Source organism: Convolutriloba macropyga, chromosome 5, assembly GCF_964194025.1.
Source record: "Convolutriloba macropyga chromosome 5, txConMacr16.3, whole genome shotgun sequence".
Taxonomy (NCBI): Eukaryota; Metazoa; Xenacoelomorpha; order Acoela; family Convolutidae; genus Convolutriloba; species Convolutriloba macropyga.
Window position 1 is genome coordinate 9,192,907 of NC_134472.1, and position 125,773 is coordinate 9,318,679.

The following is a 125,773-nucleotide window of genomic DNA, read 5'->3' on the forward strand; positions in this document are numbered from 1 at the left end:
GAGGAGCTCGAATAATCTAATTTCATTTGGCGTTGTTTAATGAGGCACTTCAGCTAGTGACGTTGTGAAATTTTCGTTTTACCCGTGCCTCGTTCAGATGACATGCTCAAGACTGCCGGCTTGGGGTACCTCCACTGCGTCCCGACTGCCTGAACAGAAAGTCCTCCGCAAACAAACAATTTGTAATTAACATGTCATAGAGATTGCAACGGGCTGGATATAGACTTATTATCATGACGAACGTACTGAAAGTTAGAAGCTTTGTCCCCCCGGACGGGACTGTTAGAAATTGACCCCCCCAACACCCCCCCCCGCGACATCCGTCCCCCCTCTGTTCACCCCGCCGCCCGTCGCTGCTGCTCTGCATCGTGCTGTGCATGCTGTATGGGCACCGCGCAGCCATTCAAGCATGATCTGAGCTCTCTGAGTCAAGTTTTGTAGATAATTCGTTAGATTGATAACTTTTTGCAATCTTTAGAGCATTTAACCTGTTGGGTGAAAAAGATGGGAATAGAGTTAAAGTGAATGAGTGGGCATTAGTTTTTCATACTCCATTTGTAAAGTAGAAGCTCCCCATATATAGTTTATAGGGTGTCTTCTGGGTTTTAGTGGGTCAATTTTCGGTCTGCAGATGACCCCCCCAACCTCCTGAAAATATGCCTGAAATTAGGAAAACAACTTAGGAAAAAGGAAAAATTAATGACTTTGGTTGCAGGGATTAGTTCCTCATACTCCATTTGTAATGTGGAAGCTCCCCATATATAGTTTATAGGGTGTCTTCTGGGTTTTAGTTTGTCATATTTTGGTCTGCAGATGACACCCCAACCTCCTGAAAATATGCCTGAAATTAGGAAAACAACTTAGGAAAAAGGAAAAATTAATGACTTTGGTTGCAGGGATTAGCTCCTCATACTCCATTTGTAATGTGGAAGCTCCCCATATATAGTTTATAGGGTGTCTTCAGGGTTATAGTGGGTCAAAGTTCGGCCTGCAGATGACCCCCCCCCCAACCGCCTGAGAATATGCCTGAAAATAGGAAACAGCTCGGGAAAAAGTAAAAATTGATGTTTTAGTTGCGGGGAATGGTTCCCTGAACTCCATTTGTAATGGAGAAACTGCCCATATATAGTTTCTACCGGGTATTCTGCGATTCAGAGTGTTTACTTTTTGTACTCTGCAAATGTCTCACAAAGAGTTTGAAAAATAATAACGAACCTTTTCAGTTTCAAAATGAGCAAAGCCTTTGCTATTGGTATTATTGGAGATTCACATCTCATGAGAATGGTGGAGTTTATGAATCCAGATTTCAATGTATATGGCCGAGGTGGTGAAATGGCTCTAAACTGGACACAGTATCAAAAAGCAATGAGTGATAACGATTTTGTTGTGATATTTTTGGGCGGCAATGACATTACTGGTCGCCTCAGTGAGCCAGCTCCTTCCTCCCTAAAAGGGCTCTGCAACAACATGAGAGAAATGGATGTTTTTTGCAAAGCAAACGGTACGACTCTCATCAGTTGTGATATTGTGCCGCGGATGGCTAATATGATGGGCACAGATCACGCGAACCATCGACTCATTCGACGATTCGAGTCAAGACATATTGTTTTGGATGGGTTTCCTTTCAAAAACGGCGACGATGGAGTTCACCTTACTGAAGAATTGTATGAGCAACTTGCGACTGTTTTTCAGGAGAAAATAATTGCTAAATGCTCTTTCTTGTTTGAAAAGCTATGAGTGTTTATATTTGATTGTTTGATTGTTGTCCTTTGTTTCATTGATAAAAAGTTGACTCCTTCATAATTTTTCAAATAGCGCAATAATTAGAGTAGAAAAAACTAAGTACTACTGGTTTGTGATTGGTCTAGATGTTAACCTAATATAGACAGTCCAAGTTTATTAAATTTTTCTGAGATAAAAATTTGGCGAAGTTGTGATATGTGGTTGCTGCTTCTTAGGATAGTAACAGAGTGCAAGTGTGTCTTAATGATAGAACGGAAGCCACAGTGTTACTGTAGATGCCTTTCTCTTTTCTGCCTTGTGAAAAAAGCCGAACAACCGATGTGTGGTTGTTTAAGGAAAAGCAGCCGAAGTGTGGCTGTTAGGACTGAACCAGCCGAAGTGTGGCTGTTTAAGTAAAAAGCAGCCGATGTGTGGCTGCTAGTAAAAAAGCCGATGTGTGGCTGCTAGGTTTTGTACTATAGAACAACCGATGTGTTGTTGTTTTAAGGAAAACCAGCCGAAGTGTGGCTCCTAAAAGTTTATTTATTTGAGAAAATTGGTAGGTTTTTTTTATTGGTAAGAGTTGTAAGTGTCAGCAGCCGATGTGTGGCTGCTGGTATTGTAGGAAGAAAACAGCCGATGTGTGGCTGTTTGTAGAAGAAGCCGATGTGGCTGTTATGAGTTGTTGCTCACTTTGGAAAACTTTTCAGCCGAAGTGTGGCTGTTTGATTTACATAGAACAACCGATGTGTGGTTGTTTTAAGGAAAATCAGCCGAAGTGTGGCTGTTATGACTGAGCCAGCCGAGGTGTGGCTGCTTAAGTAAAAGCAGCCGATGTGTGGCTGCTAGTTTTTGTAGTATAGAACAACCGATGTGTTGTTGTTTTAAGGAAAACCAGGCGAAGTGTGGCTCCTAAAAGTTTATTTGTTTGAGAAAATTGATAGATTTTTTTTTACTGGTAAGATTTGTAACTGCCAGCAGCCGATGTGTGGCTGCTGGTAGTGGAGGAAGAAAAGAGCCGATGTGTGGCTGCTTGTAGAAAAAGCCGATGTGGCTGTTATGTGTTGTGGCTCACTTTGGAAAACTTTTCAGCCGAAGTGTGGCTGTTTGATATGTATAGAACAACCGATGTGTGGTTCTTTTAAGGAAAAGCAGCCGAAGTGTGGCTACTTTGAAGGAACCAGGCGAGGTGTAGCTGCTTCAGTAAAAAGCAGCCGATGTGTGGCTGCTAGTTTTGTAGTATAGAACAACCGATGTGTTGTTGTTTTAAGGAAAACCAGCCGAAATTTGGCTCCTGAAAGATTATTTGTTTGAGAAAATTAATCGATTTTTTAACTGATAAGATTAGAAAGTGCCAGCAGCCAATTTTGTAAAAATTTTGTTCACCTTTTCGTTTTTTATTATTTTTTCTTAGAGACTCCTTTTCGAAATTTATGCCGCCTCAATTTTTCGTCTTTAGAACAAAACATGTCCCCTCCTTCAGCAGAGCGCTTTTCGAACAACCTTATTGTAAATGGGCCGCGCTCTACCAAAGGAAGCATGCCGGTAAAAGGACCTCTCTATGATACCGCTGCTGACATCAAGAGAGCCCAAAGTCTGCGATGGGTGTTCTACAAGAAGTACGATCCTAACCCTTTTGTCCTGGCATTTAATGATTCAATCTGGCCAATAAACATTTCTCTAGCAGACAAGCTTTCAGTGGCAAAGAAACGCAAACTGAACTTCAAAACCACCATTAGCGGAAAATTTCGAGCTTCTTTTGTCAAAATTGTGCCAGCAGATGAACTTGATAAGGTGACCATGGGAATAACTCTGAAGATCGCTAATGCTGATAAAAGTATGTCAGACATCAGTTCCATTGGGTTAGTAAGTGTTTCGAAAACTTATATTATTAAGATTGCACTAATCTTTTCCTTAAGATATAATATTACCAATCTGCTCCAATTTATGAAGATTTACTTGCTTTAACTTCTATCTAGTTTCGCCAGATAACTGTAGTGTTTCAAACTGGCTTGTGCATAGTGGTCATTCAACGTTCTTAATTTTATAGTGAAACGAGCTTCGCAAGCGTTGAAAAAGAGGGTAATCTGGATGCACAGAAATCGGCTTCCTTGGTTGGGTGAGTTTCGTTGCAAAAATTTTGAATGTTTTTCCCTGTCGCTTGGTTAGTGCCTAAAATCGAAATCTAGTTTGTGCTCAGATTGGAAAAAAATGCTGATTTTAAAACTAGTTGGAAGGTTTTGCCGAGTTCAATTTTTCTTATAAGACTTAATATGCTGTTAATGTTAAGGAACGACGAGAATGAGAAACCACAGAAGCAGAGAAGTGCCAAAAAGCGACCGAATATTGCGAACCATAGTGGTGTTAAGAAAAAAATTTATTTTCCCGATGATCTTGCTCCAGTTGACAAGGACTACGAAAGTCCTCACGTTGACCTATCACAAACAACTTGTTCAACACCAAGTAACACGATAACAACTTCCTTAAAGGACGGTTCGAATTATACGATGAATGATGTCCTGTATTTTGTCAATAGTAAGTTGAACGAAGTCATGAACGCACAGGAGATGCATATGAGAAAAGTTGCGAAGGAAAATTCAGTTTTCAGAAAAAGGCTGATAGAGGTGTTGGGCAATGGTGAAAAGCTTGAAAGTATTAATAAAATCAGGAAGTCCATCAAAGCTCTCCGAGTTGAACATGAGCCTCCTATGTTTCACGGCAAAGACCTCATGAGCATCAAGCCCAACGATGATGGGCCATCAGTTTTCGGTAGAATGCTGGCTCCCCATGTTTTGGCGAGGAACAGGAGTGCATATTGATAAAAAAGCGCATGGGCTGCAATGTTGATCGAAAAAACTGTCGCGTGGCATGTGACGAGAAACTTGAAGAGATATTCCAGACTTGTGTTGCTAGAAATTACTCTAATGACGTCGATGAGGCCGTTAGTCGCGCTATTGCGGGCGCAAATCAATACGGTGTTGATATGAAAGCGAAGTTTAATTTGTGATGCGACATGATTAAACGCAATTCTTTTGTGTGAGTTTTGTTTTTATCGCAAAAATTATCATGGTTGCTTGTGATGCTTATTTATAGTCCGCTACTAATATTGCAATAATGAGTGCTTAAATTGTTGTATGCTTCTTCCGCATTAACATAGATCTTCCATTTACGCTTGCTAAAAACGCTATGCCAAAAGTGTTCTTGTTCTTTAATTTTTCATCTACGTTCCTACCGGAAAATTGATAGCAAAGTTTACGTTTACTTTCTGAAAATTTGTTTGCTAAGCCAAATATTCATATTGTTATGATAAAGAATTCATATTGATTCTTTGTTTTTTTGTCAAATAAACTCTCCGTCAGGTTCTTGGAATTTCAACAGAATGTTGATGGTTTTGATTTGAGCTGTTATATGTGATTTTCTTTGTTTTTCAAATAGAGAATGTTTTTCTAGGTTCCTACCGCAAAATTGATAGCAAAGTTTACGTTTATTTTCTGCAAAAGTTGTTTCCTAAGCAATGTAATCCTATTGTATTGATAATGAATGCATATTAAGTCTGTGTTTTTCTTGTCAAGTATACTCTCCGTCAAGTTCTTGTGATTTCAACAGAATGTTGGTGGTTTTGATTTGAGCTGTCATATGTGATTTTCATTGTTTTTCAAGTAGAAAATGTGCGATCAAGACTCGAACTCATCTTCTGACGAGGAATGGCCTCCGAAAACAAAAAAACGTGTTAAAAGTACTGTTACTTGGGCATCCGATAGTGAGTCAAACACAGAAACAGAAGTTGACCCGGAAACCAGTGATGAAGATTTGGGAGATGATACTACTGTGATGCCAGAAAATATATCCTTAACCGAAGTGACGTCAGAGAAAGTTGTCCCAGCTGACACATTCAATGTTTTCAAGAACAAATTAACCCAAATGGTGGCGGAACATAAATCTTGTCTTAGGAGAATGAGAGAACAAGAACGAGCTGACAACGAGGAGTTTTTGCGCTAGCAATGTATCAGCAGACAAGCGAGCTTCCTTCTGCGGACAACACAAGTAATTATCCCCCTGTCATGCACGATGGCATAAACCTTATGCAGATTCCAGCTGGTGCAAGCGCAGCTAAGTTTGGTCGACACCTTTGCTGTGCGATGTCCGGTAAGAACGAAGATTTTCAGTTGCAATCATTATTCATTGGGGCGCAAAGGCAACGAAAAGACATTCGGACACAAGTTCCAGAGGGTGAAAGAGCAAAATTCGAGTTAGTTGTACATCGAAAGTATCCTAAGTTCCCAGAGACGGCTTACAAAGATGCTAGGCGGGCCGCCAACCAAATGGGACTCGATTTCAAGCTGCGATATAATAAAAACAACCCAAATGTTGATTGATCTAGAATGAAAATTTTGCAGTAGCTAACGGTTTCCGAGAGGTTTAAATGTTGTGATAGCTATTTGATTTTGTAATCTGTTTCAAAAGTGAGAGCTCTTAAGTTTTGAAATTTAAGTTTGCACTCGATTTTGTTTTCAGATTTTCAACTACGCCTGTGAACTCTTGAGTTTTATGCATTAAAAAAATGAGAATGTCACAAAGTTGTTCCTAGCCATCAATCTTTTTCTCAGCAGGTTATACTTTTCAAACAACTTGTCAGATTTAAAAATCAGATTTGCGAATCCTATCATTAGGTTTTTTTTCAGTTTGTTAGTTTTTTTTAGTTTGATTTCGTCAGCTAATGGTTTTTGGTCTCACATTTTGCTTCTTTTCAGTTTTTTAGAAATGTTGAAATGCTTATGTCTTGCTCAAGCTGATGCACACGTGACCAATGATTTAATATCAATGCAAGGCGTCCAAGTTGAGCCATTAGTAGAAATGCTTTCGTCCGACGACTATCAGAGAAAACTGGCGAGAGACACTGTCCTTAAAAGTTTTGACAGTCTTTTGCGTCAATCGTATTCTGATGCTCGTGCTAACAGTTTTGAAATCAAACTGGACGCTTTTGATGGTTATGGTTTGTATTACGCTGGGGAGAACGTAATTTTACCAAAAAACTCCCATCCGGTTAAAGTGTTGCCGTCTATTGTGGGCTACATCGAGAAAATTCCCGATGATACTTTATCCAGCTTCAAAGAGATATCAATTTTCAAAAAAACTGATTCATGTTCATTTGATCGTGTAATGTTGGGTGCAACTCGGTTCGCTAATCATTGTTGTCGCCCAAACTGTCGCTATCTTTTAAGGAATTTGAATTCGCGCCGCTGCATTCAGCTCGAAGTTTTGAAACCCATCAACAAAAAGGACGAAATCACGGTTTTTTATGGTGACAATTTTTTTGGCAAGGGCAACCAAGACTGTCTCTGCGGGAATGTTGATTTGCATGAGCAAAAGGCCACCCCGTTTCAGAGCGTCTCCATCTCACGTCAAAGGCTTGTACTGCGGCCTGTGTTTATTCGGCCTCGACGTACTGCGTACCAAGCGGAGGAAGACGTCTCCACGGTCCAAATTCGAGATGAGGCGCTTTCTTTCTAGTAGCTCTTCAGACATTAGCTCAGATGAAACATTGTGCACATCCGAAACTACAAGTTCACAGGATAACTTCGAGGTATCAATCGGAAACGCTGTTTCATCTCCTAATCGTGACGCTTACTCTAATTTGGCCGCTCTCTCTGTAAGCACGATTGAGGAAAACGCAAATGAATCGTCGTCCGCGGACGACTGCGATTTTAGGGTTGAGCAAAGCTGCAGTTTTACAAATCGAAAATTTATACTCTGCGTTAACGAAATAATTGCTCGACACGGTACCTCAGATGCTCAAGTGAAAGACTGAAATTAATGCAAACTGCGTTTCCTGAGGGAAAGTTGCCTGGGTTTAAATCATCGAGGAAGCAAAAATCAGAACATGTGAACTCAGCTCTTATGAACATCAATGTTTGCGGAGATGGCGAGTGCTCTACACTTGACTTCATCGCTGATCTTCTCTGTGTGATCGAAACCAACATTAAAGCAATTTTTGAATACTGAACAACTCGTGATCCTACGAAAGATATTGCCATGCCGCCTACTTTTGGGACAAACAATATTATAACGATATCTCTAGCTATGAATTCCGATGGCGTAAGGATCGTCAATTCAAAAAAGCGGTCACTCTGGCCACTTTGGTTCAGTGTGCTGAATCTCCCTCCAATTTTGCGATGTAAATTCGTTAACATTGTGTTGGCTAAATTGTGGTTTGGTCGCGGCAAACCTGACTGGAATATGTTTTTGACCAGATAAGAGAAGCTATTGACACAACACCAACACTCTTGTTCAACGATACTGTTTGGACGGTCAGATATGAGATAAAATTGCTGATTGCTAACTTGCCTGCAAAAGCTGCGATTCTGAATATGCAGCAATTTAATGCATATTTTGGTTGCACTCTTTGTCTTATCGAATGCCAGCCAATTGGCGAAGGAAGCCGAGGTCTTTTTTACCCAAACCAGCGTCATCAGATGCGATCTAAAGAAAATCAAGACAAGTATTTACGCCTGTTACAACGTGAAGGGTTATCTTCTTTCCGAGGAATTAAGGGACCGTCTGCACTGTCCCAATTAATTGACAACTTGCCCTTGTTGGCGCCAGTTGATTATATGCATCAAGTCCTGCTAGGAGTTACAAGATCTCTTCTTACTGTTGTTCGGGATAAAACAAGAAAATCAAACCTTGAAAATATTAAAAAAGCTGTTGATGTAATTCAATTAACGAATGATTTTAAGCGATTGCTGCGAAGTATTGACGAGCTAGAGTACTTCAAAGCAAATGAATTGAAACTTTGGCTACTCTATATTGCACCTGTAGTTAGTATTGAAAGATAATATTTGCAATAATCTTTATGACAGGTTTCATCTCTTTAGTTATGCTACTCATTTGCTGCTATTCTCTAGCATTAACAGAAGCTTAGCCGACAACTTAATCAAAGGGTTTCTTTTTCTCACTGCCGAGGCTTATACAGATAAAGTTTTCTCTGCCAACATACATTCCTTAAATCATCTTGCGTGGCAAGTTGGATGCTATGGTCCTTTGTGGTGTACATCCGCAATTATGTTTCAGTCAGCAAATTATCACTTGAGATGTAAATTCACCGGAACCGTTAATCACCTAAAGCTGCTAGCTGAAAGATATGTAAGGAACAAAGCATTAAATCGTGAAACCCCCTGTTATGATCAGCTCCACGACTTGTGCTTCTCTTTCCGCAATCAGAAAACTTTCAAACGGCAACATTTAGCCGCACACGAAGCACCAAATGACTTGCGCTTTCCTAATGCGCGATTCTACACAAACCTTAAGTTGGAAAATTTTGTTCTTGATTCTGAGTTTCACAGTTCTGCAAAAAACTCCTATGTATCTTTTGTCTCTGGTGTTGATAAACGCGTGGGTAAAGTTCGTGTTTTTTTCGATCACAATATGCAAGAACTAGCGTCTATTCTGGTCTTCGATGTAGTATCTGAAATTCGACCGATTGAGTCCAGCTCTGAAGTATGCAGTTATTATCAGGTCAAAAAATCTTCAACTATTTTGACTATGAGCCAGCAATCAATTTCTCAGAAACTACTTTTAATAAATTTGAGTCCCAAGCTATTTTTTGTGCCGCTGGTTAACGTTTTCGAGCACGACTAGTTGAAATTTGAGAAAGCGCATTTTGAGTTCTTTTTGAGTTTATTTTATTTATACTCCAGTTTTGTTTAATAGCTGTTCCGTGATTAAGTTTATGTTTGTAATTGGATTGTTTGAAACTTAATTTTTAATTGATGGTTGACAAAAATTATAGTTGACAAATTTTCATGTTCAGTCAATATCTATTACTATTAAAACCGTTGGCCCTGAGGTAAATAGAAATCATTTGAGGGAAATCTGACTACTTTTTTCTAATTTAAAGTTTTGTACATTCAGTTCGTTACGTTAGAAAAAGTTAAGACATGTTTCTGATTTTGTAATAGTCCGATATATTGCTCTTATTCCTTAAATTCTGTTTTCGAGTTCTCAGTTCTTACGATGACAGCTAAAGTATGATGTTATCTTCGCTAGACTCAAGAGGACCTGAAGATTTATTTTATTTCGAAATATTTTGATCACCTAATTCGATTGGTAAAAATTTTACATGTGAAGTTAACATGGCGGCTCTTGATCGTTTCAAACTGTTTCAGAAATTGTTGCTCTAATTGTCGTATATTATTCAAATTGTGTTTGAAATGTCTTCAAGCAATACTTATTGCCCCTTCTATTTGGAGGAAATGGAAGAAAACTGTATTCTGCATGAAGCGGGTTCGATTGTGCAGGCTGCTTGTCCTGGTTGCATCAGAACTTGGCTAATTAATTACTACAAAAAGTTTCTCAGCAACGCGCCAAGCTGTCCCATATGTCGACAAGAAGTAACTGTTGTCTACCAAAAGCCCTCTTTCGTGTTGTGTGAAAAATGTTTGGAGCTCGAGTCTAAATTTTTTGTTAATTTGAATACTTTGACGTGTTATAATTGTGAAAAACGTGAGAATTGAGTTCCGACACAAAGCAATTCACGCAATGAAAAACAATGAACTGAGTTTTTGTTTTATTAATTTGGTTGTCAATAATCCGATCTATGTGATGAAACTTACGATTATAAATTTACGATTAATGGTTTATTACTTCGTTTGCAATTTTGTCAAATGTTTACCAATTTTTCTTTCGTATTTTAAGAGTTTTATGTGAACCTCTGGGTCAGGGAGTTATCAACCTTTGCTTACAATTTTCATAGTGTCTCCTATCCATATGGTTTCTATAACACTGAAAGGCTTTGCTTTGGGTTCTTCAATGTTTCTCAAAATTCTTATCGGAATTCTAAAATATGATTTGGCCTCTGGGTCAGGAGTTTATCAATAATTTGCATGCTTTCTTCATAGCATCTCCTATCTACGAAGCTTTCAAACACCAAAAAGTTCTGCCTTGAGTTGCATACTTCAAAAAGTAAATGAGAAAAGTGCACTCCAGAAATGCAATGTTGATGTTCTTATGTTGATATTCTTATCAGTTCTCTACTATTGAGTCCAATCGGGTCAAAGTGATATCAGAAGCGTTCCCTAGGTATAGTATGGCTATGATACGAAGAAATATACCAATGGTTATATATAACTTGTGATATATATATCAAGTTTTGAAATTTCGTCTAATGTTTCTCAAAATTCGAATCGCATTTCAATAATATGATGTGACCTACTGGTTAAGGGAGTTGATCAATGATTTTTATGCTGAGTACGTAGTATCTCCTATCCATAAGGTTCCCGAAACACCAACAAGTTTTGCCTTGAGATAATGATTTCAAAAAGTGGAAAATGAGAAATGTGCAGTTCAGAAGCGTAAAATTTTAATCTGTTTTTATATAAATGTTCTTATCATTTCTCTACTATTGAGTCTGATTCGAGAAAAGTGATGACACAGATGTACCCTAGGCTAAATTTGACTGTGATGTAAAGAAAATTACCAATAGTGATATATAACGTCAAGTTTTGCGATTTCGTCGAATGTTTCTCAAAAAGTACTCTTATGTAAAAACACTCTTATGTCTAATGTAAAAACACTCTTATGTCTTTAATACTAAGTCTAGACTGCTCAAAAAGATATAACACGCGTGCGTTAGGCTATCGTTGGTCATTGTTTGAGAATTTTTTCCAGAAGTGATATATAACATCAAGTTTTGCAAATTCGTCAAATGTTTCTCAAAAAGTAAATCGTATTTGAAAAATGTATTTGAACCTAATGGGTCAAGGAGTTTTTCAATGTTACCCATTTTATTTTGGAAGCGCCTTCTATCGATTAGGAGGGTAAAACAACCCGAACATTTTATATTGAGTGGATGCTTAAAAAATTGTTGATTAAAAGAGGTGTATGTCGGAAACGCAGATTTTTCTATCGTTTTTTTTTGTAAAAATTCGTCTCATTTCTTTAATACTCAGTCTAGGCTGCTCAAATTGATATAACAAGCGTACGTTAGGCTAACGTTGGCCATGAATCAAGCAAATTTTCCATAAAGGATATACAACGTCAAGTTTTGCGATTTCGTCAAACGTTTCTCAAAAAGTCAATCGTATTTAAAAAATATAATAGGACCTAATGGGTCAAGGAGTTGTTCAATGTTACCCATACTGTTCTGGTAGTGCTTTCTATCCATAAGGATAGCAAAACTTCTCGAGAATTTTCAATTGAGTTGATGCTTGAAAAAATGTTACATAAAACAGGTGTAGGTCGGAAACGCTAATTTTTCTATCCTTTTTTACGTAAAAATTCTTCTCATTTCTTTAATACTCAGTCTAGGCTGCTCAAATTGATATAACAAGCGTACGTTAGGCTAACGTTGGCCATGAATCAAGCGAATTTTCCATAAGGGATATACAACGTCAAGTTTTGCGATTTCGTCAAATGTTTCTCAAAAAGTCAATCGTATTTAAAAATGTAATAAGACCTAATGGGTCAAGGAGTTGTTCAATGTTACCCATACTGTTCTGGTAGTGCTTTCTATCCATAAGGATGGCAAAACTTCTCGAGAATTTTCAATTCAGTTGATGCTTGAAAAAATGTTACATAAAACAGGTGTAGGTCGGAAACGCTAATTTTTCTATCGTTTTTTATGTAAAAATTCTTCTCATTTCTTTAATACTCAGTCTAGGCTGCTCAAATTGATATAACAAGCGTACGTTGGGCTAGCGTTGGCCATGAATAAAGCAAATTTTCCATAAGGGATATACAACGTCAAGTTTTGCGATTTCGTCAAATGTTTCTCAAAAAGTCAATCGTATTTAAAAAACATAATACGACCTAATGGGTCAAGGAGTTGTTCAATGTTACCCATACTGTTCTGGTAGCGCTTTCTATCCATAAGGATGGCAAAACTTCTCGAGAATTTTCAATTGAGTTGATGGTTGAAAAAATGTTACCTAAAACAGGTGTAGGTCGGAAACGCTAATTTTTCTATCGTTTTTTATGTAAAAATTCGTCTCATTTCTTTACTACTTAGTCTAAGCTGCTCAAAGTAATATAACAAGCTTGTGTTAGGCTATTGTTTGCCATGAATCAAGAAAATTTTCCAGATGTGGTGTATAACATCAAGTTCTGCGATTTCGTCAAATGTTTCTCAAAAAGTCAATCGTATTTAAAAATATATAAGGACCTAATGGGTCAAGGAGCGGTTCAATGTTACCCATACTGTTCTGGTAGTGCCTTGTATCCATAAGGATGGTAAAACAACCCGGGAATTTTCAATTGAGTTGATGCTTGGAAAAATGTTAAACAAAATAGGTGTAGGTCGGAAACGCGAACTTTTTGATAGTTTTTCATTTAAAAATTACTCTCATTTCTTTAATACTAAGTCTAGACTGCTCAAAGTTGTTAAACAAGCGTTTGTTAGGCTGACGTTTGCCATGAATCAATTAAATTTTCCATAAGTGGTATATAACTTCGAGTTTTGCGATTTCGTCCAATGTTTCTCAAAAAGTCGATCGTATTTAAAAAATGCAATAGGACCTAATGGGTCAAGGAGTTGTTCAATGTTACCCATACTGTTCTGGTAGTGCCTTGTATCCATAAGGATGGTAAAACAACCCGGGAATTTTCAATTGAGTTGATGCTTGGAAAAATGTTAAACAAAATAGGTGTAGGTCGGAAACGCGAACTTTTTGATAGTTTTTCATTTAAAAACTACTCTCATTTCTTTAATACTAAGTCTAGACTGCTCAAAGTTGTTAAACAAGCGTTTTTCACGCTGAAGTTTGCCATGAATCAATTAAATTTTCCATAAGTTGTATATAACTTCGAGTTTTGCGATTTCGTCCAATGTTTCTCAAAAAGTCAATGGTATTTAAAAAATGTAATAGGACCTATTGGATCATGGAGTTGTTCAATGTTAGCCATACTTTTTTGGTTGTGCCTCCTATCCATTAGGATGGTACAATAACCCGAGAATTGTCATTTGAGTCGATATTTTAAAAGTTGTTACATAAAACAGATGTATGTCAGAAACGCGAATTTTTTGATAGTTTCTCATTTAAAAATTACTCTCATTTCTTTATTACTAAGTCTAGACTGCTCAAAGTTGTTAAACAAGCGTTTCTTAGGCTGACGTTTGCCATGAATCATTTAAATTTTCCATAAGTTGTATATAACTTCGAGTTTTGCGATTTCGTCCAATGTTTCTCAAAAAGTCAATCGTATTTAAAAAATGTAATAAGACCTTCTGGGTCAACTAGTTGTTCAATGTTTCCCATACTGTTTTGGCAGTGCCTTCTATCCATAAAGATTGTAAGGCACCAGGTTTTTTTTGGTTTGGCGTCTTGGTTTAACTTTTGGGGGGTAAAGTGTTTTTTTTTAAAAAAAGTCGATTTTTTGTTAAATGTCCATCCCTTTGTGCCCTTACAGGCACCTTCTCGCATGTGCTGTATTTTAATTGTGCGTAGTTTCTTTCTTCTATGATGTGCTATAATGTTCCTGGCTTATCCGGGATTTTAGATTTTAGCTATATATCGGAAAAAAGAGCCTCCATTTTTGCTTATTCTGCAAGATAAACAGTCAAAACTGTTTTCCCTTGTAGTTTAAGAAGCTCATGAGGACTCACGAAAAAACCAAAACTCTTTAAATGCCTCATTTCTGTTGTTATGAAGAAGTAGTAACCATAGAACTTCCATATTATGTAGAAGTTGTAGTCATAAAACTTCCATTTATGGAGTAGTTGTAGTCATAGAACTTCCATTTATGAAAAAGTCTTAGTCATAAAACTTTCATTTATGACGAAGTAGTAGTCCTACCAATTTCTTACGACTTTTTGAATGTATGAAGTCGATGCTCCATAATATGAAAGTTCTATGACAAAAAATTTTTGTCAACCCGGGTGAACTTTTGATTTTGATCAAGTAATTAGATTTAATTAATTTTGGTCAAAGCTTTTATTCGTCAAAGGGAAACCTCTAGTGGTATTCATATCTCTTTTCGTTTAGTTTCAAAGATCAAAACATAGCCACTTTTGACCTTCCTGCTCAATGATTGAGTTGAAAATGTAATTTTCTGTCCAAATTCTGTAGTACTTGTACTCTTTCATTGCGTGACTATAAAAAACTTTCTTTTTATTAAGGTGCTCGTGAGGAAACATTAAAAATTAGTTCCTGTAGATCAAAATCATCGTTGCTTCGCCAAATTTTTCATTTCACACGGAAACACTTATTCCCTTACGATTGATAAGCAGGTATAAGTGGTCCAGACTATTATTACCCTGCCACCAACATCATTTCCTCTATAATACCATAAAGAAGTGGCTACCCGGGTTGGAGTCCCAATGAATCCTATCGATGGATCATAGAAATTTCATAAAAAAGTCCACCGATGGGCCATCGATAGTTCATTACCACTTTTTCCCTGACCACAGAAAATCTATCGATGGGAAAGCTCTGATTTTCACTGGGTCATAGAAAATCCATCGATGTGATTTCACTGGGTCATAGAAAATCCATCGATGTGATTTCACTGGGTCATAGAAAATCCATCGATGTGATTTCACTGGGTCATAGAAAATCCATCGATGTGATTTCACTGGGTCATAGAAAATCCATCGATGTGATTTCACTGGGTCATAGAAAATCCATCGATGTGATTTCACTGGGTCATAGAAAATCCATCGATGTGATTTCACTGGGTCATAGAAAATCCATCGATGTGATTTCACTGGGTCATAGAAAATCCATCGATGTGATTTCACTGGGTCATAGAAAACCCATCGATGTGATTTCACTGGGTCATAGAAAATCCATCGATGTGATTTCACTGGGTCATAGAAAATCCATCGATGTGATTTCACTGGGTCATAGAAAATCCATCGATGTGATTTCACTGGGTCATAGAAAATCCATCGATGTGATTTCACTGGGTCAAAGAAAATCCATCGATGTGATTTCACTGGGTCATAGAAAATCCATCGATGTGATTTCACTGGGTCATAGAAAATCCATCGATGTGATTTCACTGGGTCATAGAAAATCCATCGATGTGACTTCACTGGGTCATAGAAAATCCATCGATGTGATTTCACTGGGTCATAGAAAATCCATCGATGTGATTTCACTGGGTCATAGAAAATCCATCGATGTGATTTCATTGGGTCATAGAAAATCCATCGATGTGATTTCACTGGGTCATAGAAAATCCATCGATGTGATTTCACTGGGTCATAGAAAATCCATCGATGTGATTTCACTGGGTCACAGAAAATCCATCGATGTGATTTCACTGGGTCATAGAAAATCCATCGATGTGATTTCACTGGGTCATAGAAAATCCATCGATGTGATTTCACTGGGTCATAGAAAATCCATCGATGTGATTTCACTGGGTCATAGAAAATCCATCGATGTGATTTCACTGGGTCATAGAAAATCCATCGATTTTATTTCACTGGGCCATAGAAAATCCATCGATGTGATTTCACTGGGTCATAGAAAATCCGTCGATGTGATTTCACTGGGTCATAGAAAATCCATCGATGTGATTTCACTGGGTCATAGAAAATCCATCGATGTGATTTCACTGGTTCATAGAAAATCCATCGATGTGATTTCACTGGGTCATAGAAAATCCATCGATGTGATTTCACTGGGTCATAGAAAATCCATCGATGGGATTTCACTGGGTCATAGAAAATCCATCTACAATAGGTCCGAAAGACGTCAAAATTGGTCGGAAAAACGTCAAAAACAGTTTCGAAAAACGTCGAAAAATCTGAAACAGTGATTCTTTATAAACATGCAAAAAAATTGAACATATATGGGTTCGTTATAATTCAGGCCCAGCCCCCCCCCCATTGCTGCGGCAAACACAGTTGTTGTCTCCCGACATTAAATTTAAGTTCATATAGGCAACGTCAAATTTGGTTCGATTTCTGAGGAACTGTTTCCGTCGGGGGAGAAGGGAGGGTTGCTTTTCGTCGGGATGGTAGGGGGGTGGGGGGTGGGTGTTGTGCATTGTGCATTCTCCTGCGCTTTGCAGATCGTCCTTTCCACTATCTATTTAGGGACACGTTCCAATAAAAACATGCTACACCTTTCTTTTAATTCATGTTCAAGTGGCATGCACGAATTTGTTTGAGAAATTCGAAATGTTCATTCAAAATAATATCTGCTTTTATTATCATGAAATTGCTATGTTTCACCGATGGATTTAAACTTCCCATCAAATCTTTATGATCCATCGATGAGATTCAGTGGGAGCCTAACCCGGGTAACATTTAAGGTTGGATTTGAGGGATATTACGAAAAAATTACGCAAAAAATAAGATGCCCTTTTCAAATATCTCAATAGCCCAGTATTATTGTAAGTCCTAATAAAATTAAAAAATAAAAAATTAGCAGAATAAATGATGTCGCAATAGAAATGGTATTATTATTTCAGACCACAACAATTACGTAACATTTTACATTGCCGAGGATAAGAGTTAAGAAAGGGGTACTAAAAAAATTCAAAAGGACCAAGAAAAGTGGTTTTGAAGACCTGAATTCTGGATATCAGAGAACTAAAATAGAACCATATTTAAGTAAACATCGAAACATCCGAATGAAGCAGATTAGGAATCAGATTGGGAAACAGATTAGGAAATTGGTGAGCACGTGGCAGTTAAATGCTTCGGGCATAATCATCGAAACCCTCTTTCAAATGGCTACAAAAATATGAAAAAAACTTCAACATAAGCTTACATTGACGTCAGCCCTATGGAATCTAGAACTTTCTTGTTTGCTCTCATGAGATATCTTATCGGAGCGTTTTTCTGTAACGTATGAGTAGTTCGTGAAGTAAATCATTTCCTACTTAATTTTAATCACATCGCAAAATTTCGCATTATTGTTCTTCAGCTCCTAAAGACAACATCGCATATTTTCGAGTAGTTTCCGCTAAAAAAATAGCCAAGCTTATATTGATATTAAACAAATTTGAATAAAATAATTGCTTTGTAATAATCTAATGAAAAAACTAAACAGCGATTTTCCTTTTAGGAAACCTCGACCTCTTTCATTTCTCAGCTCGACTCAGATCATAAAAATTAAATATATGAAAAGTATTTCCCAACAAAAAAAAGAGTTTTCAAATTTTGTCGCTTTTAAGTAGGGCAATTAAAAGTTCATTCTAATTGTTGCCTTAATTTACTTTTTTTCCCTTTTAATTCCATTTTCTTCTCTCTCGTCGCCAAATTTGTTCATCTCTTGGTTGCGGTCTTATAAACAATTCAAAAGAAAATTATTTTTTAAAAATTTGCTGCATTAATGTTGTACCATTATAATTCTCACTCGAATCTTTGGTCAACATTTTCAGATAGAAAGCTTCCTTTGGCCTATTTTTTTTTCATTTTCTTGCAAATCTCAAGGTTTTAAAATTAAATTTTTGTTCTCAGTTCTTATTTTCAAATTCAAACTTTGTTGGCATTTGTTTCCTTTAAAAGCCGAGAATACGGAATGGCTCATAGGAAGTAAGTAATAACTGAGCGGACAGAAGCCGCTTGAAACTGATTCCGCGACTGTCGAATCCTCGTCATAAGAGTCTTGTTATAAGTAGTCAAGCCTGCTCCCATTCATCTTTACTAAAAGCAACTTAAAACAACGTGAATAGAGTTTCGGAGGTCCTCAGGATTCAACTTATTAAAACTTTTCAAGCTCTCAAATTCTGCTTTGGATGTTGTGTTGGGACGCATGGAATACACAAGTTTTTGGAGGCCGAGGCAATGAAGTAACTAGGGGTAAAACACTTAAGTCGGGATCGTCAATAGAACTCAAATGAACAACTAGGCTGGATACTTTCTCCACTAGTCACAAAAGATACTGGCGGGAACTTCTGGATTTTGGACTGAGTGCCGGAGTAATGGCAATGCCGTATGTCCGCCAGCCCCACTATTTTTGTAATATAGTTTTGCTTACGTGAATTGTTAGCTCTCGAGATAGGACTGTGTACCTCTGAACAAGATTACGGGGTCAGTGTCAAAAACTCGACAATATGTGTTCGATTTTGTCACGTATTTTTACGACCCATGCAGATTACAGTTGCAAGCGTGCGTGGAAACTAGCCACACTAGGCTAGTTTAGTTCAAAATTGCTTCCAAATTGCCACTTTCCTTCGTAAACAGTATCTACTTTCTGAAATTAAAGAAAACATAATTTGCGATTAATATCAGAGATGTATCTCTCCATACTGTAAATGGCTCAAGAAGACAGTAAACAGTTTTGCAAGAAAAATTATATCTTTAAATTTGGTCTCAAGTCATAACTAATAAAATTTGGACTAAAAAGTTTAAGACTAACAAGGCGGCTCGGTAATGTGCGATGGCACATAAGGTTCCGACCCCGCCCATCCACAATTTTGGCATAATTGTCTACCAAAAGAGGAACAGATAGAAAAACACAAAAATTATTTTTTTGGGAATCCAAAAAACTCAAAAAAGCACAAGTATTTTTCCAAAAAAAATTGTGTATGAACGATAAGATAGCCTCCAAAGCAAATAACTCGGAGGAGCAAAAATTGATGCAATTGATTGCTGTGATATGCCAATATTAAGAAAGCGAGTCAAGTTGAACAGCAAAATCAAACAACAACAACAACAAACATTGATTACATCAAAAAATTTATGTCCGTTTTGAAAAAAAGAAATTTAATAACAAAGTTAACATACCGTCAGATAAAGCTAAAACTAAACAAAATAACTTATAAATCACCAGAAAATATATGGGACCAGTCCTTAAAAAGTTTTGGTAACAATTAGACAAAAAAGAACAAAAACAAAAAAGCTAAAAAATTCGCTTTTTTTAAACGATTAAATCCAAATTAATAAAAACATTAGAACCAAAAAAAATATCCCAAAGGTTTACGATTACCAATTCTTCTATAGAAGGGCATTAGGAACTGTCCTTATTCCTTTTTTTCAGCGGCTAAAAAGAACAACAACAAACAAAAATTCAATTAAAACTTAACAGAAAACGCTGTCCAAACCGTCAAGCCATATTTTGGCCCTCAAAAAATTTTCGATTGCGCCTTCTTCAAACAGCGACAATGTAGTATATGGCAATTCATTAGTAAGACCAGGTAACAAGTTGACAAAAAAGCGAAACGTAAAAGTATGTAAAAGTTTTGATTATCTTTTTGAAGCAAAATTACATCCAAAGTCATGAAAGACCTTGATTACAAAAAGAACTCTTTAGACAGGGTCACTTATTCATCCAGAGGAAGCCATGAGACCTGCAAATATCCAGATTTTTTCTTGCGTGTACAAAAACAACGTCAAGTATGACAAAAACCAAATTAATTTACTTTTTTTGTGAAAAATCGGTGTCGAAGCCAGTAAGGTCATAACGAATACAAAAAAAAATATATTTTGGGGCATCAAACCCCTTTGACACCTTCCCTTGTCAACCATAATGTTGTATTTGACCTGTATTTAACTAACAAGATCAGGTAACAAAAAGAAATTTAAAAAGAACAAAATTGCGAAGTTAAAAAGTTTTTTTTTAGTTTTGTTAAACAATTTTTTTCAAAGTCATGGAAGCGATCAGCTACGTACTAAAATCAGAAGATCTGCTCATTAATTTGTCCATGAAAAACCGATGAAACCTATCCATACACAGAAAATTTCATTCGACCCAAACGACAAAGTAAAAATGACAGTTAAAGACAAAATTTCAATTAATTTCTTCAAGAAAGAGGTGTCGGTGCTGTCAAAACGGTAATCTATGTTGTTCAAGATTTTAATAAGTGCAATTATCTTTTATTTTGAACGCTTATAATGTGATATGAGAACTGTCAATAATGTGATAAGGTGACAAAACTAGAAAACGTGAAAAACTGGCAAATATCTCAAAACAAAAAAACTGAAATCTAGTAGTATCAAAGCCAGAAAAGAATAACTTCAGGCTTAGAACCACAACCGAGATTAAACTTCAAATCAGTAGAACGAAGAAGTATTCTTTCTTTGCTGACACTCAGCTAGAAGTTGAACAAATTAAGAAAAAAAGGAAAAGTTAATTAAGCCATTATTTATTTGAAAATCAATTATTTTTAAAGGTCGAATTGACCATAAACTTTCAAGTAAAAAATTAAATGCATTGGCTTGCAGCTCTTTAGAAAGCCAAATAGACCTACCACTCCTGCGCTTTGATTTGATATGTTCTGTTCCTTTTTATTTAGAAAAACGTCTTTTTTTTTAAAAAAAAAGACCGACTGATTGCAATCTGACTTCTCTTTGGATTGTAACATTCCAAGATTGGCCCAAAACCAGCCCTGCTAATGCTTGTTTTCCGTTAGGAACAATTGATTTTTCGAATTTTGTAGATATAGATAATTTGTTCATTGAAAACTCAAAAATAAATTATGCATTTCTGAAAACCAACGAGTAAAGTTAGCAAAAGACGACAAAGTCCGTCTTAATTACAGAGCCCCCTCAACGGACGCCGAAGTAGGAATTGCCACCCTTCTGAGTCTACAAAGGTTGTATGAGTATTGTTTGGGGCTGTAATGCAGGCAAATTTAATCAAAGTGGACTAAAGTAGCTTATTTCGTGCCGTTTTTGATGAAAAAGGCTGAATTTTGTAATATTTATCCAGAATTTTTTTCCAAAAAATTAAATCAAAGCAATCAACAATGCTTGTTTGTCTTTAAAAATATAGTCAACGACACTATTCTCAAAAATTTTATTAAATTTTAGCAAAATTGACGAAAATTTAGGCGAAAATTCCGGAAAAAGTGAATAAAAACAACGTGAATTCACTCTACTTTTCTCATAAGTTTAAACCTCGATAACTCCCTGTAGAAAACGAAAATTTAAAAAGTCTTTTTAATTCCATATTCTACGCTGGACGAGCTTTCTAATGATACCAGTCTCAACTCTCTACGATGAATATATCGATCGGCGAATATTCACGGAACAAAAAAAACCCATTTGAGTATATAGTTCCTCCCCCCTCAAGAGGGTCGGAACAATTACATGCTCAAAACGTTTTCATTTTCACAAAACGCAGACTTAATTGAAATTGACTTTTTCGGATATAGCTACGTAATGATATGAAGTTATATCAGATACAAATGTTCACTTAATAAACAGATAATCGATCTTAGTGAAAAAAAAAAACCGTTCGTCCCCCAACCGAATTTTTTCCTTTCGTCCCCCATCTTAGTGGGTGCATATTATTTGCACCCCCAGATGCACGTGTCACGTTTTTGCTTATGATTTACTATGTAATGACACGTTCTCTGTTACTGGGGGATGAATAACGTAGTGGCAGGGTGGGGTGGGGGGGGGGGGGGGGGGGCACCACAAACGGAAAAGATCAAAAAAAATTATCCAAAAAATGTCTTTTGTCGTTTGATTTGTATCAGACGGTAATCATGAGAGCATAAAAATTTTACGGCTTCTATGACACTAATATTGCCCAGTTGTGACAGGAAGTTCAAAGTTATTAGCCATGGTAGCTTATAGTAGTCATGTTACATATAAACATCATAACCTAATATAAACATCACTCCCTTTAACCTTAGATATACCATAATAAACGGCTGAACTTTCGTGAGGGGAAATGGGAGTTATAATGGGAAACGCACAAAAATTTTCACCATTGAGACATCTGGACTAAGTTTTCTCTCCGAAATTCTCAATAATTCAGTATTATTATGATTCCACATACAATTTAGGAATGAAAAACTCCACACAAAAATTTTGCAGAAAAAAAGGAAGCCGCAATATAAATAGCGGTGATCATTTCAGACGAAAACAATTACCTTTCGCACCAACTCCATTTCGAATTTAATGAAATATAACTAATCGGTTTGGCATCTATAAAAATTCAGTGAAACAACTTTCAAATAAACATTAAATAGTATATTACCGCAATTTTGCGGCCTTTTTTTACATGTATCGGCGCAAAATATTTCCTGTAACTTTGCAATTGGTTCACAGAATACATCAATATTAGTTGGGTGCTATGAATTTATTTATTCCAGGAACATGGCTGGTTCTGTTTATATGGAACTGTCAATCTCTCTACGCCCAAATGAAAGATTTGGACGCGAGACAGCGACTGCTGCCTCCCGCGATAGAGGATCCTCTGCAGCTGAAGTTTGGCTTGACGGTTAAAAAAATGGGATCCATTTCGCATTCCGAGAGCACAATTACTTTCGACGCAGTAGAACATGTAAGTTAATAAAGAGATATTTATGTTTTTGAAGATCAAAAACGAAGTATATAATCAGAAGTATATAATCAATTTTAATTGTTCACAACACGGCAGTTTAGATGCTTACAGAATTCCCTCAGAAAAAACTCTGATAAATCTTGCCAAGATATGCAAAATGACCACCATGATTTTGTAAAAAGATTGGGGCGGCTTGGTAAAATATTTTTGAAGGACATTTTCATGATAAATCTTGGCATCTATTATTATTATCATTGTTTTCTAAACAAACCTAATTTGTTGAAAAACATGTGATGAACTTGTAAAATTGTACAACTTTGACGTTTTCATATTAAAAACCTTCATAAGATCTTGCCAAGATATTTTGAATTTCCTCTCACTAGACTGCAAATTATTTTTAAATCACGGAAATATAAACATAATATTCAAGAAAGAAAAATTTCAAGTGTTCAAGTGGGTTTTTTTAAAGGGTTCTACTAACTAATAAAAAAAAATAAAGAGAAAAATTTTTTTGTTACATTCTTAACTATCTGTCGGTCATTTCAAATTTTAGAAAGATTGCTTATTTCTCAATTTTTTTGGAAAATATGGTAAATTTGTAAGAATTCACAAGTTGGAGGCTGAACTTGTAACTTGAAAGCTTAACTTGTACGAATGCAAGGCTTTGACAGTCGGATGGTTCAGTTGAAAATTTCGTGCAAAGGTGTTCTGGTCGAGCGTTGCTCAAAATGATTTTTTTAACCAGAGCACGGTCTTTATGTTACGCCAAATAAAGACAAGGAAACGTACCGTGCCTGGAGAAATAGTTTTACAAAAAAAGTTAAATTGAAAATCAAAGTTCTTTATGGCGTTTTTTATTTCTCTAGCTGAGACAACTGCATTCACTGCTTCACACCAAGATCACATAGGCTTATAGTATAAAATTAAAGAAAAGTTCTTAATCTTAAGTTTGAGTTTCATTGTATTTCACCTTTTTAGCAGTTGCCTATTTTTACATTTTATTATTTCATGTTTTTTCATGCAATCAGCAGCTTTCATCAACAATTGTGCTTACTCAGCTGCTGGATTTCTGTTGCATTTTAAAATACTATAATACTTTTTTCAATTGAAAGGCAGAAAGCCTTTCAGAAGGCTCTGTCTGAAATTGTCTTGACATATTAACGCTTTGAAGTTGATGGTTTATTGCAATTTCATTTTAAAGTTTCTTCTGCTATTTGAAATTATACAGTTAAATGATAATGTAATTGGAGGCCGGATTTTTAACAAACTCAAAGTCTTAAGTCAATCGGTTGATTGGTAAGAATTTGTTTAACTATAGCTTGATATTTTACTTAAATGAACTGAAGTGCTCATAATCTGAAGCATATTTTTTCAATAATTAACCCCAAACAAGATAACTAGTTGATAGATAAGTTCTTACATTAGACTTTAACCATTCATCTTACAAGGCTCTTAAAAGTTACAATGTCATTTAACAAGGCGTTTACAAGAATTCTTTCATCTCTCGAATTCCTTTCTTCGTAGGAATTGGCAAGTTTCTGGTCGAAACTGATAAGGCATTGAAAATTTGCACAGATAAACAATATGCTGTTACTGTAAGAAAAATAGCGATAAAAAATTGCAAGATTTTAAATTGCACATATTCTGTGTATCAACAAAAGGTCAAAAATTTTTAACCCTTCCTTTTTCTCATTTTTAATTTTTTTTTGCATTTTCAAATGTTTTTGACTTCTTGATAATTGAATTTGAAACCCAACCTCAGCAAGTAGAATTTGTAGCCGAAAACAGATAGTTGAGTAAATTTATCAATCAGCAGACAATTTTTCTAGTACTTAATAGCTTCCAATACCTAATCCAAATCAAGTCCTAAAATCTATCAGGCAGTGTCAATCTCTTACGCCATTGTCTTGTCACAATAATTTTTGCCTTCAATTAGTTCTTAGGACCAGAAGTTTACATACCTTAATATTTTCAAGTTAAAACTCATTTTCTTCTGCAGTTTGATTGATTCAAACTAAATTTTTTTGTCAACAAGTTACAAACTAGTTGTCTTAATTTAAACTCAACTTATTAACATAGTTTTGAGATCTACATAGTTTTGAGAACTATTTGACTAGCTCAGCTGTTTTCTGCAGACGCCTACTTTTCCGTGTCTTACGTTCATTTGATCTCTCCTTTTCCGCTAGAAAAGAAAGAAAAAATATCCGAAAATATACAAGCTATTTACAAACTCTCTTTTGCTATTATTTCAATCTCGGGATTTTTTTATGAGTAGCTGATAAAACTGATAAGATTTTCTACAGAATTATTAACAAGAACTCACCAAATGACACATGAACTGCAGAACTTAATTTTCTTCATTTTCTTACTGCTTGCAACTCTGCCCAAAATTCTATTCCAATCACTGTCTATTCTCTGATGTGATGGACTTGCAATTCTTAACAAGATTTTTTACACATCATTCAGTTTTTCTTATGACCCTAGTTCAGAAGACCTAACAAAAACTGCGTAAGAAACTGTCGAGTTTGTTCGGTATGTTCGGCTTCAAACGTTGGAAATTGTCGGTATGTTTAGTCTGGGACGTAAGAAAGCTTCGGCATGTTTGGTTTCTTATATTTGGTATGTTCAGTTTTTTGCAATTTTTGAATTCTTTTGTATTGTAGTCAAATTTTATAATAGCTTTTTAATCGCAGCAGTTTGAAACGTACCTCTTAGAATCAAAATCTTTGCAAAAAAAGCAAACTGATTGAATTTTTTCCGTAGCTAAAAGATAAAACAAAGTGAACAAAAATGAAAATTTCTGTTAGTTTTCCAAGTTACGAAGATCTGGCTCGACGATGATTGATGGGATTCTGTTTATTTAATTGCATTCACTGAGTTTTAATTAGCGTGAGAAATCAAATACATAAGCAATTTTCTCAGGGTTTTTCGTGTTTCTAAATCAATTAGAACTACAATTTCTTACGTTTGAAACCAAACGAACATACCGAATCAAAGAAACGGAACATGCCCAATATTTTTTACGTTTCAAGACTGACAATATTGACCTTTCAGAAGAAATAAAAGTAAGGCTTTTTGTCGTTGTTCTCTTACAAAACCCCAACCATAGCAACCTTTTTCTCACTTTTAAAAAGACAACTTCTGGACCAGTGAAGTGAAATTTGAAGCTTACTCTTTCCTTGAATAGAAGTCAAGATTGTGTGGTGAGATTCAACAGCTAAATGGCATCCAAGAATTGTCCAACTACTCTTTTTTTGGAGTCTTAGATATGATCTCCTGTAGCGTTTGTGCTGTGGTGATTTCTACTTACGTGGAATCCTTTCACAAGATTTTTTCAGAACCAATGATACAGCGATGAGTTTGATCAAATAAACATATGGTCATAATAACAAATTTAGTGTTTTTCATTTTTTTACTAAATGGTCCAAATTACTTTCTTGGTGTCTAAATTACAAAATTTTAATTTAAAAAACTATATAGATACCAAAAAAATATAATCAATTTTTCCTCTAGTCTATCTTTTATCCTTGTAAAGTTTTCATTGAACTATATTCCTGACTAGCAACTTTACCTTTTTGCTCTGTTGTCTTCCCTGCAAACACACACAGACAAACAAGCTCGGTTTGTTCACCAGGTATTATTTTTAAGCTTAGCGAATGTGAATTAAGCTTTTCACGCGACTGAACGAACCCGGACGTGAGTCTCAGAGCGTTTCAGCGCTGAACCAGCACATTTCAAGACGAAAAATTTAATTCAGGGCTGAAAACTGCGTCTTCAGACTACTTCCATTTTCTTTTTGTGCTGCTGTTTTTCTTCATTGGGATTATATTGAAGACATAGATTTTGCCCAGGCTAAGTCTATCCTCTATAGTCTGACTCTTACACCAAAATTGAGTCTGAGTAGATTAATGCAATACTTTAGTACCTTATACTAGAAATTACCATAGTAGTACACACTTTTTTGTTAATTAAGCTAATTTTCAGGCAATTAACACAAAGCTCATTTAGTTTAGTGTTACAACTTGCTACGAAAATAAATGTTACAAATATAAACACGCGGAGGTTTGAATCGTATATAAAGCAAGCATTGTTCGCGGGAGTTAAGCTGAACATACTTTTCCTCATGCAGTAAATTTTACGCAAAAAATAAGACTAGCCAGTGTACACTGGGACAGGAACAGAGTACTAGCCATGCAGAAAAACAGAATATCTGTAGACTGATGCAGCGCTAATTTGATCTGCCACTAACCTCCAGGATTTCATAAAATGTTAAAACGAAGACAAATCATTTTTAAGTGTTTTTGAATATAACATTTTTTGTAGTCTATCCTCTATTATGTTTCAGTGTACCTTTTAAACTTAAATTCTTCTTCACCAATCAAAAACCTTCAAATTAAAATATATATGTCAAAATGCTTTTTCAGATCATTTTTTGGTTTAAAATCTTCTTTAGGCCGAACCTCTGAACTGCCCTTTCACTCTTTAGAATCAGTCAAAAAATTTTATCACTTACGTGGCCCTGAAGCAACACTACCATATTTTTTAACAGTAATGGTTAAATTTGATAACGTTGCACTCTTGCTTTATCTCAATATTTTTGAAAATTGTCACAAAATCTATTGCCGGAAGTCATGATCTCAATTTAAGTTGAGACATATAGCTCGCAATGAGTTTCTATCTTTCAGAATTTCCAAAAAATTACCAAAATGACTTGAAATTAGACATAGAATTCCGGGGCAATATTGTCAATGACAATGCCCATTTTATTTTTGCCCATTTTAATTTGGTCATTCAAAAACGTATTTTCTCGTATTTTGGCGTTTATTGAGCGTCAATTGAACAAAATCCACCGTTACCTGTTGCTAATTGATTCATGAGTTGGTTCTGTGTTCATATATAATGACGTTAGCGTGCAATCGCATACCGCTTTACACATAACTTTCAAAAGAAAAACTGGCATGTTGTCTAGACCAAAATAGTTGCTTAACTTGTACAACTTTGCAAACTGAAAAGGCAAAATGGTTCTTTGTTTGGCAATCTATTTCTTTGCTGTCTATAAAAGTTTTCTAACCATTTTCTCGGCCTTGAGTTTCGGCGCTTTGATTTCAGCAATTAGCTAAATAATTTCATTGGATAATTTTTATCCTATAATTCTAACAAAAAAGTCATTTCATAAAGCTTATTTCCTTATCATCCAGGTTCCTATGTTCAACAGCGGAAAATCTGAATATACTACACGACTAGTGAATATCTGCTTTTCGGTACGCTCTGTTCAAGGTTGGGTTGTAATTCATTCATACAGGAACTTGGGTCCAAAAATGTCCAATATAGCCAAATTCCAATTTTTGCTGTTTTTTTTTCAGGCAAAGTGGACAGACAAGCGATTATCTGATTTCTTTTCTCCGGGAGACCCAGACTCCTATTACTCATATGTTGTCGGCCCCGAAATTCTTAGCGATATTTGGACACCATCGATCCAATACGAGACCATCATCTCCAATCAATTTACACTGGATGGCGGTGAGGTGTCTGTAGAGTTGCCGAAAGGCCAGATCGAATACCGGAGATCTGGAACTTTCACTTTTTCCTGTAAAATCGACCTCCATTACTTCCCATTTGACGAGCACACATGTGAGGTGAGTGTTGACAATATCCAATATTAAGAGGTCCCAAGACCAACTGAAACCGATTCTGATAAGACTCAAGTGCGCTCATTTTTTTGCGCTTGGAGTGTGCTCGACTCTACCTCTGATCAGGGTGTAGAGCACAAGAGCTGTTGCGAGATTTTCATCAAATTTGGACCAATTTTATGTGAAAATATTGCCAAAATTTGAAAAATTGAACTTTTTCTTTATGTCCTTTTTGCAAGAGCTTTAGCAAAGCGGCTAACCGCGGACAGATTTGCATGAAAGCGCCCATAACAGCAATATTAGAATGGATCTCTTGGTTTTGATCAAGTCCAACAAGTCTCTGACCAAATCGGGTTTGTACTGTTGGAATGTTGTATCTTAACAGCACTTAATAAAACAATAGGCCAATTTTTTAACTGAAAAATTTTCTTTTTGCTCTGATCAGTCCCACTTGAGTGCTCACAGAGGTCTCTAACTAGACTATACTGCGCTCCAAAAAGTCTGTGATCAGACTCAATTGCGCTCAAATGCGCTTCTGATCGACCTCAAGTCCATTTTTGAAGTCGGAAGTCCATATATGAGAGCAGAATGACAGATTCTGATCAGAAGTGATTTCGATCTAGAGCGATAGCTTGGGGAAGGCTTCAAAAATCAATTTCTTGCCTCGATTTGAAAAATAACAAGCTGGATTGAAAATGGTTTTTTTAACCGGGTTCGAGGAATTTTGGTCAATTTTTGGTCAATTTTAACAGTGTTCGCGCTTCTTTAGAACTCCTAGAGCATTCTGCTTAGAAAACTTAAATTTACTTAACTTGCACCATTGTTGCAATATCGGAGACCTGAATTTGGCAAAACATTTGTAACCGCTCCTTACTCAAACTGTCCTGTTTTTCAACAATTTTTGTTTTTGCTATCTCAATTCCGTTAAAAGCTTAAAGAAAAATTGGAATGGTAATTGCTTGGGGAAAAGTATAGGCGAAATATTTACCTCTAATTAAAAAGTTTAATTTTTAAGACCAACATTTGCATACGAATAATGCTCTCAAACACGACACTTTTCTGTTATTCCAGTAAGCAGCTACACTATTTGCATATATAAAAGTTCTTTATAGCCTTAAAGGTCTCAGTAATAATCGTCATACCTTTGTATATGGTTGTTGCCTAGATAAACTGAAGTTATCTAGGTATTCAAATCAATATTAAGTTTCTATTTGATGTTCAATTGAATTGGACTGTCACAATATGGCTCGTGCTGTTCGCTCAGTTTAATTGATAAAAGATCAAATTCTTTTCAAAAAAAAATGCTTTCAATTCACTTCTTTTCTCGCATCTGTTTTTAACGGAATACTTTCCAATTTTTGCAGAAAAAAGAACAACAGAATATGGAAAGTAATTGGGGGGATAAAACTGTTTTCTGCGTAGGCAATACGACCAAGCTATAGATCTCAGAATCAGGATTAAATTTCTCCCAATTCAAATGCTCATAGTTAAATATCCGCTAAAGATTTTCCGTTATGGCATAAGTTAACTAAGCGTTTCGCCAAATATCCCGCATTCTTGACGGTTAAACAGAATATTAAGTTAACACTGTTTGAAATCAGGAAAATCCTAACAACAAGATCGGGCATGAGCTCAATTGTTCAATGATGTTAGCAATAATCGCTCGACCACATTCCTTTAAATAGCCACCAAGGAATATTCGGATCTATTCTGTTTCGGCCTCCCCCAGTGTTTTTTATGACCCCCAGTTACAAATTACATGTTGTTATATAGCACGTTGTTATGTAAGAAAATAGCAAGTGCGTCTGAGGGTGATAAAAGATTTATGCTCTCTATGCTGTTGGTTTGGGGTGACAAAACAGAATAGATCCAAATATTCATTAGTTATTGCCACTGTTCAGAAGAAAAATACAAATTTTATAATGGGATAAATTGTAATTTCTTTTGTTCAAAATATCCTTATTTTTGGGTCACATTTTACTTTAATTGTATCGAAAAAAAATACTTATCTTCACGGGGCAACGGCGTAAGAAAACGTAACAATTTTTTTCTGAATACCAGGTTTTCCATTACAGGGTAGAGGTTCTTTTCATGACCACCAATTTTCGTTCTTATGTATTGATCTAGTCAAAAATACAGACTGAGATCCGAACAAGAAAGCGGCATCAAAACCTGACAAAGAAACTCTGAAACATTGATACGCTGATGTACTGAATTGTATAGTCTCTAAATACGCATATGAACAAACAATGTAACACAAACCCGGGATAACTCTTCTTTGAAACTACAAAAAGACCATTAATGGTTCTTTAGAATCATACAACCGGCCAGAATTGGCTCTTTCTAAGAAAAGCTGGAAAGTGTTGTCTGTAATTACTATGATTTCTAAGACCAGTAAATGATCTCATTAAAACATTCCATAGAAGACTGATAGAAAACACTGGGAGGCGAATTGAAGCCGTTGATTTTTTAATGATCAGAAATATGGTAACCAAGAAGCGTTTTGGGTGAAATTGAAATTAATTTCCCATTTGATGCTCAATTGAAGACAATTCTGAAAAAAAATGAGTGCTGCTTTTGGCTCAGTTTAATTGAAACGAATTAAAATTCTTTCAAAGAAGCGACAATGTTTTCAACTCACTGTTTTGTTGCATTGGTGGTTACCGTATCAAATTTCGACTATATGAAGAAAAACCTACGATTTCTGAGGAAAAGAAATTTGGGGACAGAATTTTTTCCTGCTTTAGCTCTGCGACTGAGCCATAGTTCTATTAAAAAAGATACAGTTACTCCCAGTTGAATTGCTGTAGTTAAATTTTCAATTATGAAACTCCAGTATGACAAGAAACAGCTGATCAAAATTTATGCATTCTTGACGCTGAAACTACATTGACACAGTTTAAAACCCGGAAAAAACATAAAACATGATATGATATAAGTTCATTCAGTCAACGATGGGTGCGTAAAGGGAACTCCTGGAACATCTTCGGTTTGCAAAAAGCGAACGAAATAAAATCAGCTGAATATTTTTTGTTTCTTACCATGAGTGCCTGAAAGAATTCTTTTAATATCCATTAAAAAATATAATAGTTTTTGTTTTTGTTGAGAAGAAAAGAAAAAATTTTGTTTAATTTAGTTTTTGGCTTGATTTGATACGCAAAGTAAATTATAAATGTTTTAATGAATTGTTGATAATTTTTTGGTACCAAAAATCCTTAAATTTGGTCATATTCTTCTTTACTTTTTACGAAAAAATAACATATCTTCACAGGAAACAACGTACATTTTACGCAAAAAAATTGATCATGAATACGCGGCGTGTTATTACACGGTAGACGTTCTTATTCATGACCACGAAGTTCGCTCCTGTTTTTTTTATCTAGTCGGAAACATATACTAAGATCTGACCAAAAAATCAGCCTAGAAGTCTAAACATCAACAGTGAGGAACACTCTGAAGAGTTGATATGATGAGTTGTTTCGTCTAGAATTCTGCACGTGAACAAACGTTGGTATTTTTTCCGTTCGCTCGCACCCAGCTTGGTGGGTGCAAATTATTTGCGCCCCCAAACGCTCGTGTCATTTTTTAAGTAATAACATCCTCTGTAATCTTACCTGCTCTGTAACTGGGATTGCATGACACACTGGGGTGGGGGCACAAACTTAAAGTTTTTAAACGCTTTAATACAATCCCATGATGAATTTTCGTTAAAACATTGAAAAAACCATAAATGCTTCTTGGGAACCATACGCAAGAGAATATATTTCTCCATCCAATAAGGGCTAAAAATTAATGTCTGCTCTTGCTACTTCTAATACCTATAAATACTCTTATGTAAGGTGTCAATGATACCACAAAAGGTGGATAGAAAGCACTTGAAGGCAAATTTGAACCACTAATTTAATTCGTCTAATGGTCGGACGTATAAAAAGCAAGAACCTTTGATGGTGAGAATAATAGCGATGAAAAATCGTATATTGTCTTACCTAGGGCTTGCAAAACAAATTATGGTTTTATTTATGGCAACCCAGATCACAGAAAATATAAGGTAGTATTAATATTTGAAAACATTTTTTTAATCGTTTTGAACGATCTTCTCCCGTCTAGATTCTTTTACTTAAGATGCGTGGCACAATTAATCGACAGAACATTTTGAGCAATCAGGAATGAGGAAATATACACCATATAATAACGAGCTAATTTAGAAACTGTTCCCAGCACAATCAACACCTTCAGGCAATGGGAAGTGCTACTCCGAGCAAAAAGCGATTAACTTTGTAAACAAAAACTCATAAATCCAACAGAAATAATCAAACACAATTTATTATATCTCAAGCTGCGCTTAACCGGAAAGTTGAAAACATAAACAAGTTCCACAGTTATAACAAAACTACAAATTACAAACTTTTGGTACGCCATCTCCAGAAGGTAAAACTTTGTGTCATGGTTACTTTTGAGAAAAAAAATGGATAATTGTAAATTTCTCTCGATGTGGCAGTTTTTGTTCAACTATCACTTTATCTGGCCCCAAAACGTTGCTTGAGCATCAATTTCGCGCTGGAAATGTGGACAAATTTTCATTGTTTTCAGATCTTCTATGCGCAACTAATGTGCACCGCCAATGATTTTAATAAATTCCAGGTTGAATGTCTTGAAGACCAAGCAAGCCATTGGGCCTCAACTTATTTTTTCAAGCTAAGAAATGTAGTGATTATATGTTTTTAGGTCTTGAATGTGAGCATAGAAGCGTATGATCATGGATGTGGTTAGTAGAGCACCAAAATTGTGATGAATTTCTAGGCGAATTTTTTTGTGTTTAATCTGGACTATAAATAAGGGAATTTAAAAAGCTAAGTCACTTATAAAATTAAATGTACAAACGTTTTCGATATATCTAGCATCATGGGGTAAATTGCAACTTAAAATTATTGTAATCACATTTAAAATGATCAAGTTTAAATAATAAACAAATAAGAAGTTCTCAGAATATTGCTTTCAATTTCCTATTCAAGATCGTAGAATTTAGATTTTCGAAGTTCTGAGCAATTTTCCACCGTTTTGGTAACGTATTGGAACATTTCAATTTTTTGATTTAATAAAATGTAACTTTCGATTTGAGCAAAATGACAATATGTTATTGTCAACTCCTGGCTGCGGTACTCATCGAGCGTGTTCAGCAATGGCTTACTTTGTACTATATGAAACGCCTCGAGAGTCAAAGGTTTTTGTGGGGCTTTGCACTGATCTTTTATACGTCAATCAAACGCGCGTGATGTGCCATGACACTCGCTTTCATGCTGACCTACCGTTGAGTCCTTTTTTGAAGCTCTGTCATACGCGTGGTTATATGTCTGTACGTTTTCCCGATATAAGTGTAATTGCATCCTCTACATGTTATTTCGTATACCACGTGTAATTTTATTTTCTGGTCAAAACTAGACATTAATGATGACAAACAGGTTTTTAGTTTCCGTGTTGTCTAGACCACTGTAAGATGCGTTATAATTTGCAGCTTTTCCTTAGTTCTAATGCGTAATTGGCCTCTATAAGAGGTTCTCGGAATATTTTTTATCAGTAGAAACAAAAGTTTCTGAGTTTTTTTCTAATTTCTTTCTAATTTTCTATTCAAGACCGTTGAATTTGGGTTTTTGAAGTTCTTAGTGACTTTCTACAGTTTCGGTAACGTTTTGGAACATTTCAATGTTTTGGTTCGCTAAAATGTAATTTTTGAATTGAGCAACATGACCACTGTAAACTCAATATGTCTGGTGAGAATATCTCTTCTCTTATTCTTTTTCATACCAATAGGGTTAAACAAACTAGTCATCTTTATGGTTTCTTGAAAAATTTATGGTAGTCTTCCCGCTTTTTGTTTTCATTTTTCTGTGCCATGGGATTGAGATAAATACTATCCAAAAGTACTATTGATAAAATAACCTGAGAGAGAAAGAAGGTTTGTTGGATTTCTCACACTCAATTCTTTCATTGCAGTAGATTTCTGGGGCTCAAATCTAAGCGATTTTACTCTCATTCCGTCTGTAACCTTTTCGTCAGATTGGGATAATTTTAAAAAAGTGCCTGGGATGAAAATTCTTGTTGGTCATACATCATGTATGGTTCCATATGAGACATACGTTCCGTAGTATAGTATAATCTTGCGATAATTAGCAAGAATCGTATATCAGTTTTTGATGGTTAGTTACAACTATTTTTGATCTCAGTATGTTTGATAACAATCCATTAAACCATATATTGACTAGTCCTGTTACCGAATTTTTCTATGGAATTTAAAATCAATTTTTGGATGTTTTTTCAGTTGAGATACCTTTTGAGATCCTTATAACCGCAACTGAGTATCCAGTTAGCTCTTTATTGCAGATCAAAGTCTATGTGCAATCGCTTGATGTCGACAATTGGGGACTTTTGGCAGATAAGACCCTCTTTTTTGGAATGGAACCAAATCAACAAACGGCTGACTTCAACTTCTCGAACTTCAACTTCACTACAGATTACGAGGTCATGATGGATGGTAATGAAATGACAACAATTTTGTCTGAGCACAAATTGCAATTCCACATGCAGAGGAAATATGTTGGAACACTGGTGGTTGTGATTCTGCCCGATGTCACGCTGACAGTCCTTAGGTATGATCTAAATATTACTCCGAAAACTTTCAGAGAAACGAATACAGTAATAATGATCATTACAACACGGTTGTTATCAGAACCGTCATTTTGTGAACGTAAGAGTAATTCGTTGTTGTTTTTTTTTCACACAAAAGAGAGTGTTATTGTTGTTTATTAACAAAAGTGAGATTTGGTACCGCTATCATTGAACGCAAGAGAGCTTCGGTATATTTGCTTTTAACTCAAAAGTGATTCAGAAGCTTTTTCAATTTGCACAGGCAACATTCTGATTTTTAAAGATAAAATAGCTGAAATTGTTTGAAATTGAACTATCGAAAAACTTTTTGAGATAACTGTAATTTGTTCTCTGTTGTTTTTGTACCCTCTCTTTTCCTTTCGAGCTACGGAATGGCAGTGGTGGAGTTTTAAAAAGACATATCACTGATAGGAAAGAACATAAAAATTATGTTTAGCATTCTCGATGACGTTAATTGTTGTTATTTAGTTGACTTAAAACTTGAAAATTTGTTTGTCCATTTTAGCAAAAAATGCATATCCGTTTTCATCAATTTGGAAAATTTCGTGGAAAACCATAGGAGAGACACAACTAAAATCTTATTTCAAATGCCGAAACCAAATAATGGCTCTTTCTTTTGTCCTCCGCGTAGATTAACATTTTTTTTTACATTTTTTTCTTAGCTCTGTAATTAACATGTATAAACGAAGGACAATTGTCGTTATGTTGCGGTTCAATTGTATGAAGGCGTCATTATGTTTGATTTCCAGAAAACCACAGTATCTTTGCAGACAACCGGTTCGTTTGGTTTCAAACCACGGGAAATCATTAGAAAACTTCTTTGTACCTAATTTTGCAGGCCCATATCATGACTCAGTAGATGTGATTTAGTGAACTGAATCCCCACCAGTGTTGAACAATTCTACTTTTGTTTTAAGTATTAAAAAGTTCAATCAATTTATAAATTTTTACAAAAAAAATTCTACGAAAATGAATTAATTTGGAACTCCTCTGAATAGAACGCTGTCAAAGCATTCAACTGAATTTCAAAACAGTCAATTTGTTCGCAACAGCCTAATCAGAGATCCTGCCGGTTTAGATAGTCTGGTCAGAAATCAATTAAGACAAATTGTTTTGATTATCAGATTTAGTCCATTCTGTCATTCGCGAACCGGGGAAGATGGAAGTAACAGTGCGCAATAGTGATATTGCCAAATTTGGTAGTCGGGAAGAACGAAAAACAAAATTAACTGAATATATTAACCGTCGAGGACCCCGCACGCACGAGAAGACAACTGAGGCTAAGATACTTAGCCACATCAAAGAGTGCACACGCATACAAAAAGGAGACCGAAAAATGAAGCATCGCAAACGAGAAACTGGTGGCGGCGTCTCATCAAACAAATCAAACATTGCTCGCGCAATGCGAGTACGTATGCCTAAAATACCGGAAAATTTTGCTCCCCAAGTATTACCCGAAATTCCAGAGGCTGCTCCCGAACATCAAATTATAACTGGAGAAGTATTAATTGTACCCCCTCCTACAAATAATCAACCAGAAGTACTCTTGTCATCTCCATCGGCTCCAGCAACAACATTACCACATATACTGACAAGAGCAACAAAACGGACTAGAAAAATTCCTAAATATTATGGATACGATAAAGAAGACTCGTCTGGTGAATCCACTAATTCGTGTCCCCCGAACTTTGCTCCACCTCTCAGGAAACGACGCGTAGGAGATATTGAATCGATACAACCTTCGGTTGTACAAACAATTGTTGCTACAGCTACGCGGGTTGAACCTATAGCAAACGATTTTCCCTCGCCTATCATAGACAGGTATCACCAACAGACCCCCGTATACGACCAGCAGATCACAGTACATCAAATGAGCTCATCATTGATGAAGAAGACATGTGAAAACTCTGAATAACTAAAACTTGATACATTATTATTTATGACTAGCTATGATAACCAGTAAATATAACGTTGATACTATTTAACCGGTGAATAAGTATTAATATTATTCATATTGTTATTCAAATTTTGTTTTACGCAATTTTAATTTTCATTGAAGTGGGAGAAATGTCATACATCATAAATTAATTCAGTGCAGTAAATTTATTATACGATGTACTTAATTTATTTTAGTGTACTTATTCCTGAAGGGCATGTGTACAAGTCAATGTTATTTCACATGCTAGTCTGTTGTTCCCATCTCCCATAGCGGGAAATTATTGTTCACGTTTGTTATGACTTCTGTAATACCAGTTGCCTTAATTCTCATTCTCTTAGTTTTGCACTTCGCGTACAGTTGCTCAATTTAACTTATTCTTCATTAACTGTCTTTACTAATCAAGTAAAGTAGACGAATAATCACTAAACGATTCGCTAAGCGGATTCATTTAGAAATTGTGTAAAGCGCACTCGCCGCGCAAGTAGGACATAAACATAAACGCAACTCGCAACTCAAGATCAAGTACGCAATATCATTTGCGTACGACATGGCGCAGCCAGCAACCCAGAAGCGGACCCCACTTGGCATTGAGCCATTTTGGGATAAACCTAGTGCAGACCCTCCGCTGAAATGGGAAAAGTGGCAGATGCAGGCCAAGTTAGCTCTTCTTGCGAAGGAAAATATTACACTAGACAATTTATTGGAACCAAAACCCAAAAAAGTGCAACTACCACTTGAACCGATCTATGAGGATACGATAACAGGATCATCGGCACAGTCGGAGAGGGAAAGATTGGCGAGGAACGCTCAATCAAAAATGAACTGGGAAAGTCGGTGTCAGAGACAACTGGAGATAGGAATAATGTGTGGAGATAAACCATGGGCACAGGCCGATCGAAAGACTGTGTCAATGCTATTTCTCAGTTTGGGCACCGAAGGACGTCGAATTGTTTGTAGCCAAAACCCACACCTCAAGACGGACAGTCTAACAACAGCAGAACTTTGGACAATCATGGAAGCAGCTTTTATTCGTCAGCGCAATATCAAATTTGATAGGTACGTACTTCTCACCACAAAACAGACAAGAGGAGAGTCTATCGAACATTTCTTTGGAAAATTGAAAGAACTTTCTGAGAATTGTGAGCTCGGGAGCCAAGAAGATACTCTTATCAAAGACTTATTTATTGCAAATATGTTAGATCCGGAAATTCAACGGGAATTGTTGCGAGAAACTCTAGAACCAGCTCAAGCATTACGTTTGGCCATAAATATGAAATCAGACTACGATAGCTCAGATGACAATATGGTCGCCAGCATCGCAAGTAACGCAAAACAGTTTGAACCAAAGAAGACCATCTTACAAATTGGTAATACCCACGTTGGAATTCTCATTGATTCAGGCAGTGTATGCAGTATTTTACCCAAGTTTCTTGCTTCGGAGATTGTGGAAAATTCTCCTCTTGCTCGTTGGCTGATGATAGCGCCTCCCCAGAAACTCAAAACATTTTCAAACGAACCCATAAACGTGACGGGTATGATACAGGCACCAATTGCGAGCAATGGATGGCGACTTGAAGAAGCTGAATTTGTGGTAGTCCATGACGGGCTAAAACATCTAGTCGGTAGAGATCTATTTGACGCTCTCAGAATATCAGTAACTCAAATCCCAAAAGATGAAGGTAGTATGGTCAACACTATCACATCTCAATGTCCATTTAAAACACGTAATGCAAAACAATTTCCTCAACTTATTACACGTATTGTTCGTTCAAAAATACACATTGTTAAATCTAAATTCCATCGAAATTTTCAGCCAAAACACCAAAAGGGTAGAAGAGTACCCATTAATTTACAAGAACGAGTAAATAATGAAATTAAAAAACTTCTTGAAGAAGGACATATAGAAAAATTGAATAACTGTTCTGATCAATACTTTATTTCACCTATTGTAATCACAGTTAAACGAGATCAAACCATAAAATTAGCATTAGATTCTAAACCTCTTAATAAAGCAATACATAAGAACAAATATCAGATGCCAAATATTGAAACACTTATGGATTCCATATCACAAATAATAACAAACTACAATACAGAACCAGCGGAAAAAATTTATTTCTCTACTATAGATCTTAAATATGCATACAGCCAACTAAACCTACACCCTGAAACTGCTAAACACTGTAATTTTAATATTGTAAGTGGTGACATGACAGGCACAAATCGATTCAAAACGGGATTTTACGGTCTTACAGACATGCCTGCCGAGTTTCAGAAGGCAATGGATTACACTTTGATTGGCCTTAAAAATACATTTTGTTTCCTAGACGACGTCTTAATTGTAAGTAAAGGTTCTGAAGATGATCACTTCCAACTTGTACTAGATTGTCTTAAAAAACTGGACGCAGATAATCTTCGAATTAACCTTCTTAAATGCCACTTTGCGAAGCAAAAAATCTCCTGGTTAGGATATAATATAACTCAATCTGGGATATCGCCACTCGAATCTAAAACATCCTCTATTATGTCATTGCAACCACCTAAAACACTTAAAAAATTATGCTCATTTCTCGGTTCAGTCCACTATATTAGTAAATTTATTCCCAATCTAGCTCAACTCTGCCATCCTTTAAGACCTCTACTTCGTAAGTCAACTAAATACATTTGGACTGACGCTCATACGCTACATTTTAATGCCATAAAAAACCGCATAGCAAATCATACAGAAAACATTCACTACAACCCTCAACTCGAAACACGAATCAAATGTGATGCTTCTCGCTCCGGATTGGGAGCAGCACTAGAACAACTAACAGTTGACGGTTGGAAGCCGATCTCTTTTGCATCAAGATTTTTAAACAGTAGTGAAGAACGTTATAGTATTAAGGAATTAGAACTTCTTGGGGTAGTATGGTCCATAGAATCTTTTAAAAATTATTTGTATGGTAAAGAATTCACTGTTATCAATGATCACCGCGCATTACTTTCCATTTTTGAAAGAACATCGATCAAATAAAAGTTACAATAGTAGGTTATCACGATGGGTTGATCGTCTTTTGCCTTATCAATTCTCAATAGAGCATCTACCTGGCGCGAAGATGGGACTAGTTGATTACATCTCTAGAAATCCATATCAACCAGTAAGAAGTGTTTCCAAATATGATGAGGAATTTTTAGTCGCAGCGTTATCAAGCATACATTCTGATGCTCAATTACTTCAACAAAAACACAACCTCTTAGCTCATTCACTTAATAAATGATATATTGATATTGATGGTGAAAATAAAACTTCCACCACTAATACTGAACAAGTTTTAACTATAGATTACGTAAAGCCAAATCCTCAAACAAAAGTTAATTAATTATTCGCCCCGCGAAACAATAGTTCAAAATTATTCTCAAAACAAACTTCTAATTTTGACATAAAGTCCGCCCAGCGTGTACGCTTAACAAATGTTAGTTCACATCTCGCGGCGCGAAAATACAACTCTAATGTAACCTCCCTTAAATTCAATCATCAGTATAGTATACACGCCTCGCGCGTACACTTAACTCATAATACTAAATCATTCGCGGATCAAAAGTATAACTCAATTTTTCATCCCACTAATAGTAATAATTGTACTAGTGCACATGATCAGCGAGTACATTCAACTCAAAATGATTCAGTATTCGCACATACATATCCTACTTCAAAAGTAAACACTTCTAAATTAATTAATACCACTTCTGATCTCGCATCGCGAGTATGCTTTTCTTTTAACAAATTAACACCCGCAAAGCATAATACTTTATTAAATACTCAAAAGACTCGAATGCATTCCTCAGATGCCTTTTTTGCAAAGCAAGTTACTAAATACCAAATTCATTCTAAATTTGCGTCACATAGTCTACCATTTACAATTAATCCTGTACAAATTGAGTCTCAAATGCTTGAAGAAACAAGAAAAGCGTCACTCGCTTACCAAAAAACTCCTAAATTTGCTCCAATTAATCACTCTCACTTGTCAATCAAAAATCAGCCTCAAATTTTTATCTTTTTTAGTAAGCCACACTCAAATACTTTAAAAAACTCACGTGCTCAATTAACAAACAACAAACAAGTGCTTTTTGCCCAAACTCAACCTGAAATTTAGTTGTCTTCCTCTTTGTCAATTAATTTAATTGAAAAAACTCAAATCTCATCAACAATGAGTCAACAAGCTTCATCTCTAAAGGGAAAATCAATCTCCTCCCGAACAACAAGAGCTTCGCCCCGCGTATCGTTTACAGATAATGCAACCACAAGCACGCCACGCAGATCCTCCTCTCATTCAAATCTAAGCACCCAACCCCACTCACGGATAGCCCCCAAGTAATGTCTTTTGAGAGAGTGGTGGGAAAAGTGTTCAGCAAAGGGTTAATCTTATCCCTCACGAGCAAGGATGCAGTTCTGAAAGAGGTTCGGGACTGTATATTATGGGGAGATGAAGAACGACTAAAGGCCCTCAACCCGTATCTCCATAGCTATTGGCGGGACCTTCATGTGACTGGCGGATGTGTTTGCATGGACGAGAAGGTGGCCATACCGAATGCGCTCAAAGATGCCCTCATTGAAGATTTGCATGCGAGTCACCCAGGTAGCTGGGGGAAGGTATGTATGGCTCAGCATTGCTGGTGGCCATACATGAATCGTGATTTGCTCGTCAAAGCAATAGAGTGCAAATCTTGCACTGCTATCGGTAAAAATTTAAAATCTGTTATTCCCGCAAAACAATTTAAAGCACATACACCATGTATAGTTCCGAACCAAGAAATACAAATAGATTTTGTAGGGCCCATTAATAACAAAAAAGAACATGAAATATACATTTTAACATGTATTCATGTATTGATAGATTTTCAAAATATCCTTCTGCAGAATTGGTTGATAACGCAAATGCCTCGAATGTAATAAAATTTTTAGATAATTATATACAAATTCATGGATTTCCTCGTTCTTTAAGAATAGACCAAGCTCGTTGTCTTGTCGGAAACCAAGTAAAAAAATTTTGTATGAAAAATATTGTTACATTAATACCAGCTCCGGCAAATGATCATCGTGCAATAGGATTAGTTGAAAGACTTATTGGTATTATTAAACAACGCTTAGCATGTATAAAAGAAGCAAATAAGGAATTAAATTCGTTCACCATTAAAGCAGCATTAAAATCAATCATATACCAGCTTCGCATATGTAAACATAAAACAACTAAGCTTTCGCCATTCGAATCTCACTTTGGGCCCAAAGCCAATACACCGCTTAGTAATATAAGTACTCAACCAAAATCATCTGATCTAAGTTATGAAAAAATTTTGAATCATTATTTAGATGAAGAAACTGTAACTCCTAATGAATTGTTGCCGGAGGAACACTAGGGAAACAGCCGTAGCGACGACGAAATCGAACGCAATATGTGTAAAGCAACAAAGGACGCCACCACTCGCGAACGTCTAGCAACCGACAATGAATCCCGTTTTCTTCGCACCACACAAGCACATCGTCCACTTCCTCTAAAAGAACACGCCGTACAGTAAAACATTGCTCGAAAGAAACATCTTCATAAAAGATCCAAGAAAAATCTGGATGGTTTGTATGAGGTGTTGGCCCCATGATCGGTGGTACAAAAGACAGATCAATATACTTCTGTCATTCGCGAACCGGGGAAGATTGAAGTAACAGTGCGCAATAGTGATATTGCCAAATTTGGTAGTCGGGAAGAACGAAAAACAAAATTAACTGAATATATTAACCGTCGAGGACCCCGCACGCACGAGAACTCAACTGAGGCTAAGATACTTAGCCACATCAAAGAGTGCACACGCATACAAAAAGGAGACCGAAAAATGAAGCATCGCAAACGAGAAACTGGTGGCGGCGTCTCATCAAACAAATCAAACATTGCTCGCGCAATGCGAGTACGTATGCCTAAAATACCGGAAAATTTTGCCCTCCAAGTATTACCCGAAATTCCAGAGGCTGCTCCCGAACATCAAATTATAACTGGAGAAGTATTAATTGTACCCCCTCCTACAAATAATCAACCAGAAGTACTCTTGTCATCTCCATCGGCTCCAGCAACAACATTACCACATATTCTGACAAGAGCAACAAAACGGACTAGAAAAATTCCTAAATATTATGGATACGATAAAGAAGACTCGTCTGGTGAATCCACTAATTCGTGTCCCCCGAACTTTGCTCCACCTCTCAGGAAACGACGCGTAGGAGATTTTGAATCGATACAACCTTCGGTTGTACAAACAATTGTTGATACAGCTACGCGGGTTGAACCTAGGGCAAACGATTTTCCCTCGCCTATCATAGACAGGTATCACCAACAGACCCCCGTATACGACCAGCAGATCACAGTACATCAAATGAGCTCATCATTGATGAAGAAGACATGTGAAAACTCTGAATAACTAAAACTTGATACATTATTATTTATGACTAGCTATGATAACCAGTAAATATAACGTTGATACTATTTAACCGGTGAATAACTATTAATATTATTCATATTGTTATTCAAATTTTGTTTTACGCAATTTTAATTTTCATTGAAGTGGGAGAAATGTCATACATCATAAATTAATTCAGTGCAGTAAATTTATTATACGATGTACTTAATTTATTTTAGTGTACTTATTCCTGAAGGGCATGTGTACAAGTCAATGTTATTTCACATGCTAGTCTGTTGTTCCCATCTCCCATAGCGGGAAATTATTGTTCACGTTTGTTATGACTTCTGTAATACCAGTTGCCTTAATTCTCATTCTCTTAGTTTTGCACTTCGCGTACAGTTGCTCAATTTAACTTATTCTTCATTAACTGTCTTTACTAATCAAGTAAAGTAGACGAATAATCACTAAGCGATTCGCTAAGCGGATTCATTTAAAAATTGTGTAAAGCGCACTCGCCGCTCAAGTAGGACATAAACATAAACGTAATTCGCAACTCAAGATCAAGTACGCAATATCATTTGCGTACGACAAACCAGATTAAAAACTCAGCAAATGGATATATTCTTCGGGAAAATACTCTAAGCAAAAGTGTTTCATGAAAAAGAGTGTTTCATTTCAATATGGTAGATGTAAGCACTGAATGGATTGACGCAGAAGACATTTTGAAATTGCCAAACTTTCGTTTTCATACCTCAATTTGGACTTTGGTAAAAATTGACCCCAACGTAAGATTTATCGTATAGTTCTCAAATCAAGTCACCAGCCGGATAAAATCACGGCAATTGAGGTTGTAAAAGCTCCTAAAAAATATATTGCCCTAAATTACAGGTACATATTTGTTCACACCTGTTGAGTGATTCCTTTGATAGAGCGATCAACCTCAGAGAAGGGATAACCTCTGATGCCTTGCGCTAATTGCTAAGGAACTCTCGGCTTGATGTCTTCCCGAAGCCAGACATCATGGCCATTTTAGTTATTTATCAGTAAATTTGCAGTACTTACTCATTTTTTGGATACAGCTAGCAGTGTTTTGCAAACGAAATGAGCGTGCAAATATTGCATCAGTTAAACTGATTAGGAGTGATTTTTTGTCCGACGACATACCGGTAGCTCACCCGAGCAAAAACTTATTAGGTATAGGTAATACGCGATCATTGTATTTTTTTCTGGGAGAAATAATTAGCGGTTTTGAGCTCATACTGTGCTCCTTGTCATAAAGAATATGACCGTTTTGAGTCCATCGTACGAAGATGTCTGTATCTCATTATATTTTCAGACGAAAATTTTATGATTTGCACGAGAAGTCCTCAATCTCGGTCGCAAAAGAATTTGTTTAGTCTCTATCAACACTGGATGCCCTTTGGAAGACAAGTGCTTGGGTTCTGTAGGACTCGCATTATAGAATTAGAATCAGACCACATCAACTTTTAACAAGTAAAACTTTTCAACAATCGGTTAAAAAACTTGGTTGATTTTCCTCTCTGCATACCAAGTGGTCGCCCGTACCGAATCCACAGAACCTATGAGGCCCGAATCAGAGACATTCTAGATGCCAAGTCTTAGCAGAGAGATGCACAAAATTGGGTTGAGTGCAGAATATTTTGCGACCTTTTACACTGTCTGTGTCACTTACAGAGCTGATGTATGATTCCCATAATTGATAAAAAGAAAAGAATTGATTGTTATGATTGATTAGTGGCAAGTTCTGTTGGATTCTTTGATCCAAAAATTTTTTTAGGGTTTTAGATTTATTGTAAAATCAACATTGTTTTCTATGAAGTTTTCTTGCCTGGCTTTGGATTTATTTGAGTTGAAGCAATTCGGGATTTTGTACTCTGGATCCAGCCTGACTAGGAAAAAAATGGGTTTTTTGTTATTTTGCAAAATGTCTCTTTAAAAATTGATTTCTATGCTAGTCAGGGAGTCGTACATTTTGCACAAAACTTTATTTTGAAGTTTCCTCTGTTTCTGGGATTCAAATAAAAAATGGTTCCAGTCTCCCTTGAAAAAAAAAGTTAGCTTTTCGGTCTTTTTTTTAGTTTTGTTTTGTTATTTTGCAAATTTTTGGCTGAAAAAAAAGTTTTTCACGCTATTCCAGAAGTGCTTCTGCTTTTGCGTGCGTTAGACTGTTTGTGGTTATGTTTTGTGTTTGTTTTGGGGTGTTCTATTATATGTATTTTTAGTTAGTGATTCTGTAATGAATTTGTTTGAGCAACAGCTCTTCGTTTATCTTCAACAGTGGGTACTGGTTTGTATCTTCAGGGACATTTTAGATCTCGAAAGGGTAACCATATCTCAAGACGAGCCACGAATTTTGTTATGATAGCTGCACTATTCTTAATTGCAGCAATTGGAATTTATTTGCAAATTAGGATACTCAAACTTAATTTAAAATTGCCAATGAATCTAAAAAACGCATCATTTTAATCCTGTGTCCTGGTCTTGGCTCACTTCTTCTGTTAGAAACCCCAAGTCATAAGTTTTGTCTGCCAAGTGGTTACCAAGTCTTTGGTGTCCACTTCATAGCGTGACTGGACCTTCTCTTGGCAGAGAGAACCAAGACGTGCATTTTCTCTGCGCAGACACCGCCAGTCCTAATTTTTCTCTGTCAATAGAAACCTCTATTCTGAGAGAACACTCTAGAATAGGTCGGTTCTGGAGTGTTTCTTATCAACCTTCTATTTGAACTGATCAGATTCTAAATCAGGCCGGGGACATTCTCTGTGATTTTTTTCTGAATCAGAACTGCTGGTCTCTGTGAACACGGTACGTGCGATGCATCTGATTGTTGCGTCTTTGATGATTATTGATCTTTGTGCACTAAGACCTTTTAGCCTCAACCCTCTGTCCAAAATCAGTGTTTGTTCGTGGAATTAATGTTCCGAAAATGAATAATTTTAATGCACTTGAAGTATGTCATAAAATTTTTTGAAATCTTTTTGGAGTTTCAATCTTGTTTTCCGTTAATAAGGTGCATTTTAATGAGACGCGCTCTTATCGATCAGGTATGCACTGATTTTTGAAGTATTTTAGTTGTTAAAAAATCAGGAATCAGAAAGAATTGGTTAGTTGAAAGACTTAGGTGTCGACATTTAGCAGCCGGTATCACAAACATGCTTTCAAATAAGTGAGTGGATCAATTAACCCCATATTTGGTTGCAATACCTCCGTGTCAAGTCGCACTAGCCTCTGAGTCATGGTCAAATGATTATACTACCAATTATAAAAAGCATTAAAATCGGGCTGAAATTTTAGAGGGTTGAAAGATTCGTTGTGAAAAGATATGGGATAACAAAATTATGGGCAAAAAGGAAGGTCCCGTACAGATAAACTTTCGCGCTATTGCTAATGTCCTAAACGAGTGAAGTCAAAAACTGGTCACATTTCAGCTGGGTGGTGTTCTGGGTAGATCCCAAATCTCTACCACAACGGTTGAGCATATGTATTGCCCTCATCATGTCACAGCTGATCCTGGTAAGGGGCGAGGAGAAGAACTTAACATCTACGAGTGACTTCAAACTGATGGATCTCTACCTGATGGTGAACTTCCTTGTTACTTCAGCTGCCCTGGTAGAGAGCCTGTTTGCCTCTTCTCTAGCAAAAAGGGCCGAATCGGTATGTAATGTGTTCATTGGTTTGACATCACTACAAGCTTGCGCCCCGGCCGCCAGATTACTTGTGCATTTTTTTCTTCAAATTTTGAGACAAAGCCGTTGTAAATTATAATACCAATTATAACCTTTTATCATATTATAATTTATGAATTATTGTGGGATTATATAAGTTTCGTGGGATTAAAGAGGTAAAGGGGACAAAATGGTCCACAAATTTTGAAGGGGCGCTGACTCGCAATGTATGTTCATTTTGAATGCCCAAAGAATACTGATAAAACAACTTATGTGCATAAGATCAGTTTTGATACATTTTGACTCCGAAATGTAACATAACATTCAAATCTGTTCAATTCTGTCAACAAGCTAATTCCAAGAAAAAGTGGGTCTTTCCCATTATAGTCGCCCAGCTTGGTTGTCAGGTAACCCATAGCTCCCCCCACCCAATCCTGGTATTTATAACATAACGGGAGGGCTTTATTTACAAGGGGGGACTCTAATGGGAAAGACCCGAAAAAAATTATTAAAACCTGCCAACAAAACCAATTGCTAACATATCATTTGACGGATCTTTTCCGTTTGAGTTCCCCTCCCCAGCTTAGTGGGTTCATATTATTTGCAACCCCTATACGTGCGTGCCATATTAACATAATGATTTACCATGTAATGTCAAGTGGTCTGTAATTGGGGGAGCATAACATACATAACTCACAAACGGAAAAGACACCATTTGACTATATTTGAATCACAAACTACCAATCCAATACGTCTTATTTCAATTTGACACAAATTATCTGTCATTATTCAACAGTCGATTCTCCCACAAAACTTCTCTCATTATGTAGCATGAGTACAGAGGGTGCAAGATAACAGATTGGTGGTTTTTCATTTGCAGGGTTAACGAGGAATTTCCCTTTGGTCAAAATCGGAATTTCAAAGCAAATTGCAATCGGAGGTCTTTTTTTATCAGGGAGTGAAAATTGGCATGGGCTAGCAGACGCTTGCAACGATGATGCTGAATTTAAGTTTCACGTGTAAATTAGACTACGGTTTTTTGAAGTATCGTATTATCATTATATTAAAAGGGGGCCGATAGACGTAATGGATATATTCATAATGAGTATCAAAAAACAGTAGTAAAATAAACTATAGTCTAGAGTGCCTAATTACGTTGGTAAGTGATTATAAACGTTTTTCATTTCGTTTTCGATCGGCCGCTGAATAGCACTAATTCATAGTTGAATTATTAGAAAGTATTTTTGAATAATTTCTCTTGTATTGCGCCTCAAACGGACACAAAAATCGCCTACGTCTCTAAATAAATTTTTTTCAAAGTTACAACTGTGTTTGAACATTTTATCTGTTCATATGGGAAAACTGTAAAAAAAACTTTTAGTGAAAACTGACGATTACAACAACCATCCATTAATGCAGCTGCCAACTCTCTGGTGATAATATCTAATACAGAGACTGTTCAATAAGTGACAAGTTTTCTAGAAGACATATATTAAATCAATAAACATTACAACGAGATATTGAAGAAAATATCGTTTTCGTTCGCGAAAAAAAAATATCATTATTTCGTTTGCGTAAAATTAAAAAAATTTAAGTATTGGTTTGTATTCATTAACAACGTTTAACAAAAAACAATATTAGACTTATTTTTCCAAAAAAAATATCTTTTTTTGTTTTCTGAGATGATATAGATCAATAAACCAATTATGTACAGAGCAACCAATCATTCAAATATTAATAATTAATTAATAATAGATAGTTTCATAGGACAATTCTCTATTAAGAAAAATTTTTTTCGTGTTTTTATGCAAAAAATCCCATTTGCAAAAAAAGCATGTCAGATAACTGTTTTTGAAAATTTTTAACAAAGGTCTCACCTGGCTTTGGAACTTATTTTAATGCATTAATAATTAAAAACCGCAAAAAGCAGTCCAATATACGCCTAGAACAATTTTCGCACACTTTTTATCTTTCGGGAGCAAAATATCTGTCATCATCACTAATTCGATATTCCCGCCAATATTTTTCTCATTTAGTAAGGGTACAGAAGGAACAAGATGCTATACAGCTGGTTTTGCTATTAAAGGACTTCTGAGGAATATCCATATGGTTAAAATTGGGATTTAAAAGAAAAATGCAATTGGAGATATTTTTTGTCAGGGGTCAGGACTGGGGTGAGCAGAGGTTCGAACCGATGACGCTGATTTTTAATTATATGTGTATATTAGACCGCTGCTTTTCGAGATATCGAAATATCATTGGATTGAAGCGAGGGCGATAGCCAATTGAATATAATAAAATAATAATTTTGAGTATCAAAAAACAGCGGTTTCACCCATCATAGTTTAATATTCTTAATTATAAGGGTATGTGATTTTAGGGCCCGATATAGTTTCTGATTGGCCAAGTGCTTTCGACATTTTCTGTTAAAGGTCTCACTCGGCCTTCGGTCCTGTTCTAATACATAAAAAATTAGATTAATTGAAAACAGAAGTTTAATTTACACCCAGAATTAATCTTTGACGGCCACTTTTTACCTTGAAGTTTCTCCTATAATGACCAATTAATAAAAAAAACTTACCTTTAAGTTTTGCAATCAAATTCTATTGCCCATCACAAGACGATACTATATTTGAAATGGTGAACTTAACCAACTAACGTCGGCCAAATTGCTCTCGAACGGGTGTTAGGCTAATATAATCCACTTGAGCCTATAGAGGCTAGTTATAGGGGAGCACAAGGAAAGAGGGGTTTGAGGGAGGATGGGATGGAGTGCGGGGATTGATTTTTGTGGGAGTTCCAAACCTCTAAAAAGTGTCTTGTACCCTGATTTAATGTTTTCTCGGCACCTTCAGAATTAAACACTTAAATACAACTAGAGCTCTAAGAGAGGTGCTCAGTGACTTATTGCCGTCCAGAAAACTAAAAGTTACGAGCGTCAGAAGGAAAATCGATCAAGCAAAGGATTGCATAAAAATGATTGCAGGACTAAATTAATTGCTGCAAACTTTGTTTGAGAGCAATTAATCAGACAGCAAGACGAATGCAAAAAATGGGATGTATTCCGCTTGTGCCCCACCCCCCGCTTAGTGGGAGCATATTGTTTGTATACACAGACGCACGAGCAATGTTTTTTGTAAAATGATTTTCTATGTAATGAATGTAATGACACGTGCTCTCTAACTGAGGGGTGCATAACGTACTGGGTTGGGGGGGGGGCAAACGGAAAATAGCTAAAATCTGAAATGAACATGTTCTATTTTCAGCGTAAATCGACAGTGTCTCGACCAGACGCCAAAAAAGACAACCATTTTTTGAATCAAAATGAGCCAAGTCAGAAAAATGACAGCTGCGCTGATACAGAGGTTGTTATTAAACCAGAATCTGGAAAAGGAGAAGGTGAAGATTATGATTACAACTTGATCGACACGATCAGCAGGATCGCATTCCCATTTGCGTTTGCTCTATGGAACATTGGTTTCTTCTTGGTCATAACTAAGAGAGTATAGAAAAGCATGAAAAAAAATCAATTCGTAGGAAAATTTGGGTCTTTCACATTATAGCCGCCCCATGAAATTATATCCCCTCTTATGGTAGGTTTACCATATTACGGTATATTTACTATGATTTGGGGGCTCTAGGTTATCTGACCAAGGGCGGGGGGTTGTGATGGAAAGGACCCGAAAATTCGACACTTTAAACTCATAATTTTTATTGCACGCGTGAATTTTACTTCCGGGCAACGACCGGCTCGGTAATTTCAGGATATGCTTTAATGATAATCAGGCATCAATTTCAGGACAAAAACAGATTATATTGAATGTTTGAAACTTTGCAGTTATTTTTAATTGTTAACGTTAGTTGCAACTCTTATAGAATCGAACAATTTTCCTCATCAAAAAATGAAACTAAGTTTATGTTCAAAAAATAAAAATTGTTCCATTGATCTATTGTTAAAGCAAGAACGGAGTTTGGATATACAATTAATTCAAAAATTGGAGTAACTCAAGGAGTTATATGTTATTTTGCGATGACTATGTAAATCTAGGCGCACAGAGTACTACACCAGCATTTTAGCGTCTAAACAGGAATTGATTTTAACAGTGCCAAAAAAGAGACCAAAAAAGGTACAAAAAGGACTGTACCGAAAAATCTTGTCATATTGAACTACCGTAAAAAGATTGCACCATTTATACCGTGAGCTTTGTATAGTAAGATTCATTAGCAGCTTCGCTGACTGTACAGATAGGGCTTACGAAGGCTATAATAGAGTTATTTGAATTTCCCCGGGCCCTAGCACTTTAACCCTTTTTTTCTGAAAAAGCAAAGGAACTTTTTGGATCCAAGACAATGGTAAGCATAAAAACAAAAAGGGCTGCACTGCAACTATAATGGCCTAAAAATTTTGTTTGCGATTATTCAAACCAGGAAAGTATATCTTTCACAAGCTATTTTTATTTGTTATAGAGTTATGAACATTTCAACGAGCTGCGTTCGATGAAATACTCTATTCTTTATCACACGTGAAATTTACTTGTAGTCTATAACCGGCTTTGAAATTTCAAGATATCAACCTAACTACAACCCAACTACAACTACAACAAGATGCAACAAGAAGCAACTACAAATGTTCAAAGAGTCTCAACCCAAGCGACGCATCAAGAAGGCCCTCTCCGCTATCCAAAGCGCATTTTTCCCGGAAGCTTTGGTTTGCGCTGATAATGCCAAGCAGGCTAAGGATCATAGCTTTGTGATAGTCGGTGTAGGGCTGGACAAGAACTTAGACGATGTCAAAGCAGCGATCAACAAGACCTACCTACCTAACAAAGATGAGCATAGTACGCATCCGAAGCCGAGCCACACAAGCATCAGCCCAGCTAGTGAGAGCCTTCACGAGATGCCGAACCACGAGAACGCTCCTAATTAGCCGCGGCCTGATAATCGGGCTCAACCATTTTCAATGTGAAGAGTCACGGCGAGCCAGGCCCTTCTTTTCTCCTCTTCAAAGACGTGATGGGGTGATCCAGCTTTATGAGTGCCAAAGCTCTGATCACTAGGCGTACGCAAGCACCCAAGAAGCTAGATGCATCAGATGTGGCGATCATTACAAGGTAGCTGGCTGCATGGTCCCCAGAGATAACTTCAAGTGTGCCAACAGCCAGGGAGACCACGCTTCCAGCTACAAGGGCTACATCCCAGCGAACTCCACCCGAAACTCTAACTCCGACCTTGACAAGTTCCACCAGCACTGCAAAGAAAGACAAGAAGCCCGTTTCTACAGCCTCAACGAGAGTCCTTTCATGATGCATCTACAACTCTTCGGGGCGCCTCCAGAAACCAGCATGCCATCCAGCCCAGTCCTATCTGCAGAATGAGATTACCCACTGGTATCAACAACAAATACAATGGTGACAGAAACCACCAACTCAAACAAGCAACTTATGAAAGCAGTGAAGCCGCAACTCAAGAAGTTGCTTCCCAGACTGCCAGCCAACTTGGCGAAACAGACAACTCAACCGGCTTTGAAATTTCATGATATGGTTTATTGATAAGCAAGCGTCGATTAGAAGACTAAAAAATTATAATGTAAACTTTTAATTTTTGTATACTTATACTTAAATTATAATGTTTACCATCCCCGGGCTCTGTGGTCTCCTACCTTGTCCTCCCGTGGGCTGTTTGGCCTCTAAGATTTCCCAAATTAACTAGATATCCAATGGCAGGTCATAATCATCGTTAATTAATAAATCGCACAAGGGCATCAATGCTCAAAGGCAGCTGTTCGGATCTCTGGTCTTAAAGCTGGTCTTCTAGCAGGTCCACAAGACAGTAAGGAATCACAGTTAGCTAGAATACCAGAGTTCTTAGTCGCGGATTTAGAAATAAAGCTATATAAAGCTCAAAGTTGATGACCAGAAATTTCTACTATTTTCGAAAAATTCAACATTTTTCCGATTTTCCTACGAACAGTATGAAAAAAGAAAACCATACTAAAAACAGACAAAACTCATAAAAAGTTTGATTCTGCATTTCGTCTGGACAAAATGTAAGGTAGCTTTAGTATGCGAATCCACTGAATCAGTACTGAAAGGCTCTGACACTAGATTCCGTGTAATTAAAAATACGGTGTTTTTTCGAATTTCAATGCTCGTGGCAGCTCTTGCTAAAATCGAAAAATTTCGGGTATCAAAAAGCTGAGCACAAAAACGTATACATTGGCAAATGTTCCGGTGATTTATGGCTAAATCAGAAACAGAGTTTGGGCAAATTTTATCTCAAAATTTGAAAGAATTAACGGCATTATTTGTTAATTTGCAGTGACTATATTCAACTACTCAACTTGTACTATGGCAATATGTAGATGACTAAACAAGAACTGATTTTTACAGTACCAAAAAAGCTAAAAGATCTTGTGTCAAACAACACAATGGAATACCATCAATTGAGTTGACCTAAAACAGCGAGGGAAATGGGATGACTTTGGCCGCTGTAGCTTAAATTTAGTGAAGGCAGCCACTTTGATAAAGTATTTCAGAGGGGTGTGGGAAATGAATTGGTAACGGAAATGTTTTTTATAACGGTAACCTGCGCTTCTTTGGCAGCGTCCAAGAAGTATGGGAGTTACAACCTACAAAGGCTCTAAGAGCGATAAGTGCAAATCGTCGGGCGCTAATGGTTTTCCCGTTTCTTCCGAAGCGAGTGAAAGAAAATGTTAGATCTAAGGCAAGGTCAGACAAATATAGAAAGAGATACAAGGCTATTGTAATTGTCTCAAGCTTCGCTTGAGAGCACTCAAACATCAGAAGTATATTAAAAAAAAACATTTTTAAATTACAAAGAGTGTTGCCACGGCCAGAAGTTAATAATACTGCGTATGTAACAATTGTATTGCTCACTTTTCATTGCTTTGACAATAAGCCACAAGATTTAAAATAGTGACAAATTCTCGGTAACTGATTCCAACATAGTGGCATTTTTGAGCGTCTTTTGTGAAAAGCAATTGGTGGGCTGAAAAGTGATTGATCACTGTTAGGATTGTCTCACATAATCTTTATATAGTTTCTAAGACTTCTAAGGATCGTCGTTTTTTCAAATGAACCAAACGAAATTACATTTGTTTGAAATAATCTCAATCACCGCTATCTAACTTAGCTCCCTAACTTATCAATCTGGATTAAAAAATCAAATCTGAATTAAAGTTTTGGATCTCTTCCGCTTTTCCCCTTCTGCCCACCAGCGCAATGGACGCATATTATTTATTTGCAACCCCAAAACGCACTTGCTAAGTAATGGCACGTGCTGTGCACTTGCGGGTACAGAACGTACTGGGTAGTGGGGCCGAACTCCAAGTCTATATCAGTACTGTTCAAGCCTAATTTCCAGTCTTATTTTGTTTCCCAGCACTGGGCAAGTCTAAAAACAAGTCTTACAAGTCTGAAACGTCATAGCCAAGACTTGGATAACACTTGGAAATTGATTCACAATAAATTTTGACAGAAAGTTTTTAATTCAAAAAAATTTTGCAACGTGCCACGATTTTTGCATTTATTTTTTGGCACTTTCGGGGTTCCCTGAAAACTGATGCAGAATGATGCCAACTCATTGCAACTGATGGCAACTGATGTTAGGGGAGCTGGGAAGGTCAAATTGGGCCCTTTTCAGCTGTTTCTGGGCCGTTTTCAGCCATTTCTCAGCGTTTCTAAGCCGATTTTTAGCCAAAAATCAACATTCCTTGATATTTCAGATTTGGCAAATGCCAAACAACATAACTCTGGCCAAAATCTTTAGAGGAGGAAGCGCTGTGAGGGTTCCCATGTTAAACCGAGGCCCTCTCGTTCGATCCAATTGTGATATATTACTGAAAAATGTTACAAATGTAAGAGGAGAAGTTGACCCAGAGAAAAACTATTCCAGCCAAAACAGCCAAATTACTGGCCAAATGAACTTTGTTGTGCCCCAATATCTTGTTCAGGAGTCTATGCTGCCCTCAGTTAGTCATAGTGTGCTTTTCAATGAGCTATGGGGATATATCGAATTATTATAGAACGAGCATTAGCTAACGCGGTTCCACAGGAGTCAAGTTGTCGTCTGCTCACAGGCCGAAATTTAGCAAACCACTGATCGAAAAAAGAAGTCATTTATTTGGTTAGAAAGCTTATGCCAAGCGGTTCTAATGAGCCATGTCTGGTTTCGATTTTTTCAATATTATGGAAAATATTCACATTTTCAGACTCTGTACCCCCCCAAAAAATGGGTCTTGACTAGTGCTGGTTCATTTTGTACGTTTCCCTGCCTATTTAAATCGTTTTTTCTGGTTAACTTATACGTTTTTTCCGGTTTTTTGACGTCTTTTTTGGCTATTATTGACGTTTTTTTCGGCTGTTATTTTAACGTTTTTTCGGCTATTTTAGACTTTTGTTCGGCTCTTTTAGACGGTTTTTTCTGCTAATTTCAACTTGCCGAGACTTGAATTTCGAATTGTCAAGTCTTAATTCAGACTTGGATTTAGACTTGCCAAGTCTTAAATCAGACTTGGATTAGAGTTGCCATGTCTCAGCCCAGATTTGGATTTAGACTGCCAAGTGTAAAAAGTGACATGACCATAGTTCTGAATCAGTATTGAAATAAGACTTGGATTTAGACTTGACGTTAGGTCCGGGGGAGTCGCGGTTCGAGAAACTTTCCAAATTTTATGTAAGACATGCGCTGATATTTCAAAATTTCCAGCGCAACAACCTTACATAGTAATGCGCTGGTATGTGTTAAAACTTTGAAATAAACAAATGTAGAAAGTGTGCTGAGACAACAGCTTATGTAAAAAATGCGCTGAAGATCCGCTGAAATTTTTAAGTTTCAGAGTCTTCTCAAGATTTCAGCGCATTCAGCAGATTTCTTACTCAATTTCACAGCATTCAGTGAATTTTCTAAAAACATAGCCGGCAGATTGCCGGAATAGCTGCGAAAGATTAGACCTGCGTGCCATATAATAGAGATAGAAACAGATACAGATCTAGAATCGACACCGCTCAAAAAAACTAAGCTAAAAAACATTCAGCGATAAATTAATAAAGCTTGTTAAGATTCATTCCAAAAAAGCCTCTTATTAGGGACCTTTACTGCACATATGGGTTCCTTTGACCTTAAAGAAATTCAAATTAAACTTAAGTTTTAAAGTGCAAAAGTCATTTTATTGAGTGAGGTAAGTCACGTATGATCAAAATCTAATCACGCAAATAACCTAAAAGATTTCGCTAAAGCGAGTGAGAAATGACGTCACGCGCGCAAATGCCGTTAGTGAGAGGAAGAAGTCATTCAGAAAATTTGACTTTTTCAGCGTTGCTCACTTTTTCAATTTGAATGGATTATGAGTGAATTGAGTGAAAAATCAGTTCAAAAATAAGAAAAAAAAACAAAAAAAATGTCAAAATGCCGCATATGAACAAAAAAACCACTAGCGAGAAAAGAAAATTTAATTAAAACAAAAAACTAGGCCTAGAATGAGCTGTGAATGGATAGGGAAAACCATTTAGAAAAAAATCCGATCCAAAGAATCGAAAAAACAGTAAAAATAAGAGTGAAATTGCCGCATGTGAACAAAAAAACCCACTAGCGAGAAAAGAAAATTTAATTAAAACAAAAAACTAGGCCTAGAATGAGCTGTGAATGGATAGGGAAAACCATTTAGAAAAAAATCCGATCCAAAGAATCGAAAAAACAGTAAAAATAAGAGTGAAATTGCCGCATGTGAACAAAAAACCACTAGCGAGAAAGCGAATTTTTGTTCAAACACCGTTTTCTCACTCTACTTTAAATTTGGAGCGAAAAAAATTCACGCCGCAAAACCACTCGCTTTTTCGCTCCACTTCCTGTTTCGGCGTGACCAAAATCACTACTCCAATTTGACTTCAAAAATCATGAAAATGTGTGAACAGATCTTAAAAAAAGACAGCGCCCCAATACAATTCAAATTCTTTGAATTGTAATAAAAAAACAAGAGCACCGCAATATAGCTACGCTCAGCTTACAGCTTCGCAGCTATAAAAAAATACGTTGAAACGACGCTGACATCTCAACCCTGGGTGCATAATCGGAAAAAAATAACTATTGTTTTATTGTAACTATAGTTTTATTGTTTGTCTATTGTTTTTGTCTGAGTGTATCAGTGTCTTCATTTTCTTCATGTTCCATGTGGTCGATTAGCTCCTTCCGTCTCTCCAGGTCATAGGCACTCTGTTCCAATGCAGAGCGCATGTTCATCTTGTGTTGTACTATGTAGTGACTCTTCATGTCTTCTTGTGACAATCCTAAATAGGAAAAAAGCTTTCATAGTTAGCAGATGGATTGATAGAAGCGCATGCCAAGGACGACGGAAAAGATTACTATAACCCCCCCCCCTCGCGTGTAGAAAAGCATTTGTGTATACAAACTAACATGAACATACTTTCCGCACCAAGTGTTTGTTAGACTACAGCTTTTTTGATGGTTCGACTTGTTAATGAAATTAAACGAAGGCTGAGGGAAAGCTCTATTGATTTTATCTTACATCTCGATTCAAAATCAATAATTATACTAACATCAAAATCAAACATTATAAACGTGTGTAACGTGTCTTAATTTCAGGATGTACATAACAAAAAATACTAAATAAGTCAACTATCAAATAATACTACGTAAGTTCCTATTAACGTGCACAAAAATCATCTTTAATTTTCCCGAAATTATTACTCGGTCATTTGTGATTTTCAATTTCTCCCTGTGGAAAAATGATTTTACTCTTTATTTACAAAAACCAAAAAATTTTCACTTGAGTTTCACAGTGCAAAAGGTACTAGAAACGGAAATGATGAAGACTTCCCAAATGTTCTAGAAAACTACTCAGGGAGCTTTTCCACAGTTTTTTCCTCTTTTTCTCTTAGCATTTTGAAAATCGAGTTAAAGGTCAGCGTTACTACTGAAATTTAAATTAGGGAAAGCTATCAAAAAATTTGCTTTGTAGTGCTATATTGTTCTTCATATAGCAATTGATACGTGACAGCTGAAATCTTGTAGCACATATTTGCCACAATGTACTGATAGAACGACCGACAAAGTAGTATTTTGTATACAAAAGGGGGAAAACACTCCCATTTTGGTACTGTTCTAGTACCTTCGGAAAACATATTAAGAGAAGCACAAGCAAAAACGTTTGCAACGATTTTTAAAAGATTCGGATCAGATACACGATGTACCATGTTACGAAACTTGCACTGTATTATTGGTGCAAAACTTGGGAGGGGTGGGGGGTGTAATATAAAAGATTCGAGTTTTTTTCATATTTATGCGTGAGCAAACACATTTAACACGTTTCAAAATATTCCTTTGGAAAAAAAGGTTTTTCCATGAGCAGATAAGAGCTAGTCATTGCATTTAACATATATCATTACAATCGTATGCAGATGGCATTTAAAATGGTTCTTATTCTATGTCCATGGACTGTTTCAGATTAACATATAGGTATTATGAATTCCCATATAATTAACAAGGGTCACACCGGTAGCACAAAGGGGAATAATGAGTGACCGCTGGCTATGGATACAAAACGAAAGAACCTAATCGATTTTTGTTGATTCTGAGATAAAACCTCATAAGCTCACAAACTTTTTTTTCAAGTTTTTCTTTTGTTGATTACTCGTCATCTTAAGCAGAATTTCATAGAAAGCCTGAGAATTTGAAGCACTTCACAAACAAAGTCCCGATTTTGTGGATTGTGACGTAAATTCCCAAAAAATTCCAATAGATTTTATTGGAATTAAGACTCAGTACTCGAATTTCATCTACTGACTATGTATTTCAATTATTTCACGCGTTATTTTTCCAATGAATTTCCAGTACTAAAATTGATTTGAACAAGGGAATAGTTGTGGAAAACTGGATAATTGATAATGATTCTCAGTGGGGAAAATTCAGTTTTCCCACTGAATCACTTCAGCTTTCCATTTTTCACTGTGGCAAAAATGTAGAAATTGCTTTTGCTTATCTCTACTTGCAATACCATAAAAATTAACACAGGGTTATCACGTTGCGAAGTGTAGCAGGGTAGAGGGAAAAGGTTACAATGTGGTTGGGCCAATGCCTAGATGTTCGGGCAGCGCATGCTAGCTTTCTGAAGTTTTTCCCCTTTTTTCCCTTTTTTGTGTTAGTAAGTGAACAATTGGTTCCAAATCGACACTACTACTACTACTAAAATCAAACACGATGAGGAGAAAAAACATAACTTTTCCTTTTAAATCTTCATTTATAATATGATACGCAACTATTGAAAAACTATTGTTACACAGGTTTACTGCAAATGGTTGTCAGAGTGACCGTGTCCCAGTTTTGCGCAGATCGAAACATAACCATCTAACGTGCGGGGATTGCTCTCTAAAGCACGCTTTGGCTCACAGATAAACATACCCAGCAGATTGCCGGAAATTAGCCGCCGTTGAGTCCCATAACTCTATTGCGATTGAAAGAAAAGAAAATATCAACAAAAATTGATATTTGTACAAAAACATTTTTAAGTGCGATTTATTTTGATGTCATTACGTAGTTGAACATAGTCCTGTCTCTCAGTGAGAGGCTACAAGGTCTGGTATCAATACCAATAAGCATTATAGAGAATAACTAAAACTTATGAGAACAAAGTTCATGTACCGGGCATATAAAAATGAGCAGCTTTATGGGTTTATCCCATTTCTATCTCTGACTTTGATTTTTTTATACTGACTTTTTTCTTCATTTTGAATTGCTTTGCTGAGCAGCTGCTGTTTAAAAAGACTTTGAGAAGAATGACAGAAGAGTGAAACTAGCCTAGAGAAGTCAAAAAGATTTCACGCAAAATGTCGAAAACGCGGCAAAAGGGGTAAAGCGAAAAAAAATTCGACGAATTAAAAAAAATAGGAGCGCTATAATAGCCGGCTGAGAAGATGAGGGCGGCTATTAATAAGATTGGGAGGGTGGGAGGGGGAGGAGTAGGGGGCAGGGGCGGAGTTGGAGAGGGGGCACGGGGTCGGGTTGGAAGGGCTGGACTAGAGGGGGTCCAAACTCCCAGATGAGGAAGGTGGACGGGGGTGTGTTGAAGTGGAGGAGGCGGCAATAGAGTGGTGTATTGACTGGATGGGGTCAAACTATCAAGATTAAGATTAACAAACGCCCTTCACACCATAAAATTGTCTCAAAACAGTTTTGGTGATCCGCATACTTAGAAACTAGTAAAACGTATGGCTCTGCGGGAGCTGCTCAACCATCTAATACCTTCGACTCTTTCTTTACCTGTATATTTTTTTGAGGACGGAAAGTCAAATGGGCCAGAGGTAAAATGGGTCTACCGAACTAGCGAACAAAAATGACCACAGTACTTATATAATTGCTACAAACTTCGTTTGAGAGTAATCAATCAGATGCAAATTAGGGAAACCCGTCCCAAAGTTCTTTAGATTTCATTGTTGAATATGTTTCAGTTTATGATTATCCTTTAGTTGTTCGTCTCCACAGTTGAAGAGCACCACAGACATTAACTCAAAGTAGCGATTAATTAGCGGTTTTGTAGTCGACACTAAAAGATTGAAAGTAAACACCAAAGTTTTTCTGTTATCATCCATTATCAGAAACATTGGAATTAACAAAACAAATTATTCGTCCGTTTTTTTGGTGTTTTCATTTCATACTATGAAGGTTTCGGAGGATAGCACCCCCTCCCCTCCTCCTGCGTTCATCTTAGGTCTGGATCATCTTAGGTCTGGACATCTTTTAAGTTCGTCTGGAACCTCAGCCCGGGTGGTAAATAGGTGACGTAGAAACAAACTTACCGGCAGTGTGACACCCTCTGTATGAACAGAATAGGAAGTAAGCCCCACTCTCTACCTCGATCCTGTCCATCGTCTCTCTCACCCTCTTTCTCTCGTCTTTGCTGAACTGTCTCGCCACATCTTCCTCTGACGTCATACCATGTGTACTCTCGTAGTGCTTCAACATTGTCTCATGGTGACGGTCTAGTAACAAACAGAACCAAGGTTGGGGTAGCAGTCCAAAGTGGAATGTGGTCCGGCCACCATCAAGCGCACAAAGCGGATGTCTGTCATTGAGACACAAATGAGGAGGACTGATACAGACTTATACATTTAACGACTAAGTCACGACTCTCAGACCAATATAAAGATATAAATAAATATAAAAATAGAAAAAGATTAAAAAACTACTAAAAAGGCACCCAACAGAGCCAAGTGGCAAAATTAGCTCAAAATTTTGACTAAAAGTCTAATATCTTTATCAGACGATCAAAAAGGCATCCAAACGCAGTAATACTGGTTTAGTTGATTGAGACAAACACTTAAGCTATAAAAACTAATTTGGAACCTTTAAAACTGCTTTGCAAAAGCCGCACATGATCACAAAAATCGCTGGCTTAGTTATAATTTTTTTATACCTACTTTTCTCGATTTACCTTAGTATGATGTATGATCGAAAACCACTTTAAATGTTCTCTCAATTTGACTTTTGTTCAGCAGATTAATCTAAACCCTTCTTTTCATGAGCGTCATTTGACATCCTTTAAAGTAGAAGTCACCGATTAAATAAATATATTTGACCAGTACTTCTCTTCGCGTCGTAACAAATTTTGAATTAACGTTACAAAAAGAACTCGCACACAATTCTTGCTAACTGTGCACAAAATGCTTTTTCGCACAAAAGTATTTTTCATAAAAATGTTCCAAATTTCATTCAGATTTAGCGTGGCAAGCTAATCGGATTCAAACAATTGCTATGAAACGAAGTAACAAAGATGTTAGAATTTGACCTGTGTGACATCTTGGTGCATAGTTTCCCGGAAATCAAAATGGTATTACTCAAAATTTTACATAATGATAAAATTTTGAGAAAATTCCCATTGAGAAATTTGTCTATTCTTACACTACCGGCCTTTTCCTGTTAGGAAACTTGATTAGGAAAAAATAAACATGCTCTCACGCATGAATAAATAAAAGGAACGGGATAAAAAGTTGTTGGAACGGGAGAAAATGGGAGCTTGTTTAAATTTTTGGAAATCGATGCCCTGGGAAGGCATATTTATTTGAGCTCCGACTCTACAGTGGAATCTTTATGGTCTTTGCATGCCCTTAAAGTCTTCGTAGGTCTCAGAAAGATCCATGACAAGACTTGTCTGATCTTACCACCACCAATGTTTTGAATTATGACTGATGAGAACATGATGTTACAAGAAAAAATAAAAACTGTTTTGACAAAAGACAAAAATTAAAAATTAAAGCAAGGTATCAAGTCGGGAGCAGGTGTCAGAATTTCAAATTGTGATTAAAAAGATCGTTCATTGTTTAGTTTAAACAATTTTTTGCATTTTTTAAAATCCAAAACACGAATGTTATTGCAAATGCTCCTCTACAACCAAGATAATTGCCAAAACATTTTTTCCGCAATTCTCTACTATCTCCCGATGTTCCGATTATGATCTAAACTAACGCTATTCTAAGTGGAAAGAACCGTTAAATTTGTAAGCTTTGAATTGAATTGCAGTGGCTATTGGCAAAAATATGACCAACGAACAATAGATGTAAAAAAATTTTTAACCTCTTAATTAGGGGAGTAAGTTGTTAACCTATAAAACTATAAAAGAATTAAATCACAGCTAAAACCGTCATCCGAAAATTTTTTGCGATCAATGTATTTATCTCCGCTTTTCATTGCATTTTTATTGCCCTTAAAGTCTTCGTAGGTCTCAGAAAGATCCATGACAAGACTTGTCTGATCTTACCACCACCAATGTTTTGGATTATGATTGATGAGAACATGATGTTACAAGAAAAAATAAAAACTGTTTTGACAAAAGACAAAAATTAAAAATTAAAGCAAGGTATCAAGTCGGGAGCAGGTGTCGGAATTTCAAATTGTGATTAAAAAGATCGTTCATTGTTTAGTTAAAACAATTTTTTGCATTTTTTAAATCCAAAACACGAATGTTATTGCAAATGCTCCTCTACAACCAAGATAATTGCCAAAATATTTTTGTCCGCAATTCTCTTCTATCTCCCGATGTTCCGATTATAAACTAAACTAACGCTATTTTAAGTGGAAAGAACCGTTAAATTTGTAAGCTTGGAATTGAATTGCAGTGGCTATTGGCAAAAATATGACCAACGAACAATAGATGTGAAAAATTTTTTAACCTCTTAATTAGGGGAGTAAGTTGTTAACCTATAAACCTATAAAAGAAATAAATCACAGCTAAAACCGTCATCCGACAAAAATTTGACAAAAGACAAAAATTAAAAATTAAAGCAAGGTATCAAGTCGGGAGCAGGTGTCAGAATTTCAAATTGTGATTAAAAAGATCGTTCATTGTTTAGTTTAAACAAATTTTTGCATTTTTTAAAATCCAAAACACGAATGTTATTGCAAATGCTCCTCTACAACCAAGATAATTGCCAAAATATTTTTTTCCGCAATTCTCTACTATCTCCCGATGTTCCGATTATAATCTAAACTAACGCTATTTAAAGTTGAAAGAACCGTTAAATTTGTAAGCTTTGAATTGAATTGCAGTGGCTATTGGCAAAAATATGACCAACGAACAATAGATGTAAAAAATTTTTTAACCTCTTAATTAGGGGAGTAAGTTGTTAACCTATAAAACTATAAAAGAATTAAATCACAGCGAAAACCGTCATCCGAAAATTTTTTGCGATCAATGTATTTATCTCCGCTTTTCATTGCATTTTTATTGCCCTTAAAGTCTTAGTAGGTCTCAGAAAGATCCATGACAAGACTTGTCTGATCTTACCACCACCAATGTTTTGGATTATGATTGATGAGAACATGATGTTACAAGAAAAAATAAAAACTGTTTTGACAAAAGACAAAAATTAAAAATTAAAGCAAGGTATCAAGTCGGGAGCAGGTGTCAGAATTTCAAATTGTGATTAAAAAGATCGTTCATTGTGTAGTTAAAACAATTTTTTGCATTTTTTAAATCCAAAACACGAATGTTATTGCAAATGCTCCTCTACAACCAAGATAATTGCCAAAATATTTTTGTCCGCAATTCTCTTCTATCTCCCGATGTTCCGATTATAAACTAAACTAACGCTATTTTAAGTGGAAAGAACCGTTAAATTTGTAAGCTTGGAATTGAATTGCAGTGGCTATTGGCAAAAATATGACCAACGAACAATAGATGTGAAAAATTTTTTAACCTCTTAATTAGGGGAGTAAGTTGTTAACCTATAAACCTATAAAAGAAATAAATCACAGCTAAAACCGTCATCCGACAAAAATTTGACAAAAGACAAAAATTAAAAATTAAAGCAAGGTATCAAGTCGGGAGCAGGTGTCAGAATTTCAAATTGTGATTAAAAAGATCGTTCATTGTTTAGTTAAAACAATTTTTTGCATTTTTTAAATCCAAAACACGAATGTTATTGCAAATGCTCCTCTACAACCAAGATAATTGCCAAAATATTTTTGTCCGCAATTCTCTACTATCTCCCGATGTTCCGATTATAATCTAAACTAACGCTATTTTAAGTGGAAAGAACCGTTAAATTTGTAAGCTTGGAATTGAATTGCAGTGGCTATTGGCAAAACTATGACCAACGAACAATAGATGTGAAAAATTTTTTAACCTCTTAATTAGGGGAGTAAGTTGTTAACCTATAAACTTATAAAAGAAATAATTCACAGCTAAAACCGTCATCCGAAAAATATTTGCGATCAATGTATTTATCTCCGCTTTTCATTGCATTTTTGAAAGAAAAATGCAACAACGATAAGAGGTGATTCAGTTTTTTTTAAATAAAAAATGCTCAAAAGAAAAATACAAAATGTATGTAAAAATACTGCAAGGATTTTTGGTCGGATACTTTAAAAAAATCTGCTGCGTTCATCAAAATGAGCCTGCTCTTGCCCGACATTATAGAGGACAGGAACAAGATGGAAACTTTGTAACAAATGTGGTGAACAATACGGAAAAAAACGTAGAAAATGCCATTTTCAGCTGTAAAATGTAGCAGTAGACTGTATTCAACTTTGGTCATGCGTTTTAACAACTCACACCTGAATCCAAGTGTTATCAAATAAAAAAATATTATGTCTTTTCTATTATAGCCCCCTAGTGGGAAAGACCAAAAATTTTAATCTGCAATTATCTTCTAATATTTTTTGGCGTAAAAACACAAAATAAGCTAAGAAATTAAAATCTGCTGGACAAAATCTTTCCACAGTTTATACTGAAATTAACTTCAAACTGACCACTTAAAGTTGCAGTTTTTACATAATTTAAACTGATTGAGATATTCCTTTTAGTCCTCCTACAAAGAGTATTCACCCATTTCATTTTTTGTACCAAATTCCCGGGTCACCGATCATACAACTTTCTTTGGCGTCTTTCTAGATCAAATATGATTTTTAGTAATCACACTAGGTCATATATAAGTCATATTAATCATTCTAGGTCATACATGTTTCCTAGGAAACATACTAGTTGATATCTAGTTTGTAGTGACATTACTAAGTTAAATATGATTTGCATGATTTATTAGACGTCATAAAAGATCAAACATGCTCTTTTGGAAATCACAAAGGAATCCTACAAAAAATTATAATTCAAAAATAGTCGAAAAACTATATAAATTTCATTTTCAATAGAAATAAAAAAGATTTGGAAATCATAAATATATGCTACATAAAACTTTGACGGATGCCAAAAATTCCCGTATAATGCAGTCGGAGGGCGCTTAATTATAATATATTGTATCTGAAGTCCGTATTTGACAATTTGGGAGCGCTTTTGGTAAAACAATGGGTTTCATGCGTAATTAGAAAATGATTTAAAATTTACACTGAAAACAATTTTTTTGCTTCTTTCTAATAAAGAGCATACAAAATGGCCAATACGAATCCCGCCCGTGTTGACCACCATACACCAATCTTTAATACCATATTTAAATCATAAATGGAGTGTATGGCTTCTTAGATATAACATCCAATGCCCTGAAAGTACGCTGAAACGAGGTATTTTGGTTTGCTATACAAAGCTCTAGAGGCATAGTTGCATTTGGAGACGACATTAAACTTATTTTAAATGGTTTCATAGATACCATATCCAAAGCCATAGAATTTCATAGTCCGTCCAAGATAACAATTTTTTTGCAACCTCATTTTTGATTCAAAAATGCTTTTCGCAACATCCTTTGGACGAAAAAAGAGATTCCAAAGATACTCATTAAAAAAAATTTCTGGTGTCTTGGATACCATATCCATGACCATAGACTTTTATTGCACATACAAGTTCATAAAAATTTGTATGTGCAAAATCAAGGTTTGCCTCCAAAAAAAGTTTTTCAACATGTTAAGGAGACTGCAAACGAAACACTAGAAAACTTTCAGACGATTCAGCGAGAAAATTGCATTCACTGGACAATATCATTGCTTTTTTCTCTCTATTCTTGCTCTCTATCTGCTCTCTCTATTCTTGGGTGCGCCTTACATGCGCACCCTTGGAAGGCGCACCCATGTACTAGGTACATGGGTGCGCCTACCAAGTACGTGGACATATCCCAAAATTTCTGTAATTGGTTCTCAACTCTAATGACATGTTATGGCTAAAAACACAGAATATCATTTAGATTTGCTTTGTCATCAAAGGGCTTGATAAACTTAGTCAAAAATGCATCAAAATAGTTTGAATTTGTTCAGAATATACGTTTTGATTTAAATTTTCATTCAGTTCCTACAAAAAAATCCATTTTTTGAAAGATTTGCATATTAATACAGAAAAAAAACAGCATGGATTTTCTCCCTAATTAGTAAATCACTGGGCGTTGAAAATCAGGAGTCAAGTTTTGGACCAAAACAATTAGACTATTCAATAATATCATTGTTTAGGACTCAACGCTTTAATTTCAGCGACTTTAGTTGTGAGCGATTTTGAATTATGAGAATTATTAAGATCCTTCAATTGCAAACAGTGGGTTTTTTACCCAATTGTGATCTGAATTGTCGTAAATTAATTGATGCACCGTCAATTTAACAAACATCATTTAATAATCACCTATTTGCTTTCGAAAGACTCTCAATTGTTGTTCAAACCCATGCAAATGGACCTCAGGCAAATTTAATTTTATTTGCTGATTTGCTCTGGGAATTTCAATAAAACATAACAAGTTTCGAAAAAAATAAAAATTAGGAAGTAATTTATCAGGTCTCGATCTAAGCCGGCAACTGAACAAGCAGTTCTTACTACTATTTATTAACAAGTTCAGTTTATATAATTTCTTTTTTGTTGAATCAATCTTTCGTTAAACGTCTCAATGAAAAAAAACAATTAGAAAATATTTGAAAAATGATTTATAGCAAAAAATGGATCCAAATTTTTCTAAACTTGGCTTTCAATTTTTGCGAGCCCATCACTTGCTTTCATCAGTTTCTTTTACAATTAACGTCGATTCAGAAAACTGTGCACAAAATGAGCTGAAACTTTTATATGTTTGCTTATGCAAATTTTGACGACCTTATGCAAATTTTCTGACAAGCAAACATTTTTCAATATGATCAGACGACTTAAACTCCTTCTTTCATGACGGACGTTAGTTGTCAGTATTGGTTTGGAGGTAAAATATTCAATAAGCGGTCGACGCTTTCTTGGTTTGGGAGGGTATCAAAGTGGAAAACGGAGGATCTCAGACCAAAAAACAATGCGCAAATGCTTATCACTAAGGTTGACGAACAAACAGTGAAAAACACAAACAAACAGTGAAAAACCTCTGAAAATTTTGAATAAAATCAGCATAGAAATCTCTTAATGTTTGGAAAGAAGAAGATTTGATAAATTGATCATGCTTATTCGAATCTAAACTTCTTGTTAATTTGAGGAAACTGACTACATTCTCAGTGGAAAAACCTAACTAGTGCATTGAAGTTATTTTCAGTTAGTTTTTTTCGATCGATGAGAAATGTAGCACAGGATCCATAATATCAGTTATAACTTTAATAATAATAATAATAATAATAATAATAATAATAATAATAATAATAATAATAATAATAATAATAATAATAATAATAATAATAATAATAATAGTAAGATTAATAATAATAATAATAATAATAATAATAATAATAATAATAATAATAATAATAAAATTGGTCCTAAATTCTAGAAATACCTGTTCGGGCACAAGCACTTGGTCACCCTTTAAGTTTAACAGGTCATCAGTGGGCTTAATTAGCCTACTCAAATGATGACTTGATGCAGTTTAGAATTTGCTATAAACCTAAGCCCTAACTTATTTTTTCATCCAACTTTTGAAAAGATATCCAAAGAACTGGGTCTGTTTTTGTAACACCCCGGATTGACCACCATAAACCGATCTTAGCATTGCTTCTTTCTGCTCTATCTCAATTCTTTCTAGCCAAAGTGACGACAACGTTCACAACAAAGCCATGAAGTTTTGATAAAACTGTGACAGCATAGCACGCGTCTGTTTCTATTTTTTATTCTTTTTTCTAGTATTTAGCAAGAAACTCTTTAAATTGCAAGAAATTGATAAAGTTAATGTTTTCCTGTGTTTTTGGTAATTTTCTGGCAACTTGTACTCCACTAATGGCTCTATTGTAAATCGCAATGAGGAGAAGAAGGATTACAAACAGCTACATGAAGAGTCGAAGAGTACTGCCAAGGTATAAAAACACGTTGAAAATTCAAGTCAAATCTTTTTAAGAAAAAAAGATTTTTATTGTAAGTCATTGTGCCTTTGGTCCACTATTCGTACTCCTTTGAGCTTGACTGAAGCCAATGAAATTCCGAGGACACGGGATCATTGATAACTAAACATGGCAATGATTTGTTTTTCTTTTCTATTTTCATTCTTCTGTGCCATAGACGGTTCTATTTGAGCATATTACAAAAACTGAGCCAATTGTAAAAAGAATCAATACAAAATTTTAGGTGTTGTAAATAACAAATTATAGCCAGAAACTGTTGAGCTTTCCATTACTTTGGTGTTTATCATTGAATACATTAAACTTTTAACAAAAAAATAACGAACTCTAACAAAAAGCAAAAAAGCAGAACCCATTCTCCTTGTTTTCGGCTGTTTTGTTCTAACTTTTTTCCATGAACTCTTTTTTAATGAGCAAAATTATTGACCCCATAAATTTAAATATTTTTGAATTTATAAAAGATGAAAACGTCGATATTTCAGAGATTGTAGAACAAACGTTATGAACTTTTTTCAAGGAACGTTACGCAGAAGGATATTTCCGAGTGTCAGAACTACTTTTTTCTAGGACCATTAAGAGAACCATTCTTTTTGTTTTACAATCTACATACTACAGGTAGTCTGAGATATCAATTGGATTCACTACGAACAACTCCTTGTCCCGATAACATTTCCATAGTTTTGAAAATATGAAGATGGAAAAATGGAAAATGGAATTTTTTACGAGCTTTAGGGCAATCGTTCTTTTTGTGTTAAAATCTAAATACTACTGGTAGTCTGGGATATCATTTTCGTTTACTCTATACAAGTCCTTGATGTGATAGAATTTAAAACTGAAGTAGGCGAAAAAGTGGTTATTTCCAATTGAAATACGAACTTTTTTCAAGAAAAGCTAGTTGGATCATTCTTTTTGTTTTTCGTTCAACAAAGTTCTAGCTGTCTGGGATATTAATTTGGTTCACTTTTAACACTCCTTAAACCGATTGAAAAATTGGAAATTAAGTTTTTCCGTTGTTGGAAAGTTGGTGGAAAATACAACTTTTCGTTGAAGACGCTGATTCTTAAAGTCTCAGTGGTTTCTGAAAAGATTGCTTTTTTTAGGTTTTTTGGGACAAAACGCAATCATGTGCAATTCCAGTCAAGTGTTCGAATTTTATTGTAAAATCTTAGAAACCGCATCCAAGTTTGTATACGGCGTCTTCAAAACCATTTCAAAGAGCATAATAAATTCTTAGATGTCATATCGAAGATCATACAGCTTAACATTTTTTATTGGATTGAAAAGCCTCCATTTGATTGCAGTGCTTGAATTTTATGCTTAACCTTAGAAACCATATTCGAGTTCATACATGGTTTCTCAGATACCATATCAAAGACCATAATGACATCTTAGGCAGCATATCCAAGATCATACAACTGCACATTTGTTTTCATGATTTGAAAAGCCTTCATTTGATTGCAGTAATTGATATTTTTTGCTTAGTCTCAGAAACCATGTGCAAGTTCATATATGGTGTATTAGATACCATATCAAAGATCCTACAACTTAAGATATGTGATAACAGATTGAAAAGCCTTCATTTGTTTGCAATGTTTAAATTGTTTGCCGAATCTTAGAAACCATATCCAAGACCATACATTTCGTTTTAGTTTCCATGTCTGAGATCATAATGGCTTCTTGAATACCATATCCAGGAACATCAAATGTTCCATCGCTGGGAAAACCATCAAAAACGTGCTGCTCTGTCTAAACTACCAATTTGATGTAAAATCTTGAAAATCATACCAAAGATCATATACGGTTTCTTGGAAACCATAGCATGATCATGCAAGAAATTTTGCTCATACTTGGATGCAACCATATATGGTCTTAGATATGATATCTAAGAAGGGTCATTCCAGGAGTGTATCGCTGAAAAACAGAACTGAATCATCAGTCTAATTCAGGTATAATCAGTATTCCCCGTTTTACACCAGTTTTATTTCAGTCTGCCCAGTCTAATTTCAAAGAAACACTGATCATTCCCAAATTGACAGACAATCTCTAAACAATCTAGATGTGACAAAAACCAATCATGATGTAGTCATTTCCTTTTTTTCTTTTACATGTTCTAGCTCGCAATACCCTATAATCCTTGATATACACCTAATCATCTGCTAGACATCTGCTAATCAATGTCAACAAATAATGCTCACATTGCTGTTGACAATTGGGTACTCCACACTTGAACATCCTGGCCTTGTCTGTAATGAGCCGGAGGAAGTTGTTCACACTCTGATCTCTTGTATTCTTGTCCATTCTGGCAGCTATGGCTGCAGACTTCAAACTCACCCTGTGTGCATCTACGTAATGTTTAGTCATATGCTCTGCATCAGTGACTAAAACAATTCTCAAAATGATTGAGTTTAGTTTGATTTTGTTCACGCCTTTTATGGCCGAAAACCAACTTTTGAAACTTTAAAGACACAATTGCATGTTCCTATATAAAATTGCTGGTCTTGTGTCTCGTGTGTCCCGCGAGTTGATATGATTTGTTCAGGACTTGAGCTGAGATTTCCGAATGACAACGATTGTTCAAAGAGACATTAAATTTAATTTAGGGGTGTAGTTTAGAATTTATTTTGGGTGCGAAAACTTGGAACTGCTCGGGGTTCGACCCCAGGACCCGCTAACAGTCACTTTTTTTATTAGCAACAAATTTCGTTTCAGTATGAGAGCAATTGAAATCACTCAAAATAAAAAGTGAAGAATTTAAAAGACACTTGAGAAGTCAAAGAATGTTCTGGAACAATGGCCATATAACAACTTGATATGGCCAGCAACTAGAAATGGCCAAGTAACAACTTTGCATAAAACTAACACGTTAGTAAAACTAGCACACGAAACAATCACGTTTACAACAATTGCTTCAAACTTCCTTCAAGATCATTAGATAATCTGGTCAGTGGAGGGGTCAAGCGATGGGGGGCTTAGCGTTGGGAGGGATGGACGAGAGGGAGACTTCAAATCGCCAGGTGGAGGAGGTTGGACCGGAGAGTGTGGAGGGTGAGTGGGGGATGACTCCGAGGGGCCTAATTTGTAAGATTAGACACCACCATTCACAATTTCAATCTGTATTCATACAGACTTATGGCTCTAAATAAGCTGTTCGACCACCTAATGTCCTCGGGGCTGTATGTCCTGCATATCCCACTTTTGAAGACGAAAAGTTAAAATGGTTAGAAGAAAAGTCCGTCAAGCAAAAATTTGCAAAAAAAAAAGACCGCAGGACCATTATAACTAATACAAACTTCATTTGAGAGCAATTAACAATGAAAACAACCGAATAAAACGTCAAACAAATTGTTCTCAAATGACGGGAAAACAGTTGGCTTCGTCGTTAGCTAGGTGATGCTTTGGGAAAATAGCTTTAATTTTAACGATTGGATGGTGGCTGCGGGTAGGTGTGAGCGTACGGACATACGGGTGAAATGAAGTGAACTGGCATATTGAGGTTGGGTTTGAAGCGTGGAGAAAAAAACTCTAAGAAGGGGAGGTTCCACCCTTCCCTACCCATCACGAATTTTTGTCTCCTTTACAGTTTCCGTGAGTCACCTATTTCGAGACTAGAGAGTTTTAAGGCCATAAATGAATCGCATGCCCTCGTAGCGTTACCATTTTTGTCCTGTTTTTGAGGATGAAAAGACAAATGGTGCGATTAAAAAAGAATTATTGGTACGAAAAGTTCGCGTTAAAATCCCCAGCAGGAGTAATGCAATTGCTACAATCTTTGTTTCAGAGCTGTTAAGGAAACTTCAAACAACATCCAACACGTTTTTAATTGTATTTTTTTCGTGTTTTGGTTTTTTTATTTCATGCCCTCTTGTATTCCATTCGTTCATCAAGCTCCCTTTTTTTCTCAATCATAGAAGTGATCAACCTCATCGCCAGATTCTGAGCAGCACAATTTGAAAACCTTTTCGCAAATTTTCTCATACCATGCATGGTATACAAGGATACTTAGTAATTTACCTTAAGTTCGACAATCTAAAGCTATGGCGCAAAAAACGTACACTTTTATCGGTTAATTGTTCTGCAAGATGTAGGCGTTTTTCATGGCTATGTTTTAACACTAGAGTTGTAAGTGTAGGCAACAATTTGTGACAGAGAAAATTGTTCAAAATTTCTTCAAAATTAGAATTATTTGTAACTTTTACAAACGATGTTTATTTATATACAAGCATGAAAAATTTATGACAATATTTTTGTCATCATTACCCGAGCTCAGTCACCGTGGTCCGCTTTGGCTCATTTTGTCGACGGTTACGGTATCGACGGTTTACACGACAGTGTTAATTAGACTGGACTGAGAGAAAACCGTATTGATGATTAACTGAATGGAAGACAATCGCAGTCATAATCTCACATTGAGAACTTAATTTAAAAATTTTTAGCTATAAAAACTTCAGGCCTCTTAATTAATTTTATTGTTGAAATTGTTTGCACTATTAGTCAAAATGTGAGACAAAAAGCACATCTCTTAATTGGAATTCCATTAAATTTGTCCATAGTGAGTGTTGTCTGGACAAAAGGCAACTTTGAATGCACGAGTATGCCAAATACTTCTGATATAGCGAAGAGTGCGAATAAATAGCGAATTCATAATTTTAGCGAATAGTGTTTAAAAAAATCGTACCTTCCTCTCCGCACCAAATGAAGGAGCAGATGACTGGATAGCCTCCCATGCTAGATATTCTGGCTGACACATCGGGCTCAAAGATCACTTTGGGAATCACTGCAGGCTTGCCTAAAGTGTTATCATAAACGAGTCGCCGGGCAAAAGATACTGTAAGAGCAAGTTATACGCGGCTACCATAAGTATAAAGTACAAAGTACAATAATGGTACCACAAATTTAGTTGGATAATAGTTATAATAACAGTGAAACATTATTTTATAATGTACATTTTTTAACCAGTTGCAACAGGTTAGACTTTTTATCAAGTTTTGATTTTTTTTAAAAAAAATAAGTTTTCAACAAAAAAAAATAAACTAAAGGAAAAATTACAAGGAAATTATCATGTTTTCAACGGTAGCAAAACAGTCACCTTCGACGCCTTTACCTAATCAAAAAGAGGATTCTGTTAATTACGTTTTTTTTGCTTCAATGCCGTCTTCTCAAAAAAGTTATAGTAACATAGGAAGAGCATATTGATTTTTTCTTGTTTACTGGGGAGTAAAAAATGGACATTTAAGGCATTAGAGTTGCATTAGAGGATAGATTCTTTCAATTAGTTTTTTAATACGAAACCACTATATGATTTAGGTCTTGAATATGTTAGGCAGCTGCATAAATGGTTTAGGCACCAGTAGGATGGCTTAGCAGCCTGAAAAACAGCCCGCAAAAACAAAAAAAAATTAAAAATTTCGGTAGCTGTGATACAAGAACTGACAGATTCAGATAAAAAACTGAAAAATAGACGACAAGCAGTACAATTGTAGAATTATAATTTTGAAGAAAAGCACATGGACGAAAGAACCGTGTTGAAGTGAAATATATAGGCGATGTGGCGACAGTAATGGATCTATCAGAGCTGTTCTCTTCAACGAGATTTGGCGATTGGCAGGACTAGAAGTAGCACATCCTCGTGACATTTCTTTGATGAAAACCTTATCAATTTGCTGATGTGGCTGAATTGAGACTAGAGGTTTAGCGAACCCGGAGGTAGTCGAATTACAATCACTCTTTTGGATTATCCACATCAATTTGGTGGCAATATGTTTTTAATTAAAGAAGATCTATCCAAAGAACTAATACTGGAGAAATCATAAAATTTCGACAGTAAGAGAAATAATAGTGTTAGACTAAACAAACAGACAAGAAACTGGGATAAAATATTTGTGATTGTTAACGACTGGAATAAATTGTGCTGAGGGTAACATATGTCTGCCGATTTCGTTTTTAAAAATTTCTGCCACATGACTCTTGAAATAAAAAAGTTGGAATGCGTAAAAGTAACGCACAAACATTGGCCAACGAAAAATGGACGACACGCAAAATTCTGCTACAGGATACCGAAAATATTGAGAGATGCTGTTGGTAAATAGCTGTTAGTATACGGTAGTTTGAGAGGAGTATGAGCCTGGCTGAGCAGGTCGACACTTACACAAATGCGGAGTTAGCGATGATGTACGAAGGTTATACCAAAAGTCGCAATTATGTATTTTCCCAATGAGTTATGACTCTGGTTTTTACCTGTCTGGTGAAAAAGAGAAGGCGAGTTAACGATTTTTTTGCTGAACATTGGTATGAGGAGGACTTCTCCAATGACTGCAGCAGGTATAAAATCGTCTGTTTGCAGTGATGGATTTCAGGGATCCAGTCCTGAAGTCTACACAACAGGATGATTCCGAGCAGATAAGAACTCCTTGTAGAATCCTCCCTCTGTGAATGGATGAGAGACAAATGTAGTGGTTAAATTAAAAACGGATTGAAAAGGGCTAATTTGTCTTCAAGCAGAGGACGATTTGCCTTTCTGAAGTAAGTTTTGAACGTTCAATTGATTTTTTGGGATGATTAACTGTCGATAAGGTATGAAAGCAGTAAGCTTTGCTGTCGATGGCTGAAAAAACGAAAACTTGACAAATTTTACAATAAATCACAATGATTTCTCTGCTGTTGAGCGAGGCTCTGAACTGATTGTGATATATTTTAACATTGAAACAGAGGAATAAGCGATTGCTGCTTCAAGTTGTGATGTTGGCGGGGATTTTTTTTTTAAATAGGACAAAGATAAGATGATGTGCATGGCAAACCTCACGTGCGTTCAAGATGAAGTTAACTTTGATTTGAGTGCAATCATGGTTACCAGTGAAATTGGAACATATAACGCGAGTTATTACCGAGCAGAGAACAGATTTTAGAAGTCTAGTCATAACTGTAGACACATGTCCTTCTGAGTCCAGACCCTTTCAGTTGCTGGTTTGAACAACATAGAGGCAAATGTAATGAAAAAATGTCATTGATAGCAAAAACATATTTTTGTACTTTTTTACTGATGATGTTGATTTGCTTAAACTGTGCTGGTTTACACGCAAAAACTGGCTATTAGAATTAGTTTTTTCAAATTTTTACGAACCTTGTATGACTCCCAAGAATACATTTAAATCATATATGACCTAGTTAGAGATAAAGGACATTTTTATGTCTTTTTTCTAACAATGGAAGTGCCAATTATGACTTCATTTGTTTCTCCTGAAACTCACTAATTGTTTTTGTCCATTTGCAACATTTAATTTTTTTACAATCCATCTATGAGTACTAAGAAACCATAAAAATCATATATAACCTAGTACGATTACAAAGAAGCAAAATCAATACATTTTGCATCTTGATGGATTTTTTTCCATATCAGCATTTTAGAGCAAAACGAGTGAAACCTTTCGCGAGGTTTTAATTTTTGTGTGTTCCTTATAAGACTACCAAGAAATCATGCCAATCATATGACCTTGAATGATATCAAAGTAAGTTGTACGATGGGAGACCCGGGCTGTGTTGGTGGACGTTAATCAATAAAAAACTTGAAAAGATGAACAGTCGGGCCAACCCTATCAAAACATTTAAGGAAATTTTGTTCAACAGATATTTTTACAACAGTCACTCCTTTGAAATAGAATGTATTGGCGACTGAATTGTTTCTTTGAGTTCCAAAACGAATGCATCCGAAGTTTGAACAAGGAAGATGTTTATGAATTAAAAAAAGTTTATTTGAATGTTTTTGCAGTACTTTTTGTGTCAATTTCGTATTTTACAAATCATATTTTGTTTTTCTTTAGTTGTAGTACTCGTGCATAGTTTTTTAGGTTTTTGTGAGTTCTAGGAATTGTTCTCGCACATAGCTTGATAGGTAACTGATTGAAAGCAGAAAGTTTAGTAACATAGCCGGCAGATTGCCGGAAAATAGCCGCGATAGACGCTTGTGGCTTTCCATGAATTGAAACAACTAAAGAAAAAAGATAGACCAGCAGTTCTTTAATAGACCATTAGACTTTTTAGGTTAGATTCGGACTGTCAATTTTATGACAAATACGGTCTATAAGGGGAGCATTTTCAAAATTGATATTCGAAATCAAAAACTCAAGACTAATATTAAAGATTTAGGGCATATAAGTTTGCAACTACTTAGATGCACACTATTGATTTTTAAGCTTTTGTTTAAGAACTTTACAAGACTTACTAATTTTCGAGACCAAATAGTAAAAAAAATCAGGAGATTACCAACTTCCTCGCGCCCGCGGTATATACGATCAAACTTACTGATGCACTCGCCGTGCAAACAAAAACAAAACTTGTTAGGCGTCCAAATTGAGTTGATGAATAAACAGGTTTTGCCAAAAACCATCCGGGCGCTGTCGTGCGATTCTGCAGCAATCCAAGCCCTGTAGCTTTGACAAAGCCTCGTTTTTTGGAGACAGTGAGCTCGAAATAGATCAGATCTTAGATCATTTCGTTCTGGACATCTCAAATTTGGAATTGTTAGAAAACAATTTAACTAGCCTACCTTTGAATGGGATTTCGTTTTTGAACTCCTGACGAGGTGGTAATTGCGGTGCAGTTTCTAAAATACATGTAATGAATTCTTGGATGCCATATAAGAATCATGTATGGAGATCTTGGCAACCATAGCAAGATCATATAAGAAAATTTTGTATGGCCTGTATGGGACCATATATGGTTCTTGGATATGGTTGCCAAGAAAGGTCAACCCGGGCAGTTCCAAATTTAGGTTATCATTCACATTCCTTGTTTTTATACTTTAAATTGGTAAAATATACGAATAAACAACAAGATATAAAAGACATCCTGTTGAAAATTAGATTGTCAACCGAGTGAAAGATTAACTGTTTTGTGTAGAAAGACAACTATTTGTCAGTTTTTACAGAATCATTAGTCCAAACATTGCAAGATAAAAAATGTTTGCAATATTCTTTAAGAATTTACTTGAAGAATTTGACTTGAAAATTAATTTGAGACATTCTAAGAACTTCTAAAATGTCCAGAATTTTAAATAGTAGTAATTTGATGCAAGAAAAGCGCTTTTAATACAAGAGATATGGATAGTGGCAAATTACAGATCTCGGAACGTTTGCAAAAATTTTCACTCTCCCGGTTTGACCTCGTAATTGAAAAAGTTATAAAATTACAACTCCATAATATGAAAGTTCTATGATGAAAAATTTTTGTCAACCCGGGCGTGGTTATAGTAACTTTTGCTTTCCCAATATCAAGGTGGTAAAACAAATGTTTCGGGTAAAAAATTACCATTTGCCACTAATTTGCTCTTCATCTGGCTATTTTTTTGCCTTCGTCAAAACTTCAATTCATTTAAGGAACACACGCATGCTATAACTTTTCGAGAACTGCGTTTTACAATCATGTTAAGATTATTGATAAAACATTCAAGAGTTTGTGAAAAAAGCAGTTTTTTTATGTTTTATTTTTCAATAAATTGTTAGGTTTGACTTCTATATAAATAGTGAATTATACGACCAACCCCAAGAATTGTATCACAAGTCTCTATTGTTCAGTTTGTTTTTAATGGTTGTTTTCACTATTTTGAAAATATATATTGTAGAAAATATTGCAGCGTATTCAAAGCTTACCATTATCACTACTTTTATTTTTCGTTACTCGTTCCTCGATAATTTTATTTTTGCGAAGATTATTGATCAAAACATGGTATTATTCAACGTTAAAACAACAAAATGTTAATTTGAGAAACTTGGTTTTGACCGCATAGCAAACACCCTTGACCCCCCCCCCCCCCCGCTCAGCAAAATAAAACGCTCAGCAAATTCTGAACTCCAAGAACCTTTGAATTACAATAACACAAAAGCTTCGTACAACATGAAAGCTTACAGTGATTTAATGTGCCTTTAATTGCAATCGGTATATATCATTAAAAAAATCAATCTATTGATCGGTGCTCCATTTAATATCTACTGATAGCGAAAATTGGCGACAAAAAACAATAACAAATAATAAAAAAGCTTTGGTTTGGATTAGTCTGTGAACAAAAAGGTCTCATTTTGAATGCGGGGAAGAACACATCGTTTCGCTCGTTCTCCGCATTCAACTGATCTTTCAACATGCGAATTGATTCATTCTTCTCGAAGCTTGATTTATTAGAAACTGAAAAAAAAATCACACTGGCTGTTAAGGTAGATATTAGGCAAAAGAGACGTATTTTACCTTTTTTTTAAATTAGTTCAGTTTTTGGGATGAAAACCTGATCAAACTAACATCTTGAAACGATTTTAAATACTAATAGAAGAAACATGAAGAACTTAGCCCTAGGATAACCAGAAACACCTCATCGTGTTGCCTGTTAACAACCCCAGTCGATTTCTTGTAAGATTTGAGTGGAATATTACAAAACGATATATCGCCTTGAAAAACTTTATTCCAAAGTCTTCTGCAAGATTTAGCAAAATTATCAACTGGTCTCAACAATGTATAGCTAACAAAATCAAAATAGGCTTCTTCAAACGCATTTTAATCGTGTTCTATCGCATTTTAATGTTCAAACGTATTTCAAGTGCTGTTCACATAGCAAAACTTTTAAACTTTTTTGCATTGCGCCGTTTTCAGCGCAATTCAAGTGATTACTCGACAAATCACTGAAACTGCGTCAACTATTTGTTAAATATGGATGATAACATTTATCTTTTTCAAATTGTTTAAACCAATAGATGCTGAACAATATCTAGAATCAACTACCGCCAATGCACTTTTCAATAAAAGAATCAACCCATATGTTTTGTACTACATAAGTCAACTAACATTGGACAATTTGCTCTGGGTCGACAGGCAGGGCAAATTTATTCAGATGGTGTTCTAGCCTCGATGAATAATTAAAAGTGCTATAAAATTCGATTAGCGCCTGTTTCAAACCAGAGTTTTTTGCTTGAGTGCATCTTTAAACATAAATCGACTAACCTTTGGCAAATTGCTCACAAACGACAGTCGGTTAACTTAATTCACAAGAGTTGCCACCTAGATTTTTTTATAAGGGTGCTATCAAAACAAAGCAAAGAGGGCTTTGAGTTTTTGACCCTTGTCGGATTTTTTTGCAGCATTATTCACTCGTCTATCAGGGCGTTGTGATAGAAAATTTTACAATTAATTTTATTTTAGAAACCGAATTTCCCTATAGGAGCTTTCTATGTAATCCAAAGATCAAGAGGTCAGGCGTCAAATAGTTTCTTGAGAAGTGAAATCAAAACAATTATCCAGTCAAAAGCAGTCAAGCGAAGAAGTTGCATTAAAAAGGGACATGCGGCCACACTGATTGCTTCAAACATTGTTCTAGAGCGATTTGTTGATCGTTTTTTTATGAACAACTTTGATTGCTGAATAAGTGCAATTCATATCACGCAAAGATCAAGAGTTCAAGCGTAAAAAACTCGAGAATTGAAATAGAATTAGTGGCCTAGAACAAAAGCGAAAAACGGTCGAGCGAAAGTTTACACAAGAAAAGACAAACGAGTTCAATAAAATTGCTTCAAACTTCGACCCAAAGCAATTAATATTTATTTATACATCATCATATTTATACATCATCATTAATTCAAAAATATTAACTACAAAATTGGGGGGTTCAATATATTCAGGCGAAAGGGAGTTTAAAGTTTTCAGTTATTCTCCTTCATTTTGTTGCGTAATTTGCAGCTTTCGAAGTGCAGTCTGTGATGAGCTAGATCAATTCATTACAATCAAATTTAGAAATTTTGAAGGCTGCAAAAGGAAATCCCGAAGCACTTTTTCAGACCATAGTCGCAGTGTTCGTAAGCTTTGCAGTCTTTGTAGTCCTCGCATTGTCCTCCTTCCGGGCCTCTGCAATATCTCTTGCCAAGCATATTATGGGCAAAGCGACTCTCGAACCTATCAGCCTGAATAACTAAAAGGCAGAGGGCAAATATGGCTAGCTTTGCATATAGATTCATTTTCGACCTTCTTTACCTCGTGAAATGGAAATCGATAAATGAACGACAAGAACCACGTTAAATTTAAACAACGAGATCAGGTCTGTTTGAACAGATAATTCAACTTTTTTAAAAAGCACTTTTTGTAAAAATGAAGATCTGTAACTACTTTAAATATTATATAACAGTTTCGTAATTCATGTACATCTTACGATTGGCGTGTTTTTCATCAACTCATATATTCTTGTTTGAGTTCACCATACAAAATAAGTGCTCACGGCATGCCTGCGCAAGAACTATTCAAGCGCGATGAAATTGCTGACATGAATAATAGGTATATATTAAAAACATTTGATGAATTACATTTTGAACTGAATTACATATGGTATTTAGTTATACTCAGTTTATGAAGCCACTACAAGACTACTCTATACGAGCTACGTTTGAAATTTTCAGATCTAGTTGCAGTAGAAAAAAGTTTTAACGTGATAAAATAATTATCAAATCAGTTCAACATTAATTTAAAATTTAAAATTTTTGCTTTTACTAGATCTACAACTTTTGACATAGCTTAGATAGAAAACGTTTATAGCGTTTTTATAAACCGAGTAAAATTATATACAATTTGTAGTTCAGTTCACAAGCTCATTAAAAATTTTTTAATATATTCTGACCAACATCTATTTTTGGCGTCGTATATGTTGGCTGATTGTAGACAAATATGCTATCTGAATTCTATTATGAAGAGGAGCATTGACTGAGACTATTTTTTTATCATTGACTCCTAATTATACCTTTTTCGATTATTTCTGTGTCAGTTGTGAATTTGAGACAGCTCCCTGGGGGTAGCGAAGGGGCAGGAATCGCTACACCCTCAAACACCAGGATGAATTTAAAATTTTCAATGAGAATGTACAAAAGCATAGATATCAATTAATGAATTTATCTATTATAAATTCGTTCATGATATACTTCTTCTGATTGGATAAGATCAAATCTGATGCTAAAACAATTTTTAATTGTTAATGGGTGTTTTCGAACCAAAAAATTGCATAGCTAAATCATCCATCCATGCATAGCTAAACCATCTACACTTCTGGTCCGTACTATAGATACTTAAAGGACAGGGTTAATCGCGGAAGCAAAAATATTACTGGAAAACTCAATCCCTAGTTCCATTCCTGGTTTATAATTAAGTAGTAAAGAAAGTTACTTGCAAATTTGAGTTAATAGTTTATGTTAAACAGCATCAAATAAGAACCGAGCATGAAGGGATAGAATAGTTAAGTTAATTCAAATGGGTAAGATTGAAACGGCACAAGTTAGCACTTATTCTAAGATAAATTGAGACTTAAATGGAATTCAGTAGAAGTTATGTTGGAGTTACCTAAATTCCAAAATTGTGCTGAGCTCATTTTTTATGACTTAGAGTGCTCTTGGTTGAAAACTAGTCACAAAATATTCTAAGCTAGAAGTTAGCTCAGTATGTTGAGATTTAAGAAAAGGGGAACCAACCGGGAGTTTGTTTTAAATCTGAAGTTATAGGGGACCAACAAGTTTTGGTGGTTGAGCTGTGTTTCTCTTGTATCACATTGGATGGAGATAACAGTTTTGACATAACTATCAGTGTTTAATTGGTGTTCTCAAAGTTGCGTGATAATTTCACGTTTACGATGGTATTCATAGTTGAAATTTATGATATTTTATGATAAAAAGTAGTTATCCAAAACTACATAGTATTTATTTCAAGTGTTTTCAGACATTGTCCATTTCAGTTTTGTGCTTCATGCTCCATAACCCAAATCTCAAAATAGCACTAGGTTAACCAGTCATGTTACTGAGTGTAGCACAAATCACTACATCAATCCATTAGACGGAGTGGATAGCTAAACCATCCAATCCGTCTAAACCTCCTCAGCTCCCTTTTTTTCCCACTACTTTGCCCTCATATAATCCAACACCCCACCGAAATATTAAGAAACCAAATATAACAAATCTAAATCTATGAGATAAACTTACAAACGGTTTTACGTGTAAAACCGAATACACTGAGGACATCAAACGGTTTTGTACTTGAAAAATTGAACATAACCGACTAAGGTCGCGCAAGTTGCTAGAAACTAACTGGTACGGTTTAGCTACATACGGAGGCTAGTTTTTGCTAGATTGAAGGGGAGTGGGGTGAGGGGACCAGGTGCGTCGGCATCAAGAAGCGAAGACAAATAGTGGCCCGGGTTACGGGTGGAACGATGTGCAGGGATGAGAAATAAGAGATCGAAAGGTTCAGTGAGGGGTGTCGGTGTTGTGGAGTGGGTGATGTAGAGGTTCAAACTATAAAAAAATGCCAAACACACTATCAATTTTTATCTCAAAAACAGTTTCGGTGAATTGTTTACTTGCAGTCAATTGAGCCAAAAGGCTCCAACAGAGCTTAATGCCCTCCGGGCGCTCAGTGTTACTCCCATTTTTGACATCAAAAAGCCAAATGGGTCAGATGAAAAATTGGTCAACCAAAAAAATTGTATTAGGAAAGACCGTTGGACGAATATAACTGCAACAAATTTCGATTGAGGACAAATAGATTTGTCGGACAATTCGAACTCTAATAATGGCGTTGATTTTAATGTTTTTTTTTAAATACACTCCGTAGATACGATAGAAGATACCTCAATGATTTTTTATTTCTTTCTTATTATTTAGGTTTGATCATGGAAAAATTCACTGTTAAAGTTGTTTTAATGTTTTTCAAACACTGTCAAGGCCAGATTATTCAAGTAGCTGGCGATAACGTAACCCAGGTTGGGGTCCAGACCCAACTTTGTCTGATTAGATTTTCCAGACCAAAAAAATCTCTGATCAGACTTTCCAGGCCAAAATAATCTCTGATCATACTTTCCAGATGGAAATTAGTCCTGATCAGACTGTTTGGACCAAATTGACCTCTGACCAGACCAACACCAGCCAGGATCCAAACTGTAGTGCGCTCGAAATTCCGTCCAGACCTTGTAATTTTGGTCTGGGAACACATGGGTGTGCGCTTGATTGGGTGTAATCATAAGGTAATTTGGGTCTGCTCCTCAACGTGGGAACTTTCTACAATTTTGCAAAATTGGGTCGAAACGGCTGTCTGCAAACTGCATTGGCCAATTATTTGTTTTTTGGCTCATTTTTACCTTCAAACATATCGTGTTACAGAATTAGACGGGTTCCGGTGAAGAATTTCTTCAGGGAAATCCGTCTAACTAAAATATAATCTAACTGAAAATACCCTAAACTACCATCACTCAAGTACCTGGTGCATTAATGTTGCCCGACCATAAGTACGTGCTCGTTTATGATGATCGTTCAACAAGAATCCTCGATCGTGTATTTTTTTAACGCACCGTAAAATTATTTCACCGCAAAATTATGTACGAAACTTGCGGTGAAAAAACTAACTTTATACCGCTTATCTTACATATTTTTCCGATTTTTTCTCGACCTCGGCACAGCTCACCTTCGGATAGTAAAATGACGAGAGGTTAAAAGATCATCTCCAGTGAGCTATCGCTATGGTCTCCGTAATACCAAAAATTGGCGTGACGTATTTCAGATAAACAGGCTAATACTCAAAGACGGGTCGGTTAAAATTCTTAAAGATTCGTAGATAGATAGGTTAAGATTCTTAAATGAGCAGGATATCAGTTAGGGAAGAAGCGTCATCACTCAATTTCATTTATAGATTTAAAACGAATTGTCGTATGAAAATGAGCCTTGGTTTTTTCATGGGCTGCAAGAAAATTACTCAAACATTTTTTTTGAGGTTTTGGACAGTAAATAGAGCTCAAGAAATAATATTAAAAAATCTAGTCACTCAAATGGATTAAAATTGCATCCTTTTATGTTTTCTGTATCTCCGGTTTGTCTGGTGAAGACTTTATTGCAAAAAGGAGTTTAAAATGAATGGTGCAGATTTAGCTCGCATATGACGGAGTTCTGTGCTCGTCCGTGGGGCAGGTGTCGCGTAAATGAAATGGGACGTGAATTGTCTATGTTGCAGCCCGGAACGAATTTCAAGTCTTGATTGGTGTATCTAGAGTGAAGTGCACGTCATAAATTCAAAAATCAGTTCTGATCACGTCCTATCCCAAATCTTAAGACTTGTGAATACATATCAAGTCTTGCTCAAGGCTTGTCAAGCCTAGTTCAAGAGTTGGCCAAGACTTGGCAAGTCTTGGGGCAAGTCTTGATCAGAACTTGACAAGTCTTGAGTCACGTTTTGGTAAAAATTGTTTACGAGAAAATTACTAATCTGACCAAGCATTTTTTGATTTGAGCATACACCAACTTCAAATGTCCCCGAAAACAAATTTTTTTTCAATGGCCATAATAAACTAGCCATGACTGCTATTTTTGTGCAATATCAGAATTTTTTTATTTTCTGTTAAGTGAACTTTGTGAAAGTCCCCGTGTTGTCATGCGCTTCTTTTTTGATTTTGGAGAGTTTTTTAGACAGGCCCATGTAAGTGGCTGCCTTCTTCTTTCGTTACCAAACGAAAGCAAACCAACAATAAAAATTGCTCAATATTTTTCCCAAGACTTGTCAAATCTTGGCCAAGACTTGTAAAAGACATGATTTAGGACGTGCCAAGTCAAAAATGTGACATGATCAGAGCTCTGATACAGTCTTCCAATTTCAATGAATCAGTACTGATTAAGACTTGATGTTGAGTCTTGGAGAGTAATTGCATATATGGGGCAGACTTTGGCTCGACGGTAAGTAATGGTGCATTTATGTTGCTCGTTTAAAAAATCCTCGCCCGTGTAAATTCGAACGCACCATGCCCCCTGTGTGCGCTCAAAAAGTTCCGTGGTGTACAGCATGTGAAGACAAAGATAGCTTGGTTATGACTATCGTAGCCTTTAATTTACATTATAACCAGCGTCTATGTGTTACAACAATTCATCGAAAAATTATGTAACAAAAGCTGTGAATGTGGAAAATTTTGTAATATAAGCGGTGAATGCGATGAAATTGCAGAAATCAGGCGATAAATACGGCGAAAAAACTTTATCACCCGGTAGTACTGAAATTACACAGCATAGAAAAAAGTGTTTAAATTGTGTGAGATCAGCAGTGAATGCTTTGAAAGGCCATAAATTCACTGCTTATTTTCTAGGTTTTTATCCAACGACGTTAAGATACTTTTTTTAAAAGACGCACGGAAAAATTACCCACAAATAATCATAAAACTTTTTGAAAATTTTAAGCGGTGAATTTATGTAATTTCACCACTAGAGTAAGCGGTGAACTGACAAAAAAATCACCACATTTCATTACTTATATTTTGTAATTTAACCACTAATTTTACAAAAATTCAACGCGAATGTTTAACAGAAAGTCGAGCGAATTTGATTTAAATTCAAAACCAATATGCGCGAATTTTGGGAAAGGTGACGTCGTCGATGAAGAAGTGGCAGACATGCTGGAGGTGAGGGTTCAAATCCGTACAAGACAGTTAATTTCTAGAAACCTGTAAGATGTGGTGAAGTTTTGTAAGTTCACCGCTTACTCCAGAGTTGAAATTACGTAAGTACAAATTTTACGAAAGTACGGTGAAAAAAAACTTTTCACCGCTTATCTTACATATTTTTCCGATTTTTCCCGACCCGGGAATATTGTTGACAGAAAATTATAACATTACAGTGAAATAATTTTTGTACATTATTTACCATAAATAAATTGATAGGAGCTGATTATACAAAGTCCGATGCATTTCACACAGTTTTAAGTTTTCAGTAATTCGCTTCTTTTCATGCGTAACTTTCCTTATTTCTTCTTTCTTTCTCTAGTTCGGTTGATAACATTCATTTTTATCATTATCACACAGCTGTCCAAGTGTGCAATCAAAATCGATGAAGCAGAAAGTAGTACCTCTTTTGCAAAACGCGTACCCATAGCACTGTTTAAGATCGTAGTCGCAGTATTCATGTGCTTTGCAATCATTGTAGTCCTCGCATTTTCCTCCTTCCGGACCTCTACAGTATCTTTTGCTAAGCACGCTCTGCGCATACCGTCTATCAAACATCTCAGCCTGAATAACTGCAAAGCAGCATAGAACGATGGCGAAATTTGCAAGCATATCTATTTTCAAGTTTTTAGACTTGTGAATGGGAACTCTTGAGCGCGTGGTTAAAGTCAAGATAAAAAATAAACTTTCTTGAACGTTGTTTTTTGCAAAAATGAAAATCTGTATGCAATTAAGTTCAATGAATACATTTTAAGCAATGTGGTTTTTAAATTCTTAATTTATCTGATGACGGGTGTGTTTTTATCAGTTCACCAATGCTTGTTTGAGCTCACCGTTCAAACTATGCAATCACGTCTTATCTGTATAAACTTATGGTTTTCAAGCAAATTATGGTCTTGCTTATAGAGATTATTCATACTGAAGAAAATTTACGACGTCAAATTGTTGATCATCCTTAATTTAATAACGTTATCACAAGCAAGAACGTTTCTTGAAGCTCGTTTCTCTTAAACTTCTTCAAACGTTTTGTAAAAAACAGTTCATAACGCAGTATGATACTGTTTTTTTCTTTTCACGCCCTTCTTTGGAGTAACTTGAATCACCGATCAAAAACCATTCACAAAATATGTAAACAACTGGTAAAAAAATAAGGAGGCTCGTTAATGTGCGTTTGTACATGACGTTCCGAACCGCGCTCATCTGCATTTTTGACATAACTGAAATAATCAGAAATAAATCTTTAAATTGAAAAAAATTGTTACACAAACTAATAGATGAATAGCATAATGTCATGCCTCATTACAGCGCTCACGAGGTCTCACACCATTAATAAGACTAAGGGAGAAAAAACAAACAACAAAATAAGCAAAAACAAGCAACATTTTTTGCGGTAAAAATTCAACATCTGAACTTAAAAGCACCTGGTAACAACGTCAAAATGCAATCAGGAAAAAACCCCAAGTACACAATTTTAGTTTTTCGTTGTTACAAAAGCAGATGGGACTTTATTTTAATGAGACTAGGAAACAAGCTAAAAAAAGAAGCAATCTTAAAAGCAATTTTAAAAATCATTGACTTTTAAACTTAGTAAAAATTTATTAAGAAACCGATTCAAGTTCTCTTTGGTTAGACTATGACACAGAAAAGGACTAAAGATGAAGAAACATTGAAAAAAATTTGCGAAAACTCAAATTATAGACGCCATTAAATTCTTTGCTGTTATCTGAATATTTTGTTCTAATTTTCAAATGTTAATCGAACTATAAAATTTAAAACTGTACTGAAAAAATAATTACGTTTACTTGAGCTTCATTTGAAAATTATTGGGATCTGTTATTACGCAAATGTGCTTCAGTAAGAGAAAAAGGAACACAATTATTGACAACTAACAAAACTTTTATTAAAAGGCATATTTTTCAACAAACAAAACATCAATTGCGACATAGTATCAATAACCAAATTAAAATTTGAAGAGCAGGGAAATAGAAGCTGCCTCTCAGTGATGAGAATTAGATACAAATTGACAAAAATAACAACAAAAACTGAAAAGTTTAAAAGTACGTTTGAAAGTAAATAATAAAATAAACTTTTGCGCTATTTGCTATAAACTTACTGCATTGATTAATTTCATTCGTTCAACAAGCAGTTAGAAGCTTATCAGGATTCTCAGGTCCTTATGACTACATAAAAAAAAGCACAGAAAAACCAGCAAATTGAAAAAAAATTGTGAGAGAAATGTGTCGATGCCATTACAAAAGAACTAATCATTAAAAACTTTTTCATTTTCCAATATTTTTCTAAGAACATTGGAATTCTTTTTCGTAACAGTATGACATAAAAAAACCGAACAAATTTAAACAATTATATTAAAACGACGTAATTTTATAGAAAAACATAGTATCAAAGCATTAAATTATATAGCTTTCAACGGAAAAGAAAAAAAATTAGTCAGAATAATTTATTCTTCAGTTAGAAGGCACAATTTTTTGTCAGTCTTAATTAACCATTAATTCGTCACAATAAGTTGTATGACTATGAAAAAGACAACAAATACAGTCAAAAACCACAAAATCAAAAGAAAAGTACAAGAAGACATTGTCGAAGCCATTAAAGCCATACGTTTTTATCTGCATACTTTATCTAAGTTCTAATGAAAATCTTCTGTGAGACAGTGGGTACTGCCAATAATAGGATAATGTGACTGAACTTCAAAACGATACAAAATTATGAAACTAAGAATTATAAAAAATATATATGAAGAGTCGTGAATTCCAAGTCAAAGACAGTAGTTATAAGATAAAACCGCTAACCAGATTAATTTTGGTTGCAGTAGAAAAAATGGATTCTGTCAATAGTGAGGCCGACTAAAGATTGGTTGATGTTTAAGATCGGTTAAAGTTCAAAATTTTTTTTTTAAAAGTTATACTTAAAGTCTTAACAACCATTAGCTGTCCATTCAAATTACTACATAAGTTTGCATACTACTTCTCAGGAAACCTAATGCACTTTTAGTTAATGAGTCAATGTCAAAAGACTACAATTTTTTTCAAAATTTCAAAACGAAGATCAAAATTTTAATAAAAATTACAAAAACTTATTGCCGGAACCAGAACAAAAATGAGCAATTTCTTAAAAACGAATTATTTTCTCATTGGGCATCATTTGACTGCTAGCATCATATCACAAGTTGGATCGGAACAATTACAGCTCATTTTTGTATTGGAAAATTAGGACAAGTCAAACATATCCAATAAGCAAGTACAAAAAAAGCTCTGAAATTTATTATGCATTTTTCTAGAATAATGAATAACATTTATTTTATCATTATTATGGTTACTATGAGTTCAGTTATCGTTATAATAGTGCTTGAGATGATGTTTATCTTGTAGATGGATTAGATTTGCAAATCCTCACATTAAAAATAGTTAAGTTTTTTGATGAGGACATCTTTAAGATCTAAGTCAATCAAAAAAATTTAGCAGCTAGCGTCGCAACAATTGCTCTCGAACGAACAGAGGGAGGTGAAATCTTTTCTCCCTCTGCTTTTTCAGTCGGGGGTGGTAAATGAAGCCGCTTAGAAGGCCTCAATTGATGTCATAAGAGGCTTTTATGTATCACTATCGTCACTAATAAAAAAACTAAAATGAAGAAAATGACAGCAATTTATAGCGCAATTTTTATTCGACTTTTAACAGTTAAATACCGGAAATTGAGTGTTTCGGGGGGATTTAGATAGGTTGAGAAAACTTATATGGGATCAAAAATTCTCGAAATGATCTTTCCACGTTGAATACTACCATCAGTTCCTAAAATCTGTCCTAGAAAACATAGCAAGTAGAATACCAGAAACAACTAGAAACAAATAGAGTCATGCTAAGTATTACCGACCTATCCTTACCTAAAATATTAAATTTCAAAGAAAAAAAATCGGAGAAATTAATAGCTTAATGAAACTGTAGGCATTTCTTTAATAAATTGGGGCACCGTTTTTAGTTTAGTGGTCCGGGTAGGCGGGGGTATGCGAAGAGGGGGGGATGAGGGTAAGAGGAAGAGGAATAGATTTCTGGGGGTAGGGGTTTGTGGTGGGGGAAGGTTAGTTTAAGGGGATAGTTAGTTGGTGTCTGCAGTTTGAATAGGGAAAACATAGCTGGCAGATTGCCAGAAAATAGCCGCAATTGATTCGTAGATCGGCAGTCTTAAAAAAACAGTAAAAAAGACAGATCAAAAAATTTGTCTTTTCATTGAGGGCTGATCTGTTATATTTTGATTGAAAATCTGTATAAATTATTGCTGCCTCTATTAGCTGCTCTCTAATAACCTTCATTTAGAGTGACACACACCCATTTGACCTTATCTCTTTGAATTAAAGTAAATAAAAGTCAATTTCAAAGTGAGGAAGTCATTTTTGAGAGTGAGGTAAGTCAAGTGTGACCAAAAATTTAATCACGCACATGAACAAAAAAACTCGCTCCACTAAGAGCGAAAAATGACGTCACACATGCAATTCAGTTGAAATTGCATGAACGAATGAACAAAAAATGGCTGTGACGTCATATGGTCGTAACAAAAATCATGACGACGAAATAAAAAAAAACCAAGAGAAGGCCAATAATAGCCTCAGCTATCGCTGTGCGGCTATTAAAAAGACTGATGTAGGGAGAAATTTTCACAAAATAACTTTTTAACCTTGAGTACTACCAGCAGTTCTGTCTTGCTATGTACCAGTAAACTGAAAATAAGGTACAATGTCAAGGAAAAGAACAAAAAACAGAGAAAATGTTGGAACTGAAAGAGGTTCAAATTCAAATCATGAACAAACTTGCTCCATTTAGCCGGTAGAGTACTGGAAGCAACTCGAAGAGTCGTGAAATATAATAACTATAACAAACATACCTATAATAAGAAAAACCCAGGAAAAGAAATAACGAAAAAATTAAAATAGACCAATAAAAAAGTAGAGGTTGTTTACAAAATGAACACAGGTTAAGTTAAGTGGCCTGGGTAGGTGATAGGTGTATGGTGTGTAGTTGGTAAATTTGTTTGGGGGGAGGGAGGTTTGGGTGGTAAGTGGGGTGGGGGGTCTTGGTAGGTTCGGGGGTTTGGTGGGTAGAGGTAGGTGATGAGGGGGTCAGTAGATGGGGTTAGGTGTGGTGGATTTTCCAAACGATCTTTCCACGTTGAAGATCACCATCAATTCCTAAAAATGTTCCTAAAAAACAAAGCAAGTAGAATACCAGAAAAGACATGCTGAGTAAAATTCAAAGAAAAAAAACTAATAGCTTAATGAAACTGTAGGCATTGTTTAAATAAATTGGAACACAGTTTTTAGTTTAGTGGTATGAGTAAGCGGGGGTAGGCGAAGAGGGGGGGTGGGTGTATGAGAAAAAGGAGTATATTTTTGGGTGTGAAGGTATGTGGGGGGGGGTGGTTAGCTGAAGAGTCTTGGTGGGTAGTGTTTCTAGTTTGAATAGGGAGAAGAGAAAGTTTTCGGAAGAAAACTTCTCATAAGGAATTTTTACCTTGAGTATTACCAGCATTCCTAAATTCTATGTAAATGTATGCTACAAATAAAGTCCATTTTTTGAAAACAGAATTCAATGTTCGAAAAAAAATGTCAAAAAATCAAGTCTTGAACAAACTTAATGAACGTCAGCTTGAAAAAACTTAGTCAGTTTAATAAGGGAAACGACTCAAAGCATCGTGCATAATGATCCCCAACTTAATTTTACCAATATCAGAACATCAAAAATGACACGGGAAAAAAACCAAAAGGTGAGGGCTGAGGTGTGTGTGTGTAGGTTGGCGATTGCGGGGTTAGGTGGGGGGGGGGGGGGGGGGGCAGCTAGATGGGGTGTCTGTAGCATAGGTAGGTAAGAGTTACTTATTTAGGCAAGCGGGTGGTAAGATAGGGGTAGATGGGGGTGTCTGTAGTTTGAATAGGGTGGAGAGAGACTGTTATGAGAAGAAAATTGAGAAACTTTGAGTTTAACGAGCAGTTTCTATTTACTATGTTTAGTACCTAAGCTACAGTTAAAGTCCAACGTTGAAAAACAGAAGTCAACGTTCTAAAACAGAAGTGATTGTTCGAAAATCAATAGTTCAAGTCATGAACAACTTTGTGTCAGCTAAGAAACCTGCAGAATCTCAATAATCCTCTTCGGGTCGCAAATCTTGTTGAATCCCATTACTGCTCTTCGAGTCGTAAAAAAACCTACACATTTACAATAATTGCTGCAGACTTCGATCGAGAGCATTCTAAAAATATAACTAACCGCTTCTAATATATGAATCATGGCTCAGTTGATAGCTTCTCACTATATGTTAAACTCATGAGTCTCCATTTAATTAAGCTTACGAAAAAGTGTGAAACAGAGGTTACAGGTGATGGTTCTAAGTACTGATTTCAGTACCGAGCTACCCGGATTGGTTTTGCTGACAATCTCAGTCCTAAATCATGGATTTTCTACTTTGCGATTCTGCACTGTCCAGTACCATGATCATGGCGTAATTTATACTTTTCATAATAAAAAAAACGGAATAAAAAACGCGCACTGAATTTCATCTGGGACATTTTATCTGGGACACGCGAAGAAAAAAGCGTGCGGCTTCACACGAGAGAAATTTAGAGTGTTCTAACTTTACTGTTTAAAAATGGACTTAACATCAAAAGGTACATTTTGCATACGATAATAACATTCTGCATGATAAAAACATCTCACTAATATAAAATATGAGGAGTTCAACATACCTATTACCAATCCTGCTCCACTTTTTACATTTTTAGGAAGTTTCGGGGCGTCTTTCCGCCTTTGAGTCATAGCATCAGGGCTGCCTTTGGGACTCAAGTTATCTTTTTTCCTCTTCTCTTTTTTGCCCATTTTTGGACTTGTTGGTTGCAGCTGAGCTGGTGTCATGTAGGGGTCTTCGTTGAAGGAGTTAATTTGTGACTGTGGATTATTTTCTTCAACCTGTTTACGATCTAGAAAAAAATAATTTTCGATATATTAACTACATTTTTTGTATCAGTAAAACAAAATATTTACAACAAAAAATCTTGACATTCGAGTGCGATCATTTTCGAGAACTTTCTTGGTGTTGCAGCTCAATTTTTTAAAGCATTTTTGCTCACGCAAAGTTGGGATCTGAGCGGTGAAACATAAATTTAAAAATCAATTTTGTGTTTTGTAGTGCGTTTAAATGAGGGTTCTATGCCACGGATTGCGGTGTAGTTTAATAAACATACATAAACGAACGCCGTCGGACGAAATGCTCTCAAACGAGAGATTGTAGGGCAAACGTGCTGGTTACTGGTAGAATGAAGTGGAGGGGCGATGGGGGATGGGGGTTAAGAAGGAGAGGGTCAACCTCTCAGAACTTTCCCTAACACCATGAATGTATGTTTCTTAAACAATTTCGGTGAACAGCACACTTAGAGACTAGTTGCTTTTTCCTCCGGGCTTTTACACCTTTATCCTATTTTTGAGGACAAAAAGTTGATTGACTAGACGAAAAAACGATTGGACAAAAACTTGCAACCACGAAAAATTGTAATAGAAAGGAAGGGCAGGTGAGTATATATATGCTCTTAAAATTAATCTATAAAACTAATAAAAAATTTCAAGAAATGTTTTTATTAGTTGATGAAACTGTAGAGATTATTTAAAAAAGTAAAATAGTAGGCACAGGTTTAGTTTGGTGGTCTGGGTAGGGGTAGATGTAGGGAGTGTAGGTGTTAAATTTTTGGGGGGAGGGGAGGGAGGTTTGGGTGGTGGATGGGGGAGGGGGTTTTTGTAGATGGGTGGATTGGGTGGGTGGAGGTAGGTGGGGGAGGGGTCAGTAGGTGGGGTTGTGTGTGTGCGGGTAGGTATGGGGTTAGGTGGGTGGCGAACTCTAAGAACCGTCCTTCACACCATAGGCATTAGACTCCATAAACATAAGTCTCCAGTATAAGTCAAATGGGTCAGACAAAAAATCAATCAAGCGAAAATTCCCATCAAAAAGACCAACAGGACTAATATAATTGCTACAAACTTCGTTTGAGAGCAATTAATCACTACAAAGAACCTATTTTTGGACGAAACCATGTACAAAAATTCAAAACTCTAAGTTTGTCTCTCCGCCTATATTACGATGAGATTTTTGATTCTCTTAAGTTAACATAGCATTGCAAAATTGTAGTATTTAAAATAGGTCTTAGACAGAGGCAGTATAAGGATTCATAAAAGGATCCATATAAGGAACCATATAAGGATCCATGTGGTTGCCAAGAATGGTCAACATGGGGATGTAAACTATAGCATCAGAATGCCGGAAACATATTTTGTTGCCTTTGCGGAACTTTAGCAGTTGACAGCGAAAAGTTTTCGCTTATTTCTCCACTGTACGAGGTCACATTTACTGACAATCAAAAAATCCCCAAAATTAGTTGTAAACCAGTGATTAAAGAAAGCCTTTTAATTGATTTGGCCTGCATCGGAAGCAGTTTTCACAGATCAGTTAACTAATCTCCATACCGAATATAACGCCAACTAGTCGGTTAAGCTAAAAAGGTTTTATATTCCTGGAATTCCTGTTGAGATAATTAGAAAACTAACTCCAGCTACATATATCAAAACGCAATGTTGGTATACACAATTGGTAAAAAACAATCTTGCTTCAGGCAATTAATAAAACTAGCGAATTCTGTGACTTTTTTTAATAGGTTCTGCTCTTTCAATTCCATATAATTTATCTAATTCTCAAGCTCGCAATCTTCAAGCTATTTGTCTCTTCGGGCATTTTTCATGAACCCATGAGGAAACTAGTAATGCTTAGGGATCTTAGAGAAGTGCTTGGAGACCTAATGGCCTCTAAACTTTACCTTAACTGTTTATTCCACTCTTGAGGACAAAAAGTCAAAAGCTAAGTCAAAAAATTATCAGACAAAAAGGTTTACTACAAAGAATGTTATGAAATTGTCGCCCTTAGAATACCGGAAACATCTTGACCAATTCTCTATAAGTTAAACAACCTGACCTTATTTGAAGTCAGAAATATCAAAGGAAAGAAAAATAACACAAAAATTATCCTAATAAAATTCTAGACAGCGTTTTAAAATTGTGCACACAACTCTAATTTTAAGTGTTTGTGCAGGTGTGGGGGAGGGGTTGGTAGTGGCATGGGTGAGATAAGTTGTTGTGAGTACAGTGAACATAGATTTTTATTAGGGGGAGAGTGGTAAGCTGGGAGAGGGTAGCTATGTGCTGGTGGGGAGGGGTGGGCGTTGTGTGTGGTAGGTAAGTGGGTGGAGGGGGTGAGGTAGGGTTGGCGCAGTTAATAGGTGGCTGTGTTGACTTCGGGTAGTGTAAATGATTATCTGGACGCTGATCTGATTTGGTTATACAGAAACTGAACACAACTATAATCACCGTTTTTTTAACAAAATAACTAGTTTTTAATCACAAATGTGTTTCAATTTTCTGGTTCGAGAGTTGGTATTGAAATGTGATTTTTCGATGTCTTTGGGAATTTTTCAGTAGTTTTTCTGATTCTAAGTTATCTAAGCAAACCTCATCTAGTTCTCTGGATATTAGTTTCTCAATTTTGTTCATGTTATCATTAACTGTGTTGCGTGGTGTTTGCTTGTGAATTTTTCTGTGTTTTCTATGCAATGGTGTGTTATAATTTTCATGAAGATAATGTTGTCATCACATTAATTTGCACTTTGTTTGAGTAAAAGAGTTCGTTGTCGTTGTCCAATTTCTTTTCAGAAGAGTGTGGTTTCACTGTCTCATGGGAGTACTTGTTTCATTATTTCTTTGCTTTAGACGTAAACTATTTTCAGATTGTGCTATCCAGTTTTTAAACGACTTGGTGACTGTTTGACTTTATTTTAAAAGCAGTTTTGTTTTCTGCAAAACAAACAATTCTGGGTTTGTTGATATTTTCGTATATGTGGACCAGTTTCTTTGTCCGCTATAATGTTTGCTATTTATTCTGGTAAGTCTGATTGTCTATCATCGTTTTGCCAGAATTATCCATCGGTCCATTTTTTCTTCCTATTATTGCACTTCTCTTTGCTGTTTCCACAATCCGGCTAAATGGCTATTGGTTTATATTGTTGCATCACTCTTGATCCTGCTTCAGAATATTTGTCTGTATATTCTCCAATTTCCTCTGTTCAGTAAATTTTGCGTCGTTAGATCCCTTTTCTTGTAAAAATTCTGCTTTCTTGTTAGAAGTGACACAATTTCTAGCTTTTCAAACATTTTTTCGGTAGTTTTGTATAAGCTCTTGCGTCCATCTAACTTTTCTCAAAAAATTTAGCATTTTTGCACAACTGGTTCTCCTGGCTCTCAACGTTAACACCTAACTATTTCGAAATTTTGTGAGATCAAAAGTTTATGTTAAGATGTCTTTGGAAACCCTTTTTTTCCGAAATTTATGTTCAATTGTTTTTCTTTGTTTGCTTTTCAGGTATGTTGTGTGGTAGTTCCATTTTTACTAATTTCATTTGTCCAAATGTTCATTTGTCAAGAATATAGTTTTTGTCTCAGACTTGAACCCTGTTTTCCTAAGTTTCGATGGGATTTTTCAGAGCCATTTTCTTTGTCTGCTTCAATTATTGTTGATAACTTTTTCCAGTTCGGCATCTGGTTCAAAACGCTTGTACTATATATTGTCAGGGCTCCACACAGTGTTCTGAATGGTTTGTTTCCGGCTCTTAACTAAATCCCCATAATTTGGGGTTTTGGTAACAGGTTGCTTAAATAGGCAATCTATTCACGTCACGTTAAAAATTTTTTAATAAAGAGAGAGAGAGAGAGAGAAAGAGAGAGAGAGAGAGAGAGAGAGAGAGAGAGAGAGAGAGAGAGATGAAAAAGGAGAGCTCAAAAGTTTGCATTAATTTATGAATTAGCGTTTTGTATTGCTCTACAGAAGGGTAGAAGTCAAATGTCTTGGATTTAAGTGGCTCATTTGATGTCTCAACCGGTTTCTGATTTTCATGTTGGTTAGTGATGATCCTGTCACCTCCAACTCCTATGGTCTGGCATCACATTGATCTAGCGCTCAAACCAACTGACTGCACTAATATGCAATAAAATTTGTCGATTGTGGAGAAACAGAAATAAAATTATGCTGAACATCAAATGTGCTCAATTTTTTATTGTAAAAAATTTTCAAACTTTTTATTGTAAAAAATTTTAGAAACAGAGATAAAATAAAATTGTGCTGAACATCAAATGTGCTCAACTATTTATTGTAAAAAATTTTGAAACTATTTAAGCAACGAAATTTATTTGACTAATTTTGCCGCAAACGAAAATGCTTTTAAATCATTCTCTGCTTAGTGCCATTTCTAAACATAAACCGACTAATGTATTTTTGGTAACGATGTTAACAATGTAGAGAAATTACCGTAAAATACTGTCAAATGTAACTGCTGTCGGGATTCCTGGTAATTATCCAACCGAGGAAAATAGAGGAAAAACTAGAGGGAAAAATAACAAGAAAAAGCCATTTAAATCGAAAAACTTTGAATGCCATTTAAACGCAAAAACTTTGCGCTCTATTTTCAGGTTGGGCTGTCAGGCCGATGCTTAAACCTCCTAATTTCATGTATCAACATGCTGCTCACTGCGATTAGGGTTCTATAAATGGCACCGTGTGGGGTTCAGTTCAGTATAGATCCTATTCTCAAAAGAATTCACTGTTAGGTTACTAACTTCCTCTGGGACTGAAACTTTTGAATCGTTTCTTTAGTCCTCCTACTCCTCCTTTTCCCCTCTCATTGCTTGGAGTTGATCTGTCGGGACTCCCTGCTACTACTGATGTATTCTTCAATTTGCGTCCTCTCTCTTTCTCACTTCTCTCATTCGGAGACAAAGAACGTCCTAAGTATAACTTTTGAAATAAGTTATAAAAATGATCATCGTATTTAAAATTTCAGGATTTATATTTCTTGAATTTTTACAACAACTGCATTTCAGGCACTGTATTTCTTGAATTGTATTTCTTAATACTGTATTATTTGAATAATTGATAGTCGAAGTAGTTATATGTAAGCAAGACAGGGGGGGGGGGTAAAAGGACGTACCTATGAATAAAGATTACCTATAGCCTATTTTCATCAATTTTCCAGAGACGTACCTAAAAAAGAGAGTGAGAACAATAGACCTGTCTTCTTAACGTAATTACCCAGTGGTAATTATCTTAATTACCCCTGGGAAATGCATCCGCTCTAATGCACTTCAGCTAATCTTATCTAATTAATATATCTGCGGAACTTTCACTTTTAATCACATTTTATTCATCCGCGCATAGTTATCACAACTATAACTTTCTTTCATTCATTGACATACGGAGAATACTATTTTATCATTTTTCAATGCAATTCAGTCAATTTTTACTAGAATTTACCCGATTTTGGGCTGATATACGTAAATTTTGCCAAATTACCATTTTTTGCCAAAAAATACCCAATTCTTGCCAAAAATACCCAATTCAATTCTTGCCAAAAATACCCAATTTTTGCCAAAAATACCCCATTCTTGCCAAAAAATACCCAATTCTTGCCAAAAATACCCAATTCTTGCCAAAAATACCCAATTCTTGCCAAAAATACCCAATTCTTGCCAAAAATACCCAATTCCTGGCAAAAAATACCCAATTCTTCCAAAAAATACCCAATTTTTGGCAAAAATACCCAATTCCTGGCAAAAAAAATACCCAATTTTTCCCAAAAAATACCCAATTCTGACCAAAAAATACCCAATTCTTATCAAAAAATGCCAAATTCTTCCCAAAAAATACCCAATTCTGGCCAAAAAATACCCAATTCTGGCCAAAAAATACCCAATTCTCCCAAAAAATACCCAATTCTGACCAAAAAATACCCAATTCTTCCAAAAATACCCAATTTTTGGCAAAAATACTCAATTCGTGGCAAAAAAATACCTAATTTTCCCAAAAAAATACCCAATTCTTACCAAAAAATACCGAATTCTTATCAAAAAATACCCAATTCTTCCCAAAAAATACCCAATTCTGGCCAAAAAATACCCAATTCTTGGCAAAAAATACCCAATTCTTCCCAAAAACTACCCAATTCTTCCCAAAAAATACCCAATTCTGGCCAAAAAATACCCAATTTTCCCAAAAAAATACCCAATGCTGACCAAAAAATACCCAATTCTTCCAAAAAATACCATATTTTTCCCAAAAAAATACCCAATGCTGACCAAAAAATACCCAATTCTTCCAAAAAATACCCAATTTTTCCCAAAAAAATACCCAATTCTGACCAAAAAATACCTAATTCTGGCCAAAAAATACCCAGTTCTTGGTAAAGATACCCAATTCATCCCAAAAATTACCCAATTCTGGCCAAAAATACCCAATTCTGACCCAAAAAAAACCCAATTCTGACCAAAAAATACACAATTCGTAGCTCAAAAGATTCAATTATTGTCAAAAACACCCAAATGTTACCAAAAAATATCAAACTGTTGCCGAAAAATACAATTCTATCCCAAGAATATCTTTTTCTAGTCATGAATTACACAATTCATAGCAAAAATACACATTTATTACCACAATCTACTAAATTTTTGCCAAAAATACCTAATTCCTGCGAAAAGGAACCCAGTTGTAGTAAAAATATCCCAATACTTGCCACACAGAGACACAAGTGTCGCCAAAAATACCCATTTTTACCACAAAAAAGCGAAATCTTGTCAAAAAATACCCAAATTGTAACCAAAATAACAAAATTTTTTCAAATATTTATCTAAAATATATCAAAAATTAGACAGTCTTGCCATCATCCGTTTTTCTCTAATGTCTTCTCAACAATCCAATTATTTAGGGACCTTAAAACATCAACTTTTGAAATCATCATTTGTAAAGACGAATCTTCTCAGTTGATCGATATAGGTTTAATGAGTCACGAATTTATTGCTATTGTACAGAATTAATCGTTAAAAGTTCAATCATAGTATTTTAACAATTACGTCCTACTATCTTCTCAATTAAGAACAATTACGTGATCATTTTGTGTAAGAGGGCCACTGTCCTCTTTGGAACAAAATTTACTCCAGCTACGTCATATGATTGCTTCAATTAGGGATACCTATGTATTTTATGGGGTCACTGTATTTTATGGGGGTTAGTGATGATCCTGTCACCTCCAACTCCTATGGTCTGGCATCACATTGATCTAGCGCTCAAACCAACTGACTGCACTAATATGCAATAAAATTTGTCGATTGTGGAGAAACAGAAATAAAATTATGCTGAACATCAAATGTGCTCAATTTTTTATTGTAAAAAATTTTCAAACTTTTTATTGTAAAAAATTTTAGAAACAGAGATAAAATAAAATTGTGCTGAACATCAAATGTGCTCAACTTTTTATTGTAAAAGTTTTGAAACTATTTAAGCAACGAAATTTTTTTGACTAATTTTGCCTCAAACGAAAATGCTTTTAAATCATTCTCTGCTTAGTGCCATTTCTAAACATAAACCGACTAATGTATTTTTGGTAACGATGTTAACAATGTAGAGAAATTACCGTAAAATACTGTCAAATGTAACTGCTGTCGGGATTCCTGGTAATTATCCAACCGAGGAAAATAGAGGAAAAACTAGAGAGAAAAATAACAAGAAAAAGCCATTTAAATCGAAAAACTTTGAATGCCATTTAAACGCAAAAACTTTGCGCTCTATTTTCAGGTTGGGCTGTCAGGCCGATGCTTAAACCTCCTAATTTCATGTATCAACATGCTGCTCACTGCGATTAGGGTTCTATAAATGGCACCGTGTGGGGTTCAGTTCAGTATAGATCCTATTCTCAAAAGAATTCACTGTTAGGTTACTAACTTCCTCTGGGACTGAAATTTTGAATCGTTTCTTTAGTCCTCCTACTCCTCCTTTTCCCCTCTCATTGCTTGGAGTTGATCTGTCGGGACTCCCTGCTACTACTGAGGTATTCTTCAATTTGCGTCCTCTCTCTTTCTCACTTCTCTCATTCGGAGACAAAGAACGTCCTAAGTATAACTTTTGAAATAAGTTATAAAAATGATCATCGTATTTAAAATTTCAGGATTTATATTTCTTGAATTTTTACAACAACTGCATTTCAGGCATTGTATTTCTTGAATTGTATTTCTTAATACTGTATTATTTGATTAATTGATAGTCGAAGTAGTTATATGTAAGCAAGACAGGGGGGGGGGGGTAAAAGGACGTACCTATGAATAAAGATTACCTATAGCCTATTTTCATCAATTTTCCAAAGACGTACCTAAAAAAGAGAGTGAGAACAATATACCTGTCTTCTTATCGTAATTACCCAGTGGTAATTATCTTAATTACCCCTGGGAAATGCATCCGCTCTAATGCACTTCAGCTAATCTTATCTAATTAATATATCTGCGGAACTTTCACTTTTAATCACATTTTATTCATCCGCGCATAGTTATCACAACTATAACTTTCTTTCATTCATTGACATACGGAGAATACTATTTTATCATTTTTCAATGCAATTCAGTCAATTTTTACTAGAATTTACCCGATTTTGGGCTGATATACGTAAATTTTCCCAAATTACCATTTTTTGCCAAAAAATACCCAATCTTGCCAAAAATACCCAATTCTTGCCAAAAATACCCAATTCTTGCCAAAAATACCCCATTCTTGCCAAAAAAATACCCAATTCTTGCCAAAAATACCCAATTCTTGCCAAAAATACCCAATTCTTGCCAAAAATACCCAATTCTTGCCAAAAATACCCAATTCCTGGCAAAAAATACCCAATTCTTCCAAAAAATACCCAATTTTTGGCAAAAATACCCAATTCCTGGCAAAAAAAATACCCAATTTTTCCCAAAAAATACCCAATTCTTCCCAAAAAATACCCAATTCTGGCCAAAAAATACCCAACTCTGGCCAAAAAATACCCAATTCTCCCAAAAAATACCCAATTCTGACCAAAAAATACCCAATTCTTCCAAAAATACCCAATTTTTGGCAAAAATACTCAATTCGTGGCAAAAAAATACCCAATTTTCCCAAAAAAATACCCAATTCTTACCAAAAAATACCCAATTCTTATCAAAAAATACCCAATTCTTACCAAAAAATACCCAATTCTGGCCAAAAAATACCCAATTCTTGGCAAAAAATACCCAATTCTTCCCAAAAACTACCCAATTCTTCCCAAAAAATACCCAATTCTGGCCAAAAAATACCCAATTTTCCCAAAAAAATACCCAATGCTGACCAAAAAAAACCCAATTCTTCCAAAAAATACCCAATTTTTCCCAAAAAAATACCCAATGCTGACCAAAAAATACCCAATTCTTCCAAAAAATACCCAATTTTTCCCAAAAAAATACCCAATTGTGACCAAAAAATACCCAATTCTTATCAAAAACTACCCAATTCTTCCAAAAAATACCTAATTCTGGCCAAAAAATACCCAGTTCTTGGTAAAGATACCCAATTCATCCCAAAAAATACACAATTCTGGCCAAAAATACCCAATTCTGACCCAAAAAAAAACCAATTCTGACCAAAAAATACACAATTCGTAGCTCAAAATATTCAATTATTGTCAAAAACACCCAAATGTTACCAAAAAATATCAAACTGTTGCCGAAAAATACAATTCTATCCCAAGAATATCTTTTTCTAGTCATGAATTACACAATTCATAGCAAAAATACACACTTATTACCACAATCTACTAAATTTTTGCCAAAAATACCTAATTCCTGCGAAAAGGAGCCCAGTTGTAGTAAAAATATCCCAATACTTGCCACACAGAGACACAAGTGTCGCCAAAATTACCCATTTTTACCACAAAAAAGCGAAATCTTGTCAAAAAATACCCAAATTGTAACCAAAATAACAAAATTTTATCAAATATTTATCTAAAATATATCAAAAATTAGACAGTCTTGCCATCATCCGTTTTTCTCTAATGTCTTCTCAACAATCCAATTATTTAGGGACCTTAAAACATCAACTTTTGAAATCATCATTTGTAAAGACGAATCTTCTCAGTTGATCGATATAGGTTTAATGAGTACAAATTTGTCACGAATTTATTGTTATTGTACAGAATTAATCGTTAAAAGTTCAATCATAGTAATTTAACAATTACGTCCTACTATCTTCTCAATTAAGAACAATTACGTGATCATTTTGTGTAACAGGGCCACTGTCCTCTTTGGAACAAAATTTACTCCAGCTACGTCATATGATTGCTTCAATTAGGGATACCTATGTATTTTATGGGGTCACTGTATTTTATGGGGGTTAGTGATGATCCTGTCACCTCCAACTCCTATGGTCTGGCATCACATTGATCTAGCGCTCAAACCAACTGACTGCACTAATATGCAATAAAATTTGTCGATTGTGGAGAAACAGAAATAAAATTATGCTGAACATCAAATGTGCTCAATTTTTTATTGTAAAAAATTTTCAAACTTTTTATTGTAAAAAATTTTAGAAACAGAGATAAAATAAAATTGTGCTGAACATCAAATGTGCTCAACTTTTTATTGTAAAAAATTTTGAAACTATTTAAGCAACGAAATTTTTTTGACTAATTTTGCCTCAAACGAAAATGCTTTTAAATCATTCTCTGCTTAGTGCCATTTCTAAACATAAACCGACTAATGCATTTTTGGTAACGATGTTAACAATGTAGAGAAATTACCGTAAAATACTGTCAAATGTAACTGCTGTCGGGATTCCTGGTAATTATCCAACCGAGGAAAATAGAGGAAAAACTAGAGGGAAAAATAACAAGAAAAAGCCATTTAAATCGAAAAACTTTGAATGCCATTTAAACGCAAAAACTTTGCGCTCTATTTTCAGGTTGGGCTGTCAGGCCGATGCTTAAACCTCCTAATTTCATGTATCAACATGCTGCTCACTGCGATTAGGATTCTATAAATGGCACCGTGTGGGGTTCAGTTCAGTATAGATCCTATTCTCAAAAGAATTCACTGTTAGGTTACTAACTTCCTCTGGGACTGAAACTTTTGAATCGTTTCTTTAGTCCTCCTACTCCTCCTTTTCCCCTCTCATTGCTTGGAGTTGATCTGTCGGGACTCCCTGCTACTACTGATGTATTCTTCAATTTGCGTCCTCTCTCTTTCTCACTTCTCTCATTCGGAGACAAAGAACGTCCTAAGTATAACTTTTGAAATAAGTTATAAAAATGATCATCGTATTTAAAATTTCAGGATTTATATTTCTTGAATTTTTACAACAACTGCATTTCAGGCATTGTATTTCTTGAATTGTATTTCTTAATACTGTATTTTTTGAATAATTGATAGTCGAAGTAGTTATATGTAAGCAAGACAGGGGGGGTAAAAGGACGTTCCTATGTATAAAGATTACCTATAGCCTATTTTCATCAATTTTCCAAAGACGTACCTAAAAAAGAGAGTGAGAACAATAGACCTGTCATCTTATCGTAATTACCCAGTGGTAATTATCTTAATTACCCCTGGGAAATGCATCCGCTCTAATGCACTTCAGCTAATCTTATCTAATTAATATATCTGCGGAACTTTCACTTTTAATCACATTTTATTCATCCGCGCATAGTTATCACAACTATAACTTTCTTTCATTCATTGACATACGGAGAATACTATTTTATCATTTTTCAATGCAATTCAGTCAATTTTTACTAGAATTTACCCGATTTTGGGCTGATATACGAAAATTTTGCCAAATTACCATTTTTTGCCAAAAAATACCCAATTCTTGCCAAAAATACCCAATTCTTGCCAAAAATACCCAATTCTTGCCAAAAATACCCAATTCTTGCCAAAAAAATACCCAATTCTTGCCAAAAATACCCAATTTTAGCCAAAAATACCCAATTCTTGCCAAAAATACCCAATTCTTGCCAAAAATACCCAATTCCTGGCAAAAAATACCCAATTCTTCCAAAAAATACCCAATTTTTGGCAAAAATACCCAATTCCTGGCAAAAAAATATCCAATTTTTCCCAAAAAATACCCAATTCTGATCAAAAAATACCCAATTCTTATCAAAAAATGCCAAATTCTTCCCAAAAAATACCCAATTCTGGCCAAAAAATACCCAATTCTGGCCAAAAAATACCCAATTTTCCCAAAAAATACCCAATTCTGACCAAAAAATACCCAATTCTTCCAAAAATACCCAATTTTTGGCAAAAATACTCAATTCGTGGCAAAAAAATACCCAATTTTCCCAAAAATATACCCAATTCTTACCAAAAAATACCCAATTCTTATCAAAAAATACCCAATTCTTCCCAAAAAATGACCAATTCTGGCCAAAAAATACCCAATTCTTGGCAAAATATACCCAATTCTTCCCAAAAACTACCCAATTCTTCCCAAAAAATACCCAATTCTGGCCAAAAAATACCCAATTTTCCCAAAAAAATACCCAATGCTGACCAAAAAATACCCAATTCTTCCAAAAAATACCCAATTTTTCCCAAAAAAATACCCAATTCTGACCAAAAAATACCCAATTCTTATCAAAAAATACCCAATTCTTCCCAAAAAATACCCAATTCTGGCCAAAAACTACCCAATTCTTCCAAAAAATTCCTAATTCTGGCCAAAAAACACCCAGTTCTTGGTAAAGATACCCAATTCATCCCAAAAAATACACAATTCTGGCCAAAAATACCCAATTCTGACCCAAAAAAAAACCAATTCTGACCAAAAAATACACAATTCGTAGCTCAAAATATTCAATTATTGTCAAAAACACCCAAATGTTACCAAAAAATATCAAACTGTTGCCGAAAAATACAATTCTATCCCAAGAATATCTTTTTCTAGTCATGAATTACACAATTCATAGCAAAAATACACATTTATTACCACAATCTACTAAATTTTTGCCAAAAATGCCTAATTCCTGCGAAAAGGAACCCAGTTGTAGTAAAAATATCCCAATACTTGCCACACAGAGGCACAAGTGTCGCCAAAAATACCCATTTTTACCACAAAAAAGCGAAATCTTGTCAAAAAATACCCAAATTGTAACCAAAATAACAAAATTTTATCAAATATTTATCTAAAATATATCAAATATTAGACAGTCTTGCCATCATCCGTTTTTCTCTAATTTCTTCTCAACAATCCAATTATTTAGGGACCTTAAAACATCAACTTTTGAAATCATCATTTGTAAAGACGAATCTTTTCAGTTGATCGATATAGGTTTAATGAGTACAAATTTGTCACGAATTTATTGCTATTGTACAGAATTAATCGTTAAAAGTTCAATCATATTAATTTAACAATTACGTCCTACTATCTTCTCAATTAAGAACAATTACGTGATCATTTTGTGTAAGAGGGCCACTGTCCTCTTTGGAACAAAATTTACTCCAGCTACGTCACATGATTGCCTCAATTAAGGATACCTATGTATTGTATGGGGTCACTGAACTCATGTGAACGAAAAATAATCCTTACTACTTAAGATATTATTCCTATTTTATCAAAGCATGCACAGCTCACGTGCTTGAAGTCTTACTCATAGTATTGTAATAATTACGTCACTATTGCGTCATAATGATGTCATTTTTTATTGTAGTGCCCAAACAAAAAATCAACTCATTGCGCTTATTTTCCTTCTTTTCAACAACTTAGCTATAGTTAGACTTTTTCATTTTTGTTCGGAGACAACTTTAATCTCCTTTTCCTACAAACCTAAGTTTCCAGTTATAAACCTTTCAGTGGAGATTCTTCATCTCTAGGACATCTTCCTATTTCCCATTCCAGGTAAGTCACCTCTGTTATAGAATATGAAAACAGACCAAAAAAGAAGAATAATGGGCTATTATAATTATCGTACTCATTCGCAAATAGCATATTATTTCTTCAGAGAGAAAGTTTTTTTTCAATATCTGTATTTTCAATTTATTTAGGAGTTCAACCGTCGTCACCTAAAAAAGACTGGAATAATGAATATCAAATCTGTGAAATTGAACGAAAATCTTAAGGCCCACTTCTTCTTCCCCGATTTCAATGATGATGTAGCAATTATAAAGGAGACGAAGACGTGCTTCGGCTGGGTAGCTGAACCTCCATTCTCCATTCCGAGGCAGCTTCTGGTCTTCATTATTGCAATCGAGAATTTGCCAGAAGTCTCTGTTCGATACAAACAGACAACTGTAGACTTCTACGAGAACCACATCGAAAACAAAACTTTACAAGTCTCAGACAACATGGAACTGAGCAGATCAGTCCGTGCACAATTTTGTGATTATGAGTTGTCCTATAGACCAATGTATGAAGATCAATTAGGATTTTTTGAGGAGGAGAGGGAACTTAAATTTCTCTGGTGTGTGTCTGACGAGTATGACCATTTGCAGGAGCAGAAACCTGATCAGGATTGTGACGAGTGGGAAAATGGGTCATTGACAGGGAGTATTATCGCAATTATAGAAGAAGAGAACGCACTTGATCCCAAGTTAGACAACAAAAAATCTGACCAGGCAGTCCCTTTTGCGTGTTTTTCTACAGACACTGGACAAGATGCGTTGAAAGAAGTACAGGGAGCCTCGAGTGTTGAAAATACTTCAATCAAGTCTGCCAGAACCATCCTTAGTACTGTTCTCAATGATTATACAGATTACCAAGATCATATTTTATCTAATGAAGCAAGTGAAAAAATATCTGAAAAAACTTCCCTCAAATCTGAGCAACCAGCGTCCTGTACACAAAAGACTGTCAAGAGAAGGGCTCATGCTGTCAATAACCCTGAAAGAGTGGGAAGTAAAAATTTAGATGGTGATGAAAACGAAGACAACATGTGTCCTCCATCGTGCAAACTGAGACGAGCTGCTGAGTTGTATAGTAACTAAACTAACAGGCTGAGAAGTTAATTCTTTGAAAGATTATCTGTTTGTATTTCCGGTATAATTTCAGATCCAAAAACTATTATTTCCTGAGGTGACTAATTGACTGTTTAATTTGCAATAATGTTTTTTACACTCAGAAAAAGCTGAATTTCATGTATGCTTTTGAATTGATACTTTGATGATATAATTTGTTTTACAAATGCATTTTCGAAATTAACTTTTATTTCAAGTTCAATTTTGAATTAAAATTTATGTAAAAAAATGCCTGTTTTTGTAATATCTGTTTTTTCTCAAAAATGGCGGTTAACGACGAAAAAGGCTTGTTTTCATAAAATGTTTTTTCAAAAACTCGGGGTTTTTTTGGCTTCTGCAATGAACTCCCGGCAGCTGATACTGGATGATGCAAAGCGATTACAGTGATAATTTCGAAGCAAACTCCAGCAGCAATTCTTCCAATCAGAATATTGCAATAAGCGTGCTGCCTTTGATAACAGATTACCTGGTCATTTAAAAGAAGATTTTTTGGCAGGAATTTTTAGAAATAGATGCTCATACAAATCTTTAAGTATAGAATTTACATTTTTTTAAAAAAAAGTTGAAAACCTTTTGCATAATTTTTTACTGTTTTGAAAAAAATATTCTTTTACTATCCCATTTTTTTCAAAAAGTCGTTTTTTTACAAAGGTTTCTTTTTTCATTTTTCCATTTGTCAGTTTTTGAAGTTTTTTAGTGTGAAGTTTTGAATTGAATCATTTTTTTTTAATGAAAATCTTTTTTTTAAAATGATTTTTTTTGAAAATTGTTGTGTTGTACACACTGTTTTACACACAAAAATGTAAATCTTGATGTTTTTTTATTTTTTATTTCTCCTTTTTTTCTGTTTTTTAATTTTTTTATGTAAAAATTTAAATTTAATTAATTTTTTTTTGAAAAACAAAGTTTTACCAGAATAATTTTTCTTTCAAAAATGCCGTTTTTTACATAAGGTTTTTAACAAAAAAAGCAATTTGTAATGATTTTTGTTTTTCTATATTTCCTTATTTCTGTTTTTGAAGTTTTTTATGTAAAATTTTTAATTTAAATAATTTTTTTTCAAAAACAAGTTTTTCTAGAATAATTTATCTTTCAAAAATGTCGTTTCTTACATAAAGTGTTCACCAAAAAATGCTATTTTTGTTTTTTATTTTTCTATTTTTCAGTTTTTGAATTTTTTATTGAATTATTTTTTTTCTTAAAAAATGTTGTTTTCTAAAACATTTTTTTCAAAAATGCCGTTTTTTACATTATGTATTTAACAAAAAATGTGAATTTTGTTGTTTTTTTTATTTTTCTGTTTTTCCTTTTTTCAGTTTTGGAAGTTTTTTTGTAAAATTTTTAATTTAATTTTTTTTTTGGAAAAACATTGTCTTAGTAAAACAATTTTTTTTTTCAAATGTCGTTTTTTGCATAATATTTTCAACAAAAAATGTAAGTTTGATGTTTTTTCTTATTCTATTTTCAATTTTTTTCTGTTTTTTAATTTTTTTATGTAAAAATTTAAATTTAATTAATTTTTTTTTGAAAAAACAAAGTTTTACCAGAATAATTTTTCTTTCAAAATTGCCTTTTTTACATAAGGTTTTAAACAAAAAAAGCAACTTGTGTTGTTTTTTATTTTTCTATTTTTCCCTTTTTCTGTTTTTGAATTTTTTAATGGAAAATATGAAATTTAATTACTTTCCTTTTTGAAAAAACAAGTTTTACTAGAGTAATTTTTTTTTCAAAAATGCCGTTTTTTACATAAGGTTTTAAACAAAAAATGCAACTTGTGTTGTTTTTCATTTTTCTATTTTTCCCTTTTTCTGTTTTTGAATTTTTTAATGGAAAATATGAAATTTAATTACTTTCCTTTTTGAAAAAACAAGTTTTACTAGAGTAATTTTTTTTTCAAAAATGCCGTTTTTTACATAAGGTTTTAAACAAAAAATGCAACTTGTGTTGTTTTTCATTTTTCTATTTTTCCCTTTTTCTGTTTTTGAATTTTTTAATGGAAAATATGAAATTTAATTACTTTCCTTTTTGAAAAAACAAGTTTTACTAGAATAATGTTTTTTTCAAAAATGCCGTTTTTTACATAAGGTTTTAAACAAAAAATGCAACTTGTGTTGTTTTTCATTTTTCTATTTTTCCGTTTTTTTGTTTTTTAAATTTTTTAATGTAAAATACGAAATTTAATTAATTTCCTTTTTGAAAAAACAAGTTTTACTAGAATATTTTTTTTCCAAAAATGCCGTTTTTTACCTTATGTATTTAACAAAAAATGTGAATTCTGTTGTTTTTTACTTTTCTGTTTTTCCTTTTTTCAGTTTTGGAAGCTTTTTTTGTAAAATTTTTAATTTAATTTTTTTTTGGAAAAACATTGTTTTAGTAAAACAATTTTTTTTCCAAATGTCGTTTTTTGCATAATATTTTCAACAAAAAATGTAAGTTTGATGTTTTTTCTTATTCTATTTTCAATTTTTTTCTGTTTTTTAATTTTTTTATGTAAAAATTTAAATTTAATTAATTTTTTTTTGAAAAAACAAAGTTTTACCAGAATAATTTTTCTTTCAAAAATGCCGTTTTTTACATAAGGTTTTTAACAAAAAATGCAACTTGTGTTGTTTTTTATTTTTTATTTTTCCTTTTTTTCTGTTTTTGAATTTTTTTTATGTAAAATTTTAAAAATTTTTTTCAAAAAAATTTGTTTTACAAAAAAATTTCTTTCAAAAATGCCTTTTTTACATAAGGTTTTCACAAAAAAATGCAACTTGTGTTGTTTTTTATTTTTCTATTTTTCCATTTTTCTGTTTTTGAATTTTTTAATGGAAAATATGAAATTTAATTACTTTCCTTTTTGAAAAAAAAAGTTTTACTAGAATAATTTTTTTTTTCAAAAATGCCGTTTTTTACATAAGGTTTTAAACAAAAAATGCAACTTGTGTTGTTTTTCATTTTTCCAATTTTTCCGTTTTTTTTGTTTTTTGAATTTTTTAATGTAAAATACGAAATTTAATTAATTTCCTTTTTGAAGTTTTACTAGAATAATTTTTCTTTCAAAAATGCCGTTTTTTACATAAGGTTTTTAACAAAAAAAAGCAATTTGTAATGTTTTTTGTTTTTCTATTTTTCCTTATTTCTGTTTTTGAAGTTTTTTATGTAAAATTTTTAATTTAAATATTTTTTTTTTTGCAAAAACAAGTTTTTCTAGAATAATTTATCTTTCAAAAATGTCGTTTCTTACATAAAGTGTTCACCAAAAAATGCTATTTTTGTTTTTTATTTTTTTATTTTTCAGTTTTTGAATTTTTTATTGAATTATTTTTTTTCTTAAAAAATGTTGTTTTCTAAAACAATTTTTTCAAAAATGCCGTTTTTTACAATATGTATTTAACAAAAAATGTGAATTTTGTTGTTTTTTACTTTTCTGTTTTTCCTTTTTTCAGTTTTGGAAGTTTTTTTTGTAAAATTTTTAATTTAATTTTTTTTTGGAAAAACATTGTTTTAGTAAAAACAATTTTTTTCCAAATGTCGTTTTTTGCATAATACTTTCAACAAAAAATGTAAGTTTGATGTTTTTTCTTATTCTATTTTCAGTTTTTTTCTGTTTTTTAATTTTTTTATGTGAGCCGCGATCAACGATCTTTTATTTCCGAACAACATCCAGAGATGCACGCTAGGGATGCTTGAAGCCAGTATTTGTCACCACGCAACACCGGTACCCCGTGGTTTACTCTGAAGAATGTTTATCACGAGACGATGAATAAATCGGAATTTCTTAAGAAGAACATGATATCAATAAAAATGTAATTGTTTAAAATGAAAAATTAAAACAAATATGCTTGTCATCAAAAGCTTGGTTTGTTATAGATTTCCGCAAATTTTATTAATAACTGTATTAATTTGTAATTAATAATTGTAATAAGTAATTGATTTTTGTAATAATTGTAATACATTGATTTTTTCAATTTTCTGCTTTGCTAAAGAAACTGCAAAAAAACATCAGGAGCTAAAAAATTGAAAATAGAATAAGAAAAAACATCAAACTTACAATTTTTGTTGAAAATATTATGCAAAAAACGACATTTGGAAAAAAAATTGTTTTACTAAAACAATGTTTTTCCAAAAAAAAATTAAATTAAAAATTTTACAAAAAAAACTTCCAAAACTGAAAAAAGGAAAAACAGAAAAGTAAAAAACAACAAAATTCACATTTTTTGTTAAATACATAATGTAAAAAACGGCATTTTTGAAAAAAATGTTTTAGAAAACAACATTTTTTAAGAAAAAAAATAATTCAATAAAAAATTCAAAAACTGAAAAATAGAAAAATAAAAAACAAAAATAGCATTTTTTGGTGAACACTTTATGTAAGAAACGACATTTTTGAAAGAAAAATTATTCTAGTAAAACTTGATTTTTCAAAAAAATATATTTAAAATTAAAATTTTACATTAAAAATTCAAAAACAGAAAAAAAGAAAAACAAAAAACAACAAGTTGCATTTTTTGTTAAAAACCTTATGTAAAAAACGACGTTTTTGAAAAAAAAAATATTCTAGTAAAACTTGTTTTTTCAAAAAGGAAATTAATTAAATTTCGTATTTTACATTAAAAAATTTAAAAAACAAAAAAACGGAAAAATAGAAAAATGAAAAACAACACAAGTTGCATTTTTTGTTTAAAACCTTATGTAAAAAACGGCATTTTTGAAAAAAAAATTATTCTAGTAAAACTTGTTTTTTCAAAAAGGAAAGTAATTAAATTTCATATTTTCCATTAAAAAATTCAAAAACAGAAAAAGGGAAAAGTAGAAAAATAAAAAAACAACACAAGTTGCATTTTTTTGTTAAAACCTTATGTAAAAAAAGGCATTTTTGAAAGAAAAATTATTCTAGTAAAACTTGTTTTTTCAAAAAAAAAATATTTAAAATTAAAATTTTACATTAAAAAATTCAAAAACAGAAAAAAAGAAAAAAAAACAACAAGTTGCCTTTTGTTTAAAACCTTATGTAAAAAACGACGTTTTTGAAAAAAAAATATTCTAGTAAAACTTGTTTTTTCAAAAAGGAAATTAATTAAATTTCGTATTTTACATTAAAAAATTTAAAAAACAAAAAAAACGGAAAAATAGAAAAATGAAAAACAACACAAGTTTCATTTTTTGTTTAAAACCTTATGTAAAAAACGGCATTTTTGAAAAAAAAATTATTCTAGTAAAACTTGTTTTTTCAAAAAGGAAAGTAATTAAATTTCATATTTTCCATTTAAAAATTCAAAAACAGAAAAAGGGAAAAGTAGAAAAATCAAAAACAACACAAGTTGCATTTTTACTGAAAACCTTATGTAAAAAAGGCAATTTTGAAAGAAAAATTATTCTGGTAAAACTTTGTTTTTTCAAAAAAAAATTAATTAAATTTAAATTTTTACATAAAAAAATTAAAAAACAGAAAAAAATTGAAAATAGAATAAGAAAAAACTTCAAACTTACATTTTTTGTTGAAAGTATTATGCAAAAAACGACATTTGGTAAAAAAGTTGTTTTACTAAAACAATGTTTTTCCAAAAAAAAATTAAATTAAAAATTTTACAAAAAAAACTTCCAAAACTGAAAAAAGGAAAAACAGAAAAGTAAAAAACAACAAAATTCACATTTTTTGTTAAATACATAATGTAAAAAACGGCATTTTTGAAAAAAAAATATTCTAGTAAAACTTGTTTTTTCAAAAAGGAAATTAATTAAATTTTGTATTTTACATTAAAAAATTCAAAAAACAAAAAAACGGAAAAATGAAAAAATGAAAAACAACACAAGTTGCATTTTTTGGTTAAAACCTTATGTAAAAAACGGCATTTTTGAAAAAAAAAATTACTCTAGTAAAACTTGTTTTTTCAAAAAGGAAAGTAATTAAATTTCATATTTTCCATTAAAAAATTCAAAAACAGAAAAAGGGAAAAATAGAAAAATGAAAAACAACACAAGTTGCATTTTTTGTTTAAAACCTTATGTAAAAAACGGCATTTTTGAAAAAAAAATTACTCTAGTAAAACTTGTTTTTTCAAAAAGGAAAGTAATTAAATTTCATATTTTCCATTAAAAAATTCAAAAACAGAAAAAGGGAAAAATAGAAAAATAAAAAACAACACAAGTTGCTTTTTTTGTTTAAAACCTTATGTAAAAAACGGCATTTTTGAAAAAAAAATTACTCTAGTAAAACTTGTTTTTTCAAAAAAGAAATTAATTAAATTTCGTATTTTACATTAAAAAATTCAAAAAACAAAAAAAAAACGGAAAAATAGAAAAATGAAAAACAACACAAGTTGCATTTTTTGTTTAAAACCTTATGTAAAAAACGGCATTTTTGAAAAGAAAAATTACTCTAGTAAAACTTGTTTTTTCAAAAAGGAAAGTAATTAAATTTCATATTTTCCATTAAAAAATTCAAAAACAGAAAAAGGGAAAAATAAAAAAATAAAAAAAAACACAAGTTGCATGTTTTGTTAAAAACCTTATGTAAAAAACGGCATTTTTGAAAGAAAAATTATTCTGGTAAAACTTTGTTTTTTCAAAAAAAAATTAATTAAATTTAAATTTTTACATAAAAAAATTAAAAAACAGAAAAAAACTGAAAATAGAATAAGAAAAAACATCAAACTTTTTTTGTTGAAAGTATTATGCAAAAAACGACATTTGGAAAAAAAATTGTTTTACTAAAACAATGTTTTTCCAAAAAAAAATTAAATTAAAAATTTTACAAAAAAAACTTCCAAAACTGAAAAAAGGAAAAACAAAAAAGTAAAAAACAACAAAATTCACATTTTTTGTTAAATACATATTGTAAAAAACGGCATTTTTGAAAAAAATGTTTTAGAAAACAACATTTTTTAAGAAAAAAAATAATTCAATAAAAAATTCAAAAACTGAAAAATAGAAAAATAAAAAACAAAAATAGCATTTTTTGGTGAACACTTTATGTAAGAAACGACATTTTTGAAAGATAAATTATTCTAGAAAAACTTGTTTTTGCAAAAAAAATTATTTAAATTAAAAATTTTACATAAAAAACTTCAAAAACAGAAATAAGGAAAAATAGAAAAACAAAAAACATTACAAATTGCTTTTTTTGTTAAAAACCTTATGTAAAAAACGTTATTTTTGAAAGAAAAATTATTCTGGTAACACTTTGTTTTTTTCAAAAAAAATTAATTAAATTTAAATTTTTACATAAAAAAATTAAAAAACAGAAAAAAAGGAGAAATAAAAAATAAAAAAAACATCAAGATTTACATTTTTGTGTGTAAAACAGTGTGTACAACACAACAATTTTCAAAAAAAATCATTTTAGTAAAAAAGATTTTGATTTAAAAAAAATGATTCAATTCAAAACTTCACACTAAAAAACTTCAAAAACTGACAAATGGAAAAATGAAAAAAGAAACCCTTTGTAAAAAAAACGACTTTTTGAAAAAAATGGGATAGTAAAAGAATTTTTTTTTCAAAACAGTAAAAAATTATGCAAAAGGTTTTCAACTTTTTTTAAAAAAATTGTAAATTCTATACTTAAAGATTTGTATGAGTATCTTTTTCTAAAAATTCCTGCCAAAAATTCTTCTTTTAAATGACCAGGTAATCTGTTATCAAAGGCAGCACGCTTATTGCAATATTCTGATTGGAAGAATTGCTGCTGGAGTTTGCTTCGAAATTATCACTGTAATCGCTTTGCATCATCCAGTATCAGCTGCCGGGAGTTCATTGCAGAAGCCAAAAAAACCCCGAGTTTTTGAAAAAACATTTTATGAAAACAAGCCTTTTTCGTCGTTAACCGCCATTTTTGAGAAAAAACAGATATTACAAAAACAGGCATTTTTTTACATAAATTTTAATTCAAAATTGAACTTGAAATAAAAGTTAATTTCGAAAATGCATTTGTAAAACAAATTATATCATCAAAGTATCAATTCAAAAGCATACATGAAATTCAGCTTTTTCTGAGTGTAAAAAACATTATTGCAAATTAAACAGTCAATTAGTCACCTCAGGAAATAATAGTTTTTGGATCTGAAATTATACCGGAAATACAAACAGATAATCTTTCAAAGAATTAACTTCTCAGCCTGTTAGTTTAGTTACTATACAACTCAGCAGCTCGTCTCAGTTTGCACGATGGAGGACACATGTTGTCTTCGTTTTCATCACCATCTAAATTTTTACTTCCCACTCTTTCAGGGTTATTGACAGCAGGAGCCCTTCTCTTGACAGTCTTTTGTGTACAGGACGCTGGTTGCTCAGATTTGAGGGAAGTTTTTTCAGATATTTTTTCACTTGCTTCATTAGATAAAATATGATCTTGGTAATCTGTATAATCATTGAGAACAGTACTAAGGATGGTTCTGGCAGACTTGATTGAAGTATTTTCAACACTCGAGGCTCCCTGTACTTCTTTCAACGCATCTTGTCCAGTGTCTGTAGAAAAACACGCAAAAGGGACTGCCTGGTCAGATTTTTTGTTGTCTAACTTGGGATCAAGTGCGTTCTCTTCTTCTATAATTGCGATAATACTCCCTGTCAATGACCCATTTTCCCACTCGTCACAATCCTGATCAGGTTTCTGCTCCTGCAAATGGTCATACTCGTCAGACACACACCAGAGAAATTTAAGTTCCCTCTCCTCCTCAAAAAATCCTAATTGATCTTCATACATTGGTCTATAGGACAACTCATAATCACAAAATTGTGCACGGACTGATCTGCTCAGTTCCATGTTGTCTGAGACTTGTAAAGTTTTGTTTTCGATGTGGTTCTCGTAGAAGTCTACAGTTGCCTGTTTGTATCGAACAGAGACTTCTGCAAATTCTCGATTGCAATAATGAAGACCAGAAGCTGCCTCGGAATGGAGAATGGAGGTTCAGCTACCCAGCCGAAGCACGACTTCCTCTCCTTTATAATTGCTACATCATCATTGAAATCGGGGAAGAAGAAGTGGGCCTTAAGATTTTCGTTCAATTTCACAGATTTGATATTCATTATTCCAGTCTTTTTTAGGTGACGACGGTTGAACTCCTAAATAAATTGAAAATACAGATATTGAAAAAAAACTTTCTCTCTGAAGAAATAATATGCTATTTGCGAATGAGTACGATGATTATAATAGCCCATTATTCTTCTTTTTTGGTCTGTTTTCATATTCTATAACAGAGGTGACTTACCTGGAATGGGAAATAGGAAGATGTCCTAGAGATGAAGAATCTCCACTGAAAGGTTTATAACTGGAAACTTAGGTTTGTAGGAAAAGGAGATTAAAGTTGTCTCCGAACAAAAATGAAAAAGTCTAACTATAGCTAAGTTGTTGAAGAGAAGGAAAATAAGCGCAATGAGTTGAATTTTTGTTTGTGCACTACAATAAAAAATGACATCATTATGACGCAATAGTGACGTAATTATTACAATACTATGAGTAAGACTTCAAGCACGTGAGCTGTGCATGCTTTGATAAAATAGGAAAAATATCGTAACTTGTAAGGATTATTTTTCGTTCACATGAGTTCAGTGACCCCATACAATACATAGGTATCCTTAATTGAGGCAATCATGTGACGTAGCTGGAGTAAATTTTGTTCCAAAGAGGACAGTGGCCCTCTTACACAAAATGATCACGTAATTGTTCTTAATTGAGAAGATAGTAGGACGTAATTGTTAAATTAATATGATTGAACTTTTAACGATTAATTCTGTACAATAGCAATAAATTCGTGACAAATTTGTACTCATTAAACCTATATCGATCAACTGAAAAGATTCGTCTTTACAAATGATGATTTCAAAAGTTGATGTTTTAAGGTCCCTAAATAATTGGATTGTTGAGAAGAAATTAGAGAAAAACGGATGATGGCAAGACTGTCTAATATTTGATATATTTTAGATAAATATTTGATAAAATTTTGTTATTTTGGTTACAATTTGGGTATTTTTTGACAAGATTTCGCTTTTTTGTGGTAAAAATGGGTATTTTTGGCGACACTTGTGCCTCTGTGTGGCAAGTATTGGGATATTTTTACTACAACTGGGTTCCTTTTCGCAGGAATTAGGCATTTTTGGCAAAAATTTAGTAGATTGTGGTAATAAATGTGTATTTTTGCTATGAATTGTGTAATTCATGACTAGAAACAGATATTCTTGCGATAGAATTGTATTTTTTGGCAACAGTTTGATATTTTTTGGTAACATTTGGGTGTTTTTGACAATAATTGAATATTTTGAGCTACGAATTGTGTATTTTTTGGTCAGAATTGGTTTTTTTTGGGTGAGAATTGGGTATTTTTGGCCAGAATTGGGTAATTTTTGGGATGAATTGGGTATCTTTACCAAGAACTGGGTATTTTTTGGCCAGAATTAGGTATTTTTTAGAAGAATTGGGTATTTTTTGGTCAGAATTGGGTATTTTTTTTGGGAAAATTGGGTATTTTTTGGCCAGAATTGGGTATTTTTTGGGAAGAATTGGGTAGTTTTTGGGAAGAATTGGGTATTTTTTTGCCAAGAATTGGGTATTTTTTGGCCAGAATTGGGTATTTTTTGATAAGAATTGGGTAGTTTTTGGTAAGAATTGGGTATTTTTTTGGGAAAATTGGGTATTTTTTGGCCAGAATTGGGTATTTTTTGGGAAGAATTTGGTATTTTTTGATAAGAATTGGGTAATTTTTGGTCAGAATTGGGTATTTTTTGGCCAGAATTGGGTATTTTTTGGGAAGAATTTGGTATTTTTTGATAAGAATTGGGTATTTTTTGGTCAGAATTGGGTATTTTTTGGGAAAAATTGGGTATTTTTTTTGCCAGGAATTGGGTATTTTTGCCAAAAATTGGGTATTTTTTGGAAGAATTGGGTATTTTTCGCCAGGAATTGGGTATTTTTGGCAAGAATTGGGTATTTTTGGCAAGAATTGGGTATTTTTGGCAAGAATTGGGTATTTTTGGCAAGAATTGGGTAATTTTTTGGCAAAAATTGGGTATTTTTGGCAAGTATTTGGTATTTTTGGCAAGAATTGGGTATTTTTGGCAAGAATTGGGTATTTTTAGGCAAAAATGGTAATTTGGCAAAATTTACGTATATCAGCCCAAAATCGGGTAAATTCTAGTAAAAATTGACTGAATTGCAGTGAAAAATGATAAAATAGTATTCTCCGTATGTCAATGAATGAAAGATAGTTATAGTTGTGATAACTATGCGCGGATGAATAAAATGTGATTAAAAGTGAAAGTTCCGCAGATATATTAAGTAGATAAGATTAGCTGAAGTGCATTAGAGCGGATGCATTTCCCAGGGGTAATTAAGGTAATTACCCCTGGGTAATTACGATAAGATGACAGGTCTATTGTTCTCACTCTCTTTTTTAGGTACGTCTTTGGAAAATTGATGAAAATAGGCTATAGGTAATCTTTATACATAGGCACGTCCTTTACCCCCCCCCCCCTGTCTTGCTTACATATAACTACTAGTCGACATTTGAATTTGACTGAACATTAAAAGGTTCTTATTAGGAGATAAATTTTGTAATAATTAAGTTTCTAAATAAAATTCAGCTCGATCTTATTCAATCTTTCGGCTAACTGTGGGAAAATTGAGAACATGCCTATACTTAACTGAGATTACAAATCCCGAAAATTTCCCGTATGTTGTTCCGGGTGAAAAGTGCTGGAAAAAAACGGGAAAAAACTGGGAACTTCCAACATTTCCAGGAATTAGTTAACCGGGAAAAACAGTTAACCGATTTGAAAGCCAAACTGCAAAACTGAACTTTTAAAACTGTTTTTCCTTTTAGATAACGACTCCAAGATTCCCTTAATCTCAAACTTCCCTGGATTTGAACTAACCTCTTTTGTCTTTTTTCCCAAAGACTCTATTCAGGATTCCTCCTCCACCTGAAACGAACAGAAAACCTACATAGCAACAATCATCTTAGATGGAAATAAATATGTTCACAAAGGAGGATGAAAAGAATGCCATCAATGAACTTGGAACCGGAAAGACCGTATTGGGGCCCCCTGAAAAGCAGATTTCTTTTTAATCTCACGGACTAAATTTTCTGTTTTATTTGATTCAAGTGTATCGGTTACTTCTGTCAAAATTTTTTTTATGTTACCAAAATGGTACCAAAATTATGATCTAACAGCTTCAAACTTTGAAACAAATAGTTCAACAAAAGAAAGAGTTCTAATTTTTATTGCTGGAGTTGCAGTTTTACAAGTCAACTGGAAGAAAAACAAGATCGTTCTCATCCGCTAAGAAGAGTTTTGACATGCTCTAGAACTGAAACTTTAAATTATCAACATATCCATATTTATTTCACATGCTACAAAGAATATTTTTCTACAGAAACTTGCGGCTGACGTCATTCATTTAAACAAATATTCAATGTGTCACCTAAATTTCTTTGTGTTCGTTCCTGCTCTCTTGGATTTCGGGTCAGTGGAAATGTTGATGACTTTTCGGTTGTTCCGGTCTGTATCAATAACAACAGTTCCAATTCAAAGCTTTTTGCAGCTTCCAAAAAGATTTCAAGAATTTTCTCAAAAATAATTATCTAATAGTAAACATAGCTGGCAGATTGCCAGGAAATAGCCGCAATAGCTTTGTATATCCGCAGTCTCAAAAGATATTAAAAGAAACAGACCAAAAAATTCCTTTTCATTAAATGCTGAGATGTTATATTTCAACTAAGAATCTGTATAAGTTTTTCCTGCCTCAAATAGCCTTCAATCATAGTGAAATACATTCATTTGACTATATCTCTTTGAATTAGAGCAAAGAAAAGTCCATTTCAGAGTGAGGAAGCCATTTTTGAGAGTGAGGAAAGTCACGTGTGACCAAAAGTTAATCACGAGAATGAAAAAATTGCTCCACTAAGAGTGAAAAATGACCTCAAGCAGGTTGAAAATGCGTGAATTAATTAATAAAAAGCAGATTTGAAGTAATTGTGACGTCATATGGCCTTAACATAAATCTTGACGTCAAAGTAAAAAAACATAGCAGGTCAAGTCCTGACCTACAATTCAAAAAATTGTTACTGAATAAACAAAAACTAGAATGGACCTAGAATGGGCTATGAATGAATCGAGAAAAGCATCAATGAATATATCAGATAAAAAAGAGAAAAACACCCAAAATTTATGTCAAAATGACCCACGTGAACAAAAAATACTAGCGATAAAGCGATTTTTTTTTCAAACACAATTTTCTCACTCTACTTTCAAATTCGAGTGAAAACAATTCTCGCCGCAAAATCACTCGCTTTTTCGCTCCACTTCCTGTTTCGGCGTAACCAAAATTACCACTCCAACTTGAAAACCCAAATTACCACTCAACGTCAAAAACTATGAAAATGTTTGAAAAGAGATTGCCTCAGTACAGTTCAAGCCTTGTTTAAAAACTAAGAGAAGGCCAATAATAGACTCAACTATCGCTTCGCGGCATTAAACATGGAAAATGTTAACATCTGATAATTAAAATTAAGCCGCTTAAACAAATTTTATTTATGCAAAACATCAATCCCCAAAGCGGTTCAAACCCGTGACCTGCTTGTTGAAAGTTTGCCATCTTAACCACACAGCTACAATGGCTTTGATTTCCTTTCACTGACAGTCGCTTTTACCATCGAATTTGATTTCAGATTGAGAGCAACTTAGATCGCTTAAAGAATTTAAGCGTGAAAAATCCACTCAAGAGATCAAATAATGTTCTAGAACAAAAACAGAACAATGGTCAATCAGAATCTTTGAAAACAAAAGACCAACACGTTTACAATAATTGCCTTGAACTTCGTTGGAGAGCAATTAACAATTGCTATTAATCATTTAAGGCAAATGTCGGATGCGAAGACACTAAATTTCGATAAACTTTTACGTAGATTTCCGGCTATTGTGATATCTAAAACAATCACCATGATCCCTGCGAGCAAACCAAAAAAGGCAAAAACGTAGGATTTTATTTATAGCTTGCAGATTTTTTGACTTTATTAGCCTGCTGATTTGATTTCCTGTAATATTTGTAGTCACAAAAAAGAAGGCAGCACGATTATAAAGATGAGGCCAATTTAAACGTCGAAAAAAACTAGGAAGCTCTGTATAGCAAATTTTAAATGCTGAAATAAAAACAAAAATGAGTTGAATTTTTTACCTTACATTTATTGTATCAACATTTTCCATGGTCATGTCTTGTAAAAATACAGTTCTTATACAACAAAAATCCTTGTAAAAATTTAAACGTGCAGTGTTTTTGTCAAAAAATAGCATGTTTTTTGCAGGTAAATTTACAAAGACATATTTGATCTTTGCTCTTCTTTTTTTCTCACTTAGTTTTCCTTGTAAATCTGTCATATCATGTAAAACTTGGTTACATTTGTGTCCTGCTGAAGTTACGTAAAAAATTCTGTATTACCTGTGATTTTTTTTTCAATATACTATAAAGTGAATTTTGTGAAACTTTCGAAATAAAAGCAAAAGAATCGATGAAAACTATCTTGTGCGTAACAACAGAACATACATAGAGCCACAACACTTATTCAAAATTAGATTAATTTTTCATCTTTTTCTACAATTAATGTATTAAATATTTTCCACCACAAAAATGCTTGTTGAGTAGTTATTACAAGTAATTTCTTCAAGTCAATCAAAATAATAATTATTTTCACCAGAGTTTTGTGAAAAGCAAAGCTGTCTGTCAAAGTATTAAGAAATTGTATTGCAAAGTAAAATTTAAAATAGCTGAATCAAGTTGAAACTGTTTAGCCTACGGCAAAATTTTAATTTTGGCACGGATGTCGGTATATGTTGGCGCGTTGATTTGTAAAATCTTGCAAAATAAAATACTATCCTGCAAAATTTGCGCATATTTCGCTTCAGTAAAATTCCGGTGTTGTCTGCCCGTTATGGTGAGCTATTGACTGCATAATTAGCCAAAAATTGATACCCATTTATAAATAACGTAAAATTAAAGTTTTTGAGAAAAACTATTTCGAGGAAAATAATATCATAAAGTCAGCGCTTAGCCCATTTGGCTAAAAAAAATGAAAGAGGCGTTAGTAGCTTTGCAGTCATGTTTTGCCTAAACGTCTCTAAAAAATACTTCTTTATTGATCTCGCCAGCTTTAGGGAACCATAAAGTTTCTTCTCTTAAAACTGTTGAGAACAAATTTAGAAAAACAGCTGTCTCAGTGCCAAACTCCAAGCCTATCAGTACTTGCCAAGTTTTATTGCATATTTTATTGTTTTCCAGTACTCGGCAAATTGTGTGAAATAAAAACAACCTTGCCAGTAGATAAATATCTTTGACGTTTTCCCGGCGTTTGTTTACGATTTTCCTATTTTTTTTGTGAAAAAAATAGGAAAAGATTTTCCTATTTTTTGTAAAATTTCACTACAATATTTGGCGTGAACAAGTCAGCTAAGTGTAACAAGTGACATCATCATCGTTGTGCTGAATGAGCAATATCTGGATTTGCAAGTAGACTTGCCTAGTACTGAAATTGACCTGGCGTTAGGTCCGAGTAGTAAGCAGATAGGTGTGTTCAAATTGTGATATATTTTCAATTATGTAATACCGATTGCACCTTGATTTTTGTATCAAATCTGAGGCACTGGTCACGTATTTTGATCCTTTGTACTCACCCTAGTCTGCAGCTCAACATATGAAAAAAATGTTCTTGACAGTAACTAGGTGTGAAAGACCGTGATCGACAGATAATGCCTATGAAAAGACTTTGACTCAATTTTAGACGTTGTCCTCGATTTTGGTTGGAACTAAAATGATCGTTGACATTAAAAATTGTCCTCAAAATTAGGCTGCTATCATGATGGTTATGTCTATGTACTCCTTTCCAAATTGTATGTTAACAAACTAAAATTTTAAATTTTTAAGGTGTTGTGATGCAGAAGGTGAGATACTCGACTAAGTTTGGGTAGGTTGAAAAAAAAACGAAAATGAGTCAGGAAAAATTTTTGGAAAGACCCAATTTTGATTGTGAAAAAACTTTTGCTCGACTTTTGGAAAGAGATAAGAAACAATAGGAAAGAAATGAAAACAAAGACAATATTCACCCCCTAGTGATGAAAAAATTTAAAATCTTGCAAGAATCTTGCAAGAAACCTTGCAAGGGAATGCATAGTTCTTCCATTTTTCTTGCAAGATTCTTGCAAGATTTGCATCCATCTTGCAAGATTCTTGCAAGATTTTGAATCCATCTTGCAAGAATCTTGCAAGATTTTGAATTTACATTTACCTTTTTGTCCTGGTTACCTGGCCGCTTTTTTGCTGTTGGTTGAGCTGAAATAGTTAATCAACTGTCGGAAAATCTTCTGAAGTCAAGTTAAAACATGACTTTTTTGAGATTTTCCAGTATGATTTTTGTGGTTCATCCCTCCTCCTTTTTCATTCCGGGCTGGGGACCGGCAGTGGCGGAGTTACTGAATTAAACTATAGGAGTACTGATACAGTGCGGTAAAAAATCCGCACTTACACAGTTCTCCAAAACAAACAAAACGACAAACACCAGATAAAATAAATCACTAAATTCAAAATAGCAAACAGGTTGTCGGAAAATTATCTCAAGTCAAGCTTAAAACCGACTTTTTTTGAGATTTTCCAGTATGTTTTTGTGGTTTTTCCCTCCTCCTTTTTCATTCCGGGCTGGGGACCGGCAGTGGCGGAGTTACTGAATTAAACTATAGGAGTACTGATACAGTGCGGTAAAAAATCCGCACTTACACAGTTCTCCAAAACAAACCAAACAACAAACACCAGATAAAAGGAATAGCTAAAATTTGAAAAGCTCAAAAGTTATCGGAAAATGATCTTAAGTCAAGAACAAATTGACTCTTTTGAGGTTTTCCAATATAAAATTTGTGCTTTCTCCCTACCTTTTCATTCCGGACTATGGACTGGAAGGTGCGGAGTAACAGAAATAAGCTATGAGAGTACCGATATAGTACGCTAAAACAACGCAATTTCGCAGTTTTCTCAAATAAAAGAAAGCAGAAAACACAAAAATCACTAAATATGAAAAAGATAACAGGTTGTCGGGAATTTATCTCAAATCAAGTTAAAATCCGATAATTTTTAAATTCTCAAGTATGAACTTTGTAGTTAATCCCTCTTATTTCATTCCAGACTCTTAACCTACAGGCAAGAATTTACTGAAATGAGTTATTGGAGTTTTGATAAAGCACGGTAAAAGAAATAACAACAACATAAAACAATTAAACACGGCAAACTGATTGAAAAACAGAAAAAATTATCTCAGAAAGTTCTCTGAGACAGACTTTAAAACAGTCTCTTTTGAGTTTTTCTACGTATAATTTGTGACCTTGTTCTCTCCTCCTTTTCTCACATTCGGCTGGGCACTG

At 34.5% G+C, this 125,773-nt stretch overlaps 2 protein-coding genes and 1 long non-coding RNA gene across 3 annotated transcripts; 1 reads left to right on the plus strand and 2 right to left on the minus strand.

Moving 5' to 3' along the window:
* Positions 1 to 22,642: 22,642 nt before the first annotated feature.
* LOC142339765 (gamma-aminobutyric acid receptor subunit delta-like) lies at positions 22,643 to 50,796 on the plus strand. The gene is made up of 5 exons (XM_075390026.1): positions 22,643 to 22,910; positions 28,274 to 28,546; positions 34,919 to 35,184; positions 47,018 to 47,243; positions 50,521 to 50,796. Exons 1-5 carry the CDS (start codon positions 22,701 to 22,703, stop codon positions 50,761 to 50,763), a joined length of 1,218 nt encoding a protein of 405 aa, XP_075246141.1. The 5' UTR covers positions 22,643 to 22,700; the 3' UTR covers positions 50,764 to 50,796.
* A 6,506-nt stretch (positions 50,797 to 57,302) lies between these two features.
* Positions 57,303 to 103,314, minus strand: LOC142339706 (uncharacterized). Its single transcript, XM_075389925.1, has 9 exons — positions 103,311 to 103,314; positions 101,333 to 101,503; positions 98,183 to 98,350; positions 93,226 to 93,456; positions 77,544 to 77,600; positions 73,680 to 73,790; positions 71,200 to 71,382; positions 61,084 to 61,266; positions 57,303 to 57,558 (listed from the first exon to the last, which is right to left on the minus strand). The coding sequence occupies exons 1-9, from the start codon at positions 103,312 to 103,314 to the stop codon at positions 57,392 to 57,394; spliced, it is 1,275 nt and encodes a 424-aa protein (XP_075246040.1). The 3' UTR covers positions 57,303 to 57,391.
* Positions 103,315 to 104,553: 1,239 nt separating this feature from the next.
* LOC142339766 (uncharacterized) lies at positions 104,554 to 120,864 on the minus strand. The gene is made up of 3 exons (XR_012759030.1): positions 120,798 to 120,864; positions 120,248 to 120,295; positions 104,554 to 104,663 (listed from the first exon to the last, which is right to left on the minus strand). It is a non-coding gene; the product is annotated as an uncharacterized LOC142339766 (long non-coding RNA).
* Positions 120,865 to 125,773: the final 4,909 nt, after the last annotated feature.

Coding starts and splice junctions, on each gene's coding strand:
- LOC142339765 (XM_075390026.1), top strand. CDS start 22,701: ATGAATTTATTTATTCCAGGAACATGGCTGGTTCTGTTTATATGGAAC. Junction 28,547..34,918: donor TTGACGAGCACACATGTGAG/GTGAGTGTTGAC, acceptor TCTTTATTGCAG/ATCAAAGTCTATGTGCAATC. Junction 47,244..50,520: donor TAGCAAAAAGGGCCGAATCG/GTATGTAATGTG, acceptor TTCTATTTTCAG/CGTAAATCGACAGTGTCTCG.
- LOC142339706 (XM_075389925.1), bottom strand. Junction 71,383..73,679: donor CATTTGGTGCGGAGAGGAAG/GTACGATTTTTT, acceptor GAATTGTTTTAG/TCACTGATGCAGAGCATATG. Junction 57,559..61,083: donor CAGAGGGTGTCACACTGCCG/GTAAGTTTGTTT, acceptor TTTCCTATTTAG/GATTGTCACAAGAAGACATG.